At 44.3% G+C, this 141583-nt stretch overlaps 13 protein-coding genes and 1 long non-coding RNA gene across 22 annotated transcripts in view; 4 read left to right on the forward strand and 10 right to left on the reverse strand.

Moving 5' to 3' along the window:
- Positions 1–1342, reverse strand: part of hoxa4a (homeobox A4a) — a 2134-nt gene extending 792 nt beyond the window's left edge. Inside the window, exons 1-2 of the mRNA XM_062445746.1 lie at positions 814–1342; positions 1–309 (exon numbers count right to left, since the gene is read on the reverse strand). The exon at positions 1–309 is cut by the window's left edge and continues 792 nt beyond it. Of these exons, the coding sequence (XP_062301730.1) occupies positions 1–309; positions 814–1231 (727 nt within the window). The 5' untranslated portion in view covers positions 1232–1342. The remainder of the gene's footprint in view (positions 310–813) is intronic.
- A 7149-nt stretch (positions 1343–8491) lies between these two features.
- Positions 8492–11415, reverse strand: hoxa5a (homeobox A5a). The gene is made up of 2 exons (XM_062445745.1): positions 10066–11415; positions 8492–9494 (listed from the first exon to the last, which is right to left on the reverse strand). The coding sequence occupies exons 1-2, from the start codon at positions 10649–10651 to the stop codon at positions 9241–9243; spliced, it is 840 nt and encodes a 279-aa protein (XP_062301729.1). The 5' UTR covers positions 10652–11415; the 3' UTR covers positions 8492–9240.
- A 4948-nt stretch (positions 11416–16363) lies between these two features.
- Positions 16364–18812, reverse strand: LOC134040803 (homeobox protein Hox-A7-like). The gene is made up of 2 exons (XM_062486902.1): positions 18254–18812; positions 16364–17513 (listed from the first exon to the last, which is right to left on the reverse strand). Exons 1-2 carry the CDS (start codon positions 18618–18620, stop codon positions 17125–17127), a joined length of 756 nt encoding a protein of 251 aa, XP_062342886.1. The 5' UTR covers positions 18621–18812; the 3' UTR covers positions 16364–17124.
- On the forward strand, positions 18340–41254 carry LOC134040804 (uncharacterized). Of its 2 annotated transcripts, none has more exons than XR_009932922.1 (3): positions 18340–18431; positions 39082–39194; positions 40677–41254. It is a non-coding gene; the product is annotated as an uncharacterized LOC134040804 (long non-coding RNA). The 2 variants fall into 2 exon arrangements; XR_009932921.1 differs by lacking the exon at positions 18340–18431 and adding an exon at positions 26379–26504.
- LOC134040801 (homeobox protein Hox-A9-like) lies at positions 21796–26686 on the reverse strand. Its single transcript, XM_062486901.1, has 2 exons — positions 23165–26686; positions 21796–22795 (listed from the first exon to the last, which is right to left on the reverse strand). Exons 1-2 carry the CDS (start codon positions 23721–23723, stop codon positions 22557–22559), a joined length of 798 nt encoding a protein of 265 aa, XP_062342885.1. The 5' UTR covers positions 23724–26686; the 3' UTR covers positions 21796–22556.
- LOC134040800 (homeobox protein Hox-A10-like) lies at positions 28005–30030 on the reverse strand. The gene is made up of 2 exons (XM_062486900.1): positions 29164–30030; positions 28005–28427 (listed from the first exon to the last, which is right to left on the reverse strand). The coding sequence occupies exons 1-2, from the start codon at positions 30020–30022 to the stop codon at positions 28153–28155; spliced, it is 1134 nt and encodes a 377-aa protein (XP_062342884.1). The 5' UTR covers positions 30023–30030; the 3' UTR covers positions 28005–28152.
- LOC134040894 (homeobox protein Hox-A11a-like) lies at positions 34491–37215 on the reverse strand. The gene is made up of 2 exons (XM_062487052.1): positions 36490–37215; positions 34491–35694 (listed from the first exon to the last, which is right to left on the reverse strand). The coding sequence occupies exons 1-2, from the start codon at positions 37130–37132 to the stop codon at positions 35462–35464; spliced, it is 876 nt and encodes a 291-aa protein (XP_062343036.1). The 5' UTR covers positions 37133–37215; the 3' UTR covers positions 34491–35461.
- A 3961-nt stretch (positions 41255–45215) lies between the features above and the next one.
- LOC134040915 (homeobox protein Hox-A13a) lies at positions 45216–47687 on the reverse strand. The gene is made up of 2 exons (XM_062487086.1): positions 47015–47687; positions 45216–46762 (listed from the first exon to the last, which is right to left on the reverse strand). Exons 1-2 carry the CDS (start codon positions 47676–47678, stop codon positions 46515–46517), a joined length of 912 nt encoding a protein of 303 aa, XP_062343070.1. The 5' UTR covers positions 47679–47687; the 3' UTR covers positions 45216–46514.
- Positions 47688–58140: 10453 nt separating this feature from the next.
- evx1 (even-skipped homeobox 1) lies at positions 58141–60504 on the forward strand. The gene is made up of 3 exons (XM_062445785.1): positions 58141–58507; positions 59400–59632; positions 59977–60504. Exons 1-3 carry the CDS (start codon positions 58141–58143, stop codon positions 60502–60504), a joined length of 1128 nt encoding a protein of 375 aa, XP_062301769.1.
- A 13090-nt stretch (positions 60505–73594) lies between these two features.
- On the reverse strand, positions 73595–90671 carry LOC134041064 (3-hydroxyisobutyrate dehydrogenase, mitochondrial-like). The gene is made up of 8 exons (XM_062487304.1): positions 90557–90671; positions 89410–89570; positions 89124–89233; positions 88765–88886; positions 80094–80227; positions 79843–79919; positions 75494–75650; positions 73595–75302 (listed from the first exon to the last, which is right to left on the reverse strand). The coding sequence occupies exons 1-8, from the start codon at positions 90624–90626 to the stop codon at positions 75144–75146; spliced, it is 990 nt and encodes a 329-aa protein (XP_062343288.1). The 5' UTR covers positions 90627–90671; the 3' UTR covers positions 73595–75143.
- Positions 90672–91276: 605 nt separating this feature from the next.
- LOC134040593 (tax1-binding protein 1 homolog A-like) lies at positions 91277–106885 on the forward strand. 3 transcript variants are annotated; one of them, XM_062486554.1, is made up of 19 exons: positions 91278–91460; positions 92029–92248; positions 95017–95119; positions 96065–96255; positions 96802–96948; positions 98979–99127; positions 99310–99400; positions 99503–99688; positions 99849–100112; positions 100292–100462; positions 100548–100608; positions 100693–101084; positions 101169–101198; positions 101229–101384; positions 102196–102282; positions 103919–104099; positions 104672–104853; positions 105553–105635; positions 105765–106885. In XM_062486554.1, the coding sequence occupies exons 2-19, from the start codon at positions 92057–92059 to the stop codon at positions 105973–105975; spliced, it is 2877 nt and encodes a 958-aa protein (XP_062342538.1). In that variant the 5' UTR covers positions 91278–91460; positions 92029–92056; the 3' UTR covers positions 105976–106885. The 3 variants fall into 3 exon arrangements, 2 of the variants coding, with proteins under 2 accessions (XP_062342537.1, XP_062342538.1); XM_062486553.1 differs by having other exon boundaries at positions 91277–91460; positions 100693–101198; XR_009932894.1 differs by lacking the exon at positions 105765–106885 and adding an exon at positions 105332–105444 and having other exon boundaries at positions 91279–91460; positions 100693–101198; positions 105553–105630.
- Positions 106886–107658: 773 nt separating this feature from the next.
- On the reverse strand, positions 107659–119018 carry LOC134040594 (juxtaposed with another zinc finger protein 1-like). 2 transcript variants are annotated; one of them, XM_062486556.1, is made up of 5 exons: positions 118696–119018; positions 112674–112746; positions 111691–111899; positions 110636–110805; positions 107659–110519 (listed from the first exon to the last, which is right to left on the reverse strand). In XM_062486556.1, the coding sequence occupies exons 1-5, from the start codon at positions 118808–118810 to the stop codon at positions 110343–110345; spliced, it is 744 nt and encodes a 247-aa protein (XP_062342540.1). In that variant the 5' UTR covers positions 118811–119018; the 3' UTR covers positions 107659–110342. The 2 variants fall into 2 exon arrangements, with proteins under 2 accessions (XP_062342540.1, XP_062342541.1); XM_062486557.1 differs by having other exon boundaries at positions 111703–111899; positions 118696–119010.
- A 2987-nt stretch (positions 119019–122005) lies between these two features.
- LOC134041072 (cyclic AMP-responsive element-binding protein 5-like) lies at positions 122006–134001 on the forward strand. Of its 4 annotated transcripts, none has more exons than XM_062487314.1 (11): positions 122006–122272; positions 125258–125324; positions 125424–125517; positions 126733–126842; positions 127329–127546; positions 128981–129107; positions 129494–129565; positions 131414–131740; positions 131847–132098; positions 132273–132381; positions 133048–134001. In XM_062487314.1, the coding sequence occupies exons 2-11, from the start codon at positions 125271–125273 to the stop codon at positions 133194–133196; spliced, it is 1512 nt and encodes a 503-aa protein (XP_062343298.1). In that variant the 5' UTR covers positions 122006–122272; positions 125258–125270; the 3' UTR covers positions 133197–134001. The 4 variants fall into 4 exon arrangements, with proteins under 4 accessions (XP_062343298.1, XP_062343299.1, XP_062343300.1 ...); XM_062487315.1 differs by lacking the exon at positions 122006–122272 and adding an exon at positions 122418–122629; XM_062487313.1 differs by lacking the exon at positions 122006–122272 and adding an exon at positions 122678–123064.
- Positions 134002–134879: 878 nt separating this feature from the next.
- tril (TLR4 interactor with leucine-rich repeats) overlaps positions 134880–141583 on the reverse strand; it is a 116974-nt gene continuing 110270 nt past the window's right edge. The window contains exon 2 of one of the 2 annotated variants that reach the window (XM_062486790.1): positions 134880–136755. In XM_062486790.1, coding sequence (XP_062342774.1) covers positions 134962–136731 — 1770 coding nt within the window. In that variant the 5' untranslated portion in view covers positions 136732–136755 and the 3' untranslated portion in view covers positions 134880–134961. Of the gene's footprint in view, positions 137716–141583 lie in introns of those variants that run through there. The other variant, XM_062486789.1, reaches the window with a different exon arrangement.

Consider the following 141583-nt stretch of genomic DNA (forward strand, 5'->3'; position numbering starts at 1 on the left):
TGGCGGCGCACGGCGTGGGAACAAGCTGCTGGCCTGTTTTGATCTGCTGCTGCTGGGCACCCGAGGATGAGTTCGCGGAGCGGATCTTGGTGTTAGGTAGCTTGTGATCCTTCTTCCACTTCATCCTTCGGTTTTGAAACCAAATCTTCACCTGACGCTCGGAGAGGCACATCGTGTGGGCTATCTCCACACGCCTGCGTCGGGTCAGATAGCGGTTAAAGTGGAATTCTTTTTCGAGCTCGAGTGCCTGCTGGCGGGTGTAGGCAGTGCGGGACCTCTTGGGCACTCCTCCATTGTAACTGGCATTGACTGAAGAAAAGCACACACATGCAAGCAGGTGTTACTGCCACATGAAGCATACATTCCAGACCCCAATATGCTTCTCCACTGTGCACAAACATTTGCCATTAAGGCGTTTACTAAGAGGGGTGAAATAACATGTTTTTGTGTGGTTTTAGCTTTGATTTATACTGTCTTAATGACCTGAATGTAAAGGTACCATGCGCTCATGCTCACGTATCCAGGGACAAATCAAGCTTGGAAAATGATTACCAAAAACAATGGGGCTAGATAGTTATTACACTGGCCTGTGTCCAGGCTTCGACGTAGTTTGGGTTAAAAAGCAACAAAGGCACATGGCCCCGGCAGACAAACACAGGCAATAAAATTTACGAGGGTCCTTAATTACCGACCCCGCTGCTCGATGGTCGTAAATTGCCGTTGTAAAGGGTGCTACTAGTGCTGCCTCAATGGGCGTGCGTTCCAATGGTTGTTCCTCAGTGGTTCCGGTATTTAACTGTGACAATAACTCACCAGTGTTAACGTGGACCTTCTTCATCCACGGGTACACTACCGGCTCCTTGCCTTTCGGTGCTCCGGGATATGCCTCACTGGCGAGGCTGCAGTCTTTGCTTGCGTTCGCCCCTGCGCCACTGTCTTGAACCGGGTTGAGGCGAGGACCATGGTTCTGTGGAACGGGCTGGGGCTGAGTATGATGCCCGTCTGTGAAATCGTCGAGCCCGTTGGTGGCAACATTGCCGTAGTCGTATGTCGGTTCCGTGTAGTTTGACCTCGGATACGATGCCTCATCGTGATGGGGAAAGCCCGTATCTTTGGGTCGCTCATAGTACTCAGTAGGGGTAGGGATGTATCCGCTCTGTTGATATTCCTCGCATGGTGGAAACGATGGTTCGATATAGTTCGAGTTTATCAAGTAGGAACTCATGGTCATTAATTTGTGAAGTGCAACAATACTAATTTTTATCGCGCTGTCGTTTTTCTGATCTCCACAAAACCCTCCTACTCCCTGTCAAATGTACAAAGTTGTCTGGTCACGTGTAAACCCCCACCAATCAGCGTGTCTCCTGTGGGCATCAAGTAAACAGGAACCAATGGAAAGCCTGGCACTGGCACAACGAAAATCCCTCGAACTACCGTACGTTGGTGTTTCCCTTTTACATCAGAATAGCCTTTTTTTAACAGTCAAGTCACTTGTTTACTTACTAAACGTAAGTAATGAAAATGAAATGTATTACCAAGTTACAGCCACCGGAATAGATAATGATGTTGTGTATCAAACCATGCACGAAATTAGGTTCTGTTTTTTGAAAAGGCTGACGAACACACTGACTGTTTGGTCACAAAATGCATTTAGGTTCAAAATGTTCAACTCTCAGTCTTTACGGAATGTCAAAACAGCATCAAACAATAACAGAAGCGTGATATGTACAATCTTGAGGCAACAACAAATGAATGGTAAACAGGCAGTCAGGCCACAAACTGTTGGACCGTCTAAGAGAATAACAAGAACGTCTGCTTGTGTATGTTTAAAACCAAGGAGCAGCGACGACAAAACAAACGAAATAATATAGGACTGACTGTGCATCGCCGACTGGATGCTAACACTGGCTTTCAATTATAACCACAGCTCTCTAAATGCTCATGAAAACAAACCCACTAACAAATCTGCATAAGGCTGTTATTGTCAATTCACAGGCCAACATTTCTACCAATGTCAACGTTTCTCTATGGAAAAAATATATATTTAATAGATAAAACAAGACTGGATCACTGGTTTCAAATAAATTGCTTGAATCCCAATTCGTAGCCTAGGCCTACTTAAGAAAGCACTGTTGTGGGCCTTCGCCTATATCAGTGGAACCGTGCCAATGATTGTGGGGCATCCACATCTATAGTAAATTGCTCAAATAAGCAATGTAAACCAGTAAACTTTACTTTAAAATGTAGACTGTTTTCATTGGTGTGATAGGTCTACATAAAATGCTAATAATAATAATGTTGATATACCTAGTAGTAACAACAACAAGACTACTTTAAGAACAAAACCCTGAACATAATTGACCATGTAGATATATTTGCAAAAATGCACACAAAAGCTATTTAACTATAGCGTTCATGTAGCTATCACCCACAAGTTTTTGACATTAGTAGAAGGGCAAAAAAGCAATTTGATGTAAAGCCATCTCTGACCGTATATTTGCTGTACCAGTGTATCCTCGACTTCCATTTCCACGACTTGTTTGTATCCCATGTTGCTGTTACTGTCGGACAAATCCGAGAAGAAGAACTCCCAAAACGCACAAACAACCCCACGGAAGGTGCACGACCGTCAGAGTGAAAAAGGCCGATGTGCCTTGAAAGGAGAGGCCAAACTTCGGAAATATTGAAAGCGTTCTATAATCCTTTTCCCCCCCTTTCTCTTTACTCCCCTTAACAGCGATAACTTCTCCCTGACCCCACGGTGACACAGTTTCCATTTTGTTTCTGATTAATCTTAGGCATTGACAGTCTTTGTTAAACAACAAGGCGTGCCCCCTTCCAAAGAAGCGACATTTTCATATTTGTTAGACGCAGTGACCTGAAGTTCACCCCGGACTTGGACTTCAGTTTAGCGGGGTCTGCACGACTCACGGTAGAGATGGAGCACTTACCACAGGTCAGAACCAAAAATAAAACAAGATAGGCCTGTGCGGTGCAAAACCCCGAAGCCTTACATTCCGTTTAGAAATGCCTTGAGTCAACTGCATTAGGCTCCTCCAAAATAAGACGGACCTCAGAGCAGACCTATCAGTATCTTCTGCTTAAGGAACTTCATCAGATTGATGCAGATAGGCATACACGTGTCAGATTGCTACATATGTTGCCAAATCGTCTAACTCGAATGTTCTATTAGTTATCAACATGGTCTGAAAGTTGTACTGAGGGTGCTGTTTCAGTTTGCTAGTTAGTTCCAGCCGGTTCTGTTTTGTAGACCACTAGTCTATAATTTTCCTTAATCTTTAGATGACGCACTGTGTTTTATATCAAGGGAAATCGTTTACTATCTGACCACAGCTGAGATCGTAAACATGAACATAGGCCTAATCTTCACGGTAAGCATACTTCTTGTGATACATTTATTTAAGACGAGTATCAATAGGTTATATTGACTATAGCGGATCAAGATAGGATGGCCACAGTATCCTTATTTTTCGGAGGAATGACAGATTAACTTGTTGCTGTAAAGTAACTGAGCATTAATGTGTGCGTCTTAAACATTTCCGAATGCGTTTCGAATTTTTTTTGCAAAGGATGTATTTACTCTATATAGGCCTATAAGGCTGTAACGGTATGATAATATGTGCTATTTTAACTGTAGGCTATCTTATGACTTATAAATCTTAGACAAAACTAATATCTAAACCTCAGTAATGTGGCATTTGATTTAAGGTTAATCAAGGTCCCTATAGTGCTTCTAAACGGCAATAGTTTCGAAGTAAGCCTCGCTATTTAACTAACATCGAAATCGCATATTCACAACTAGTCACCTGCCTTAGAAGTTGAGAATAATAGCAATTGGCTTTCAACAAGAAAAGCAAGAGGCAGTCGTAGCTAACTATAAAAATGTTGCATAGGCCTATTAAGGTTCTCAACCTCAAGCTTTTTCAAGTTACCTGTGGTTTTCGTTTATGATTAAGCTATTAATCGGAGTATTACTAAGGAATGACGCTCTAATGTTACTTAATAATTAATACAAGGAAAATTAGGAATGTATAGTCACTTTCGACCATAGTTATCTAACGAATATATTATACTGACACTTGACTGTAAATGTAGATTATGGGAGAGAACGCTGTTTGAAGAGACAGATTGAGTAGACAATGATTGGCTACAAGGTCTCTTCTCTGCGATGATGGCACAGTAGAATATTTATTTTGCATATCCAAAGCAGTAGGCTAAATCACACAGAGAAAAGAAACATTGTCGATGTCTTTCAACTAGAAATTATGCTGTTCAAAAAGCATCAGTTGAAATAGGCCTAAAAAAAACTTTGAATTGTGTGTTGGTTTGGATTAATTCAGATTGGATATCCAATTACACTAAACCTGTGCATAATAAAGGATTGGATTAGAGAAAATATGCATCAATAAGACATACATTGTATCACAATTGTGTACTTTATAATTTAGCTTCATGATGTTGTATTGTGCTTATTTATCAAGATATAAAGAGAGAGATAGAAAGAAATATCTGGGCGACCTGGGGAAATATCCATTTGAATACTCAGATTAAACAACTGCAATACTGACTCAAATATGTGTGTATTCTTTTTTTACGAAAAACTACTGTTGTTAACAAATAGCCTACAATATTCTTAGGCATTGTCAAGTAAAACTGCAAAGAATGAATTTAACATCAATAGAATGACAAAGGCCGGCTGTTCATTTGTTTTCAGAAAATAAATATAAAGGAGTAAAAAGTACACTAGCCCCTTCGGTACTGTATAGTGGAATATTACAAGCCATTAGAGTAGTCGAAGTTCAGGTAGTCGACTGTTCATGTCACGTTTAGCAAAATCTTCAAACAATAAATTGTAGGCTATTATTATTATTTTGTATGACCCACATAGTCCATAAGGGGTGCTTAGATTTGTGACAAGAGAAAAGATTCAAATGGCACCTCGTTTTGTAGAACGGATGAACGATTTCATTAGATTGCCTTATTTTATTTGGATTATCTAGGGCTATTCTGAACAAAGTCAATATGGTGCCTATCGTTAGAGCATGTGCCCATGCAGATGACAGTTGAGATTCTTTAACGAAAGAGACGAACAAACCATTATTTAATGAGAAAGTATTATGTTTGTCTCTTCCTGGACAAAACCAGCTTGTGAGCCTCACTAAGAGAATTTCTCAACAGTGCAGGAGTAAGGCTAAAATGTTTTTTCAAGGAGGCAGTGGCTCCATTTGTGGCCTATGAGCATATCCATTACCCTGTGACCGGGGCGAGGAAATCAATCCTCAAAATGCTAATTTTGCCCTCGTCCCTAAACATATCAAATGCAATTTATTCAAAGGAAATTCACCTATCAACCACCCTAATAAAACGCTGGCCAATCAATCTTAGGGCTGTGGAAGGGTGGGGGTCCCCTCCCCCTGGACCCTAACTCGGGGTCACCCCGCATGCAGGGTTCACCTCAAGTGCACCATCCAACATATGTAATTCAAAGCAATTCTATCTTTTGTGCGAAGAGTCAGGATCTTTATTATGGTGCTGGCATCGAGCTAGAACTGAACAGATGACGGAGACTTGTAAAGAGCGTAAACTTTTGACCCCAATTTTTTTCCTCTATGCCAGCTATCTCGCGCTCATCAGTCCCACCCCATCTAGGCGGCTGGCCAGACGAGCTTTCTATAACCCCTCGGTACGAAAAATTATTTGCACTATCTGTTTGTTATCATTACTGATGCTAAGAATTATAGTAAGAACAAATATAATAAATGGTAACGCCAATAGGTGGTATTTGATTTGGTTCTTTGACACCACTAAAGAGAAACATTGAACAGAAGGCTAATTTGAGTCTTACACACACGCATTTATTTGGCTATTCAAAACGTTACGCCTACTAACATGGTCAAAGGGTTGAGTTAACCTTTAACAACAAAAAAACAACAACAACGTTGAATCTTATTCGCTTATTACATTAATTTGATAAAACGGTCAATGTTGCATGTGTGCCTTCTAATTTAGTATGAACGTTTTCGCCATCCTCCGCAGGCAGAAGGAGCTGGCTGAGGGTGACACTGAACTTGGCCTAAAGCGAGCTCTGCTGGTGGCTCCGCGAGGATGCAGATTTATCTTTCTGCTATGGCTGACCTCGCGGTGAACCTTGTGCGGGGGACGGTCTATTCTCTGTGTCTGGCATTATCTGTAGTATTATGCTGCGCTCAAACCGGGGGTTGATTTAAATGTCATTTTTAGTTGGCAAGGCATAAGTTCTAATTCGACGACGATAATGTAATCGAGTCCATTATTTGTTCTTTTGCCATTTGCGTAGGGCATAGGTAACCGCAACGGAAATATAAATGTAGGCTATACTATTAGTTGTATTTCGTTCAGTGGGCTTAAGGCCTTACATGGCATGGTAGTGTGTGCTAGAGGGAAGATAATTGTGTTGCCATCAAGTCATGCTGTCATGACCTCAATGTCTTTTTCATGGCGCCTTGGCAATCAATTAGTCAATGTATCGAAATCAAACGAGTTGAGAAAACACATCCTCGAGAGGTGTCCTGAGCACTAATTTGGATCAATTTCAAAAACATTCTGACAAATATAACAGCCCTACCTGACAACCATTTTACCCTGTGAATCCAAATTATTAATTTAGCATGGGTGCAAGCATAATATCCAAGTGGTTTACAAAGGCATGAAACACATTTTTCCAAAACACCTTACTCTATAACAGAAGCACTCACGTTGGTCACGTTGTCTGATATGTAGGCTATCTTAATAGCTGTCCAGTAAAGATGGACAATCATAACGACTAAGCAAGCAAGCTGAATCAAAGGAATACTCAATACATAACAATTGTATTTGTTTTCATAAAACAGAATACATACTGGTGCCAACAACATTTTGGTGGGAAGAAAATTTAAAATGGACAAATTCAACCACAAGGAAACGTTATCAATTGAGCTGCGTCATAATGCCAAGAGAACAAAAACTTAACATTTGCTTTTTGGAAATATTGTGATCGTGTTGGCCAAGGCCCAGGAAGGAGCACACGCCACACTCGGACAAGAGGTCACCACAAAGCGAGAGTGACCCTCTCTCGCTTCGCACTCCCAAAAACACAAAATGACGTGGGTGACAAAACGGAATTCCCTTTCAAAAGTATGCTGCTTTTCATCCCCTGTTGTTTACTCTACGACGTGAAAAAGCCATTTGAACAAGTAACAACTGCGACTCACAAAAAGTTTTGCGGATAGACATTTATCACACAACAAAATACTGAATAGCCTATGTTTGCTTCATCGATAATTTGATGTTATTACAGAAAATAAAGTAGCCTGCAAGTTTTTGAATTACAGTTTTACGTCCCCAAACTAAAATCGACAAAACTTTTCTGGCTCGCCCAACTCAGAGAGCTCTGAATTGTCCATGTAGTTATAATCCCTTCAGAATAATAAAAAGACAGAAGAATACACGAATTAAAAAGGAATTTTGTGGGGGTGGAAGTGGACAGAGGGATAATTATCCCACATGCAAAAATTGATTATGACTTACACCGCAGATGGAGGGAAACAAGTTACACAGGGAAGGAAGCAATTAAATGTCCATGAGCCGGACCCAACTCTGCCCAACATCTGCCGAGACCGGTATTCAACACAGCGCAACTGACAAATTAGCGTAATGGGGTAATATGGACAGATAGAGCGAGCGAACACAATCATAATGCTGTTTCGAACAGGGTGGCTGTTCTGAGGCATACGAGCTGGAGAAAGGAAAAAAACAGAGGCTATTCGAGGCCAACTTACCTCGAGACAGGCCCCGTTTCCTCGGGTGCGTCCAGTCCATCTTGAGGCAGTCTGAGCAAGGGCCGGCTGTAACGGTCAAGTAACACTTACAGCCTGCAATGAGAGAGTCAAACGGAGCCTTGCGTCAGTGCGATTATATGTTATGTGCAATATACTGTCAACTCCCCAAAACCATAAAACTTACTTTAATGGCCATCACGTGACCGTTTATGGCCAGTGAGCCTATCTGGCAGCGCTACGGATGATTTTTACGATCTAATTCATAGACAAAACCCCTATTCATTTGGCACCCAAATGTCAGAGTGCCAGAACCGGCCCACCAAAGTTCCCAGCTAAAAAAGTCGAACTGAGTCCGTGATAGTGAGCTCAAGCACGGTTGAGGCAGAGCCCCATGAGCCGGTCACTGGCAAGGACCACTAATATCCACGCGTCGGAGGTAAGTGAAAGGAGCAGATTTTCAAGGCTACCTGTTGATTTTCTATTGGCTACACCAAATCGCCTACAAGTCAGTAAAGTGTTATTGTTTCGTATTGCTGTTAGGATTAGGATACCTACTGATGTTTTTATCCACAGCCAAACGAAATATCAGACTGAAGATATTGTTGTAAAGTTTGCGGTTTAGCTCTCAAATGCATTTACGCTTACAATGACAGATCAAGAAAATATACGCCCTGTGTTGTTCGAGTATAAAGTTTATTTATAATCCATTTCATACTTATATGTATACAATTTCCAGTCATTCTTTAAAAACATTTACAAAAGCTCATTATCACTATGGAGCAGTACACTTAAAAGCAACGGGATTCACTGCGGAGATATCCAAGTGAAATATAGGCTACAGACTGATACAAAATAATAATTAAAAACAAAAGCACAAGACGCTCCACCAAGTGAACAACTTCACAGCAGCCCGTGCAAAGGAAGGATATAAAAGCATAGCCACACACATTGTTCACAACGCACACAAAATCACAGAAGGCCTGTTAAGTTTAGGCTATAGGAGTCAGGTGACAGTATGGTACAATACAATAAAATAAATACATAACATACTTACATATTAAAACAAAGGCTATTTACAAAAGCAACTCAAACCCCCACTACCTATTCGTGTAGACTTTATAGTGTTTTGAGTGCATTACACAACTTTTAATACATATTTTACGGATTCATTTGCGTAGACTTCAAGCTTATTATCTATTTTCGTCTGAACAATGAATAAGTTAAACAAACACGTATTTACCATTCGTTTTTGTTTTTCTAACTCTACACAGAAATGTACAGAACGCAAGTATTTTTTTACTCACACAAACATTAACACTGTAAAAAATAAACATAATGAGGAGGTGTTTTTGAAAGGCCGTATTGGACACGTGGTTGTTGACTGTCCACAGACAGCCCATGGAAAGTCTCAAGCAACTGAATATCAGGGACGGTACCCCACACCCCCTGCCGCCGCCATACTCATGCTTTTCAGTTTATTGTCCTTTTTCCACTTCATCCTTCGATTCTGGAACCAGATTTTGATCTGGCGTTCTGACAGACAGAGCGCGTGCGCTATCTCGATCCTCCGCCTGCGGGTCAGATACCTATTGAAGTGGAACTCTTTTTCGAGCTCCAGGGTCTGGTAGCGCGTGTAGGCTGTCCTCGCCCTCTTCCCCTCTGGTCCAGACAAACTGTCTATTAGAAATAGAGAGGATTAAGCGAATTAGTCCAAAAACATTTGTAATTCAATGAAAAATATTTCAAGAAATGTTACATGGACTTAATCACATAAAACAATAATTCCAAAAACATGTCTCCCAAAAAAAGATGTATTAACTAACCACATACCATGCTCCCATGCTCCCACCCACCTTTCATGCTCTAAGAGCCCGAAGCTGTATGCTACATGTCAGTCAGCCTTTATGCAACATACACAACATGGGCTAGACTTTGGAATATTGGTTTACAGAGAATCATCTAAATTGAATATTAGCTTTATATCTTAGATTTTGGTTATGTTACAATGCTTTAAGCTTAGCTACTGTAACCAACCACTCAACAGACATTTGTTACGTAGACATCACTGTTATCAAATGAAGCTTATTTACGTATATTAACTTTCTGTAGCTAAGTCTTGTCTTGATATGGCAACAGGCACACCACTTAAAATGGCTATCACGTCTTCTCCCCACGCAGTCTCTCAAATACACAAGTTCGGCTAGCCCATATAAAAAACGATTATAACGTAATATGAAAAGCTCTATACCGTGACTTATGTGCAGTTTTCTCATCCAGGGGTATATCTGGGGCTGGGCAGAATCGGTGACATTTTGGGAAGTTGTTTGCGCGCTTCCCGCGGGTTTCTCTTCCTGGATGGTGGTAGATTTAGACACACAGACCCGGTTCACCAGCGTGCCGCCGTTCGAGCTCGGAGTTGAGCAGGAGCTTGTTATGGAGTTCTTTATGGGGCGGTGCTGAGGTGATTCGGTGACCGGGGACGAGTTCGCAACAGAAGAGGAGCAGGGGAGAGGGTCAGGTGGTGGCGAGAGAGACACGTTCCCGGTGGCGCTTGCGGGCTGAGTGTACCTGGCTGGTTCTATAGAGGACGTCGTTGCAACCGAATGGCTCGGGGAGTACTCGGGCTCCCGTTCGCTGGCCACAAAGTGTCCAGTACCGCCACGACCAACAGTGAGGTCCATCCCGTTGTAACCATAGCCGTACCTGCTGGAATGCATGGTTGTTGAGTCCCTGTATTGGTCGTTTGCCGAGTTGTGGTCTCCATAATTATGTAACTGGAAGTCCGCGCCATTGGGATAGCGACCGCAGAATGAGTTTCCAAAATAGGAGCTCATTGACAATTCCAGTTTTTGTTCGTTGTAGAACTCCTATGTTGTTTTTTATTTTAGCCGAAGTAATAACGTGTGTGCTTGATTTGTGGCTCTTGATGGTTTTGCGCGTTCTATAGCACCCTTGCACAATTTATGATGAATTATGGAAATGAGTAGAACATGTACTTGATTCTCTCTTACGTAGGCACCCAAATATGGGGTATGGCTGAGAATCACGTGCTTTTGTTGACCAGTCGTAAATCCTGCTTGATGACCTCCAGAGGTAAACTCGTGCACAAAGGGAATATGGGTGGGATGTTTGGTGGTGCGCGCGGCGATGCGCGTCAGGGCATTGAGCTTGGTGAGCTTGTATCCGATATCTTGGATAGTCGTCGTGCGCCATCCTCTGGTCATATACTAGAACTGCCTACGTCGACTTTTGGGGCGTGTACTCGAAACGGGGTCGTTCGGAGGTTAACGACCATTGCGGCAAAAGCAACGGATTCCCAAACAATACAACAAGAGAGTGGGTCTCTCCGCAAAGTGGTTAAAGTTACTCGGTGAAATACTTGCTGAAATACAGCATTATCACTTCATGATAGGCTAAAGCAACAAAATATGTTGTCGCGTGGCCACAACATTCATAATTATGATGGCAGTCCTGTCTTTTATCATTTAAATACAGAATTGTGAATAAATTGCAGTGGTTCTACCTGCGCAAGTCTATGTAATATGTGATATGGTTTTAGGGAGCAAGCAGGCTACAGAGCACTCTATGAACATGTCCGGAATTACACATGTTGAAGAAGAACGGGCACTGTGTAATAGACTGACATACTAACAAAAAGTTCGATATCAAAACTAAATGTTCCTCACATCTGAGAAACAAATATTTAAAACAAACATCCCAGTCTCTATTGACCAATTGCATATTTTAAGGCCTAGGCTATGTTGTACCACTTTGCCTGTGCATAAAGATGTGGACGTGCATTAAAGGATGAAATAAAAAAAGAAATGTCCCCCCCCCCCCCCATCTGCCAAAGGTCCAGAATTTAAGTCCGTTTTTTAAAACCTTATAATTAAATACAAAATGAGGAGAGAGAAAAAACCACACACACACATTCCAACAGGCTGTCTACCTGTGCTGCAATTTTATATTGACAAGAATGTCGATATATTGGTCAAATTCCAGTAAAAAGGATACCTTTTGGTGGAAATGTAATATTTGCCCACATCCAATAAATAAATTATGAATAAAGATAATAAAGTTACGTATTAAACCACAGTGGAAAACATGCCATGACATTAAAATGGCTGAAACCATGAGTATTCTTTGACTGATTCTTAACTTCCCATGTGACATTTCCCAGTACAAATCGTATCGGTTTGTCCTAAAAAGCTAACACAAACTCTTTTGTGTCACAGATTTGACAGAAATCTCCTGTCAAATAACGATTTTTTTAAAATGATTTATTTATGAATTTTGACAGTTATAACCAATAACTACAATAATGAACCGCCCATTTTCACGTCGTTAGTATGGCTTACAGGCCGATGGCAACTGGACCAGACGCAGAGCGACTTTCAGTATACACAACGAGCACCAAAGCATTCCAATAAACCTGTGCGTCGCAAAAAACCGCCTCCAACAGGCCCTGCTCCTTATTGGATATTCCATGGCACTTTAGAAGGCGCTTAGGCTACTATTGTCCGTCTGGTTTTCTTGTGCGTCCCTCACTCCCGAGCTTGAGAGGTTGTTGATTGCACAAGGAGCATGATGTATAATTATGTAAGCATGGAATATTTGCAAAAGACCCCTGAGCTGCGTTTCCCAAAGCATCGTAAGCCTATCATATAATCCATCGTATGATGGATCTTAGTTTTACCGGCCGTTTCCCAAAGCCATCGTAGCTAAAGACGCTCATAAAAATGCTCGTAGATTAACAAGAGCTCCGTAGATCGCAAAGAGCATCTTAAGCAAAGAGACTCAGTGGAGACACCAGTAGGCCGATCTTAAAAACAAGGCTACATGGATGCGTAAAGATGATTTGAGATGAAAAATAGATATATATATATATTACAGAACTTAAACTGAAACTGGGATATTTTTCAATGAACTATATGCTATATATATAACACATGTCTTTAATCAAATAGTGTGCAAAGCATTTCATAAATGCATCATGCTGATGTAAAGAAATGACACCTGCTCGGCTTTATGCACGTGCCTGCATCTTGTGAACTATCATTAACCACATACGATATATATTAAATACGATAATAATAATTATGATACAGCCCATGTAAAACGTTTTATGTACGTTTTGTTAAAGTTTATTTAACAAAGGTCTTGAAGTTGCGACAGAACAATCACATTTCCGCATATGGGAAGCGTCTTAAGTAAGCCAGTTCTTAAGAGACACGAACGTTCTTGTTAAGAGCATGTTTGAGACACGCACTCTTAACCACTAAGACCAATCGTTATCGGAAAACGCAGCCCTGGACGGTACCTTACAGAAGTGTAAGATAACGGACCAAGTGTCCCATATTCCGGGGTAGACCGAGCACAAAGCATGCCAAAATAAGTTAAATAGCTTAAGTTCCGCGTGCATAGCTGTGAGGCCATGGCTGTTGGTGGACATTTTTGGAAGGGATGATTTTAAATGTGTTTCCAAGGAGCCATGCACAGCTGTATATATTGCTGATATGATAGGTATCCCCCATGGGAACAAGGACCCAACAAGGAAGTAAATAGAAATAATTTAACGTGAAAAGGAACCGGAAGAAGGGAAAATAAACTAATTACGCTACTGGATTAGCTCGTGTAAAAGCTTTTCAGGCCCTGTGCTTTCTCTTGGCGCACAGGGGAAAGGGAATGCGCGGCTAACTCTGAAGCATGCACGAGATGGAAACTATAGGAGCAAGCCCTTTGAATGAGCGAGTAAAATTTCACGACCCTTCACTTTTATTCTCTCATAAATCGCTTCAATATACAAAGTTTTAAAACGCGAGTGATCTTCTGAGTAACTCATGCTGCATGGATTTGAAAAACAAAATGGATTGTAGGCTACTGTTCCCATTAGATGTGAAATATTCATAAAATGTGTTGTTTATGGAATTTTATATTTTACAAAAACATTGTGACCCAGGGGAACCATAAAGCCACTGATAAATAGGCCTATGCTGACCAAAGCCAAATAAGATAGGCTACTATCTTGTGATATATGCTACTGTAGGAACCCTGTAGCATAATCATGTTTGTGGCTCTATCTTCCTGTTATTTAAAGCCGTTCGTCATTCAATTTGTAAGTCTTTATCATAAATAAATGCCCAAGTCTTAACAAGCAAAACAGTAAAAACAACGCTGGTTATTGAATTAGCAATTTATGATCATCTGATGTTTCAAGTAAAGGTCTGGATAGATGTGACACATTCCTGCACTTGTTACATTTCACTTCTCTGTCAAGGATACAAGAACGTTGATAACCTTTGATAAGCTTTTATTTGTTTCCCTAGGTCATCCTGTTTACGTGGACGAGTGTATGGAATTTTGGGGATTTTGTAGGCCCGATTATGAGTAATGATAAGACGATACTATCACTCTGAATTTAACTGTGGTAGATATGGCTACTAATTTAACATGTTTATAAACAAACGATTGATAGTTGGATAGCCTAATTTCAGACTAATCCTTTTCGTTACGAAGAGGAAACCATTAAAATAGCCTATTCGAGCCCTAACATAAATGTCTTACTAGGCTATAACACATAGGGCCTACATATTAAACAGCGTGTTTGTGTGATCTCACCAACCATTAAGTAATGACACGAATCTAAAAACGAAAAAAAAGTATCTTATGGTAATACAGGTTTGTCGACTGGAGAGCTTATGATTCTGATTTTGATTGTGTGCTGGACTATCATTGTGACCAGCAGCATTTCATTGATTATAGCAAAGTTCCCTATTTTATAAGGCCATTATAGAGCTATAATCTAACTTAAGCAGGGATGAAACCAGAAGATCTGAAAATATCAAGGTGGCCTCAAAAACAGAAGATTCAACCTTCAACAAAGTGCTAACGTTGTTAATATTCCCCAAGTAACATGGAAGCGAAGGAAAGAGCCTTCCCCACAAGATGGCAGCAGTGGGCAGTATGTTAACAACAGCACAGCAATAACATAAGCAGCTGACAGTCCATCCTTTTCAAATAGTGACAAACAAGTAAACATAAAAGGTTATGCATAGAGCAAAAGGGAATTACCATAAACGAAAAAACAATAGGTCAGAAAAACAGTATATTAATAATATATTATAAGAAACCTGTAAATGTGACCTGTTTCACACATATTAGCCTAAGCCTACACCTAGCGCCAAACAAAATAAATAAGCTATCGTGTCACATGCTCTGTCAATTAATCACTACCAGACTGAAACGTTCAACGTACATTTTTTAATGTCCAAATTACTTTTCCTTGGCAAAGGCAGAGACATTACAGATTAATTTGGGAAGCGTTCATATTCTTACCGTGTCTGACGTGTCCCGGTCTCGTGGAGCGTGGATATGACACCGGGAGGAAACGCAGTTGCGGCCTGAGACCAACGTGGAAGATCCCAAGGCACTCCAGATGAATCTTTGTATGGATCCAAAAACTCGAAGGGCCAGCGCTACACGTGTGTTTAATCCGTTCATTTTGCCAATCCGTCAACAGAGGGGAGGGGTTCATGTGTCCAAACTGTACGGTCCCATGGCCAGAGGATCTTACTCTGATCCTGCAGAATTGCAGGGAAGTACTCAAAAGAAACGGTGAAAAATGAATCGACTAGGATATGAAACAGAAGCTCTGAAAGGGTTCGGTGGTAGACTGAGACAGTAAAATGAGAGCTGCTCTATTCCGGTAAAGGAAATTATATGTAAAAAGTTCATGTTCACGGCTCCTTGCCATGTGACGTGCTGCAACCAATGGAAAGCCACCGAACGTCGTAAAGTTGCATTGCTCTGTTGTAAATTTTCATAAACAACAACGGATTTATGACCCAGTGAGAGGAAGGGCGAGAGAGGGGGTGGGAGAGAAAGGGGCAGGTCACAGGCAGGCGCCATCTTACTGAGAGAAGGGTGAATGCAGTGAGTTCCACAGTCCCAGCCTGCCCAGTCTCATTCTCCCCAGCTGATTTATTTTGCATTTTAAACAAAGATAGCACGGATTTCGTCATATTACCACCCTAGTATCATATAGTCAATGCTTCAAAATGACATTTAACTGTTGTGCAATTGTTTGTACATTTGATGCTCTGTAGTTCTTTATAATATAGCATTATTCGAGGATAATTTAGCTGACTTCCATTTGGATCTATAGGCTGTCTCGAATATTCCCTGACATTCTAAAACTTTCTTTTTTTGTTGCTATTAATTTAGCAATTATGATTTTGGTGGCTGCTAAATTTCATATTTGTCTTATAGGGCCTATGACAAAATGTGCAACATCCTTCATTAGCCTATTATTAAGAACAATAGCTTACATATGCCAAGTGAAATAACAAGGTTCATAGTGCTTTAAACTTCAACAATATAACACTATTCTATCATTCAATTTGCACAAATATCAATACATTTGGAAAATAACCAGATGCTTTCCTGTGCCTGCCTCCACATTTCATGAAGACGACTTCACACTTGTTATTTTAAGTATAAAGAGTGCACAGAACACATTTGTGGATACATAAAAACGCAAACAAAAGTTTAAACTGTTAAAGCATTTATATGACAAAAGACAAGGAATGAAGAGCAAAACTAAAATAAAAACACAATACACAAACTTATCAGTTTCAAACCTCTACAAAAACTGCAGAGCTTAAGATATTTGCTTTGAGGCTTAGGAAATCTGAGGTAGACTGCCCATTGCTGACTTAACATCATGCAAACGTTTCTAGAAAAGACTATGGTCCCAAACACTTGACAATGGTATAATTATGAACACAAAACAGCAGCTCCATGTTGACGTTCAGCTATTTAACAGGCCCATTTGCCTCCAGTGTGTTTAGCATAAGGCACTTCTACGCATCCATTTATTTTCCTTTGATACACGGGAAAAAAACATGCGAAAAAGTTCCATTAGTGTATGTTGAATAGTCTACAAAACTGTTAAAAGTAGACATAAATGTAATAAGACCATTAACCAAATTCTTCCTAGCCTGTATGCCGGTAGGTCTCTGTGAAGGAATGTTTATTCGATGTCAACTGCTTTCCAGCGAATGTAATTTTTGAAAATGCTAGTTGGTTATGTCTCTCTTTAAATTCAATGAACAAATTGAGTTATACAGCTTAATAGGTAGTATTCGTTCCATTTGATGTGCAGAACAGCCAACTGCATAACAGCATTATTGGCTTATTTTGTTTTGTTATACGAAAGCCTTTAAATGTTAAGCCTGCTTGTCATTTCTCATCATTAATATATTTGGCGAACAAAGTGCTATCATTCAGAGTAGAGAGAGAAAAATATTTATGAAGTGTTTGTTTCATCAAGGGCCTCTATTTTCTCATCTCCTTTCTTAACAGTGGACTCTGTTTTCATGTCGGCGGACGGGGATACTCCTGTGATGATTGCATCTGCTTTGGACTGTTCTTCGGTTACTGGATCCCCATCAATGTCCACGTTTCCGCCTTCACCAGTGACACCTGAGGTCGAAGACTGGTCGTCCTTGTGATCCTTCTTCCACTTCATCCTGCGGTTCTGAAACCAAATTTTGATCTGTCTCTCTGTCAGACAGAGAGCGTGTGATATCTCCACGCGCCTCCTGCGGGTCAGGTATCGGTTGAAGTGAAACTCCTTCTCCAGCTCCAGTGTCTGATACCGGGAATACGTCTGCCGGCCGCGTTTTCTATTTTGGTCTGTGAAATACAGAGTTTCGTTCACCGTGCATTCTGATCTACAAGGATTATTTTAAAAATACTAATATACAGGTGTTGTATTATCGAAATGTAAATAAAACATTTAAAATAGATTCTTGTCTATTTGAAATTATTTTGTAATCTTCAATTAAACAATAATAATAATTCATTTTCCATTCATGTGTATTCCTCCTCCAGCTTGGATGGGAGTTTGTTCACTACATGCTTTTCCAATTAATTAATTCTGCTAGTAGGCTAATAGCCCAAGCATACCCAAGCTGTTAAGTATTTTTAATAAAAAACTAGCTGTTTTAAACATCTAGCCTATGAAAACATGTCTGCCAGCACAGACAAATCTTACACAGAGCTTTAAGTAAAAATAAAGAGTAAACATTTGCCTCTGCATGTCTCACCACATACAACTAAAGAGGGACTTAAGCCCAATACCACAGATTTACAGTTTCTAAAGGTTTGGGCTATATTACAGCCACAAAGGGTCAAAGAAGCTAGCAGTGTAACAAGATTGTTAGAGCCCCCCCCCCCCTCCCCCCTACGGCAAGGTTTCTGCGCAGTGAACATTACAGAGCGAAGGGCTAATGAATTTACGACCACAGAACTCATTACTTTCGCAATAAAGGTTTTACGATTTTTTCCATGCTATCTCTATGGGTTCACGGAATTAAATGAACCATTAAAGCTCGGTACAAGTATCCAAGGTTTTGTAAATGCGTTGACCATACCTGATGTTCTCATCCATGGGTACATCCGGTAGTGTTTGTCCGCCGGTGAGGGTAGGGGCGCCGGTCTAGACTGGACACGGCTGTCGCCAAACAGACTGCTCTGGTCGAAGGAGCTGTTGTGAAGAACGTCCACGTCCGGTCCCTGGCCATAACCGGGGGTGAACATTGGGTGACTTGGGTATGTGGCATTATTGACGTTGTAAACTCCGGACAGTGACGGTGGATAGGCAAAGGCTACAGCATTGCGAACCAATGCATGTTCCTCTACATTGGGTCTATGAGCGCCAGAACCTTGATCTGCATTTGGAAAGAAAGAACCGCTCCCCACATATTTTCTAAAAAGACCATCCACATAATAAGAGCTCATTTTTTTCCCTGTGATTTGTTGGCCCAGAATCTTCAGTGTCGTTTTTACGAGGTAGTGTGATATATGACAGCAATACACCCTAGATTTACACCGAACCCCATTTCCCTTGGACTAAAGAACGTATCCACGTGATATAGCCCTGTGATCACTGTAGCCAATCAGCGCGCTGGTCGAGATTTCATTATGAGACAGACTGCACATATACACGGTGTATTCTCTCTCTCTCTCTCTCTCTCTCTCTCTCTCTCTCTCTCTCTCTCTCTCTCTCTCTCTCTCTCTCTCTCTCATACACACACTCGCACACTTTCTCTCTTTGGACATCATGGAAAATGCTCAACAAAATATTTAAGCCAATAGACAGGTATGACAGGTATGACAATGTAAAAGCATATTAAAAGTCTGCTTCATGTTCCCGTTTTATCAGTGTTTTAAACATGCCACTCTGGATAATCTAACATAAATTTGGGATTTCACAAAACTATTGCCTACAGTGTTATCTAAATATCATGGCATTAGCACTGTCTTTTCTGGTGCAAAACATTAAAATGATGCCGTGCCGACCAGTTTGGTATAGCCTATTAATCAGTGTTCATGCAAGAGATATGTTAAACAGATATTAAAGAGATCCTCAATATAGACCTATCCTAGCCTATATTAACTATTTTGAGTAACAAATTGTGGCAAAATATAATCACAGTCATTCATATTTTATTTGACCAGTCTCAGCAAAACGGATTAGACATAAAAACGCAAGACCTTGTTTTGTCTGAAAATGTTTAGTAGGCAACATAAGTTAGTGGCTGAAACAACAATAAACAAAAAATGTCTTCTTGTTTATGACTATGTCGATGTTTGTTTTTGTCAACACTAGACAATTTCATAAGCAAGAACTATGTTAGAAAGTCTGGCTTTTTGACTTTAAAATTCGTAATTATTGCCAATAATACAACTGTTACAGGTATTTGTTGCGCACGGCAATGGGCTAGGTATCTACTAATGATACAAAAGCAAGCTTTTTGCATAACCTGTATGTCCAAGTCAACAAAAATAAATAGCCCATATATTTTAAATCTATCCAACAGTAGCATACAATGTGCACAATAACAGGCAGAACATGATATGCTGTGTGAATTCTACTGGAATTAGTATAATTTTTCTTCTTCATTTAAAATAAGGCTACAAAAATATTGGAGAGCTTATAACACAAATTAGTATCCCACTTGTAATTTGGGAAATTACAAAATTGCCCCATTTGTAATTGGGATAATTTTAACTTAAGGTAACACACTTGTTCGGAGAACAAGAGATCTATTATGATATTTAATAACTAGTGTAAAACCAAAGCATGAAATCACTTGTTGGACTTTTACATGTCAATGCCCTTTCCAGGTTAAGAAGGGATGGTCCTAGGCTGGAGGCCATTTTTTGTTGCATTATGGAACATTAGCGCCATCCTCCGGGAAATGGAAGAACTGTTTAAGGTGCAATGCGCATGCATATTTTCTCTGCTGCAATCACACCCACTAACCCTGAGACAAAAAAAATGAAAAGAAAAAGGTGAAAACGCTCGATGGTAAATTACGTATCTGGGGGCAAAACGCACGTGGCTGCATCAGATCTATCGAGGAGAATCAACAATTTAGTATAAAGTGAAAACAAATCGTCAAAATAATGTTTTTTGCTTAATTGCTCTTTTTCATTCGCGATCTATAACAAGAGGCTTCTAGAGAAACTGATTGAGACAGTTTCCCAGGCCATGTACAAACAAAGGGTGGATCGAGATGACCATGAGTCCTGCGCGTAACCGTCGGGGATACTCCAATAAAACTGATCATTTCCGTTTGCCTTTTGTCCTATACCACAGTCCCACAGAAAGAGAAAAACAAATGGGTGCCGAGTTCTGGAAACGGCCTAATTGTGTCTGGACGGCCATAAAGCCATTAAAAGTGGAATGCCAGACAGTATAGCAGACCAGGCGTTTTATTGCTCTGTCTCTGGCCAAGCCTTTGAAGTTTTGGTCCATCTGCGTCCAGCGCGTCACAACACCAATATGGCCCGATAAAAGTTATGTTCTTCTCCTAGCTTATCATCTATTACTTATTTCATGTACCGAAAATGTGGCATCCATCTAATAAAACAGTGGAGTTTCTGTCCCTGATAATACGATTTTACAATTCCAAAGTGCAGTTGGATTTGTGATTAGCATGAACAGGTCTTTGGTTTTCAAGATATTAACATAATACGTCTTGTATGCATATCCTATAAAAATACACGAGGGAACCCCGCCATATAGACTGAAACTATTGAATGGAAAAGAATAGAAAAGTCCAAGATCCAATCATTGGGTGGGTTCTTTCAATTAAGGCAATACTTTGACCTCTACTTTCCATTTGTCAAAGGAAAAAAAGATGGCGGCCAAGACAAACGTCAATGAAGTGACTGGAGTGGTAGTGTCATGACTTGGCTTGTCATAGCTGAACAAAAATACATTTGCAACATTATTTCAGTCTTCAGCTGTCGTAGCTCTCAACATCTTTCTTGTGTTGTGTCCTCTCGCCTTGCAGCGCTTTGCACCCCATAAACGGTTATAGCGGTAATTGTCTTTTATGGCTGTATACAGCTAACAACATCCTATGCCAAGACGCGCAGCCTAGCAAAGTGCGCCGCGCAGGGCCTGCCTATTTGCCCGGAATCTCGACACATTTAAAAGAGCCAAGCACACACCCACACGCGCACGCATACAGACTATCACAACCGTGGACTAGACTATCTAGGCCAACACAAGCAACTCACCAGCAATTGTGTGTGTTTGTGCAAGTGCGTGTTTGTGTGTGTTTTCACGTTTTTGGGCAACACCAAGTGTGCTCACATCCTTAAATGAATGAAAACTAAAGCTTATAGAAATTAAGGCGGCAGACACTCTTCGCAATAAAACTCCTTATAAAATATTTTATGTGTTGTTTTTTGTCTAGCGTGTAGACCAAAACAAGCCTAACCTTGGTCATTTAGAAAATAAATGTAAGTAAATAGGGAATTTAGCCAAGGATGTTTTGTGGGCCTATTCTTTAAAAGTAGGCTACTGCGTTATGCTTTTAATTCTTCCTTAAAGTCAAGCTACTGCGTACATTAGAATGTTAATTACATTTTAAGAATGCAACATGGATGCCTTTGCAGATATAATTTGTTTTATTCAATAAATAAATTACAAATTACATTTGTGAACAACATCTGAACGGTCGCCAGACCATGAGGTATTCATTACCTACATAACAGTGTATTTCTTTTTCTCTCTAGCACTAACAAACTGTCATTTTAAAATGTTACTCCCTGAAATTCAGACATAATTCAGAATCACTCTGAAGCATTCTATCGCCTCACAACGAAAATTGCAGTTAGTTGAGAGACGTCTAGGTAGTCAAAACTAGGATATCATTGTTAAACAGCTTCTACCAATAATATTATTATGCATTTCAAAAAGCGTTTGAGGCTCATGCACCCATTTAAAATTATATAATTACGTTAGTCTACAGTCTATGTTAAAATACAACGTATCAGTAATTGGACTAACAATGAAGAGAAAACGACTACAAACGTAATAACATAAAAAACTCAGTTGAACCTGAATAACACACTAACACAGAATGCACAACGAACACCCAAACGAGCACAGAGATCAGGCCTATTACACATCTTACACATTGGCCCTCGGAGCCGAGGTATTATTTAATATTAAACAAAAACAAGTCAACACTGTCAATTGTGCAATATAAAGGTAGTTGCATCAAACCGACGAGTAAAGCCGGACATGCTTACACGACAAATAATAGCTTCTGTTAGGCTAAAACAATAAGACAGTAGGCTTAAAAACAGGCCAGAGTAGATGTTTCTCAAAAATCCTCATATAATATTTACGTTCTGATTTAATTATCCATTCAGTCAATCATCTTTTGGTCCGTCTTTATTGAATTTCTTCATCTTCATTCTACGATTTTGAAACCATATTTTAACCTGTCTCTCGGTGAGGTTTAGCTGCCTCGCGACCTCGTACCTACGGTCCCGCGTTAGGTACGTATTAAAGAGGAACTCTTTCTCCAACTCGAGGATCTGATGCTTGGTGTACGGGCAGCGTTTTTTTCTTGAGGCGCTCGCGTGCAGCCAGTTGGACACGGGGTTATCTGGAAAAAGGGGGTGCGAGACCAGTGTGAGGCTGGTGTTGCTGACCCAAACATCAAAACACATGACGCCAAAGTGTTGAGTCTGATATAAAACACTTTCCTATTTTGGGTGGAAAGAATAGCTGGACTATGGTCGACATCAGCTATAACAAGCCCACACCGCTGCAAACGTGTTTAGATCTGAAACCTACAGTGTCTTGTTATTAGAACGGCGACAGAAACACAGCCTATTAACAAGTCCATATAAATCACTGGCACGCTTGGTATTGCATGTTTTTCTAAAGTGTAACCCCTTCACAACCCACACATGTAAAGGCTACCTTCATCCCACAGCTTTACAGAAGTATCAAAAGATGGAGCAGCACTTACTTGGATCGAGGGCCGGTTTTTCCTCGCTCTCTCCGTTCTGATCGGCGGTATGGCCCGACAACGTATCCTTGTCCAATGGGGATGCCGTCGCCACAGTCCCGTTCGCGAAATCAGAGAGCAGCAGTGCTGTGTGTGAGCTAGGCAGCGCGCCATCCCCTCTTGCGCCCAGACTCTCTGGTTTGATTCCGTAGTGATGGGTTGTCGGTAATCCGGTCAGGGGCAAAGAGCCAGACATCGGCTCCAGTAGCCACGACTGCATGTAGCGACCATCCTGGTCCCCAGTGGCCGGGCCTTGGGGGTGACCGTAAGGGTGGTGATAGACAGAGGACACGGCGCCTGGAAACTGGGCCGGTACATGGCTCCAAGATGGGCTGAATACAGGGGCTTTCGTCGAGAAGGTGCAGGGCCCATGTTCGGTGAGGTCGTTAAGGGAGGTGGGTTGTCGAGGGTGCTGAAGCCCCCCGTGACCGGTGGAATATCTGGGAGCGGAAAGCTCCTCGCTCTCGGGCAGAATGAGGGAGTCAACGTAGTAACTAGTAAGCGTTCCGGATGTCGACATGGCAAAAATACTTTCACATAAACGCAAACATGCACAGATACATACAAAAACAAGCGCACACACACCACACACACATACACATGCGGTAACCCACCCTCACAAAATTACAATCTGAAGAAATCAAGCACCAACTTGGCCCCTCAAAGAACTACAGTCTAGTACTAGTTGAAACGCAAGCTACCATTCGATTGGGTAACGCGCGCACGTGATCATAAAGGCTGAACAATAAAGGATAAATCAATCCTTTTGACCATTAAATGCTCTCGGGTCTGTGTCCTAAAATGTAATAACGTCTAGTTTTTAAAGTAAAGAATTATTATTGTTTAAGACTTGCATAGATAGACAATTAAAAGGGATAGTGTTTGCTGGTTCAAAAGAGAATATTGGAAATTATGTCCCAAACAGAATAGGTGTTTGAATCACAATATAGATATAAAAACGATATAAAACATATACTTAGAAAGCTAATTTTAACAAGGCATTTTATAGGGACCATCAGCCAAAGACATTAACAGAAACCACACAGGGGTTCTATTTAGAAGGAATACGGCAGCCATATTGGACGACACGAATGAAACATAATAACATAAACGTGCACAGGCCTACTTTCTGAAGTTTCACCACGTATACCATATTATTAAGGAATGCAACCCAAAAACAGATAACCATGTTGCATGCTACTCGTTTAAGCAGCTGTGACAAGATGCCTCTTACATTTTCATATTTTAAAAACATATTTTAGTACTACGAAGAAACAGGCATACAGTAGCCTATAGCCAAAACAAAGACCCATAGCATACCACAGAAAGAGACATTTACGCAATAATCTTGGTGGAAAATTTCAAATCTTTGTTTTTTGTGTTTGCTTCTAAGCTTATGCACAACTTCACGTCCTCTTTGCAACCGTCTTACCATGGTAGCATAAGCTACACAATAACTAAATGGTAGTAAAAAATATATATATTTTGATCTTGTCAGTTAGACTATAACATATCGTACATAACGTATCCTGTAGCCTATATCCAAGTGTTTTAAAACGTTATAAACATTTATATGCAAATCAATCAACGTATAAATAAAGACAAAAACAATTAAAAAAATGTATTTGTACGAAGTTTGCCTATTTATCTTGCAAACAATAGCCTTGATAAAATCGACTATTATAATTGAAATTATAGTAGTACAAAGTTTTTCAGATATGCAGCCGAACATGAATGAAAACAAAAATGATCTAAATATGGGGGAAATTACGCACAATGCCAAATTACCTAAATCTATAGGGTAGGCTATATTAATTTGTATTTGTATGCTACTGTTATACAATTACTATTACACAACTATTACACTTATGCAAGCTAAACTAAACTGAAAAGGTTAATCGTTGTCTATACAATCAGTCACTGATCTTTTTAATCAATGTTTTAAGCAAAGCGTAGGCCTCCTTTAAATTAGAAATACTACGTTTGGCGTGTGGCTGTATTCAATTAGAATTAAGCATAACAAGAAATATTAAAATAGTTTGAATAAAATTGTAGGCCCTACCTTGGCCAACCTATGTGTTTCACCAAGCACATTAACCCAATATGTGTATAGTCATATCGTTAAGATACTATATGAATACGTTATCATTTTCTATCATATCTTTATTATTATTATTAGAGACAGCGCCTTCAAACAGTGCATGAAATAAAATAAAATTGCGTAGGCTATCCTAAATTGTGTGTTAGGTCTATAGCCTATAGGGCCTACATACGCTTAGTTTTGAAAATGTTTATCAAAATATGAGTGCAAATATAGGCTTATGCGTTTGTATTACACCTCAAGCAAAATGCAATGCACTCTTGCAATTGACCAATGCAAAGTTCAGGCTACAGCAACGGGATTTGGGGTGTGGATTTCAAATGCGACGAAAGCAGCAACGGGATGGATTACTAAAATTATAGGCCCTAATCATTGAAGGGAAATTAAAGAGTAGAGCTCCGTTATGTTTCACAAAACTTAGGCCAAACAAACAACAACACAAAAACTAAATTAAGAGCAGGGCGATGGCTGCACGCAGAAATTGTTCTATTTATTGCCATCAAATTAACTAAAAGCTGGGCCAACACCTTAAATGGCCACAGGCAATTCAGGGATAAGTAATCCACTTCATTTTTGAAAGATGCAAACATGTGAATAACTAAGTGACCATGTTGTGCAATAACCTTCAACCACAGTTTAAAAAAAACATACAACATATAAAAAGGTTCAATATTTTAGGTGTGCTTTCACATTTTTGGACAATTATTGTGAATTTAAAGAGATTGTGAGGATTTGCGCACTAAAGCAGTGCACAAACAGCTTCAAAGGAAAAAGAAAGACACAGGGCAATGGCTCTCAGGCAGTAAACCAAATCAGGGTGTTTTTAACACGGACACAGTTTACCACAGGGGCTATTGACTTCTTTTGCCCGCAGATAACAGCCTGTCTGGTGGATCTAAATATCGCCATAAAGCCCTTCCCCTCTATTGTGTTGCCTCTCTATTGCGCAGCGGAAGCATCCGGTTCTATTGCCCACCGGCGCGCCACTGAGGTCGCTGTTGTCCACTCAACTTCCCCTTCCCCTCAACTGCATTGGTCGTAACCGAGGCCTTGTCTGACGTCTTCGTCACGAGTGACAGAAAACATGCTAGCCTCACGCTAGTTCCAAGTCCAACCCGCAAAATGTTACCATATACCAAGATTAATGTTAGACCCAGGCATACCATGGCTCAACAACTACAAGTCGAACAATGTGAAAATGTAAGTCGGGAAATATTAAGACAGATGAACTGCAGCAAGTCAGTCTTGGCAGGTTAAGCAAATGTAATATATCCTATACTTTCAACAGCTATAGGCTTAATTCATATTTTGTTGCAACGAATCCGAACCAAGTATGTTCTACATTTGGTTGAATGATGTTTAGATGCATTTCACTGGGGCAATTAAGACAGTTTTATGTTGCAGAGTTTTAAAATGGATCCCAACAACATGAAACTACCTAAACCACTCGACAGTCGGATATAACAGCCAATTCATAACACCACGTTCTCGTCGGACTTCGGGTTGATTTTGACAGCAGTGTTTTCGAAATTGAATGTGGTAAATAACCCAAGTGATCCAAACATATATTTCCACGTTCAATTACTAATGTTTTCACCAGAGCATCGTTTTAAAAATTGTTAGACACAAATTCACAGCCATAAGGACATATTCACTCACCATTTATTCGACGAGTTTGTTCCACTATAATTCCAGAGGAGCAGATATTAGGCTACTATCCGTGCAAGTCCAATTTCTAGCACTGCCTCCTCTCCGTCTTAACGGCTCTCACACGACTGAATCTTTGTGGGGAGCGAGAATCGTCATATAGCCTAGAAGCGAGTAATAAAACTTTACAAAAGCCGAGCTACATGCAGGGCTTCGGCCTAGACAAGTTATGGTCTTGGCAACGTCTAAATTGTTTCCGAAAGCTGTTCCACCACTCCTTAAAACAGTTCTGTTTGTGTACAAAAAAATCAAGCCAATCTACAACCCGAAGAACCCCCCCTATAAATAGGCCTACATTGCTTTAGAAATCACCAGTATATTGTTTGGCCACCAATAGAGGTAGCCTATGTTATAAGTTATTGCCTATAATATAAAGTAAAGACTTCAAACTATAAATAGGAACCGATAATAATCTACCACTCAGCAAATGTGAATTGATAATTTATTACGCGGTACACAGAATGATCCTTATATTTACAGAATAGCGTACTTTACACAACAATAAACTCGTGATAGACTGATAATGTAGCCTCTAATTCCCCCAGTTTGCCCAAAAACATAAAACTATTCAACATGAAGGAGCAATTCTGTAATGTAGGCTACATGTAGGCTATCCCTAATGATCACATAATTTGTATAGACTACGTCTAGCCTTTTAGTGAACATTTAGAGAATAGATCAGACGTATTCCATGCCGTCATTGTTTTGTGTGGTCAACACATTGTAAAATAGGGGAGAAGGCTTCGGAATCGTTTTGGTGCATGCTATCAATTCAGAGAATGATCACAAATATATGGAATATATTTGGAAAGACCAAATACATGTAGGCCTACTTTTATAGTTAAATATATAGGCCATCAATAGAATAGAATCTAACCAGACTACTGCTTTTTGCCCAAATTCCATCCTTTAGACTTACTTATACACGACCCCTATCCAAACGGGCGACATAAACACAACTGAATCAATAAAATAATGTACACCATACACAGCAACAGAACAGCATTCACGTTTTATCAGTAACGTACATAGGACGATGCACAAACGAGGCGTGTCTATTAGGCCTGGAGACGTGCCTCCTAACACTTGCAAATGTAGTAACTAACTCATTCAGGGGAAGTCAAATTCTATATTTACGTCATCATGAAAAAACAAAATTAGACGTGAGTTCCCGAATCCGGTTTTCCCGTGTCATTTTCTTCAATTTCATTCTGCGGTTCTGGAACCATATTTTGACCTGTCTGTCAGTCAGGTGCACGCTCCTACTGATCTCTAGGCGACGCTCGCGAGTCAGGTACATGTTGAAGAGGAACTCCTTCTCGAGCTCCAAAGTCTGGTGCTTGGTGTAAGGACAACGTTTCTTCCGGCCGCTTTTTGCTGTCAGCCAGTTGGCTGTGTTTTCACTTTTTGTGTCTCCTAAAAAATGGTAGATACAAGCTTTTAGGTTAGAGCTATAACAATGGGCTCAGCCTGTGTGTGTGTGTGTGTGTGTGTGTGTGTGTGTGTGTGCGCACGCGCGTACATTAAACGATAGGCCTCTCCAAGCAAACTTACTTTGCTTGAACTTGAGAACGTTTACATTAACACAAGTGAGAAGACAAAAAGTATAAAAACTTTAAACACCTAAGGGATAATATGACTGTTGTATGGCAGGTATAGTGATGTTATTTTTTGTCTAAAAGGAATACAGCTATATGTTTAGACCTATTAGGCTACGTATTATATCATAACTACGATTAACGTTATTATTGTAAACTGCACACAAAAGATAACAAAAATAACACATCAAATCAATGAATCAAAATTTATAGTCTAAACAAATGATTTCTTATCAAGTAAAACTTTATCGTTGTTGCTCCAGTACAAGTTTTTCAGATCTTTTATTTTCTATTTTCACACGTGCTCAAACAGTTGTGTTGCGCATATCTGAACACAAGAATTAGTAATCCTTTAAATAGGCAATATAGAACCTTCGTCTTACTGTTTAGAGAAGCCACGATTTAGACAGCCACGTCATTTTCACTGATCCTAAAGACCATAAAAACCTCAGAACTACACTGACAGACCGACCCTCTTTTATCCGTCGCCATACCTGCCTTACATACATAAAAAACGTCTGAGGCTGACCAAACCTTTTATGGTCTTCACTTACCGTCAATGGTCCTCCTTGGTCGTTCTCTGTCCACCTCCTCTGGTTCTTCAGGAGACGAAGATTCTGCATCAGAGGACGCTCGTGCTTCCTCGTCTCCTGGTGGAGCATGAGCCAGGAGGGGCACGTTTTCCGAGGAGACGATCTCCTCGGTGTTTCTCTTCTCGTGCGCCGTGGCTAGGTCAGAGGACGTCGGAGGTGGTGGGGTGTGGTAGCGAGTCGGGGCAGGGGGGTGTAGGCCAAAGTGAGAATGGGAAGGGTTCGACTGGGGGCCGTGGTAAAGTTTATGAGAATGTGCATGTGTCTGAGACAAGCGGAAGTAGCCCGGAACAGGCACTGTACCCCTGCCTCCTCCGTCCGCGACTGTGCACGAGCCCGAAATTGAACCAGCTGTGGTTAGCCTAGAGTACGTGAGGTCTTCGGCGGTCGAGCTTTTCTGGCACTTCCGCGGTTCGTAGAGGCAGTATGCACTCTCTTCTTTAATGTTCTGAGAGAACGAGCAGGGTGCAACCTGGGGACCCACAGTCTGTTCCTGGTCCATTCGGCACGACCTCTGCGCATCCATCCACATCTCCATTCCTGACATGTATGCGCCTGACGCGGACATCATATTTTGGGGACCCACCTCGTTCCGTTTGACTATACCTGGGTAGTATCCACAACTCTGTAGTCCGTAAGGCACCTCTGTGGTGGTGTTATGGGGCACACATACACCGCTCACTGGATAGTGCCCCACTCCGCCGTCTGTCCGGGTACTGATAAGAGAGTCCACTAAGAATGCATTTCCTGCCGGGCTGTCCGAACATGCCATTATTGTAGTGTATTTTGGCGAAGGGAGAAGATAGCCCTTTCTGGCTGACATTTCTTGTGCAAAACATGCTGGATATGATTAGAGATACCCCCCTCTCCACCGGGAAGACTCTTTAACCAATAGGAACTCTTGGAGACGGTCAGTCCCTCCCATTCCATAAGCTACGTAGCAGCCGGGACCATATCTGTCATGTGGCTAAGGCAGAGAAAGACAGCCATGCAATCAGTGTGTTTCTCTCACCTCAGTTTAATGCACGGCCATAAGGGGCGAGGCCGTCTGTTGAATACTCGAAAATAAAAACGTGTGTACACTACCGTGTCCGTAAAAAGGAAGTAAACTATCTTGTACACAACATAGGCTATTATGGCGCTTCTTTATTTGGTTTAAAAATACTTAGGCGCACACAAGTATACTCCAAAATATAGCCCATACATTTCCATGTGGTTTTATCCATTCATCCATTCGAATTGAGAAATGTAGCAACTGTTGAAAAGTGGAAGCAACTGCAAAAGTAGGATTGTATGGTAGGCTACACAACAAAGGTTAAGACAAAATAATATATCCTAGTATTATGTAATCTGTAAGGCCGTAGTTTGTTAAACTGATAGTCATTTTAAAACGCTAAGATGTCTACATTTGAAGGATGAATTTGCAAAAAAAATCATTTTAAGTGGTAGATGCTTTAACTGCAGATAAGTCTGCGTGTTTGGACTAAAGGGATAGGTGCAAAGAGCAGTCCTCAGGTGCAGATAAATTGCAGACTCAGTAAAGTCAAGGATGTACCTGTATATCGTTTGAAGCTGGAACTAGTGAAACAATCGTTTACCTATTTAAATGTAGCAGTTAAATTAGGTATTCCATAACAAATCACTATACTATCAAAATAAATCATGCCACATTGCAATGCAGGCCATGTATAAACATTAACAAGCTCGTCAATACATTCACCATCAATAAAATGATCTGCTCGTTAAAAAAAAACGTTTCTTAACGTTAGTGAATCTGCACATTGAATTAAGTAATTAGCTACTCCTTGCTAAAGGAACAAATGAAGTGGTATGTCAGTGTATTGACAATAATAAAATATTGTAAAGGTGGTGGCAATCTACCTCATAATAAAACGGCATATTATAAAGCCGCCATAGCTGTCATTGTGCACGTAGTTTAATAGCCAGGTATTAATTGTGTTGGCGTCTGCTTCCTTCAATTGCTGTAGGCTACTTAAAGAAAAAAAAGAACTCTGTAAATAAAAGTAACCAAATTAGCCAAGTTAAAGGCTAATTGAAAAAAGATTTCGAGAGTGTAGGTTAGCTACTAGTAATTGGTGGCCAAGCACCTCTAATTCATTTGAATTCCGTAGTTCGTCAACTTTAGACATCGCCTTTACGTTTTTTCTTAAATAGCCTCATCATTTGAGAAGAGCTCTAGACAAATAAATCATACTAAATGAACTACCGTTTTGTACATTAGGCTACAAATTAAGATATGTATATATTTTGTCTATGTATATAATTTATATTGTTGTGGAAGTGGAACCAACTTGTTTCGTTCATCCTGTGTCCTTTTTGGAGTATTGAGCCATAATAAACTATCCCTCCATTTTGTAGTGTTCATGGCCATGTGTTGTAGCTCCAGGTTGAAGTTAAACACGGCCAGCTTTGCCATTACCAGGCCCAGGTGGCTTGGGGCCCTCCGGGTTTGCTTCCACCCTATGGTGTCTGTCTAAGACGAATTTGAAGTAACATTTATAAATTGGGGTTTAAAACGTCACATGCTAATTCAGGATTTAGTTTTGAAACCATATTGGCCGGGTTTCCCAGATTTGTTAAGAAGCTCTTAACGCTATGAGCTTCTTAGGAGCGTTCTAAGAGCGTTCCAGAGCGTTCTTAGAACGCTTCTTAACGAATCTGGGAAACCCTGCCATTGTTAGCAATGTATTGTGGATGGAGAATGTGTCTTGCAGTGAAACTGACAAACGTTTTATTGCAAACTTACAAATAACAAGCATTTGACATATTTATGAGTGAAATAGACACAAAGCTGGCGCTAATTAATCAATTATGAGAGTGAAGAGATTTTAGGGGGGAAAACGAGCTATATTTGCGCCTCTTTGAAAACTATTGAGGCGTCGCAAGATCAAAAACAATGTAAGGACAGCTAGACAAACGTACAAAAACTACAATAAAACGAATTAAATTAACTTGAACTTAAGATAAAGTTAGACTTAAGCTGCAAGTTGGAAAAATCAGCAACTCATATCGTGTTGACGTTAATTCATCATGTGCATATGCATGACACTGCTATCAGCACACTGTTGATGTGCGGCCTATCTATTACATATTGTGTTACCGTTATTAATTGTAGCTATTAAATCTTAATTTTCACAGCTGCCCGACTATAGTTTCCCCCTTAACAGTTTACTCTGACCAGTGGCTTTGATCAAGCCCAATAGTGGCAGAGAAGGCCGTTTGAAACGGATCATGTTCGTCGCGAGTGCAGTTATATGAACAATAATGCGGCGTTTTATTACATCCAGCGGAAGCATTTATTTTTCACGAGAGACAAAGGATTCAGAAAGTGAGTCTACGCACATGCAAGGCCAGGGTACCCCGCCCCCCACGCCTTAGAGGGACACCCAATATCTCCCCTTCTCATTTTCTCTACAGTCAGGACGGAAAGGGGAACACGTATCTGGCTATCACTACCAAATCTTGGTCTAGCAGCTACTATTTTATCGTTTTGGCACGAAGAGAGAATGATGTATTTTGGAAGGACACCAAACACAGTTCCTGTGGATTCCAAAATAAATGGCTTCAAACGAGACTATAGGGCCGGTTAACTAAGTTGTGTTGTCCAAAGGCGTTTTAAACGATTAATTAAAACGATTGAGCTAATAATACATTTTGCATTCAACATCCGTTGCTTAGTGCTTAGAAATTGAAACGTAAATTGCTCACACAGGATATTAACCCTGACCTTAAGCACTAGGCTAAAGAAAGGGTGTTTACTTATGCAGTATGCCTCGTACCATGTACAGCATAGCCTACCTTATGCTAAATTTTCCAGTTCAGCAAAATGTAGTAGCACATTGCAGCATAAAGATTTGTTTCTTATTCAGGCCATCAGAAACGACCTACCTTATTGGCCAGTGGCCTGTTCTTAAATGCTGAACATTGACTTAATTTTCAAAACAGTCGTGTTACCACCATGGAAGCAAAAGGACCAAAGACAATGGTGCGTGTTTAAACAAGAAGTGAACATTTCCGTCAAGTGGATGAAAAAGTGTAGGTATTGTGGCAATCTAAGATTTACCTGCATGCGTGTTTAATTTGAGACTCTCGAAGAAGGCTGTGGTGGGTTCTTGTCAGCATAAACGAAAATATCCACGGCCATGACATTGGTCTCAGCAGCGCCGCCCGGTGGTACAACAGTCCATTTTCCAGCTCAGCCATTGCCACTACATTGATTCAAAGTAGGACAAACCTAGAAGGGAGAAAAGCACTCAAAAAGTGAAGTCGAGGTGGTTGGCGAGCAAAGGCTTTCCCTATCCGTCCTCTCCCTATCGTCGCTCTCGCCTTCTTGGTAACACAGTTAATAACCTTGGGTCTCAGACGGTTTATTGCACTGCACTCCAATTGTACAAATGCTTCAGACTCTCAGACAGGTTTTATTGCCGCGTTGCTGCGGCAACGGGGAAGATGTCCCGTAATTAGGGACGGAATTCCAACGCGCCGTAAAGGATGCGCGAGGCAAGGCCGGATATGGCAAAGAGGAGCAACCATAAACTTCAGCCTCTCTCCCTGCCTTTATGGCCCTTTTGACTGTCATATATGAACGCCAATGCGCTGCAGCAGGCGCTCATAAACAGAGCGATGATAACAGCAAATATGGCGAATCTCGCTTGAGAGACTGTTGTGAAAACAGTGTCCTGAATCCAATCCTTAAATGACAACTCACAAGTTTACCAACAAGCACGTGGTCAGCACCCAGCACCATTTTACGCTCAATGTTATGCACACAAAATATAGAAGTTCAAAGGCAATGACTGGACTCATACAATAGTAGGTTCGGATAATACACAGTTTCAAATAACCATGTCTATGATGCAGTAATTGCCCAATAATCAACCCAACAAATAACATGGACTTAGAAAAGTCTTCTGAAAACTACAAACATTCTATTAACACTTTTTTAGATCTTAAGATGCTAAGAAGCCAAAAAAAATTAGTAAAAGTGTTTGTATTGTATGGTTGAATATATTGCTATAGGCCTACGTAAGATCCTTTGGCTTCTATATGATGTTGCATTCGCCACCTCAATTAGAATGCGTTTGTCCCTATTACAAGCACACAATCTACCCCATTGATAAACTTTATTTTCCTGTCTTATTTAAACACCAACAATCGTTGCATATATTTGTGCGTAATATTGCAATAGAAAGAGAAGCGTGCGTAAAACCCCCATTGCTATAACATTTCTGAAAACCAGAATAACCAGACACAAAAATTAATTCCTTCCAGAATATTTTCATTTTTAATTTCGAAATATAGGATAATACACAATAATGTTGGTCATACCAAGCAGTTGATACCTGACATTACATTTCAAAAGGATTTTCTCCATTACATGACTGCAGTAAAGAACAATGTATTTTTTTTATGAAACCGTATGTCGGAAGACTACGGCCCTATATTGCGTATTTAAGTGTGCCACAGAGTGCGACAATGCAACCCACGGCAATGCTGAACAAGCTTAGGCCTTATATCTGGTGTGGGCTGTTGTCAACGTCTGTTCGGTATCCGTATACCACAAATTCTAATTAGATGTGTGCGTGATCAGATAGACACATTAAAAACTACAATGTGTTGTGTGAGGAAAATGGGGTTAACATGGGCTGGGGTCATACTAAATAAACATGGTATCCCAATAGCCATAGTTTTACACATGAGTAAACAATGGCCACAAAATAAATAACCTAACAAATAGAGACAATGTCTGCGCAGAGTCATTAGGCATATTTGGTCATAGGCTACCAAAGTCCGTAACCAAAAGTGTTAACTTGTAGGCCTACGACATCACACGAGTAAACCAACCAGGTTGAGAGTCCTAAGATTCAATAACAGAAAATTAAAATCAAGAGTTACTTTGATTACAAAAACGCAAGGTCAGTGCATAGACTGATTAGGTTGTCCGCGTGAAAAGAAAATTAACAAAGAGACTGTGCGCTCTAATAATATTAGAATATGTCTGAACAAAATAAAATTGTCTTTGTGACGACAGAAGGACTCCTAAACAAAGTCTTATGAGAAATAAATGTTCATACTATGTCTTCATGTTGATTTGAAACAAGTTTCAAATCAGGAGAGTAAATTGTCCTCGAACTTGAAATTAACCGTTGAGCGCAGTTGTTGCTGTTGTGGTCACTGTCGTTTTGTTGCAGCCATACGTCTGAGGAAAAGACACAGCAGTCAAGTCTGTACGCAATGAATCCTATAGCAGAGGATTCGTGGTGTAATACTGTAATCTGTCTCTGTTTAATTTCTTTTCCTTCATTCTTCGGTTCTGAAACCAGATTTTTACTTGACGGTCGGTGAGGTTCAACATACGAGAGAGCTGCAGCCGTTTTTCCTTGTTAATGTACACACTGAAAAAGAACTCTCTCTCCAGTTCTCTTATTTGATATTTAGAATAAGGACATCTTTTCTTACGGGTCCTTTGTCCATCTGGGGGTGGGAGAAACAGAGAATATACAGGTCACAGGAACAATAAACAATTCAGAAGATCCATGACTGTTACATGTACTTTTGGGGTAGGATTCACAGCTAAATTACACAGTGGTCAAATTAACACATACCAGAACTCTATGTCTCAATTTACATATGTCACAATTAGACATCTTACAAACAATTCAAATAAAGTTGTGACATTGTACAGCTAAATTAACAATGCTTGAATATATCCGTTTTAAGCATGAATAATTTTTGGCAGGGTACACATTTTTTTGTATTTGCCAAATCAAATCAACATCCATAATAAGATAAACCATTTAGCTCAACGGTTATTTTTGATACCGTGATATGAATACAAATAGACTACATAACGATCTAGCTACAGGCTGGTTTTAGCCGAAGTGCTATCCTAACCCCTAAACCAGAGCCACCACCCTCATTACACCCAAGTGCTCTTTTAACGCAAAGAAACCGTGAAACTAGCTAGTAGTCTACATTTATGACACACAAGACGAATAGAAGACAGTATCACGATAAATTAATGGTAATACATTATATGTGGTTATTGAAAATGTTTGAGAGCGTTAAAAAAATACTGGTCCAATGTTTTTCATGGCCAATTTCAATTCCAAGCACGTGATCTTGTAGTTTATAACAAAGTTTTGTTGGGGAAATCTACAGGCCCTCTATAAACCTTATATGCTTATAAAACAGCATATAAAAATTTTAACAGCAGCGCGCTAGATTGCAAACTTTCTCTCATAACCAAGGCGCTGACTTAATACGTACTGCTGCTGCTCGATTTCTCCTCATTGTTGCCGGAAGACTCTGGGCTGCTTGTCTCCTCGCGCGGCTCTTTCGCCTCTGTGTCCCGGCATGATGGCGCGTGCTCCGGTGCAGAGCTTGCCGCCTTGGTGACCGTTTTGTCCCCTGAGTAGTCGTTCGCCGAATGGTTTTCTGATGGATTTCCATATGCCGTCTCGAAAAACTGGTCAAACGCTTGAGGCAGCACCCCGTTCCTCCCAACATTACCGTAGAAATTGGATGCGGATCCCGAGCCTGAGTGATGGTGGTGGTACGCGGCAGCGGCAGCAGGGTTGTTTTTGGCGAACATTTCCCCCACGGTAGTCTGTGCCGACAGACAATCTCTGTGCACCATGTCCTCTGTGGGGGGATAGCATTGGGGCAGATTTCCCCTGTGCGCCCATTTACTGGACGCATCAATGGCAGCATAGTCCCTGAACGTCACCTCTCTCACGGGCTGAACTTGCGGCAGGTTAGAGGAGTAGGAGTACGTCATGGGGCGAGTAGAAGGGGTCTGGGACAAAAATGAGGGGAGAGTGGAAAAATCTGCCCCCGCCGACACATAGTAGGTACAACTAGGTAAATACATGTTCGATCCGACGGGGACCCTCTCGTCAAAATCCATCATTCCTTCACTCGATACTGTTCTATCTGGGATTCGCCTCTATAGCCGCCCTTAACATGGCTCTGGAGCGCCGTGGCTCGTGCCTCTTTGAAGCAGGTCCCGCTAGGCAGAAATTTTGAGACGTAAGCTGACGTGGAGAGCCATCACCATCCATTCCAGGGAGGCGTGGGTCACGTGACAAGGGCAGAAATTGACAGATTTTGTGTGTGTGTGTGTGTGTGAGGGGAGAGGGTGTTGCATGTGGAGTAATTCGTGCATGTGTGCGTGTGTGTGTGTGAGTGAGTGAGAGAGAGAGAGAGAGAGAGAGAGAGAGAGAGAGAGAGAGAGAGAGAGAGAGAGAATTTGAGTGACTAGACTTACAGCTAGTTGTCCTAAAGCTTGACATTGGTGGTTTATCGTCATCTCGTTCTAAAATGAAAGCCTTTGCTTGCAGCAAGTCAGAGAAAAAAAATAGCTAATTGTAATGGTTTTTAGAATGTACGCAAACCACGAATTGCAATCGAGGTTTTGTGTTATTTTGTACAGAAGTCATTTTCCCAAGTTAAGAAATATTATCAAGACAAATTGCTTTGCTAGTGTCATAACGAGATTTTTTTTTTTCTGGCATTCATTAATTTACAACATGAAATTTGCCTCTGCCCAACATTTGGCGATGACGGTCATGTAGAAGTAACGCTTGACGTTTGAGCATGAATGCAATCAGGTGTTGAAGCTGGCGGCAAATGACATAGGCCGAGGTTGCAGGCAAATAGGCTTTTCGCCATGCAGACACTAACTATTTTATCGTGGTTGTGTCTTCAAATTCAAACATCATTAGGCTACATAGCATCTAGAAAAATATAATGTTTTGCAAAAAGTTTTAAAAAAAGGTTGTCAATATTATGCAGCTTGGTTTACGACAGCAATACTGACATGCCTATGCGATCAATAGTATTTTCAGACGGAACCCATGAGATATCTGAATATTTCAACAGAAATAAATTGATTAGGACTAGTAGTTGATAGGGTAGTGGTTGCCGGAGTATTTAGTTGACCACAATGCATGTCGTGTTGGTGCCGAGGGCCTACATGAAAGTAATTCTGTTTTTTGGGCCTTGTATGTCCAATGTCCATTTAAAATGAAATTGTACATTATTTATTGAGACCTTCAAAATGCTTTGGGGTGCTATTTCAACGCAAACATTACATTTCTGTTTTTATATAGGCTATGAACTAAAGTGAAAGAAAGAGAACAAAGGTGAAGCGTATTTTAACTTAAAATGCGCTTAAATAAAACGAACTTTCCCTTCACATATCAATTTTCAATTGTATTTGAACTCCTAATCACTTAATGGGATGCCCCCTGATCTATGACGTAGCTTAAAGAATAGTCCGTATTATCCATTTTGCATGCAATGGCCTAGTTTGTGATTATAATATGTGAAGAAAAAAAATCCTTCGCTATGCAATAAGCTATTTCCAAAACACCCCAGTGAGCCACAGTGCATGTTTGGAGTGGCTGGAACCTGAGGCTAATGTGCTTTGAGAGACCCTGAGAACGGATTAGGACCGCAGGGACACCCCCGGCCCCACCGTACGTTACCTAAATCCACCCGACATACACATGGGGCTCCAGGACGTGGCGGGAAGGCATGTGTAACGTGACCCTGAACTATCACATTTACTAAGAAACGATAATGAGCTAAACCCCTGCTGCACGAATATTCTTGGGTCATTCGTCGCCACGTTGATGGTCTTATTTGAATACATTGTGGGGACACAAACAAACCAGTGCCTGTGCAACCACACGCTCCGCCTCTTCGTCAATCCTGACAAATTCTACGACTTTTGCTGGAGCTTTTAATGTGTAATTGAGCACAGGGTGCCCACGAAAACCAAAGCCAGCTCCTCACAGACCTTAGTTTTTATAGCTCCTACAGAATCTACTGCGCCTTTTTTTCCTTCTCGGCCAGACACCACAAAACTGACCAGGCGTGATAGGAAGTCGCCACCTACACCGGCTCAAAGTCATGAAGCCGAAGCTGCACAGAGACATAAAAATAAGGATTCAAACCTCAACAGAAAGGTAAGAATTGTACATCCTTGCAACCAGTTCGTAAACGATTAGCAAACTTGACAAAACTTAAAAGCATAGGCTACGTTTGTTACAAGTAGCCTACTTTAGTAAAAAAAATTAGCCTATACATTCTTTTCATATAGGCCTAGCAGGATCAGTTCCAAAACACATATGATTCATGTGCACTTATGATCTCTTAAGTTCTACTGGAGTTTCGTTGGTAAAACACGACACGACATCTCTGCGTAAAAGCCCACCACGCTGAAGCTTTGTCTATGCGGTCGACTTCAAGTTCGGGGGAGGGAGTTGGGCCACCGCCTGCAGCGTAGGGCCTTACTGAAGGGTCTAAAGACGCCATTTAAGGGAACAGTACACCCTGAATGGTGCAAACTCAATTTACTCAACAGCATGCAGGAATTTTGGGCAGATGAAAAGAGATCCATGGAGTTTAAGAATCAAAACAAGACCTTGGTTGAAAATGAATTGTAAGAATGAACAGAAATACGATCTTTGATTTGGCTATAGATTATTTTAATGGTCTGTATAGCTTTCAGCGTTTAGTTATTGTTAATAGGATTACTTTACAGACTCATTCAATGTTAAGCAGATACGGATATTTAAGGTTCCAACTAATTTAATAAAAATGACAATGGAAGAAGACGCTAGAACATGTCATTTCGGCCAAATTATCAATATTTTGCCTTTCTAAAGGAAAAATGCGAATTTGACCGATACGGCAAAGGCCTACACGAAGTAGGCCTATAGAACGGTAAAGTGCAAATTGTGAGCTACCTAAGATTAAAGCGATATAAATGGTAGGCTACAATTTAGTGAAGCTTCATATTGGGTCTTCGGCAGTCCAAGTAAATTAAAAGCCTAAATATTAGGCCAACACATAGGGCATCTGGATTTACAATAAAAATGGATATATTTTCGAGAGGAAATCAATGCCCTGTTACTTTATTTAGCAAATTCTTCTTAAAATTCTTAAAATAACATGTCCGAAGAATTAGACTATAAAACGTTTAACCACTTAAAGCAATAGAATGTCAAAATACCGTTGATGTTGGTCTACTCAAGATGTGTAAAAGCTACAGAAGTGAACACATCAATGCAAGGCTGTTAAAATCACTCAATGACACACAACCTCAAAACAAAGGAATTCGACTATTATTTTCAATTGATCTTAAGTCAAGAAATAGTGTTAGCCTAAGTATTGCGCCTGTATTATATGTATATGTTATGCTCACTTAAAAAATGTTTTTGAACTTGAATGATGTGCGATTTTGGCTGTCTGTAGACGGTTAACATTGTTATAGGCTACCGATATGAGCTTTGAGATGAATACTAGCTTCCAAACTGAAAGGCTACCTATACATACACATGAAAAAGTCCCCCACACCTACTGTAATTCTAATTAACACACATGAATACCTACACCAGGAGGCGTGAACTTGTTTAAACCATTAAGAACTGTTAATTTATCCACAGGTGACAGAAATGTGGGCCGAGGGCGATGGTGACGACATGGCGGCCAAAGCGAGACCACACAACGACGACCGACGCAAAGAGAACTCAACTCCATGGTCAATAAAAGGAAGTGGCATTGCAAACTCTCTGATCAAATCAAAACGTTGATATCACTATTGGATTGCGAACTTTCAAAATAAATTAAAGGCGACAGGACCTAATGTAACTGGACGGACGCATTGACGGAAGAGGCCTATACAGATGATCTTTTTTTTAAATGTTGATCTCAGACTGAAGATCAATGTTCCGTTGTGGTAATGGTAATATGGTAATTCGATTATCAATTCTGCACATGTAGGCTATGTAGAATATTATTCTGCAAAGGCAATTAATAAACTATTTGTAATATCACCCAATTTAAATGTTTAGTATAATCTACCCATGTACTTTGAGCATGACCTGAAGTTTTGGAATAGTTTAAGCAATATGCTATTTCTTTTGGATATCCGAACCATTCCATGTTGGTCCACAGGATTATTTGAATGTCTCTCTACGGGAGTCATGGTCGAGGTATCCAGAAATAAACTTCCTTGCAATGACTGTTGTGTTTCAGAAATGCCGTAATGCCGTAGTGCTTGTCATAAGACATGAACATTTAGTCATTGTGTCGCAAATGGGCCTACTTTTAAATTCCTTATTCATTCTGGTATACAATTGTAAAACTAGAATAGCCTAATCTGGGAGCTTAATCCCAGTGGTGCAGTTATAGGGCTAATCACCATCAGTATTAGCCGTTGTTGCGGTCTATTCTAGTTGAGTTATTTTAGTCGAGACTGAATAAAGTAAGCGTTCATTTTCCACGAGGAAACAGTATTTTTCGGGTTCAAGATAATTTGAAAAAAACTTTCTCAGAAGTAGGCCTAACAGACGTAATTTACTTCGAAATTTCATGAGATATCTCCATATCCTAAAGAAATATCTAGCCTACTCAAAAATGGATCACAAGAGGCCTACTCACAATTTGTTGTTGCAGTCGTCGATTTGGAAATTCAATTTAGCCTATAGGCTAGCCGCCATTTATCCTTCGCCTACTTTAAATAAAGGAATTCATTCCTTTATTCATCATTTTATTTACTTGTAAATAGGCAATGAGACGTTGTATAGCCTATCACGATATGTATATGTGGGAGTCAGATGGCTGAGCGGTGAGGGAGTCGGGCTAGTAATCTTAAGGTTGCCAGTTCGATACCCAGCCGTGCCAAATGACGTTGTGTCCTTGGGCAAGGCACTTCACCCTACTTGCTTCGGGGGGAATGTCCCTGTACTTACTGTAAGTCGCTCTGGATAAGAGCGTCTGCTAAATGACTAAATGTAAATGTAAAATGTATATAACGTAGTTTATAGGCTATTCAAATTGTTCAATTGCAGACATGAAACAAATCAGGAAATTCGGGTGCGTAATCCACACAACAAAGTTTTCATGCATAGGCCTACTAAAAGTGTTTCGTGGGTATTTCGAAGTCATAGGCCTTTTCTGAGGCCTATAACACTGTGGGACTATATGGAAAGTTCATAACAAAAAAAACAACGAAAATTTGTCAGCTTCTTTTTACATAGTTGTAGGCCGTCTGCTGAATACGGAGACATTTTGCTTAAAATATTGGTCAAGTGTTTTGTATGACCGTGATAAAGGCCTTTGATCAGTTTGCGGCCATATAGGCTTTTGTTACATTTATTTTTAGCTTCTGCCGATATTCCTCTATGAGGTTGTCTCAGCTACATGCTTTCAAGTCTAAGTCAAAGCTATTTGTATATTACTTTCTGGCTGAAGGTTGCAACCCTCCCCTCCATTACCGAGAGAGACAGCGAAGGTCAATGTAAAGAGCATGGTATTAGCCTCGGCCTTCATTCACCTTGGCTGACAGACTGACGGAAATAAATGTTCGGCTCTATTGACAATGTAAAGGATTTCTACGTCAATAAGATAGACCTACATCCTTTTTCATCTCTGTTCTCTAAAAAGAAAAGCATAAGTCCTATCTTGATGTTTGAATTGTCTGATGAAGTGAATGGCTAAATCATAGAACCAGACAAAAATAATATAACATAGACTATAATAGACGTTTCATTATTCACGGTAATGAAAAGGCTTTGTCTAGGCTTTGTCCAAATCTTAAAAACGTTATTAAGATCTGATCCTGCCGCATAAGAGATCTATAATGGATCATGTACTAAGGAATTCACTTGCCCATTTTCCATCTATCTCGAATCAATAGGACAGTTCGTAATACAGAGCTCTCCGAACCTATGTACATGCTACACATTTCATCTCAACAGAGAATGACAAATTGATTTGTTACTTGGTAGGCTAAAGAAATAGACTGTAATTCCCCGTTTGGCCTTTGGGTGGAAGCAAACCCTAACCATGCCACTAAGCACATTCTGACATTCTGGGGGTAAACAGAATGAAAATCCAGTCCAGCCTGGACCGTTTTTATTGCCACCACAGTTTGAATTTCTCTCTAAGAGTTGCGTGCGCGCTCGCGTATGCTGCGTCTGAGTGTCTTAGGTAGAAAGTGTTTCTAATGTCAGTTGAAGGCCGAAGAACTAACCCACGTGCGAAGAACAACCATCGTCAGTGCCAGTGTTGATATATTTTCCGAAAGCATCGTTATTTACATTGCACATAAATTCCATGGGAAGATAACGACGGTTTCGAAGTTGTTAGTCCATATGATCGTTGCTGCTCTGTAGCTGTAGGTGCACCCTACAGCTTCCTTCAGCATCTGAAAATTACCTCAAATTATTTTACAATAATCTACTGTTTTCATATTAATTTGATAGACGAAATCAAGGTGAAGTTGAATAAAACATTTAATAACTGTATCAGTTATTAAAGTATCGAAAGAAAGTTAAGGAGCCTAAATGTGTTAAGGATGAACTGTTCACGTGCATGGACCATTTTGGTCATAACATTAGAAAAAATGTCCGCCACGCTTTAAGACCTAGGCTATACTCCTGATTGACTAGTCAGCTGTGGCCCTCGCTCAAACATTTTGGTATAGATAATTCTTTAATTATATTTTAAGTGAGATATTTTCATTTTTGTGACAGAAACTTGGAGTTTGGAGTGCATCTCAAAGAATTCAACGAGGATAAAGTGGTTCAACTTCCAACCTGGAGGTTGGTTCAACCTCAGCAGTGTATTCAAATTACGTTAAAGAATGTATCTGCTATACAGGAGAAGCATGTATCTTAGTTGATATATGAATATGGATCATGTTACCAAGCTTTGTCAGACAAACCCTAGACTTGACATATGCGAATAAGGCATTATTTAAGATTACATTCAGCACCTTGGACAGCCCTTTTAAAGATTTACTGACGCACTAACAATCAATCCACGTGCTGGGTGGAAAACCGGTGGCTTTATATGCATCGACCTCGACCATCTTATCGGGTAACCGGGCCCTAGATTTCACTGAAATGTCCATAACTGAGTAATCTACAATGTAGCAATGATAGACATTTTCAGATAACATTGAGTATTTTCCTAGTATACTAGTAAAATACATTATAGTTTAAGATACTAGTTGACTATTTGTAGAAGTTCATGGTAGGCAAATTAAATATATTAATTTTTGACTAAAAGAGACATAGGAACAGGCTACCATAGTGAATAACACCTAAACCTAATATGACACCTATGCCGAAGCCTTTGGCCTCCAACCAAGTCGATCTAACAAGGCTGCAAGGATAAACATTTCAAATTATCAAAGGACAGTGTCGAGAGAGGTCTGAAACGTTAGAATTTCTTTCCGTTTTGGTTCCATATTGTTATTTTTATAGGCTTTTATGGGCTTATGTAGGATACAAGAGAAATGTCTCTCTTCTAGAAGACAATCTAACTAAAGTGAGGAGGCAATAGAAAAAATATATTAATGTGTCTCTTTTGCATGCAAGCCTGAAGCTGCATCAATTCAGATGAGCAAATAAATAATGTATGCCTAATTTGGTCAGACATTAATTAAGAGTAAGACTAATGCATGATTCATTTAATGACTTAATTTTAGACATTTCCGTCTAATGAACACTGTAAACATTCATGGCTTGTGGTATTGGTGATAAGGTCAGGCTATTAGAATCTGTGATAACCATTTTTATTTGAAAACGTTTTCCCCTAATAATTAGGCTAGCAGTAGCAATAGCCTATAGGTCTACGTTGCATATCTAGGAAGTTTAACGTTTTTAAGAAACAAAAATACTTTACCATTCAGCATTATGCTAAAGCTATAGGCCTTTAATGCTATATTGGCTGTATTAAAAGCTTTCGTCTGAAAAATTCTATGAGAAATGTACTGGGTCTATAGAATAGGCTAACTTTAGACTGACTTACGTTATTTCAAAACAGTTAGTAGGTACCATATCTTTTTGTGTGAAAATAAACGTTATCAAGTCAGACAAAACCACTAGGTTTTTGTGTGACTTTATAACCCAGCTAATTTAACAATATAACGGATCATACAAAAATGTTTAAGAGAAATAACTAATAGACCAAATACAGGCCTTCATGCCATTAATAGACCTATACGAACATGAGTCGTATTTAAATAATCTAAAGCATGAACACCGCTCATTTTTATTTTTTGAAAAATATTAGTAGCAGTGATGGTGGTATTAGTATAAATTTAACAGTGGTAGACGGCGTTCAGTGGCGTAACATGGCATTGGCGTATCGAAAAGTCAAGTTTGAAAAAGGTTACAGGGTTTACAGTCCACCACTGGATGGCAATGTTGGCTTATAATTCTGCACAGTCTAACTAAAGACACAATTCCTCTCTTGTTAAAGTGAAATGTTTCAAGATATAGTCAGACTAGAAACATCAACAGTTGGTTATGTTATCACATCCAGATATAATTACGTTTAAAGTAATTTCGACCAGCCCGCTTTAACGCCCACACATTTCTGTTTACTTAGGCCAATATATATGGGCTTCCCCTACTTTTTTTACACGTAATAATTATACCATTTACATAAATAGATACATTTGCCAAATTATAGACATTTGTACCAATTTAGTGTGTATAAAGATTCTGGTTACAGTCAAAGTAGAGGTCATTAGGCTAATTCAGCAAGGTCCATGTTTTATTAGGACGGATTTTTGTTGTAATACTTTCATATCGACATGATTTTACTAACACATATATAGCCTTAACATACTAGATATCAAGTCTGCATTTACTTTTATATACATCCACATTAATACACACACACAATATAAAAGCTATGGTTCACGAACATACAGTTCCCAGACGATTATCTATGCACAACAAGAATAATTGATCCATGGATTCGATGTGATCGAGAACGTCGGGTCTGAACTTCGTAAGCACAAGTCTATATTTTAAAGGGAAGTGGAATCGATTAATATTTAACAAGGAGGTCTAAAATTCTAAAGTCCGTCACTTCCTGTGGGGTTTCAAACCACTGAATAAAGCTACAAATAAAAGGTAGCTACACCACAAAGGCCTAGACCACTGGATGTCTGCTTTCCTGAGCTTAGGTTTTGGCTACTACTGCATGCCATAAAAGTCGCATAAAACCATACACTCCATTCCTCTTGATATGAACTTCACACATCATAACAATATTTTACAACAGGGAAGGTACAGCGTCATGTGCCTATTTTAGGTCCAAATAGGTCCAGTAACTCATTTGGCTAAGTAGACATTTGTGAAACATGTCCACAGAATGTTTGTTCTTCAAATCGAAAAGCGGAGTGAGCTTGTGTGTGTGTGTGTGTGTGTGTGTGTTGGGGGGGGGGGGGGGCATTTAATTCCAATCGTTGTTCGTCAAAACTAGCTGATGGTTTTCACTTTAGTAACGACCTTTTTTTCCTTTACGCGTCTGTTTTGAAACCAGATAGTGACTTGTCGTTCGGATAGGTTCGTCTGTGCTGATATCCTCCTTCGTTTGTCCTTCGTAATAAATTTATTGGCGGCGTACTCGCGTTCTAGTTCCTTCAGTTGCACCTTGGTGTATGGCACGCGCTTCTTTCTTCCACGTCTGTAGGAGCCTGCGTCCCCTCCAGCATGAGACACTGTGTCTAGCAGGGAAAAGGAAAAACAAAAAGTTATCCTGTATCCTGTTTTCAGTCGATCATACTCACACACATGCAAATGTTTTCATCCCAGTTTTACTAAAGGGATCACGGAGAATTTACAATAGCCTCATTGTAAGTTCTCATTGTAAATTACGCATTAAAAAAAACTTCATCCACAAATGTCGTAAACATTTGTATATACATGGGAGGTTGTGTGACTAAATGCATAAATACTTATATATTTTATTCATTTACCTGATATTGATGATTTCCACATGTGGCCGGGCTGTGGCTGCTCCTTGGCACAGTAGACTTGTCCGTTCCAGCCATTAGTGGTGAGAGTCCACGGCTGATAGCTCTCCATAGGCAGAAGGGTTTCGTGTCTGGCTTCTGCTGGCCCGCTCATGGTTGGCACCACGGGCACGTCCAGGTAGCCAGACACTGGCTGGTAGGGGCCTGAGGCATAGCTTGGATAGAAGGCGAACTCTTTTGCCCGAGAGTTGAAGTCATCGGCCGATCCGGATGTGTCCATGTACTTCTCCCCGTACACAGAGGGGGGTTGAGTGCCGCACGACTTAATGCTGCTGTGATGAGACATTCTGCACGGATAGTAGCCACTACCGAAATATCCATAGGGCAGGGACGCACTTGACGAGCTCTGCGCGGCCGAACATGGGCTGCACTGCTTTGCTGGCTCGCCCATGCCCGAAGTGGGGACATCAGTCGACGAGTATGCAGTGCTCGGTGCCAACGACGCTGGATGCGCCATCAGATTCCTGCATTGGTTCGCCGCAAAGTTACCTCCAGCAAAACCGCCGTCCATGTTCTTACTCACTTCATCGGAAACCCCGCCGTTGTCGTAGAGGAACATCACCGATGGGTCGACCCAGCGAGGACGGAGGAGCAGTGACGTTGTCATAGCACGACATCCAACATTGAGGCTTCTGGCTCTTTTTTAAAAAGCTCAGAGACTGAAAAAAGGAGATACTGATTCTGAGACAGTACTGGACTCTGACGCGCACGGGTGCAGAGAGGGCGTGCCATCATTGGCCAAGACATGGCCACGTGATATGCAAAGAGGACGATAAACATCTCCCAATGCAGATAATTAAATGTAGAAAAATGCGGCGTTGTAAGATGATCCTACCTATCAAGGGATTTGGCTTGTCTTTTTGCTTTTCAAAAGTAAGGGGTTTATTGAATAATGAGTAAATCTTTAAAGACATCTTAAAATATAACCTTACATTTTAAAACCACGAATGAGTGTACAAAGATTTGTTTGAAATGGCACTCGACTGGGTCTACTATGCTTTAAAGCGCGACGTAAATTATATCAAGGCATTGCCTAACTATTTCAACGACAGTGAATCTTTCATTTGGATCCCTGGCTTTTGCCTTCTTGAGTATATTGCCTTACGCACAGTTGGAGCACACGACCGTTTCTGGACATTTTAGATTGTTTCAAGTGGACAAACGTAGGCCTACATTTGCCATAGACTCACTGAAATATGTCTGTTGAAACTGTCGTGCGTGTCCATTAAAATACAGACAATTCCATAACACTAGCCACTAAAATACTGTTAGAACTTGGTCATCTGCTGTATTAACATGCAGTAATATTTGGATAGAAGCGTCTTTAATGAATGAATTAAAAATGTGAATGTGTTATTTGAAATAACAGACGATATTCCCCTATTGAGTTGTCTCATATTTTCAAGGATGGGCTAACCTTGCCCGTTGTCTTAGTCGTGTGAGCACATTTACAACACATTTTGTAAAGATGAACGAATAAACCAATGTGAATGAGGCACGCGCTTATTTTAAAATAGCAAATGCTGCACACACTTTACACATGTTCTTATTTGTTCGACTGGTCCCAAGGTATTGCAACAACCAAAGCGACAATTTTGTCTAATAAGCGCAGTAGATGAAAATGTGGACCTTGGGTCCGAGTTTGTCGATGTCCAGAACTTTCCAGTCGTATTTACATGCAAAGACAGAAAACGGGCAACGCGGGTTTTACACGTGTGACGCGGCTAAAGGCCAAGGTCAAGTTGAAAGTTGCTGTCTAGCCGCTGAGCCTGTTGGGCTATTGAGCCTTTGAAGGACCTGTCTGAGCAATTGAAAAGGGCGGAAAAGGGGTGAGAATTCCTGTCCGAATGAAAGCTTTGGAGGGCATTAACTTTAACAGTCATTTTCTATGTTCAACGTTTTTCGGTATGACTTTGGAGGTAGGTGGATTGGTGGACTTGGTTGTTGCATTTTGTTACAAAATATAACCGGAATCCTCACATTTGTTGGTTTACCGGAGAGTGTGAAACAACAAAAACAAAAAAAACAACATGTGAAAATGATGCGATTTCTCAAAAGAAGGTCCGGCCTTACAGACCTGTTCTGTGTCTGGTCTGCTTGTTCGTGTTTACGATCAGTGGTTCTCCTTCCAAGGGGTGTTGTTGTAAGTAAACCACGTAGGCTATCCATTGTATCCTCAGCTAAAGAAACATAGGCCTGAATTTGGCCCATCTGTTCAGACTCAGCAATGCAACACCACATTTTTTTCAATTGGTTCAAACCTAAATCTATTATGGATGAAGTGTTTATGTATGAAGCGATCAATATACCACAATTTGGGCAAAACTAAAACATAATCATTTAGAAGTATCGTACGCAATAAGTTTCAGAGTTTTAAATGGGAAAGTATTTTTGTCCAACATCATAACAGTATTGTGTTAAAAAAAATCACATTTGTCTAAGCAAACATAAAAATCTCACTTTGTGATTTTTATATTAAGGATATATTTTTCATTTGTATAGCCTATAAGAACAGTGCAATAACGTTGTACCGAATAACGGTTAAAGTTGTCAAGTCGTGGATAACTGAAAAAAGAATGATGTCAAGTTTAATTTAACAATTTAAACAGAGCCTTTACTGTTGGTAAATATTAAAATGTGACTTGTGGAAATTGTGATGACAATGGTAGGCCTATAGATTAACGGTTGAAAAAAAATACACTGTGAATGGCTGAACAAGCTAAACGTGATCAGACTTAGATTTCGGTTTCATTTATATGCAGGTATTGACTTAAGGTGTAATATTGAAGTACATCGATGTGCTAAAAACAAAACGTAGGCTACTTTTACTATCAAGGTAAACATTTGTGTTGCATCATCATGCTCCACAAGTTCAAAATATGTCCATGCCAAGTTGAGAGATCACAGTAAAACACCCACAGCATACATTAAACAAATATTACATTTTTATGTATTGCAATAAAGAGATTTTGTTTTTGGTGGGACCCATTACATGAAAAAATAAAAACAAGGTAGGATATTTATGCATTTTGTAATGTATTTTATGAAACTATTCTATGAACTACTAGGCCTATGTTACCCAGTGCTATGTTACCTAGCACTGGGTTTAGGGTTATAGCCTACATCTACACTTGTCTCGTTTGGTTTCAAATATGTGACTTTGATAATCGATAGCAGAGTATGGGATCAAAATGATCTTGCATTCTTTGTTGTTTGAAGGATTACAATGACCGGATAATATGTTTACATTGGCCTAAATAAGTATTCACAACGGCATTTACAAAACAGTCTACAAAGACATCCAGGGTTTAAAAAACAACAAGGTGCCAAAACAGTGTCAAACAAAGAGCTGTCACACAGACGCATGTGGTCCGTTTTCAGCCAGTGGTCAGACCAGACATTCTAGAATGGCTGCGAGGAGCAGACCACCTCCGTGTGCCAAAACAATGGCCAGACACTCAACAGCCAGACCATGTTTGTGAGGTCATCAGTCCTGGACATTCAAGGCATTCCTATATTTCGCGTCGAATTGTATTTCCAATGTCACAGAAACACCATTACGCAGTCTAAATGTTCTTAAAGATATGCGTTTCATTAGTAATATTCCTGTTGGTAAGGTAATATGTCAATCCTTCAATTGACTTCCTCGGTGCGATAGGAAAGTAGATGTTTGTCTAAAATGTCGAGTACTAGCCTATCGAAAATGTTTTGTGGTCAAAGCAGAGAACCTCAAGGCGGCCTGGCGCTTAACTTGACCGTGATGGAGCTCAAAAGGACGAAACCGTAGGCTACATTGGAAAACAATGATCACAAGGCGTGCTTTTGAATCTTGTGACTGACAGTCAAGTTTTTGGTCTGCATGTTTAAGTTTCACCAGTAGAACCTAAATATTATGTTAACGGGCTGTTAAAACTACAGTATATGTAACCTACACATTAAGTCATTTATTGGTACGATGGAATCCCAGTTAATATATTGGCCTATAGTTAATTTCAATGAAATTCCAGCCGCTAACCATTAACACTACTGTGGTTCTATAATTTGTAATGTTACCTTCAGAGTTGCAAGCACAAAGATCAAGGCTCGGCCTATAGATTAGCCTATATGTTTCGCCATTGTTTACTCATCAAATATAGTTCTAGATCTGTCTATTTTACCAAACGATTAAACGATATTTAACAAATTCACCTTGTTGTTGCATAGGCCAATAAACCGATTTTTCCCCCCTGTTTCAAAGTATTTTCGTTGTTGCAAATTCGTTGCTGTAGTAAAGAATTGCATCTATTGAATAGGCTACTATGTGTGCACATATGAAACCATGAGAATGTAAACAAAAAGGTAGCCTATGAACAAATCCATTACGATTTGACTCACGAACAATGTATAGGCTAGGCTATATCAGGCTTAGGCTATATTATTGGACTGCACTCTCCATTTCGTCACACACAGGGCCTAAGGGTTCGATTATATTCTATTATGGGCTACAAAATCGTTTTTCGGTATATTATATCCAAAAGTCTGAAAATGGCCTGCGATGTGATCGAAATCCTTCTTTTTTTTGTACGCGATTATTGGCTGAAAGTTGGAACGTATCAATTTGCATAAGACTATTCTAAATTTTGCCAATTCAGTCAATCTAGACCTATAGGCTATCTATTGTAAACAAATCTCCAAATCCAAAATTAAATCGCAATCAGTAGGCCAAATCGCTTTTTTTTCTGAGTTGAATTTCAGTCAACCATTTATCAACGACAATTTTGAAAAGAGCAATTACATCATGCTATGTTTCATCTGTCAGCCCATAGGCCTACCTTACTTTCAACTCATCCGTTGGTTCACATTCAATTTAACTCGCACCAATGAACCCTTTTAACGTTCACATAGGCTACTAAATTGTAGGCTACTAAATTGTAGGCTACAACAGGCTGGAACATTACCAAGCGTTTAAAATGGTATAGGTTCCGAATGACAGGGGTCTCGTAAACATGCCTTCACTGTTATGCAATCAAACATGGTAAAAAGCCGGACAAAATACAATCTAACAATCAAATGATTCATCTGGGCAGTAGGCTACGATGAAATACCTACTTTTTACCTCCACAACTGGAAAAAGTAGGCTACGATAGGCCTACTCTGGATAACCAGCGTCATTTGGAAAACCCACGTTACTCAATTGGATAAAAGGAACATTAATAGTTATACTGGACTCATATCTATGAAACTATAACATTTACGATGTAAATAAATACGCATTATGTTAAGGTGGCACCAGGTGAGAGATGCATGTGTCACTGTTGAGTGGCTAGCAGTGGTAAACCCTCTGCCGTAGCTACTGCAGATTTAATAGGGTGATTTGGGCCCATAGTTCTCACTAGTTTGGTAAGCTCTTCGTGTAGGATAGGACAGTTAATAGAAGTAGCTATATGAAGGCACGAAAAGCGATAAAAAGGGACTTAACACCAAAGTACTTTCAAACTCTAGTCACCTCGCATTCTGCAGGCTATCCAGGGCGCGTTCCAAGGTCAACGCAGTTAAAGCACTGGTAACTGCGTCATCCAGTTTCAAGGCCAAGTTGAAGCAAGAGAGAGGGGTGGGGCAAGAAGGACATGATTGTTGCTCTTCGTTTGGATTATACGCCTTAACTTACTGACTGAATAAACAAATAAATAGATGTGAGATTGAAAATATTTCGAAGTCAAAAACTAACGTCTGTAGCTCAATAGCCAATTACTCTGGAACCTCTGGAATACCTGCGCAGACTAAATGGTCAAGTTCAAGTTGGGCCTGCTAGTAAAACTGGAGGGGCACATTGTGTTATGTCTGTGGAGGGGGAGGGGGCTTCCTTCGCTTTGGTCGGAACGAGAATTAGACACTATGCTAGTCCACAAATCATTCCATGGCCTTTGCCTAAATGGCAAATATAGGCTGAAACACATACTGGAGATAAAACTTTTCATATTTAGTCAACACAAAGTCATTGAAAACGTCCCCAACGCAATGGAATCTAGGCAGAGATGGTTAGACCAGTAATTCGTAAGACCTGAAGCCATCCGGTGTCGTCCTATCTAAAACACACATAATAAAATGTCACTACTGTAAACGAACAAGGCCAGGACTGGGGTTGTGCAAAGGCCATTGGAGTCATTATCTTGGAGGGATCACAAGATATATCTATATTTCATAACTTCTGAAAGGCAACAATACATAGGGGTGCATCCTTCTCTTTAGGTTACAAGCGTAGGCCTATATGCTTCTTATCTATGTTTTTTTTTGTTGCAAAACCCATACCCAATCCATGTCTTTCCATAAAAACACGAGTGCAACCATTTTAAGAATTAACATGATGTGGACTAGGTCCTAATAGGGAACAAATGTTCCAAACTATAAAGACCTTTTCAAATAATACATATTTCTATTATTATATGTAAAAAATAGTTTACCTAACAATTAGGCTATTTTGATTTAAAAATACACAGACGTTAGGTGAATCAACATTTAATATGTCAAAAATTAATACTGAGCGATATGGCGGAGACAGGTCAGCCATGCCCATGTCAACACTTGTGGGCACTTTTGTTTATCAAACGTGAAACTTGTCGACTGACTATATAATTTTCTTCATATAGTGTTATAAACTAATGTTTATCAAGTTTGAGAGATATAAAAAAAATCAGTTCTGCCTGTGATTAGTTGTTGGTTCAGTTAATCTTTGCCAAATTGCCAATGGTTGTACAACTGCACACATTAATCTAAACGTTCTCATTGCATTGAAATGTATCAATCATTTCGCCATGCATTTCGCCAAAATACGAGAATTCAACGGTTATTCTCTTCTCTGATTGAAGTCAAATAAGTGTAATCTTAAAGGAATGCGTGGCTGTTGTCAAAGCGGCTGTGCGGCCAGTTTCTCCCGTGTAAACTTGAAAGGAGTTTATAGAAATGCAGACACGGCTAAATGTAAAGGGACAATAGGCTTTTGACCAATATAAAGTTTAAAATCGTATATCATTAATAGTCAATTTTATGGTAAAATGTGTTATTTAACTCTAGCCTATGCGTATTCAAATGTGGCTCATTGCTAGATGCTGGTTTTGTGCAGTTGAATGGAAAAATACATAGATTCAATCGGCCTAATGCTATTCATATCAAATTCAGTTAACGTCTATCCAACCAAACGCCTCCGTGGTTCAGACAGGTAGATAGAGAGGTGAGGGGAAAAAAGGAAAATAGATAAAAGTGAGTGAGTGAAAAAAAGAAAGGCGGGGTACTATGAGTTAGTGTTTGTCTGTCTGTCTTAGGAGTTGGGGTGGGAGGGAGTGAAGAAAGCAACTCGTTCTTTTCAGTCGCAGAAAATCGTTAAAGATCCAATGTCGTATCTTTTTTGAACAGGCGAGGGCGCACGAGGCCAGCGAAGGCTACTGAGTATGTCCCGGAGTGGCATCCCAGCATCACTCCTTTCTCACTGCGACCCACTGACGTCATTCACACAGTGTCCATGCTGTGACAAGAGAAACTAGAGAGGGTACAATTTCGGGGGAAATTGTAGGGTGTGCTTGCTTGCGTCGGTTGCACAGGGGTCCGTTTTTGAATGACATTTTTACAACTGATTTCTGTATATTTTATATGAAAATGCATAGTTATTATTTATAAAGATGAAATAGATTTTTTTTTTTAAACAGACAAAAATGCTGCTCATTTACAACTGAAAATACGAGTGAAGTGTAGAATGAAATAGATGTCTTCTCATTTCCCCTGCAAGAGGCAGCCTCATCGTTGAATCAAAACGAATACATTTGGCAGACCGGTGTAAACATTGACCTAATCTCTATGACTTAAACGTCATTTTAAGTTTTTCCCTTCTCGTGATATTTTCAGGCATGTAGCCTACTCATTGCATTCATTCATTAATAAAGAACCCCCTTTGAAGATTATTCTACGACTTTACCCGGCAGTAGAAGATGGAATCGCGATTCAAACAGTACCATCTGCTAACTGAAAATATGCCCCCCAAAACGTAAATAAGCTTGACATTTATTTAGTGGAAAATCGCTCATTCATAAAAAGCTCACTGGTAGCGACCATTGTCAGTAACAACGCAAAATGCGATATAGCCCTGTGTGGAGAAGCTGCCCCGGTAAATTGTACTACTACGGTACAGTACTAGTAGACTACTGCTGTGTTCTTGGTAGCGATTGCGTTGGTTGAATTGGATTTAACGTTCCGTTGTATGGTTTAGGCTGAAATTAATTATTTTCATGAACAGATTGACAATGTTTAGGCTGTGGCATTGAAGTTCAGGTTAGTAGTTAGATAGACTTTTGATTTAAGTAAGGAGAGTGCCGAACATGTTCTGTCGCCGTTTGACTTCCTACAGCTGTGTAGATGTTTATGTAGTGTCTCGCATAGGCTACAGCATTGCAGTGATACACTGGATTGAAACCACAGGTAATGATAATTTGACCCATAAATCGTTTACTTGTAATCTAATGTCATAATAAATCCTACAACGAAAATGTATATGTGAGGAATGTTTATTTTAACGATTGAAAACAGATACATCATAGACCACTGTAGTATGTGTTGCCCGGGCAACACAGGCTAACGTCATGATGCTAATACTTCAGTGAAATAGTAGACTACTGTTTCCGAAAGTAGATGTACTTCCTTAATAATATCAGCTTATATTGTACATTACACATCACAATTGTGTGTCATATCACAAAGTAAAATGAGTAAATAGTTATCACCCTGGCCTCTTTGCTTGTGGCGTTTCTGCAGCTGACTTGCAGTAAAGCTATAGTTAGCCTAGCTATCCCCCAAGTTAACAGATGCGAAACGAATGTTCTGCCAAAGGTAGTCACGCGTGTTTTCGTGACGTTAGTGACGTAGTGACGTTAGTAACGTCAGTGACTGTGGCTAGCAAATTAGCCACCGTTAGCTTCACTTTTCGCCACAAAAACTTAACTTCAGCCTAAACCATGCAACGGAACGTAAATTCCAATAGAAGCAACTCAATCGCTACCAAGACGAAACTTTTGACACCTACTTTGTCTATGTAGGCCAAATATTGACTGAGTTTTAGGGGGGCAAAAAGAATAAAAATAATAATAATATATATGTGAGAGAACAAAGGTTGTGCTCTCGCCGAAGGCTTGAGCACACCCAATGAACATTGCTAACGCAGAATCTGATTAGTAGCCTACCTTACTTCAACATATACAGCTTTCTCAAAATCATAGTAATCCATTCTGAATACTTCAGATGTCAAGGGCAAAGGGTCAAGTGTAGGCTACTATTTGATTTTATACATAAATTGTATTAAATTATTTATTTTAGTTGTTCACATGGGTAGCAAAAATATAGGAGTATCAAACTATTATTTGCAGAAAAGGCTTGAAAATGTCGAGATTAATTTATATGCCATTCATCCTCCTTTATACATGATCGAATCCAGTTTCTAAGTCAGGTATCTCAAGACCAAGTCCATACTATAGCCTTAGCTTCAATAGCGTTAAAGGTTTCCTGCACTCACTGAAAACATTGAAAGCTTAGAGAGGTATCAAGTTCAAACCCCAAAGGCCATAGCCTAGCCTTAAGAGCCATTTCCTTTATCGTTGTGTTTAGTGATGTTTTACTGCACAAGAGAACACATCAAAGGGAGCGGAGGAAACGGCCCCAACCCCGACAGCATGAACATAATGGCTTGGACTACGCATGTGCAATTATCCAAGGTACACGAGTCTGCGCTGTTCTTTGCTTCAACGTTTGCGGCGTTCTATGGTTCTAGGACCTAGACTCGGCAGATAAAAATAGATATCCCAAATATGCAGATTTCAGTTCAACTTCATGACTACTTGTATTATCAAAAGTTGGCTTTCTATTGGTCTGATCTGTGGAGAATTATAGTAATGAAACATAACTGGCCTTAAAATTAGCCTCGCCCATGGCATGATAAACAGTTATAAAGAAAAAAATGTTTGGAACACCTTTATTGGAAAGTCTTTTAGGGATATTGTAATCGAATGATCCAACGCTGCCAGTAAAGTAGACTACAATAGATTACATTCTGGCAAGATAGTGTAGGGAAATATCATTTCAAGACATACAACAAGTCTAATTTAACGTCCTGTCAACGTCCAGCCTAAATGTGGCTCTGTTCTGAGTAATATGTTATTCAGTCTGTAGACATGATATGTTGTATGTTTTGTTATCTTAACTCTGACCACAACGACTTGACCTTAGAACTCTTCACTTGACATCACTTTGGAGGGTGAAGAGAGAAAAGGGGGCGCAAGTGGAGTCCTTCCATTAAGTCTGACGCCGACTGTTCAATTACGCAGAAGCGTTAAATGACCCATGTGCTTAACCCCAAATATGAATTTTCATTTGACGCATCATTCTTGTAATAACTGCAAAGTACACTTCCCCCACCTAGTTTAAGGCTTCCTGTTGATAATGATTCGTGAGGACTATAGCTTAGACTTAATAATACTAATACTGGATAGTCTTATGGGAGGACAATTTAAACCCAGTGTGAGATGTTGAAGTGATGGTGCAGAATGGCACGATGCTGCATGACCACACATCATTTCAGCAGCTTGTCTCTCTGCATGTCACTTTATCTTTCCCAAATCATAAATAGCCTACGATCTGATGGCTATATTCTCGAAACAGACATATGGCCGTTGGTCTTTATGCCTCTATCTCAAAGCTGCTTGCTTTCTATTAGCGGTCCAGCCCGGCATCTCGTCGCTGTGATTGCTGGTTCTGTTTATACACAACCAATCGATGCGTGGCGTCATCAGGGGTACCGTTATGACGACCGCCCTATTAAGAATGACAGCTCGAGAAAGAGAGGGCAAACGGTGATCCCTCCCAGAGCTCGTGCCGCACTCCGAAGCGCTCGTCTCTCAGGGTCAGAACGCACTACGTCTATTCTTTCCTCTCCCCTCTCACTTCCTCTCCCCTCTCACCACGCAACTCTTCGTAGCCACTGTGTCACAGAGATCATACTACTTGCTAAATTATTTGGCGCTTGCTTGGTTCCGTGCGTGTTCTTTCTGTCGGTAATGGAAAACAGAAAGGATATTCTTTCTGAGGGAGGTCAGCTTGGCACCGCGGTTGGCAAAACGGGCTCTAATTTGTCGGAAGCAATAGGAAGCCCCGTGCGAGAACCACGGGGAAAAATAGTCCACAGAAACTGCACCAGTCCTGGAGCCTCGCCGTGCTCAAGAGACAGAGCGGACGAGGAGGTGGATAGCACACGGAGAAGCTTGTGCGCCGACGTAAGGCCGGTTATCATGTCATCCTCTACCGAGAGACCTCGACACGATCACAATAACAAAGACGGGAGCAGCACCGATACAGAGTCAGACTTCTATGAGGAAATTGATGTCAGCTGCACACCAGAAAGCATGGACTACCCTAACGGAAAAGGTAAATCCCACGACACCCCAATTTTGTTTGTTACAAGCATGCATTGATAATATTTTGACAGTTAACTAATTTCATAGACTTAACTGACTGTTACTGTCACTCTAATGTATCTACCATTTGCCTTACATGTGCGGCATCTTTTGGATTCGGTTAATCATCTTACAAAACGTAGCCCAGTAGAGAACAAAAGCTGATTAAAATTACTTCCTGAAAATAAGGCAGTAGCTCAATTGTATAGTTAATTGCAAAATATTAACATTCGTGTTGCTTATACGCTGATTTCAAGGCTCTTAGTCAAGGCTATTTGCATGCGCATGCGAGGGTGACAACCACACGTTTAAAAGGATCTTAAATAGTTAGCCTGGTTCCATTATAAATAACAGAATCTACTAAATGACCAAACCTTAAAAATAAATGACAAAAGTGTCAAAGGAAATAAATACATTCCCATTCTTTTGGTTACGGAAGTTTCATAGGATTTAACCCAGCGAGAACACTGGATGTAGTCGTAAAAAATCACACTCTAATATTGTTGTCAATTCAATTTTGGCCTAAAATGTTAAGGCTAAGCCAATGTTGAACGAACGACCATAGGCTTCTCTGCATTTATGAACATTTTAGGCCTTTTTTACTAAGGCTGTCACATTCTCTGTAACAAGGCTTAATCATTGAATGTAGGCTGCTGTTATCTTGACGGAATAGTCTTTGTTTTGTATTGTTTGCAATTATTTGACTATGGGATTGAACATTTCTTCCAGACAATGTCCTATCGAAAAGGGAATGAGGGATATAAAAATCTAACGTCGACTTAGCATGTAGGATATTATACTATTGTTTCAAATAATGTGTCCACTATAACTGAATCGACAATTGTTTAAACAAACGATTTCAGGTCGAAATGGTGAGTCGCCAAGCCATCCAAGTGAGAGCATGGATTCTGGTAAAATCAACTCGAGCCAGGGCTCACTGTCATACGGGGCTGACCAGATGCGACGGTACCGGACAGCATTCACGCGGGAGCAGATTGGGCGCCTGGAAAAGGAATTCTACCGGGAGAATTATGTCTCCAGACCGAGAAGATGTGAACTGGCTGCTGCCTTAAATCTGCCAGAGACAACTATCAAGGTAGGCCCGTGTTCTTTCTAGTCTAGTTATTTGATACCACTCATAACAACAAAAAGGGAATTATTTAGTAAGTAAAATGTAGGCCTTCAGATGTCAAATTGCCTGGCATTTTTCTTCAACTACTCATAGGTAAAATGACATGTTATATATCTTATACATGTTGCAGTATTAATAATATTGGAGAACATATGTAAGCTTATTATTCCCACTGCAGGATTTTGAACCACGCCTAAAAGTGGCAAGGTTTTTTGACTGTATAGTCATATGTATAGTCACTATAAATCTATGCAGTTTAAGTCAGATTATGGTTAATAATTTACCCTGTCTGTCTGTGTGTTCTGTAGGTGTGGTTCCAGAACCGGCGGATGAAGGACAAGAGGCAGCGCCTGGCCATGACGTGGCCTCACCCTGCCGACCCCGCCTTCTACACCTACATGATGAGCCATGCAGCCGCCACGGGGAACCTGCCATACCCGTTCCCATCCCACCTGCCGTTACCATACTACTCTCACCTGGGGGTTGGGGCAGGCTCTGCCCCCTCCGCCACTCCATTCTCCAACCCACTGAGATCCCTCGACAGTTTCCGGATGTTGTCGCACCCCTATCAGAGGCCGGAGCTTTTGTGCGCTTTCAGACACCCTTCCCTGTACCCCAGTCCGACCCACGGCCTCGGTCCCGGGGGAAGCCCTTGCTCTTGTCTGGCCTGTCACTCCAGTCAATCAAATGGTCTTCCTCAGAGGCCTTCCGGATCGGACTTCGCGTGTTCACCGACTAGCAGGACTGACGCATTTCTGACGTTCACGCCGTCAGTACTGAGCAAGTCCTCTCCGGTGACATTGGACCAGAGAGAGGAGGTACCTCTGACTAGATAAAACGAAGAAAGCACGGTCACGCCCGTGCGGGGACTGGCTCAAACATGCGTAAAAGAGTACCATAAGCTTTTATCATGAGCTTTCTATCAACGAAAAAAAGCATAAACAGGAACCTTAACAGCATGAAAAACACGTTCATGTGGAGCAGTCAACATGACAGGTCTTGTGGCGCGCACCCGTACACCTGTTTTCACGCAAAGGACTAATGATTAACTCGTGGGCACGAAAAAAAGAAACAGTTTTTAAACTACATTGCAGCATAAAGTAAAATGTTCACATTATAATCCACCATTGAAAACACTTGCTAAATCTGTTTCAAAATCAGACAGTAAAATACGATGTGGGCGAACAAAAAACAGATATGATTTATTGAAGATTAATTTGGTGCAGCACTGGGTGGAGAGGGAATTACAGAAAAACGTTTAAATCTCTCTGATGGATGGTCTTAACGCTTTATCATTATTTGTAGTTTCTTCACGTGTCCAAATTGACCTACATGTATTGTTAGTTATACTAGAATGATGCTTTCCATCTCTCTTTTTAACAAGGGAATTTGTTAACAGACTGCACCGTCTCATTATACCCCTCGCTCTCCAGCAGCCCCTGACGGGCCGGGCCGAATTGTGCAGATGCTGGTAAAATTAGTAAGTGATGTATATGTACGTATACGGATAAATTTCGAGTGTTGAATTAATGATAATACCGTCAGGCACTCGTCGGCCGGGAGGGATCGTTGCTGCCAAACGGTAACAAGGCGCCAGGGGAACGGATTAGCTCACACAGCTTGACGGGGAAGAGGAGCGACGGAATCCAGAGAGGACGGGGAGAGGGGGATAGAGGGAGAAAGGGAGGAAGAGGTGAGCCGTTGGACAACCGCACAAGGCAATTTGAGCGCGTCTGAAGTGCCAATCTCTCCCAAGCCCTCGGCTAAACATTTACCACCTCTCTCCAGTCAAGTCGTATTATTTTGTAGTTTGTCCAATATCAATACAACCAAATGTTCAAGCTTGATTCTGATAATGGGCCTATACCAGGCTGTTACATTAATATATTTTTTGGGAAACGTTTATTTTGTCAATTCCTTGCTTAGCACTGCTTAGTTGAATGAAAATGATCCTGTCAAATTTGGGGCGAGGAGGGGGGGAGGGGGGATGGTGGACTACTAGAAAAAGATCAAGACAGCAGATTCACACAAATGTTTTCTTTTGCGTATTTTGTTGAATGTGTTGTTGGATTATTCTGGACGTGAATTTTGCAATAAACAGTCTTTTAAAATAAATAATTTTGAATGTTTTCTTCATACTCATTCAGAGGACACCATAAAACCAGGTTAGAGTAGACTCTGATAGCACACATAATTAGGGTCAAATTATAAAATAACCTGGCCGCATTTTACATTCGACCAATACAATTTGAGAGTGATTTCTAGTAGGCCTATAAGCAAATTGTCTTTGTAAAAGGGCCTAACAACTGCACGATTCTTGCTAATTAGTCGTTGTCAAAACAACAGTTTCTCTTGGTCTTGCTCTGATGGGAGCGTGAGATTGACCGTGACAGTTAAATAGTCCCGATTCCCAGGGCTCCTTTAATGGCAGTCATATTTTGTTTCAGATTGGCTAATAGACATGCCAGAATAAGTTGCTGCGGAAAGATATTGGAATGCAAAAAGATCGATGATAAACCGGCTCTACCAATCAGCGCAATCTTAATTGGCTGCATTTGGCGCGTAGCCTCATTGAGGTGCACGCTTTCAGTAAATTTGGATTCTCTAGGTGTAATGGGGCACTTTGGCTAGGCCGTACAGGTTCGAAGAACTTTCATAGCTGTTATCATCACAACCAGGGTGGATTATGGGTTATTTCTGCTAATGCAAGTGTGAGACATATAGGCTATAGGCCCACGTTCGTTTAGTATAACGAACCTCCTTGTGAATGCTTTCTCATAAGGCATTTTAACCTTATTCAGATTTGTAGGCAATAAACTTCACAGTCTGCCACAAATTGTATTAGCCTGCATTTTTCTTGAATATCTCTTAAGCTTCATATGCCACCTAACGAATTATTTATTATATATTTGGCTAAATGTATTTTTTAATGTGTAATTATATTTGCAAACGACATTATCCTACTTTCTCATCTAGCTATTGGTTTTCTTCTTTCAGAAATACCCTTTTTATTATAACCTATAACCACATGGCTATATGATTAAAATGATCTAATTATAATCAAGTGTTGGCTAATCGGTGATGGCAAGCTCTTCTTTCGCTGATGGCCTACCTGGTTTGTCACCAGGTAAAAGGTTCACTCTAATCAGACGGCCTCCGCGAGCCCCCTCCCGTGGAGCTCTCCTCCCTACGCGCCTGTGATTGATCGCCTTATTAACTGGAGTTCTTGTAAGTGTGACCGAGCTGATTAAAATGCATATGTTTGGAATAATGCACCGTTTAAGCCGCCCGGGTCGGGGCGAAACCACAAGGCAGATTTATCTAAGCTATCAGGCAATCTTAGTCTGATATGGATGCAGGACGCCAAAGAAAATTGGGTTTGGCTAGCCCATAATAAAACAGTAACATAAAATAAAGATGTAAACGCAAAAGGCCTCCATATGTAAATGCAAAGGCAACCTAAACGTTTCCTATTGGGCGTGGTGAGTTATTAACATGCTTGGACCTGATTTTGATTAGCTACACAACAGCAGTAGTGGGCCTTACCATACGATGGTTTTTGTAAACGTGCGTCACATAATGCCAGAATGACATAAAATGAGGAATATTGCAGCCACTTTTTACCCTACGACGCATGTGGATCCTCAGTTTGACTCTGAATCCTCAACGGCCTAATCCAACATCAACACGCCATTTAATCGCTGGAAGACAGTGTATGAGCGAGCTATAAGATATGATTGGCTTCTATATTGCGCACATAACAGCAATTACATTGGTTTTATAAGATCTTATTAGCGAGAATTGGCTCATGGCTCCCCAGCTTACAGACTAACACAAAGCGTTTTCATAGGGGCGGTGCAGTGCAGCTGTCCAAGGAAGAAGAAAAAAACACTCATAGGATGCGCGGCTGCTGGTGCTGCTGTTTAAATTGTATTACATTCTAATTTACAGGCCCTTGTCATAGCGCTGGGCTGGCAGAGAGGCGTGGACGGACCAATCACGGAGTAATGATGATGAATGGGGAATTAATGCACATACAAGCAAGACAATTTAAGCCTTCATCTGCTTAAATAGGCTTCCAATATCATTTGGAAACGGAGGTCACGTTAAATCAATCGGGCGACGCGTGAAAGTCGTTTTCGGTGGCGTCTTTATCAACATTATTTACGGTGCACGGGAGACGCCTTCGCACCGACATGCACGAGAGAGGGGCCCGGCTGCTACGTGATTGTGACAACCGCCACATAAAGGGGGGCTGGCGTTTATCCTCTTCGATTCTCCCCAGTTAGCTTGCAATTCAAGTGGAACGAAATCCAGTGTAGAGGGCTCTTCACGTGTAGCAAAAAGAACAGTGCACCCAATTCTTGCCTTCTCATCGTGGATGAAGCCTTACCAAAACAGTCTATGACCTTTAAGTATACATACCCATGAGCCTATGCCATCCATAACCATAAGGCAACATACAATTGGGCTATACAGAAGGAAAGAACAATCTGGCAAGTAATTAAGTTGTCTGTTTGGATGCAATAGCAATGTGTACGTCCTTACATCTGGCAGATTTGATCAAATAAAACCATGCTTAGCTACCATATACTTCCCTATAAGTCTGTGGCATGACATTGTGGATTTCAAGATAAAGTTTGTTGTTGTTGTTGTTGATGTTTTTGTCATTTTCAGCTTTATTTAAAGACAGTTGGATGCAGACAGGAGAGAGAGAGAGAGAGAGAGAGAGAGAGAGAGAAAGAGAGAGAGAGAGAGAGAGAGAGAGAGAGAGAGAGAGAGGGGGGGGGGGAAACATGCAGGAAATGGCCCTGGCCGGAATCGAATCCAGGCCTGTGTGTTAAGGCTTTAGCCTTAGTGGTACGCACTCTTACCAGTGGCACCCCATTTTCAGGATTTCAATTAATGTTTAATTAACTGTGGCATCTTTAACTGGGCCGTACTTGTATTATTACACCTCAGGCAAAGCAGAAGTTGTCCACAAATTTGGGCTGCACATAAGCATGTCTTCATGCCAAATATTGTAAAGTTCAGCTGTCAAGACAATTGGAAAGTTCTGTGTGGCTTATTAGTAGACAGGTAACTGTGTTCAGTGTTTGTCTTTGTTTATACTGCGTTTGCATACTTGTCTGTCTGATCGTCTTGTGTGTCCGATTGTCATCCTCCTGGCTGTACTTCAGTCTCTGCCCTGGGGAATAATAGATGTTTGCTTTCCCATACCCCATTTCCTTTCACATTACACTCCAGTAGAAGTCTATATGGTACCTTCATTGTAAGTGATAATGCTCATCTGGCCCATAGTCTATGAACTGGCCCTGCTTACTAAGCTTTAGAAATCAGATGACTGTCGATGACAGGAACTTTTCTACTCCTGAATGTGTGTTAGGGAGCACAGTTGTAATGTTATGTGTGTGTGTGTGTGTGTGTGTGTGGACAGTTGTAGGCAGTTAATAGACTCCAAGTCAGAGTCAGAGATATCTGATGGTCACCTTATGGTCAAGGAAGGTTAAGTCTCTGTACCAAGATGTCCCAACTCTCCTGTTCAAAATCTTGCAGATCATGTGACAAGCTTTTGTCTGGAGGTTTAGCTTCTTTCATCATCAGATCTGTTGTTTTGTGGCGCCCAGCCGGTGGAAGAAACCCAGATCATCCGATATTGTTTAAAATGATTTAATAAGCACTTTGTTTTATGAGAGAGTGTTATTGTTTTACGAGCATCCAAGCAGCCAATGGCTTTGCAGGCCAGTCCAGCTCTCTCCACACCTCATTTTATTTTACGGCACGCTGGCTGCTTTACTGCTCGGCAACGGCAGCAGTCGCTGATGGCGACAGGGAAAGTTTTGCCCTCCTTTCCCAGCGAATCATCAAACAGAATCCACAAAAGAAGGAGAACATAAACAGAATCCTATTCCCACAGCCTGATTGTGCTGAGACACACAACAGAACATGTGTGTTGCCAACATTTCTGTTAAAATGGACATTTGAGACACAAACACATTTTCTTGACACTTGCTTAACACAGATACATATTGAGAATTTTATTTTTATTTTTTTATTTTTGTATAAATTTGAATATTAGCAGTAAATATATTTAATTCCCAAATACACATGACACACATACATGTCACGGTGAGTGTGCCTGCAATGCTGCGTTAATGTGTGGTGTGTGTGTGTGGTTGTGTGTGCAATGCTGCGTTGCTGTCTGTGTTAGCGTGCGTGTGTGTATTCGTGATGGAGCACCCCAGTGCCGTGGTGATGCATCCTCATTATTTGCCAGTCCCATGACCGTCACACTCGGACGCTGCCCCCCCCCCCCTGCACCCCTCCATTGGGACAGGGGTGTCCGGGCTTCCCCTCATTTCCATCCCCTCATTTCCATCCCCTCAGCCTCCCCCCACCTCCCTCCACCCCCCTCGGTTGTTGCAAATTGCTGAGTCGTCCCGACCACTCACTCTGAACGCTGCTGCCCAATAGCTGTGGTTTTTGTGATATCAACGATAACATAATTGAACATCCTGGTGAGAAGTGCTTCAGGAAGGACTTCGGGCCCTTCAATTCTGACTTTGGATCCGTTTGCTCCCTCCCAGTGGTTAGGGTCAGGCTAGTTAATCGGATCCCAGATAGAGCTTTGAGGATGGCTGAAGTGGGGTTGTACACAATGTGTCAGCAAGTGTCTGGTATGGTTGCGTGCCTGGGTCTTTGTGAGCTTGTGTCTCGTGTGTGTGGACATGTGTGTTGAACAGGGTTAAGTGAGAGAGGTTAGGTTAACTTGAGGTAAAAGAGACGGGGGGAGATAGTAGCGACAGATAGGAACGGTGCCAGTGAGGGGCTAAGAGCCTGTGCTTAGTGTTTTTAATGGATGCTTTGAAAGAACAGTCACTCTCTTTGCCTTTGAGCAGACCTCCCAAACCTATAAACTGATGGTGAGGGAGGGGGAGGGGTGGGAGACAGCACAGTATTGAGACCTGTGCGTGTGTCTGTGTGTGTGTGTGTGTTGTTATGACATATCGCTATGATGTCTTGATGTGTTTGCAGGTAACACATTTCCAGGCAAGACAACTGAATGTTTTGCATGTTAAGAGACACCAAGAATGACACAACTGATGACACAAGGAATGAGAGGGATAAATAGCTGGTTGGTTGGCTTTGGAGGACAGACATTGTGACGCTGACAAACATACCTGTGGCGTCTCCCATCTCGTGACTAACAGACAGGAACTCTTAACCGAGGATAGGGGGGCTGACTGAAAGTTCCTGTTTTCAAACAGAGTTGGGGGGGTGGGGGGGAGGGAGAGAGAGAGAGCGAGAGAGAGTGAGAGAGTGGGGGGGAGAGAAAGAGAGGAGTGGGGGGAGAGAGAGAGAGGTGGGGAGAGACTGGGAGAGAGAGAGAGTGGGGGGAGAGGGAGTGTGGGGAGAGAGAGAGAGGTTTTATGGTGATGCTCTGTTTGTGATTCCTGTCTCCTGGATGAAAACACAGCCTCTCCAAATCCTCATGGGTTAATGGAACTTTTATAGGTTTTTCCTGCAATCATGTGACCTCTGGTGTTGTCACCCCCCCCCCCCCCCTCTCTCTCTCAGGGTAGATCTGAGGTGTGCCGCTCTGTGTTTGTTTACGCACCATGTTCCCTCCTCACGGTTTATCACCAGAGGTTAAAGAAAGCGATGAGTCACTGGTAGACGATTTGTTTATGTCGGGTTTCAACAGTCAGTGTGGTCAGTTTAGAGCATGGTGAAAGTTAGATAGTTAGGAGCCAGTGGTCAGCTTCTATGGCCAAGAAGTGAAGCATAAGAACCAGCAAAGCTTGTTTCTCCCCCCTCCCCCCTATCCCACCATTCTCCATTCTCCTCCCTACTTCCACACTCAGCACTGTCTTCTTCTTCGTGACTCACTCGAGTTGGGGGACGGGGCATTCTGAGAGGGATGAGAGTATGGAGGGGAGTAAGATAGTCGGTAGGTGTGAATTGATGGAGCGTGTCATGAGTAGGTGGGGGCCGAGCACGCTCGCCATCATAAAACACAGGGTGGGGGGACAAGAGGAGCAAGAAACGCAACTTCTAGCGTCTTGCCATGACTCATCCTGACTGTCTGTAATGAGTTTTATTCACTTCCATCATCTGAGTGTCGATGGCGATCATGGGCGTGACGAGCAGCGTGATTGACGGAGAGACAAGTATGTAAGACGGTGGGGGGGGGGGGGGGGGGGGCAGGGAGGGGGCGGTAAGAGACACACATATTCCGGTCTCGATTGACCGTAGTATGTAGTGAGGGTTACCGTTTTATGCACATCCGACAGGTGACCAGAAGTCTTGTTGATGCAAGGAAATTCGAAAAGTTCCTTCGAAATGTGATTTTTCTTGTGTTTGTAAATTAAACTGATAAGGAACGCGACCTGCACAGACACGCACACAGAATCGTCTTCTTTCCTTTTCTCCACCTAAACACCGAAGCAGTTTTCTCCTCCTTACCTCCTCTCTCCATTCCCTCTTTTTACAGATTCATAAACAAGGGACACGATAATAATCCCCCCCCCCCCCGAAAAAAAGATCAATATCTTCCCTCCTACTCATCCTTTATCTGACTCTTCCCACTTTCTCTCTCTTTCTATCGCTTCTTCCTCCTCTCCCCACATCTCGTCCGGACCTCCTCACACTCAAACCCCAAAGACAGGCAGTTTGAAGATAATAATCAATATTGATCCAGTGATAGAGTAAGAGAGACAGAGAGAGAGAGAGAGAAGGAAAGAGAGAAGGAATGAGGAGGGAGGAATGCGTGTGATGGCCCCTTACTCTGTCTGGTTGTTGACGCAATCAATGGCTGCTGGAGGCGGTGGGGGGATGACCAGACTCTTCAGCAGCGTTACAGCCACTGACACTCCTGAAGAGATTGCACCTCAGGGGCCACAGAGACACGGCCACACACTCTACAACTCTACGACCTCTAGTTTCATTCTCGGATTTTTTGTTGCGATTGGTTTACACGTACACAATTAAGCGTGTGTGTGTGGTATTCGAAGGTGATGTTGTGGTGTATGTGGTGTCCAAAGGTGATTTTGAGGTGACTGGATATGAAACATAGCTATCATTTTTCACACACTCCAGGGTATTGATTAGAAGGTAATAAACAGGGCTGTTACACACCAAATACGTGACGCAAACACACCTTTCTTCATACATGAGATCATTAGACACACACGTACTCGCGCGCACACACAACACAAGCACTTCCTATCACAAGGAAATTGTACTGTTGAGAGGCAAAGATATAATCCCCACACATGGACCGTGTGAGACAGCACAAGGGAGAGAACAATGGCGGTGGTCTGGTCTGTCTGAATGCTGAAAGCCATGGCGCTGCTGGGAATAGCCAGGAAGAGTCGTGTGTCCCTGAGCTGGGGAGGGAAAGACGCAGGCCCGATCCCTCTTGTTTAGTATTGACAGCTGCAGGCCCTTTTCTATTCTAATAAAGCCTGTCCTCTCTATATTTACCTGCTTACCACAGCCCAGTGCTCTGGGGCCACAGCATCCTGTGTGTGTGTGTATGAGAGAAGCCATAATGGTGACTTAGCACCCAGCGACACAGGATATGGAGATTCAGCAAAGTAGATGCAGAGAGCATCCGAATTGGCTGTGTGACTATATGTGTGTGTGTGTGTTTTTGTGTACTGGTTATACTGTATGTGACAGCACATTCCTATGTGTGTAGCAGTGGATGTGGTTGCATACGTGTGTGTGTGTGTGTGTGTGTGTTTGCGCACGCCTGGAGAGAGAGATGAAGATTCAGCTCTGTGGATGAGAGCACAGGATTAGAGATGACAGCAGAGGCCGAGATAAGCCATCATTCCATGTCCAGCGAGCGCTCCATTCGGCCCATGACGCAGCACCCCAGGGGAGGGGCAGTTCCGCCCCGTCAGGAGGTATTATGGCCTGATGGATTCAGCGCTCAGGTACAGAAGGAAACATCCCATGGTATTCTCTTCCACATACTGGGATGTGTATACAGACACAGGAACACTGTGGACCAAACCTTGGGTTATGGTTGCCAGCCTAGATTTATATACCGCATTTGTAATGATATCGTGCTAAAGGGGTATTGCAACATTTTAAATTGGATTTTTCACGCCCGTCGTTGTTTTCCCTCCCTTTTCCGTCCACTAGCAAAGCGGCTCATGAAAACTGTGGCTAACGTGGAGCCTCTAAAGTACAGTAAATAAAGTCGGGAATCACTCGCATCTCGGTTACACTTAGTCTCTCTCTTGACATCCCAGCCAATCAGATACCTGTAGATTAGTAATCTACTGCACTCTCCTTCCCCACCCTGGGACGTCCAGCCCACACACAAACACACACATGGTCCTTGCAATGGGTATCTGGGCTTCAATCCCTCTTGGAGCGATGCGTCCTCTTTCCAGAACACACACACACCCACGTCCCTCACAGTGCCACTGCTCTGCTCCCCTCCACTCGAAACCAACCAATTATGGGTGTTTATGTAGCTCTAATGTGTCTGAGATCCCAGAGAGAAACACTGCACCGTTCACCGCCTAATCAATGAGGCCTCTGCCTCCTAAACGATCTTTCCCTCTCTTTCTCTGCTCGCCCACCCCCTCCCCTTCTCCAGTGTTGTCTCTCGTTCTATCCCCTCTCTCTTTCCTCCTCTCTCCCTCCCGCTAAATGTTCAATTAGCAAAGACAAGGATGAGGCATCGGGTCAATTGACCATGAAGAGAGCTTTAAACATGACAGTGAATGGTCCTTTAGAGCTGCTGTTCTGTTAGTGAGGATCTCATCTTATGCACCTCCTGTTTAGCGTGCCTGAAATAAGTCATTTTTTCTTGGCGCTCTAAATAGTTGCATTTCTATTTTGTAGATCTTCATTTAGCATCTTCCATCTCTGTGAGGCCATCTTGAAGGCCATAAGAATGCAGCCATTCTAGAAGTGGGCTCCCACATATTCCCTGATTGAGCAGGCTCCCTAACTGGATTAGGATGTGTACGTTCGCTTTGTATAAAGCATCACAGTCTCTCCACACACAACAACACCGAAGGCCCCCTGTGTCTGTTCTCGGCGTGTTGCTGCAACCAGCCACAGATCAGTAATCAGAATACCCAAGGTTGGTAGCCAACCACAACCATTAGAGGTATGAAATAACATGTGATCCTGAATCTGTTGTTAGGGTTAATGTCCTCCCTGGGGCTGTGGCATAGATGGATGCTCCTTCACAGGAGCGATGCCCCTGGGTATTTACAGCCCACCCCGGTGGGTCCGGTGGGGCCACGAAGCGCCAGCCTGTTACCGGTACCGGTGATTATTTAGAGTACGAACGGCGGTCAGGTCCTCGTCGCCGTGGGAACCGCAACGAGATGGATTCTGGTGGGACTGATGATTACTCTTCCAATGAGAGTAATTAATATAATGAAGCGCTACTGAGCATGTGCAGTAGAGGGTGATAAATAGAGACCTCTGCCTGTCGTTACTCACAGGTGACACACAGAGAGAGAGAGAGAGAGAATGAAAGAGAGAGAGATAGAATGAAAGAGAGACAACAGCAAAAAGAGAAGAATAGACTGCATATGAAGAGGTTGCAAAGAGAAAGGTGAGTGGGATGGGGACTGCGAGATGGAGGAAAAGAAAGGGTAAAAGGTGAAAAAGGTGATGGAGGGAAATAAAGAATGAGAGGGAGAGAGACAGACCAGGGGTGAGTGAGGGGGTGAGAGAGGTTGAGACAGATCCATGGAGCATAACGGAGTGAAGTCGAAGACAGGTACATATGACATCCTCTGATGTTTACTCATGTTGTTGAGGGGTGACCTCATATCCAGCATTAGAGACACATGCTTCATAGCAGCTTGCCATGTCTTCATACATATCATAATAAGGACGCCATAGGGATAATTAGCCGGAGTTGTGTGTTCTACTGTCACCAGTGATATGTTGTGCACCAACCTTTCTTTGTTAAAGAGCGCTGCTTTAATGAACCTAAGCGGTGTCAATGAGAGGGGGAGAATATTGTGAGTGTATGTGTGTATGAGGTGTGGTACCCTACACGAGGGCAGAATGTTACAATTGTTGTGTTCATGTGAGAAGTTAGCCCACTACTGGGAGAGAGAGAGAGCGCGCGCAACATAGCGAGTCTATTTAGGATATACGCATCGCTGAGCGAGACATTATTCCCGCTAATAAACAGCCACTAATTTACCCTCTGTGCGCCTTTTAACTCGTCTGATATGAATCACAAGCCATTTAAACAGCCGTGTGCACCCCTCGCTGTGCCTCCACTTTCTCTGCTTTAAAGAGAGTGTCATTAAACCGCGGAGAGGATCCACCAACGCTTATAATGGGAAAAGAATGAACGTCGTCGCCCTAGGGATTTATCACAGTGGCAACAAACAGGGGTTCGTCCCAATACCTTCCATATTTGTATGCGCTCTGGAGCCTTTTCTTTTATAATAGAGCACGTGATTGGATACGCTAGAAGATGGCTTTTAGACAGACACAAGTAGGACTACGAAGATACTTCTAGTTAGCGGCGATTGTAGGCTTAATTGATAGGTTCAAAAAGACAAGGTTAAAGAAATCAGATTTTATAATGTCAGTGAATAGAAAATTAGTCATGTTTGCTGTGTGAGGGAGGTCAACTGAAGTACTAGACTTCTGTTTAAACAGTAGAATAGCTTGATTGTAAATACAAGATCCAAACCAAGAAGGAGCGGCTCTCTGGGCTGCATGGTGCTGCGTTCCGTCACTGGTTGACTGGCGCAGGGTGAGGCTCTCAGACTGGCCGGCCCGTCAGTCGGTCGCGACCCATACAGACGTCAGCGCGGCCCCGTCTCACCGCGGCTTCTTTATAGTATCCTTTCAAGTCGCTTTTAATGAGAAAACCGCCTACTCATAAACACTGGCGAATTAAAACACCCAAATATGAATCAGATACGCAGGGAGAGATCTCAAACAAGACTGCGTTAGCCGAGGTCAAGTCTCTGTCGAATGCTACTGCACTTGACAGTCTGGGAGATTTGGTTCAACTATCATCCATAATGTGAATGCACTTTAAAGACTACACTAGGTGGCCCCACCACAGACTGTCACAGTTCCTCTTAAACCAAATACCCATTCTCAATATAGAAAATCACCTTACAGTGAAATATAGCCTACCCACTGGTTATTTCCTAATCTATCCTCTAAAGAAAACTAAAACATAATATAAACAGGTTCGCTAGGTTGACTCTTGACCTTTGAGAAAATGTTGAGTCCTCCACTTTTCATCAGATTGAGTCACGAGGCAATGCCACCACCGTTTCACCATCATGGCTAGCCACAGTCTGCTACACGCTCCCGACAAACACTTAAGACAACACCAACTCAATAAAACCTTAAAGAAAAAAAAAAAGACCAACCCCCAAAAAATAAATAAAACAAAACCGCAATTGTTTTTTTTCTTGCCTATTTCATTGTAATGATGGAAATAAGGGCATCATTCTGAGATTAGTGCTTCTATTTCTCCTGACTGACGTTGGGCGTTATATGAGGTTCTGCTGAAGAGCTTTAGAGGGACAAGGGAACAACAGCCAACCACAAGGCTGGGTAGCACACTCCTGGTCAGGCACTGGCAGAGACAAACTGAGACACCTACAAACGCACTACCTAACTAAATACGACCAATGGAACACCAGCATACCCCCTCCATGCATCCTGTTTGTGTGTGAATGCATGTCAGTAAGGTCGTTGCTGGTGAGCTACAGCCTGGTCCCATCAACTAGATCTGGACATCTGGGAGGAAGGGCAAAGAAACCAACAAAGCATTTCAACTCCAACTTACTTAGTGAAATACTGTCTACAACAACAACAACAAAAGGACAAAACAGTGTTGAGATTGAAAGAACATCCTCTCATTCTGGACAGTAGGTCGTTTTTTATTTTTATTTTAATGTATTCTTTTTTTTTTTTTTTTTTTTTTACAGAACAGAGGCCAAGAAGAGAGATGCTCCACAAATGTACCAGTTTACAGCAAAAAAATAAACCGTGACGACGATTCTGTTTATCCTTAATACAGCAAACAAAAGAAATATACATTATATACATGGACACAGGGTCAAGCTGGGCCCGCCCTCAGTGGCGTTTTATGCAGACATGCTTCATGGGCTCAGGGAGCGAGAGAGGACAAAGACTAAAAGGATAAAGGGAGAGAGAGAGACAAAGATAAGGAGAGGAGAGAGGGAGGAACTGGAAGGGAAAGAGGACATGGGGGAGTAACAGAGAACAGAAAGAGGATCGCAAATGTTAAGCTGGCATGATAGGAGAGGTATGGAGCAGTGGTGAAGGCGATATTTTTTAACTGACATTTGTAAATCAGTAAAACCTGGAAGTAAAGACCGTTAACTGAACCTAAAGAGGTGTAATAGGCAGAGTAGAGGTATGTTAAGATTGTAAAACTACAGTAAGGAGGTATATCAAAGGATTCACTAGCCCTGCTCCGCAAACATTGGTCAGAGTGCAAAGGTGACCCAGGAGCTGCAGGCAATGACATCTCACAGTACGTCAAGTGTGGAAGTGGCCTATCCAGTAAGTGTTGATCGTGGTGATCAAGTGTTGATCGTGCCAAAAACAAACGCCATGGAGCGTAAAACAAGTTCATGATCAGATAATTAAATGGATGGAAAATAAACAAACATTTACTTCAGTCAATACTAATATCTTCCCATTCAATTCAGACTCCCCTCCCAAAAAACAGATGAGTGACAAAGTGAGAGAAACTATAACCCCGTAGAATGGGTGTTTTGGTAACCAGGTGTAACACTGTTTGTGTGTGTGTGTGTGTGTGTGCGTGTGTGTGTGCGTGTGTTGGCAGAGAGTTGTGAGAGATATAGTCCTTAGTTGGAGAGCTGGCAATTATACTCTTGCATATTATTCATGAACTCTTCATAATGTTGATCGACATTCATAACTCAATCTTTAAATCACCCCAAAACAACTTGTATGTCAATGTTGAACTAACCTGACGACTGAGGGGTGCTGCTTTTCTCTGTATTTTTTTCTTCTTTTGTCTGACTAAGAAGCAAGTTGAGTCTCACGCGGGTAACAGGCAAAATCCCAGCCAAACAAACAAACACAAAGAACAGGAAGTACAACCGATGTACATTATCTGATGTGTCAACCGTAGCATAAACCTGTAAACAGCCACACCACACGTTGCATTGAGTTGGACCCCACAGTGGCCCTCCCCAACCCCCCACATCACCTGGCTGACCCTGGACTAGGAAGGGGAACGGGCGACGGGGAGAGAGATAACCTCAGACACTGATCTAAGGCCAGTTAAACCTTTTCCCATCTTAAACTATAATCATCCAATAATCCCTTTGTAGTCATTTCTGTCCGTAGATCTGTGCTAAATCTTAGGGTGATCTCCATTGGTTGGGATGGGGAAGGGGGTGTGGTTGGTTGGGGGGGAGGGGTGGTGGTGGTGTTGGTACATCGCCCCTTACTGCCCCTCCTCTTCGCGCAGGAATTGAAAGACGGATGAGAAGTCCTTGTTAGCGTAGCCGCGGGCGCACATGACGCGGTAGATCTGGTGCGCCAGCGAGCCCAGGGGGACGGGGGTCTTGGTGTTGGTGGCAGTGTTCTGGGCCAGACCCAGGTCCTGCAAGAGAGACGGAGAGGAGGAGGAGACATTATATATGCACATACTTATAAATACATACGGTATGCAAATTTGAAAAGAGAGAATGACCTAATATAATATATATATATATTCAGGAGGAGGAGAAACATGAGAGATACCGGACGAGAAAAGGGGCTGAAAGTCAGCAGGGTTAGGTAAAGGGACCAGACCTTTGCCATGAGCGTGGTGCCAAAGCCTCCCTGGTAGTTGTTGCCCGAGGGTACTCCCTCCATGACGCCAGGCACCGGGTTGTAGGAGTCACTGGACCAACACCTGCCTGATGACATGTTGAGGATCTGAGCCAGCAGCTTGGGGTCCAAACCCAGTCTGACAGGAGGAGAGGAAAGGTCAGTGAAAAGAGATGAACTGGGCCGTATGTATTGGGGGGGGGGGGGGGGGGAGAAAGAGAAAGTGAACGAGAAGGAAAGACAGAAAGAACAGGAGATGGGGTGGTGTTGACCTATGCTGAACCCTGGGCCTGTGTCCAGGTCCATCCCTCAGAGTTAATGGGTAAGAGCTGGTAATACCGGCTAATGCAGTATTGATGTTTATCAGGACATCTATCCTTCATCATCCATCGTTCATGAAGAGAGGAGGACAAGTGGTTAAGGAGCACAGGGGGGCCATAAACCTCGCTGACACGCGCACACACACACACACACACACACACACACACGCACAGATGGCCTCACACTCCCATATCTCCCTCCCCCAGCCCAAACCCATTCCATAGCAATCTGCTGCCAAAAGGACCAGATAAAAAAGGAAAAAGAGAGAAAAAAAAGAGAGGAGAATAAATGAGAAGCACACATTGAGATGAGCTCCCCGTCAGAGCGTCCGTGTTCCAGTAGCATTAATGAGGGATGCGCGTTGAGTGCGTTGCTGCCCATGTGTGTTATCGGATTCAAAATCGGATAGCGAGTGCAAAACATGCAATTCCATCCAACACGCCCAACCAACCCACCCTGGTTCAGGGCAGAAAAGGCTGAACACCGGCCACCGCTCAGCCTAAGAGAGGGTGTGCCTGGAGCCCTGGAGCCTCGGTCTGTCGGTCTGTCTGCATGTTGCTGCTGCTGTATTAACAGTTTAAAGGGCAGTGTTAAGTTGACCACATCAAGCCCTGCCCGCCACAGACTGCTATAGCTTACAGGCCTGTAACTCTATTCTGCTCTCAATATGACTATTAAACCATCATGGGTCTTTAAGGCCAGAGGCCTCCCTGCCTCTGCCATCTCTCCCTCTCTCTTCCTCCATCTCTCCCTCTCTCTTCCTCCATCTCTCCACCTGGCTCTCATTCTACCATTACTGCCACAAGGATTTTATTAGCTGTCTACTAACTAATTAAGGCTGGGAATTACATTTACTCTCTTTGTCTCAGGCGCTTTCTCTCTCTCTCACTCGCTCCCTCTCTCCCTCCCGCGTTTACAGACTGTTTTGGAAATGTGGGATAAGTGACAGTGTGTTTGCTTGTTTTTTATGAAGTCTCACTCATGAAGGCTTTTTCAGTTTGTCTGTATACTGCCCTGCCACCCGCCCTCCTATACACACACACGCACCAACTCATCCGCCCCTCTTCCTATGTGTTCCTGCTGGCCTAGCAGACACCTCCCCGTCTCAGGACTCAAGGGGACATATGTTTGACATCGTTCATCCCCCCCCTCCCTCCCCATCACACACACACACAGCCCCTCCCTGTGTTCTGGGTCAGCAGCTGAAAAGGTTACTGGCTGTGCTACAATAAAGCGCGTCCGAGCGCACAGATCATTTGTTAGAGCGAGCAGAGACGCTGACGGGGAGCTGTTGTCCTGTTTAACGATAAATCAATGAACCCCCGCTCCCTTTCCTATCACACACACACAGTTATTAGCTTCCGCGCCAGTGTTGCTCTTCGTCGGAGGTAATTTGCGTGGAGAAGAAGACACGTCACGCTTTAACAAGATTGACACGGAGGACACCAAACGGAGACACAGACGTGTTGCGGAGCGATGCCATCACAGGGAAGAGGAGAAAACTGGGAAAAAGGACAAAACAGGAAGAAGATGGAGGGGGGGGGGGGAGAGAGAGAGAGAGAGAGAGAGAGGGGGGGAGAGAGGGGGAGGGAGGGGGAGGGAGGGAGGGGGAGAGAGGGGGAGAGAGGGGGAGAGAGGGGGAGAGAGGGGGAGGGGGAGAGAGGGTGTGATGCGGAGTGATGTGGGGCTGAAGCAGGTGGAGTTCATTTGGAGTGATATTAACTGTCTGTTTCATGACCAGTGGGCCCAGCCTCTCCTCCCAGCCTGGAAGCCCCGGGAGAGGAAGCGTGCTCCACATTTATGATTACATTAAACAGCTAACGAGCGCTCGTGCACACACACACACACACATTCACGCACACGCATTTACCATTACATTTAAGAGGTAACAAGCGCGTTTATCACCCAACTTTAATCTTCATCTGGAACATATGCCTGCAATCTAATTCACAAAGCGGGGGGTAAAGTGTGTCTGTGTGTGTGTGTGTGTGTGTGTAGCCCTGGTCTGACCTTATATGGCACTCAACTCAGTGTTTCTCCAATCTGTGCGTTTATACTGTATAAGGAGTCTTGTGTGTTTGTGTAAATATGCCCATAACTAAATACATGGATATGAGCAAGGTGCAAGGTGAACCATAAGCTCTTAAGCTTAGTCTCTCTGCCTCCGTCTCTCTCCCTCAGTCTCTCCCTGGGTCTCTCTCCCTCAGTCTCTCCCTGGGTCTCTCTCCCTCAGTCTCTCTGCCTCCGTTTTTCTCCGTCAGTCTCTCCCTGGGTCTCTCTCCCTCAGTCTCTCCCTGGGTCTCTCTCCCTCAGTCTCTCTGCCTCAGTCTCTCTGCCTCAGTCTCTCTGCCTCAGTCTCCGTCTCTCTCCCTCAGTCTCTCCCTGGGTCTCTCCGCCTCAGTTTCACCGCCTCCTATCTTCATTTGCATCGTTAACATCAGGGCTAGCCTTGCCTGCAGCTGACTGAAGGCATACTGAAGTGACACCAGAGTGAGGAGAGAGAGACAGAATGAGGAGGGGGGGGGGGGGGGTGGACAGAAAAAATGGATGGGATAAAAATGCGACGAAATTGAAAGAAAGGGAATAGAGGGAGAGAAAAAGGGAATTAACTCGGAGAGAAAGGAGGTGTGTGTGTGTGTGAGAGAGAGTGTGTGCGTCATTATAATTGTCATGCAGGGCCATTCCCTGCTCAAAGGGAACGTCATGCTCTGTCGGAGACGGCCAAGCTTCCATCTGAGATCAACAAATTAGCAGCATGGATGGGACAGGCAGCATGTGTGTGTGTGTGTGCGTAGAGGGGGGAGACAGGACAGGTATTGAGGAAAGGGAAGCTCTATCAGGCCCTACTACGGCATGATAAAATGTTATTGCTGTTTCCCTGTAAATTGGCTGGGAGCGCTCTGTCCTCCTCCTGTGTGTGCACGCTCGCTCCATTCTGCATAAGGCGCCCGGGCCGCAATGCAGCGTGGGAGATTTACGGGTGTCGGCTCTCTAAACGATGACTGTCTTTGTCAGTCCTCCTAATAAAGCCCCAGAGATGGAGCAGTCAGGAGGAGGGAAAACACACAGACAAACGTCTCCACACAATACGTTGAAGTGATAGAAATACACAGGCGACCGGCTGGAATTTGTACAACAGTACTGAACATGATATTAGGAATTTCAATGGCCACTATTTTTGCTATTAACGAATACGATACGAATGGAATACGATCTGTGATATTGCTTCTAAATGTTGAGTGAGTGTGTGTGAGAGTGTGTGTGTGCGTTTGTGTGTGTAGCAGAAACACCGTGGCGGTGTGTAAATCTGTGTTGCTCCTGTAATGCCTCCATATTTCAGAGGCCTGGTGGGGGGATTTATGCCCGAACGCTCATGCCAATTTTCCCTCTCCGTCTCTGCACAGATAAATCAGCTGCACTAATACAGCTGCACTATGGACACACACACACACATGCACGCGCAAGCACACACGCCTCTCTAAAGCTAACACAATGCTACACGGAGCCGCACCCAAGAAGCTGCAGTTTCTTAAGATGTGGAATAAGCTAACTAAGCATCCTTGAATAATGAGCCACATCCACATTACCAACAGCTGCGCCAATATCGCTAAGGATGATGGGATGTGTAGTTCTCATGAAAGGATCCCTGGCTAGAGTGACTGAACTCCATTCAACAGTCACTGTCTAGACTTGCAAAAGAAAGGGATCAATTGTCAGAGTAGCATGCAAACGAAGACTGAGGTGTCGAGAAATACTCCATATACACAGCTCGGTCTGAACCCCATTAGACAGCGGTGCCTGATGGGAAGTGTAGTTTCTGAGCAATGTTCATTGGCAGAGCAGGACTTGGCACCACTGAGAGCTCAATCAGGGGATGTAAATGCGAGTCTCCGCCCCCTCATCCGTCTCACTCCACCAATGACAGGTCTGCGAGGGGGCTGGGCTGACCCCTCTACACCCCTCCCAGCCCAAACCCCTCCCGCACACAAACAAACACACCCCAAGTGTACCTGATGCCAAGGTTCATGGTCTCAGCGGTTCCGATCATCCCAATTGCTAGCAGCATGTTGTTGCAGATCTTGGCTGCCTGGAGGACAGAGGACACTGACTGTAACACGTCTCACACGCATGTTCACTGGTACATGTGTCCGGAGGACCATCCTCTGCTTCCCCCTGTTGACCTGGGAGTGTCCCTTCTAGGGGACGCCAGACACCAGAACGTCTGGATGCAGACTCGTACATGGCGTGTGTGTGGTCATACCTGTCCGGTGCCGACCTGGCCACAGTACACCACGTTGGCGCCCATGCAGGTGAGGAGCTCCTGAGCAGCGTGGTACTCCTCCTCCAGCCCCCCCACCATGAAGGTCAGCTTGGCCAGGCTGGCGGCTCCCACACCTGCACACACACACACAGAGTGAAAACACACGTGCAAACAGTGTTATTCTTCCGTGAACACAGATTAGTGGATGGCAGGGTGGGGTTTGACTGAATACCACTAGTATCCCGAAAAAACTGCAAGCATATCTTCCCAACTATGAACTTCTCCAAAACGCTGGAACAGCCATCACAGAACCTAGGTATGAGTGTGTGTGTACACTATGGTGGGACAGCAGTGTTTAGGAGAGGGGGCGTTCAAAGGACTGGGGTGTCTTTAAAAGCCGATTGTTCCTATCATGGTCCACACGAGCCCCAGGGGAGGCTTTCCTATTGTCCTCTCACTCACACAGGCCAACAGCTGTGCCTGGGGCCACACCCCCCCCCTCCCCCCCAACACACACACACACAGCCACACACACACACCCCATGGGGGTATTGGTGACAGGCGTGAGGGGTAATTAACTTTACACTTTATCATGTTCAATTAGGCGTCCCTCCCAGTGCCCGATGGCTTAAGGAGCGTGCCGTGTTTTAGCAGGGACCTCCACGCCCCCCCGAAGGGGTCCTGACGGGCCCTGATGGAGCAGATAGAGGCCGACTATGTGCCCGATTAGCGGAGAAATAAAACGGTTAAGAAAAAAAACAGGGTTGGGGCCACTTGTGCCCAAATCTCATCTGCCACGGTCCCACCCTCTTAACGCACCATTGATTAACCCTAAACATTAACACACCTTCAGAAACACACACAGCCAGAAACACACACAGCCCATAACAGATACACACTGACTAAACAGACCCACTGTTAGAGGCACAAGTAAATATTTTATCGGACACTTCACACAAGTGGTAAACTGTACCTGTAAAGGGTACTGGTTTAGATGGAGCTGAATGTATGCATCCTCTCGTGTACCTCAGTTGGTCCAGTAGTATCTGGGGACAGTGATGTGACACATGGGGCACCTCATGCTGACCAACGCAGTGGGCTTCAGTAAAGGTCACCCATTTGCGTGTAAAAGATCAGTGTGAGCACACAGCTGTTTGTCTGTGTGTGTTGTTTGTGCATGTTGTTTGTGTGTCGGCTCTTCAGGGTGCCGTGTAGCTCTAATGAAAGGCCGCTTTATGGTGAAGGCCTAATAATGTTGCTGTTAATAATTAAACAGGGATTAGCAGAGAGAGAAAGGAGCTGAAACTACAGAACAGGAGAGGATCTACTAATCATACTGTACCTCGCTGTGGTCCAGAAGCATATGAATATATACATCAGCCCCTCTCTCTCCACTTCTCTCTCCTCCCTAATTAGCTGCTGCTGTCAGTGTGTGAAGCCGCAGTGCGTCCATGTCTGTTTCTACGTGTGTGCACGTACGCGCGTGTGTGTATGTGTGATGAGCTGTCGTTGCATCATTAGGGCCACATAATCAACCCAAACTCCACACTGCAGCAGCTGCCTGTGGACCACTGTGACACATGCGCTTAACAGACACACAGATAATGTATACATATGGTCAACACGCACGCACGCGCACACACACAAACAGGGTCTAAGAGGAAAGAAAAAAAGAGGGGATATACTACATCCTGCTCTCTCCAACAAACACACACACACACATTTAAAGCTGACACGACCAAAGTTGTGTGACAACTGTGCTGGTTCATTAGTGGAGATCACCGTGAGCTGGATCACTAAAGAGGAGATTATTGATAACACAGCCAACATGCTGATCAATACACATCTCTACACTCAGACAAAGAGAGAGATAAGGATAAAGGGAGAGTTAGAGATAGAAAGAAAGAAAAGGCGAGAGAATGGGACTGGGAGAGGGAAAAAGAAAGACCCGCTCTCTCCCCTTCTCTCTCCCTCCCTCTCTCAAATTAACTAATCACCCATAATAAGCGCTTATGATCTGTAGTGGATTTCTATAAGCAGAGACAGGAAATGATGGAAGATCGCCGCTGTGCAGGAAGAACAACACATCATTAGCATAACACAGGGGGAGTGTGTGTGTGTGAGTGTGTGTCTGTATGTGTGTGAGTGAGTCTGTGTGTGTGTCTGTGTGTGTGTGTGTGTGAGTCTGTGTCTGTGTGTGTGTGTGTGTGTGCGGGGGAGGACGAGGAGGGGGTGTCCTGGGCTCCGGACGGTCCTGTCAGAAGACTGATTCTACCAGAATTCTAATGAGTCTCCGGAGCGCTGGGAACACCAGCTCATCCATCCAGACTGGGCCGACACCACCGGGTCGTTAACGCTGCGTTACCACGCGTCGCCCCCTAGGGGAGGGCCAGGGACCCAGGCAGGCAGGGGGACAGGGAGGGGGTGGGGGGAATCAAACCTGTGTGCTCAGTAGGTGGGTGAGAGATGGAGAGGGAGTGGAGCAGGTATACGTCTCGGCAGATCCTACACGAGACAATACCATCGCTACACAACAGGGGGAGAGATGGAAAAAGGAGGAGAGGGTACAGCCGACCGAGCGGGGGGGGGGGGGGGGGGGGGGAGTAAGGGATGGAGAAGATGGCAGCAGAAAAAAAATAAAAAAAATATTGCAACTCTGGTCTCCTTCTCTCCTTTGGGGAACGATTCCCTTGGGAAACGGCAGGCTCCTTCTCATCTGCATCCAGGGAGACGTTATGGTTGGCCACCACATAGTCCTGAGGCACAGTACCACCAGCCTGACCACGGTTCAACCACGCTGAACTGGCATGAGGGTTAATGAACAGCGCCACCATTTTAGGGCCCAGAGAACGGGGAGCAGAGCCAGGGACAATTCTCAGATTTAACATGGTATACCGTACCGTCATTGTGTGTGAATATGCCGATGTGTTGGGGTATTACTGCTTTCAGCACTAAGCTTTGATGAAGATACCAACAAAAAAAAAAGCTACAACTGAGAAAAGCTTGAGCATACAGGAGTCTGTGGGGCGGGGGAGATCTGAGGGAGCTATATGGTTTCTGTCCCCTTGTAACGAGCACAAAATTAATTAGCACTTTTTTCATTACAGTCAAATAGTCAAGTGAAGCGATTCATTATGGCGCTGTCGTCCTTTTAACTTAAGTCCATTTAGAAGCGGTCTGTGTGCACATGTTTGTGTGGTTGTGTGGCTGTGTTGGCTTGTGTGTGTGTGTGCGTGTGCGAGGACGGCAGACAGGTGCGGAGCCAGAGCTGGCCGCCTCAGAGACGTCAGGCGCTGCTTCTGAGGACGTCTCCCTGGGTTACGAGGGCCGTGTGAAGCAGCAGACGCTTTTATTGGTGGTGGCTTTAAATGAAACTACATTTGTGAATATGAGGCTGAACAAACACACGCACACACAAACAAACACACACACGGGAGGCTGTTCCCACGCCTTAGTAGGGAACGATGCAGTTGACGATGTGCTTCAGCACAGCTCTGTTCCCTGGGATTGTCCATAAAAAGAAACCCTCCAACAGAAACACCAGGACTAGGCCTATCTCTTAATATATTGTATCCATACATGATTACAGAGTACTTGTTAAGTTAATATCCTTTTACTTAAAGCATGTGTTGTTTTACACACGGATACATCTAAAAGAGCCAGTGTTTTGTGTACCTGTGCATGAGGTTGTGTATTAAAGTATATACTGACTAGAGATCAAAAATGTTACCGGAGCACACTGAAGGTGACCGACTCCTTCGGGTCACATGGACACGAACTGTCCTTGTGTTTACTCAATTTTACCCAATACAAAAACAAATAAAAATAATTTTCTTTTAACCTTCGCAATGTGGGGGGTCTGAGACAGCCCAACGTTTAAAAGAAAAAGCTTCACTTTGTTTTTGTATGCGGTAAAGTTGTCGCAATACAACGGTGGGTCACAATGACTGATGGGTCATAATGACCCGAAGAGAACACAAGGGTTAAGAGAAAAGACCATGCAATGAGTGGGACTCTGCTCTGCGGTTAGACCTGAATCTTAACCGAGACTGAATGTTTACAGCCAACTCCCATACGTGGCCAGGCACTAGAATGACATGGGAGATATTTTCTCAAACAAATTAAAAACCCAAACAAGCTTCGTAAAAGCCTGACGGATATCGAGTGAAAAAAAATGAAATGCTGAGGAGAGAGAGCGTTTACCCAAATCACTCACACACTGGCACATAAAAAAACAGCAATTTCAACAGTTTGTCTGCCAGTTTCGCTAATGCCTCTCCTTTATGTTAAAAACAGAGTCTTTATCTGAGGAGTTTACGAGCGTGGGCCATGAGAACCTTTTTGCGCGCGCACACACACACAGAAACACCAGAAAACCCATGAGAAAAGTGACTGCCAAGCGTCGAGTGTTACAGAAAGAGAATTGACTACAACTATACTAAAATACTTGCTAATCTTGGTCAATGTCCTAGTCACACTAGTCACAGACATGCCAATCCCCCCCTCACCCCCCAGTGACCACAGCCCTGATCCCCATCATTATTATACTCTGATAGTGATGGTGGTGCTGGTCAGACGCTGGGGAGATCCACAGGGGAGTGTGGTCAACGGCCAGAACACAGACATCCACAATCAATCCCCACTGCTCTGAAGAAACGCGTTAATGAGCGACTCTTTCACACACACACTCACACACAAACACAGTGAGTCTGACATATCTGAGATGAGTGACATGCTGGGTTTGCTTTGAGGGCATTTGATGGACAGAGAGCCTTATAAGCAAGACTGGTGCATCAACCAGCTGACATTTACACCCCATCCAAGCGCACACAGGCACCCAGGCAGTCAGTCAGTGGGCCAGTTCCCCAGCTGCTGTGGGTTTGCTCCCATCTGGGGATCAGACTAGACCCCCCCTCTCAGACCCCCGTTCCCCTGGTTCTCCCCAAATCCCTTTTCTACAGTATACAATATAGTTAACCCCCCCCCCCCCATTTTCCTGTCTGAATCCCTCCCCAACTGTCCCTCTCTCTCTCTATCACAACTGTGACTCACCACCACTCCCCCAGTTCTCCATCGCTCCCCCCACCCCCCACCCCACTTGTCGGGGGACCCCTCAGTAAAGTGCTTGTTATGCTAATCTACTCAGTCTCTCTAATGCTGGTTAGTCATCAACACTGACAGCAGGCCAGGCCTTCTCCCCCTCTTGGTTCCTCCTTTTCACGCTCCCTCTTGTCCTGCTCTCTCCCTTCCCCTCTCTCCCTTCCCCTCTCTCCCTTCCCCTCTCTCCCTTCTCCCTCCTCTTCTCTCTTTACCTACTCTCTCCCTTCCCCTCTCTCCCTTCTCCCTCCTCTTCTCTTTACCTACTCTCTCCCTTCTCCCTCCTCTTCTCTCTTTACCTACTCTCTCCCTTCCCCTCTCTCCCTTCTCCCTCCTCTTCTCTCTTTACCTACTCTCTCCCTTCCCCTCTCTCTTTACCTACTCTCTCCCTTCTCGTCCTCCTGTTTTCCTCTCTCCCTTCTCCTCCATCTCCTTCCCTATCCTCCTGCTTCCCTTTTCCCCTCTCATTCCTAACCCTTACTCCCCCTGGTAGTCTAAAGCTACTGCGTTGTTTAGATAACTTATGTAGGGCTGCATTGGACTGGATAGAGGGTCACTTCACACAGAGCCGCACACCGGCACCTCAAACATTACACAGACAGACATTTACTGTTCACATAATGGTTGTGGACGAATCCTAACATCAACATTCAGTTCCCAAAATTATTATACAGCTGGTGGCTCAGTCGATACATATGTGCACTCTCTCACACTCGCTCCCACGGTCCCAACAGAGTTAGTGCCGTTCTGTCACACACACACTTTCTCTCCCAGACACTGATATCACAATTCCCAGTGTAGAAAAACAATACAAGCTTTAAATTTTTATTTTAAAACCCTTCAAAAGTCATCGTCCGTTTAGCGATGTGGCGGCGTACCACCGGCTAAGACATGCAGACGCAGGCATGCTGGGTAATTACTGCTAACGATTCCGGCGCTTGTTAGCCAGAGCTCCTATTTCTGCCATTGCCGTGCCAACACCCCAAAGGGCGTGACGTCAGAGAGCGTTTTGTTGTGGGTCTAGTTTGCATGCGGACACTTTTAACGACACCAGACAGTGGTACAAGTGTGTGTGTGTGTGAGTGTGTAAGAGAGGGAATGAAAGTGTGTATGAGCAGGAAGTGTCTGTGTACGGCTTTGAGGGGGTGTATGCACTGTAAGTGGCTTGTTGACAGTGTGTGTCTGTTTGTGTGTGTGTGTGCGTGTGTGTGTGTGTGTGTGCCAGAACAAAGCTGGGTCAGGCAGGGCTAAGCCAGGCAACTGGTCAGTGAACGAGAGAGAGACACCAATAATGGTAAAGAGAGAGAGGGAACGAGGGATGAGGTTTCTTTTGATTGTCGTTTTTTAACAGGGTTATTATTCTTCGTCTCAGACCCCAGGGGCGCCTGCCAAACCCCTAGTGACGCACACGAGGTGGACGCCACTAGCGTACACACACACACACATTATAAATATACACTACCTCACTCCACAGACAGAATCATTTTTATATCAAAAGAAAATCTAAATTTAAAAACAATAGGAGAAAACCCCAAAACCCTAACATGAAAGTGTGTGTGGAGGGGAGGCAATTAAGAGTGTCCGTATATGTGCGTGTGCCCATGTATGTCCTACTATCCTTGTGTGAAAACATTGATGAAGATGTGTTTGAAGAAACGCTGAGAGAGCAAACCATCACTTCCTCCTTGTTTGCTTATGTTTGTTTATGCGTATGATCGCAAAGGGTCCACATGCTTTTCGCTTCCTTGCTCACACACACGCATACACACACACACACACACCTCTGTATGGTTCTCTATGGTTCCTCATTTGGATAGGGTGCCATCTCCTGGCCAAAACACAGCATGCAAATTCCCCTCCCTCCCACACACACACACACAAAAACACAGTCACTTTGTGAGGTGTGTGACAACTTGTCCAAGTTATGGATGAGGCCGTCTGTCAAACATTTCCACCTTGGTTCACCAATCAGAGGAACCACATTTAACATCAAGGAGGTTGGAAGTGAAGAAGACAGAACAGGGAAAAGTTGGAGGAACATAAAGAGAGGTCTAGGTGCCTTAACCACAGAGTTGACCCCCAGTTCACCTTTGGCCCACTCCTCCAGACGTCTCTATTCCCAAGTTCAGTTTATCCTCACCAGAATAATCTCATCCCCAGTCTTGGGGGTTATACAAGGGCTGTGTGTGTGTGTGTGTGTACTTGAGGGGGTAGTATGGTGGACTGGATTGTTTGTGTGTGTGGATATTTGGAGGAGGGGTTGTTGAGAATATGGGCGTCTACAGGGCTCATGCCAGAGGAAGCAGGTAAATCATTGTCCATCTCAGGACAGTAAAACAGGCTTAGCTAAGAGCCACGAGAGAAAAAGCCTTCACACAGCACTGCACACTAACTACAGCCCACCACACAGTATGTAAACATAGGCTGGCTGGTAAGTGTGTATGTTGTGTGTGTGTGTGTAAAGGAGTAAAATAGTTGGGAAACATTCACAAGGAACTGATCTCGCCGACTCCAGCTAGTCGGCCTTGGAGACGCCAGCCCGTAAACATAGTGTGTTTACGTATAGTGCGTGTATGCATACATTTATGGGTCTTCATTTTTGCAAGTGTAAGAAGGAATGTGATGCAGCATTACCAGCATAATGCAAGTGTGTGTGTGTGTGTGTGCGTCCGGAGGTTGGTCCGGCTGGTTTGAGATGGAGTTTTACAGCTGTGTGTCTCCCCTTCCTTATCTCTTCCCACCCCCAGGACTGCATGCCATGTGGGGGCAGCTTCTCTCTCATTTATGTCTCTTTATCTACATGAAAGGCACTGACATGGGACACCCGCCATTACGGCTCCATCAACATCAAAAGCCCTGACACAGGATTCCCCATTGCGGCTCAAGCCATTAGGAGACGGCTGGACCTGGGCACTGTCAGGGAGCTCTGAGACAGACGGGGCAGACATAATGAGGACTTAAAACCTTAACCTTGCCTTTAAGGCCTTTAGTCTGAAGCAGCAATAAAACACAGGGCCTACGTCGTCGAGCAAACTTACTGGCTAGTCCGCTCCATAGCAACAACATGTCCTACTAACCCCTATTCAATATCCAATACAAAAACCTTCACCAAAATGATTAATATTCTAACACCAATAACATGTTATTTTTTCCCATTGTAGAGAATTAACTGAACTATAGCCTGCATGTTATAAACAATAAAAACATATAGCCATGGAGTATTTATAGATACTGTATATACAGACGTGTTTATATTTAGAGCTACAGGACATGGTTTACATTGCTGCTTGTGTGCCTGGGTCTGTTCAGATGAACACTTCCCAGAGCAAAAGAGGAAGTGAGGGAAAAAAGAGAGACAAAAGACAGAATCTTCTATTTGAAATGTTTCTAACAGGTAGTTAGAGAGATGGTTCAGTGTGGATTTTTCCCGCCTTCATGGTGCTACATGAACGAGTTCCTCCACAAACAGAAGAATGATCTCCTCCTCCTCCTTAGAGGACAGTAAACAATGCGATTTTATTGGAGCACAGTCGGAATCCTGCACTGACAACATTGTGGTCTTTTCTTTGCTTACCTCCCGACACGGGGGCGTCCATGAACACCGCACCCATCTTCTCAGCGGCGAGGGCCATCTCCCTGGAGACGGCGGGGTCAATGGTGGAGGAGTCGATCAGCAGCGTTCCCTTCTTCACCTTCCTGAGGAGGGGAAATGCACCATCACAGATCCAGCAGCACCAAAAAGAACGGTGGTCAAAGTCAGCATGCGGGTGGAACAGAGGAAGCCCAATACTCGACGACACGACTGCGTGGTCCCTCAAGCCAATCACCATCATCGGTGACTGCTTTTTTTAAAGCCAGCGTCTGGAGGGATTCCTTCCAGATGAGGACAGGGACCTGAAGGGAGTGGATAGAGATGGAGAGGGAGATGCCTACTTGAGGATGCCATTGGGGCCGGTGTAGACCTCTATGACGTTAGGACTGGAGGGGAGCATGGTGATGATCCTGTCTGCCTTGTCGGCCACCTCTGCTGGGGCATCCAGGATCTGAAATATTAGGAGGGGGCAGGAGATGGAAGAGAAAGGAGTGATAAACAACAACAACAACAACAACAACAACAGACATTGAGAAACATGTTTGGAAGACGAGCAGTGATGGCAACAATAAATACACATACAGAAAAGCCAAGACATCGATAGCCATTCTGTACTATGTTTACTACCTGTGCGCCCATGTCTTGCAGCTCCTTGCAGGACTCTGGGAAAACGTCGGTGGCGATGACAGGGTAGCCGTGCTTCAGCAGGTTCCTGGCCATGGGAGTTCCCATGTTCCCCAGGCCGATGAAGCCTACAGGAGTCTTAGAGGCCATTGACCTGTTTGCCACTAGACAGGAAAGAGGAAGAGGGAGACTTTTAGGTACCAAGTTAGACCTACAATGTATTTCTTCATTGTATAATTTCATGAAAATACACTTGGGGACTTTGATTCTGTGCAATTTTGTTGCAGTGCGACCACGACACACTGAGACAAACTAGCACCCCTGTTGATACAGCCTAAACAATGGAACATTCTTTTTTTATGTTCTTCTGACTGGGATTCTCAGTAGGTCACCATATTATCAGGCTTCCATGCCCCCCACATTCTGATGAGCTGATAGCAGGCCTGACTAGCGGCGCATACTCATTTCAGTCTGAGCCGGTTTAACTGAAATCAGTACTCCCCTGAACACTCAGGCGATCTTTGGACACAGAGATATTATGTAAAAGCTGTACACAACTGCTTTCACTCAGTTACACAGCATGCTCTTTCCGTGTAGGTTTCATCATAGGCATTGAGAGACCATGTCAGGTTATGCAGTTATGAGACTGGTTGTAACAATTATTATGTGATTTAAAGGAATCTTAGTATATTAGCAATCAATGTGGAAAACTAAGTTACGAGTAAGGACAACAGTTATGTGTATCTACTTGAAATCTGACTTACAATAGGTTTGCTAAATTACAATAAATGCATAAGTCAATAGGGAATTGCAAACTACTGATTTGAGGCATGGCCAGCTAAGGGAATCCAATTGTTGGCTAAATGCATTGTCAAACTCTATTAGCAAGATGCAATTAGTTCACTGCTAATGCTCACATCTCATTTGCGTCAGTTGAAGACCACATTGTCTTCAGCTAACGCATTAAAGAAATAGGCAGTTGGTGGTCGACAAAGATTTTTTTCAGACAGTATTGCCATTATCTTCAGACAAGGCTAGGCTAGGCAACGTTAGCTTAAGGAAAGGAGGTTGAGAATGCCTTTATCCCGTGTTGTTGCAAACACTAGGCACAGCAATTAATGGAGTATGGACAAATGAGACTATACTTTACCGAGCACCAGGTCGACATGTTTATTGCACCTTTGCAATAAATTCCAAGACCCTCTAAACAAGGCGGCCATGCTTCTTTCCCCTTGACCTCGGCGTTCAGTGACAGCAGCTGTCAAGACAGGAAGTAAAGGGGAGGTGGTTAGGAGTTACGATTATTTGAACCAATCCTAACTCTCCACAGAGTGCTGTGTCCAATGGAAATTGTATAAAGGCGGAACATCCTGTGTGATCTTGCTTGTTAGTCCCTGTAGTTACAGTGCGGGACATGCAGCTAATAAACTCATGTGCTCAGTCTTTTGCTTCCACTGATCAGAATAACTATACAACGTTATTTAGTGAGTCAACAGTGTTAAATTGCATAGAGATGATAAAAGTAAACTATTGAAAAAACACAAGTTTACAGAAGAAGGAAGCTAGCCCTCAGAGTTATTGTATTGTTATGTAGGCTACTGTAAATTTTAGACTAATGAATAAATGTTCACTTAAAGAATAATCAGGCATGAATTTGGTCCACCCAGCAAGCCAAGCCGGAACAATGTGTGTGTGTTTGTGTGTGTGTATGCGTGTGTTAGAGCTATATGAGGGTGGGGAATTCTAAATACCTCTGCCAGTAAATGTGGCTTATAATAATAATAATAATAATGTATTCTACTGGAGGGGGGGTGACCAAGGTGTCAAACTCTGGGGGCTTTTGACTGGCATACGTCCGCTTTCGGTTTTCCTCAGCACCAGAAGCACCCCGGAAATGACAGCATACTTCTTCTTTCAGGAAGAGCATCTTCACTGACTCAGTACGTCGTTGACAACAACAGGGACCGAACTCAATAATTACAACGGCTGTCTGTCAGCTACATTTTGGTTATACAAATTACCATTGTAGCTGTCCGGGATTCATACGTTCACGGGTATGGTATATATATATATAGGCATAATCTATTTCTAGAAGTGATTGTCGCCTACCGCTTACTTAGCTGTAGTGCCATGGCCTGCTTGCATGCTAACGAGCAGACAGCTACTAGCTAGCTCTAGCTACTTTGAAGATAACCACAAAACAGATTAGGCTATACCAGCGAGCCTTCCCTAGCTAGTCATACCTAGTTAGCTGTTACCTTGATATACCTTGATACCATGTGTTATGAAATTGACAGAGATTTAGCGTCATTGAAAATTGCAGTACCTCGATCAAGCGTTGAAAATAAATCATATCACTGACTTATTTTCCCTTCCATTCCCTTAATTGATCACATTTGACACGTGTCAATGGGGTTGCTAGGTTATTTAATGCAACTGGTGCCTGCTGGGAACGACAACCTGTTAGATATTGTCTATAATCCCAATGGATTAGATGCATTGACGTGAGCAAGGAATTGTACAGCAATGCAGAGTGATGTGTGTGTGTCAGCAGACTAGTCGTGTGTGTCTGAAAATGATGGCTAGAATATTTTGCTCAATGTGTTCTTTCTTTCTGTGCAGGTCAGACAAATGAAGTGAACGACAGGATATGATGTCATCATTCCAAGTGGTGGGTTCGTCCCCCAATAGCAGTGTTGGCGTGATGGAAACATCTAATTTCGCTCACGTCATCTTTCAGAACGTGGGGAAGAGCTTCCTGCCCCAGGCTCCGCTGGAATGTTGCTATACCCTGACACCCTACCTCGCCCCCAATCCCAAAGATTGGGTGGGCATCTTTAAGGTGTGGACACTTACTTGCTCATACAAAACAACCTCTTATTTTAAGTGTTGGTGCTACACACAATTTCATATATGCATTTTCTTCAACACACACTCACATACAAAACACACTCACATACAACACACACTCGCATACAACACACACTCACATACAACACACACTCACATACAACACACACTCACATACAACACACACTCGCATACAACACACACATGCATACAACACACACATGCATACACAACACCCATGCCTCTTGTTTCCACCGTTCTCGTCATATATCTGATCATACTTATTTTTCTGAAAGTGCCCACCGAAGGAACAGTTGCTCCCATTTTGATGTGGTTGTCTCTGGGGCAGGGAAGGGGATATAGGGGCGGATGCAGCAACTGGGTGGGTAATCGTGGGGCGCACTTAATTAGCTACTTTGATACTTGTTCATTAATATCTCTGTTCTGTTCTACCCTTCTTACCCTGTTTCCTCTTGTTTCCTCTCCACTCCTCTCTTACTTTTCATCTATCCTTGAGCTCTCCCTCATCCCTCTCTTTTATCAGGGCCATCAAATCTCACAGTTAATTAACAGGAAATGTGAATGAGGGAACTTAATGTCTCGTAAAGACGAAAAGCAAACATTTTTATCATCATTTAAGAACTCACTTCAAATCCACCAGCTCTATTAAAAAGGAATACAGATGCAGGGTTTATTTGGAAAATGTCGATTGGAAAATATAAATGGTTAATCCACACCAATAAAATCTGTTTGATGTCTAGCTTTATGTAAGGGTGAGAAGAGATCTGCTCTTCAGTGTGTGTGTGCGGGTGTGTGTGTTCGTGTGTGTGTGTGTGTTTGTGTGTGTGTATGTATGAAAGAAATGGGAAAAAGCAGGAGAGAGTGGAAAGATTTTTCCACTCATTTCCTCTGTTGGAGGTGGTGGGCTCTCCCTTAATTCTTGAGGGTATTAGTCAGAACTTAAAACAAAGCTGGAGTGCTGTATGTGACAACTAGGACTCGGCCTCTGACATAATAGGTTGTACACAGACACCCCCTAGTGGTCCAACACTGTCAGGGCATTTGTCATAAAAAGAATTACAAAACCGTAACAGATTTTCTTTCTCCTTCCAAGAAAAAAGAATGCTGTCATTTAGTCTCTTTTGGCACCCCCTCATCGATACAGCGTTGTTTTATATATAATTTGTGCATTTGTCAGTACGTTCTGTAACAGACACACCCTCGAACAAGCCCTGAAGGAAACAGTTGGTTGTGGCATGTTTGTTGGGTCTTCTTGGAGAAACCCGCTCGCTAACTATGTAATTAACATGTCATCACTCATTCCTCTGAAGAGTGATTGATTGAATCTGTGTCTGTGATTATTTGATCACATTTACATTCATGCCAAGTTTCAGCATTGCAACTGTACAAAACCGAACTTCAGTCAGACTCACTCTACCCCTTTGGTAATTTGTACATTTCTATCCGCACACACACACAGGCATACATAGGCCTTGTCTGTTGGGTGAAATACAAACGACTGTCCCTTGGAATGTAGACTGAGAAGACACCCACCATTTGGATATAATGTTCACGATACTAACCATCATCATTATTTCGGCCTGTGGTTATAATTAGGAATAAATAATACATGTTATTTGTAATGCCCCTTTCTTGCACTCACATCTTTACAGTACAATTATAATTAGTCATAAAACATAATTACTTAACTTAATTTGTACATTTCTATCTACACACACAGGCATACATAGGCCTTGTCATAAAACATAATTAGTTAATAAGTGTATTACACTTAGATGCCTAATACTGCTAGACAGTCTGATTATTCCTATTGTTATTATACTGCTGTGGTCCAACGCTTTTTATTCTTCTAAGGTTGTTAGACGAAGTTAACTCCTTTAGCCGATGCTGCTGTGAGTGGTTTTGTGTTGGTTAGTGTGTGTGTGTGTGTGTTTGTGTGCAGGCAAGAGAGATGAAGAGAGCGTGTGATTGTGTGTGACAGTTTTATGGCGTACGGTCGGAGTTATAATGTTCTGTCTTTCCTTTCATCATCTGTCACCTAACAACACATGAAATTGATATGATTACTTCTCCCCCGCCATTTTGTGTAAAATTGTCACCTTTTTTTGCCTGTTTCTTTTTTTCCCATGTGGACTGTTTCCCTGAAGGCAACACCCACAAACATACAACGTCTGACACACATGTAGTGCCGAGACACAAACTGACACATACGTCAACACGCAGACCACACAGAGCACTGGTGCCCCAGAGGACAAGGAGGGGAAGGTGTTGAGGAGAAACGGGTTTCAATCATGGCAATGATACGATAATACCATCGTTGTACATTTATAGAAAGTGCGTCTTCTATGTCACAGTATGGTTGTGCAATTTCAAACAAGCGTACTTTATATACAGTATATTTTCAGAACTGTTATCTTAACCCTTGTGTTATCTTCGGGTCATTCTGACCCATCAGCCGTGTGACCCACCGTCGTATTGCGACAAATTTACCTCATACAAAAACAAAGTGAAGCATTTTCTTTTAACCGTTGGGCTGTCTCAGACCCCCCACATGGCAAAGGTTAAAATAAAATTATTTTTATTAGTTTTTGTATTGGGTAAAACTGGGTAAACACAATGATGGTTCGTTATGAACCTTTGGGTCATGTGACCCGAAGGCAGCACAAGGGTTAATTGTAAGCTATACTGTGTGTGTGTGTGCGTGTGTGTGTGCGCACGTGCGTGTGTGTTGCTTTCCAGGTGGGTTGGAGCACAGCCAGGGACTACTACACCTTCCTCTGGTCTCCCATGCCAGAGGACTATGAACCTGGTAGCACCGTACACAGGACCGTGGTGTTCCAAGGTAGTCTCTGTTCTCACGCACACACACACACACACACTAGCACTGGCTTGTACTGGCATACTGTGTTCAAACATATAAAAATAGACAACCATTATATGTGCACTCACCCACACACATATACAGTAGACTTGCAGTGTTTATATACAGACACAGAGAACAACCATGTACAGGACCAGGGGATTTCAAGGTAACTTCTCCATTTTACGGTGCGTATAAAAACCAGGCCTGGTATTTTATTAAAGGAACACGACCACAACCACGGCCAGAGCCCCGAACACCTCTCTGACTCTGAGAGGAAACCACACGACATACACACACACAACACACACACACCAACATCTGTGGACAGGTTTTACTGTGTCTGAAATGGTCAGATATTACACAGTTTAAGTACGAGAGCACTCTGCGGTGTGTCTGTAAAACTGCCTGTCTGCTGGATATATTGTGTTGTGACTGCTAGCGCTGGTCCAGGCCCACTGCTCGCTACTCTGAAATACAAAGGAAGTGTCAAAATAATCAGTCACATAATCGCTAGACTTATCTTTAAGATGTGCATGTGGGTAGTTCCGTTCATACCCATTCTGTGACCCAATATCATGCCGTGTGGTAAATACTCCAACTCAAATCCATGATGTGTTAAGTTCTCACACAATATGTTCGTTGGTGTTTTCTCACCTCTACACACTCTCGCAGGCCCGGGGGGGACATGGGGGACACGACCCCCCCCATCCTGGGGAAAATATGATTTGTCCCCCCAATAAATCACTGTAAACATAAGGACATTTCAATAATATTAATAATATACATTTAACATATTACAATGTAGGCTATGTGTTACAGCAGTCATTTTGGTGTCCCCCTCAGGAATAGCTTTTGAGAAAATGTCATATAATTGAAATTTCCCCCCCCCCCAAAATTGATAGCAGATTTTCGCCACTCTCGCAGGCTACTATGTTCCCAAGAGTGATGGGGAGTTCTACCAGTTCTGCTACGTCACCCACACGGGGGACATCCGAGGCGCCAGCACGCCCTTCCTGTTCCGCACGGCCACGCCCACCGAGGAGCTGCTCACCGTCACCGAGGACGACAGCAACTCCGACATCCTGGTCGTCACCACCAAGAGCGGCCTGCTGGAGGTAGTCTGAGCCTGTGGAGACCGGCTCTCTCTCACACACACACACGCACACAGATGCACCCTCGCACACACAGACACACACACACACCCACAGACACACGAGCACACACACACAGACAGATGCACTCTCACACACAAACACAATCACGCACCCTAAAACACACATGCACATACACACATATTGAGACACTATAATCAGATGCAGTCCGATTGTGAAACACAGTACTGTGCAAAAGTCGTACACGGTTATTTTTTGGAAGCAAAAATGCTTTAAATAATTAAATGAAAAGACAACAAAAACCTTCTCTACATTGCACTTTTATACTGCCGCACAATAAAAGATTTCTATTTTATTTGAGACAATACATGCTTAAAGAAGACTTTTGTATGAGTACTCTACATTCCCTCCTCTCGTCCCTCCTCCCCCCCCCTCCTCTCCTCCCTCCTCCCCCCCCTCCCCCCTCCTCCCCCTCCATCCTCCCCCCCCTCCCTCCTCCCCCCTCTCCTCCCTCCTCCCCCCCCCCCCCCCCCCCCCTGGCGCGGGCAGGAGGCACAGCAGGAGCGGCGGGAGCTGCTGAAGGCCATGCACCTCCTGCAGGAGGAGAAGAAGCTGCTGCTGGAGGAGCAGAGGCGTCTGGCCAGGGAGAGGGAGCTGGAGAGGGAGACATGCAGCCTCCTGCGCACCCACAACCAGGTGAGGACTGTGTGTGTGTGTTTGTGCATGGGTGTGTGTGTGTGTGTGTAGATAGTCTGTATTTGATCCTGTGCTTGTTCCTCACCATTGCTCACAGGTTCCAACATCAAAGGTTTGACTTTTATGAATGATCTGTGTCCATGTTTGAGAGCACAAAGACCTCGGTCTGCGTGTGTGTGTGTGTGTGTGGGTCTGTTTGCTCCAACTTTCTGTCCCCTTTAAACAACTTGACTCAGTGGGCCAGAACGTGATCGGCACCCAGTCTCTAGTCTGGGGCATCTGGCGTCAGGACGATGCCATCTCAACCGCAGAGTGAACAAACATGACGTCAAGCCCGCACACACGCACTCCCTAAAACCACCCCTTGTTTTAACTCCACTCAATCTCTCTCACACAGTCAGTATTCAAGCCTCCGCACACATTCTACACACACACACACACACACACACACACACTCGCTCTCATTATGCCACCCGCTTGCAACTTTTAGAATGTGTGTGGAATTAGACGAGAGAGTCCGCAAAACCGCCTGACTGAAAAACAGGAGCCCAGCCCAGCTCCAGGGACAAACATGTCTCAGTCTCGCCATTCCTAGGGCACTGCCTCCATCCCCCCCCCCCTCTCTCTCTCTCTCTCTCTCTCTCTCTCTCTCTCTCTCTCTCTCTCTCTCTCTCTCTCTCTCTCTCTCTCTCTCTCTCTCTCTCTCTCTCTCCCCCTGTTCACTGTAGGCTTACTCATCCTCTCGTTCTATCTTTCTTCCTCCATTCGTCTCTTTTGACTCACATATTCCATCTCTTTGGAATACGTGCACCTCAGGGGTAAACGTTCAGACGAAGGCATGTCTTCCACAGAGAGCTACATGTGTAGCGTTCCCACAAGGAGTTAACCTACTGAGACTCTGAGAGATGGGAAGGGGGGGAGAGGGAGGGAGGGGAGGGGAGGTAGCCAGGAATGCCTCACCAGAGGATGGATGTTGAATCTAGTCTCACAGTGCCCTCTAGTGGGTGTATCTGGTCCTGGTTTGCTAGGTTTCAGACTGCTTTGGGTGAGTCCTTTGCTCTTTACAAAGGACAGAATTGCCATAAATTACATCCTCCCAAAGACTATTATCAATGTGTCGCTTCTCATTCACCAGCTCTTAGCTTTCTAGATATATGGTGTATGTATGTGGCGTGTGTGTGTGTATGTTTCTAAGTGATACCAGCATTCATATGTATGGTTTGTCCCTGTCAGGCCCTTGCTTATGTTCCACGGATGAAAATATCCTTTTACTTCAACATGAAAACATAAGTACATATTTTGCGGCTGCTAATTTTACGACTACATGTTTTATAAGGTCTTTATGCGCTGCTAAAGTGCTTCCCAAACGCCAGCAGTAAAATCCTGAGTCATCGAGAGAGCCAAGCCCATAGGGAGCAGGAGAGTGTGTGTGTGTGTGTGTGTGTGTGTGTTAGTGAAAAGTGCATCTGGATGTCTTTTTGATATACTGTACATGTTGGATTTATTTTCTTTGATGGGTGTTCTGTGTGTCTAACATGTCCTTGACACTGTGTGTTTGCTGAGTGTTTGAAGTGTGTGCATGTGTGTGCGTTTGACGTGTGTGTGTGTGTTGGACGTGTGTGTGTGAGGTGAATAATAGTGGGGAGCTAGTAGGCGTGCTGCTTTGTCAAACGAGATGTTCGCTCTGGGTGATTTAATGTTCTCCGAAGCAGAACGTGCGCAAGTTCTAACAGGGACCAACGCTGAGGACAGGAACATGTCTCATATGTTGGACGGCTTCCAATCATTCCCTCTGGGAATCCATACTCGCAGTTCAGGAAACGATGACCTGTTCACATTCACAGTTGATGTTCTACCAGCAGTAACAAAAAAAGACGACCGAAACACTGGGAACTTTTCAAAGTCTCTTTTGCGTCCGACGACGTGATTGGCTCCGGTGCTGCACCCGCCTCCGAAATGGGCTGCGGCGCTGTGACAGCCCCTCCGATTGGCCGCAGTGACCGACAGCGCCTCCCTGTGGCTGTGTGCAGGAGCTGCTGCGCTCCTCCCAGGGCCTGTCTGAGGAGCGGGAGGACGTGAGGAGGAGGCTGCAGGCGGCCACGGAGCGCGTGCGCCAGCTGGAGGAAGACCTGCTGGGCGTCACCCAGAGAGGCCTGCAGAAGGAGACCGAGCTGGACTGGTACAACCGCCTCCGCCATCGGAACACACACACACACTGAGAGGAGCGTCGTACAAGGCTAGTGTACCCACTCCGACGCTGTCTAGGTCGTTGTCTCTGCGTTGTAGAGGATGACCATTCAGGAGCATCCCCTACTTAGTTCGTAGGGCCGTGTGGTCTGACCGCGGTCGCCTGTTCTGCAGCATCAGGGATCGTCTGAAGAAGCTGCTGGTGGAGAGGGACAGCCTGGAGAGCCAGCTGAAGAACGAGAAGGACGAGAGAGATCTCTACAAGGTGAGAGAGGCTCGCTGCAGGTGACTGGGGATTCCTAGTTCTGGTAGTGTGTATGTATGTGTGTGTGTGTGTATTTATGTGTGTGTGTGTGTGTGTGTGCAGGCCCACCTGCGCAGCACGGAGCAGGAGAACACCAAGCTGAGTGCAGAGCTGCAGATGCTGAAGGCGGTGGAGCTGAACAGGGAGGTGACCATCGCTCAGTTCCAGGAGGAGCTGGACCGCCTCCGGTCCTGCGTGGCCCAGAGAGACAGCCTGGAGAAGGAGCTCAGCACACACACTGCGGACCAGGTACACACACACACACGCGCGCACAGGGACATGGTGTGTGTGGATGGGATTGAGTAAAAAGTTTGAAACAGGCACACTTGGAAGATTTTGTGTGGGTGATAGGTTAATTAGAGGTTGGTGAAACTTCAGAATGGGGTTCAAGTAGGTGTGTGTGTGTAAGTGTGCGCGGCAGGCCGAGGTGGCGCGCCTGCGCGAGCTGCTGCGTCAGGCCGAGGAGCAGCTGCAGGCGTCCCGCCAGCAGGCGGCCATGTTGGCGCTGGAGCTGCGCGACTCCACCAGCGCCCGCGACCGCACCATGACGGAGCTGTACCGCGCCCGCCTGGAGGCCGACGCCCTGCGCGCCAGCCTGGTCGACGCCCAGGCCGAGTGCCAGCGCATGGAGACTCAGCTGGACCGCATGAGGAGCGCCGCCCAGCAGGAAGTGGTGAGGGAGGGAGGGAGGAAGTGACACCTCCGAACCAGGAAGTGGACTTGTTTGGCTCTCCGTGCCGAGTCCTGACGGGATCGGTCCACACGGTGTGCTTTGGTGGAACTTACTCGACCGCTCTGTCTTTCTCCTCCCTCCCTCCCTCCCTCCCCGCCTGCCCCCCCCCCCCCCCCCAGGGCGTGGGCACCTCGTCAGAGGGCGTGGTGTCGGAGGCGGAGGCCGAGCTCCAGCGGGAGGTGGAGGAGTTGAAGCTCCGCCTCCACATGGCGGCCGAGCACTACAAGGAGAAGTACCGGGAGTGTCAGAGGCTGCGCCGGCAGGTGGCCAAGCTCGGCGAGGCTCAGGGGGTGAGGGTCCTCGCACACGCACGCACGCACACACACACACACACACGTTAACACTACTCAACTGGTGTTTGTGGCCTGTTCGCAGGAGTCCAAAAGAAATCCTGGGGCTTTGACACTTACTCCCAGTCCGGAGTCACCTACAAGAGGTACACACACACACACACACTACACACTGTGTCTACACACGTCATGTATGTGTGATGTAAGCTGTACCCTGTATGTGCTCGCAGGGAGCCTGGCTGTTGCTGTGCTCCAGGGAATGACTGAGAAGACCTGTGCTCCTGAACCCGACACGGAAGAGGCGCTCACACACACCGACACACTCTCCAACACACACACAGAGGAGGAGGATAGACAGGGCGCCGGGGTTGGAGAGGGGGAGAGTAAGGGGCGGGGAGGAGAGGAGGTGGGAAGAGACGTAGGTGCAGGAGAGGCGAGGGGGAAAGAAGGGAACTTGGAGAAGGAAGAGAGGCATGAAGGGAGCGTGGGAGAGGAGAGCTGGAGGATGGGGAGTTGGGTGGAGGTGGAGAACGAGAGCAAGAGCGCGGAGGAGAACGACGAAGGAAGGGGCGTGGTGGAGGATGAGGATGGGAGGAGCGTGGAGGATGAGGAGGGGAGGAGCGTGGAGGATGAGGACGGGAGGAGCGTGGAGGATGAGGACGGGAGGAGCGTGGTGGAGGTGGAGGATGGGAGGAGCGTGGAGGAGGTGGAGATGATGGGGAGGAGCGTGGAGGAGGTGGAGATGATGGGTAGGAGCGTGGAGGAGGTGAAGATGATGGGGAGGAGCGTGGAGGAGGTGGAGAAAGAACAGACCCGCTCGGTGGAGGAGGAGCTGGCGAGCATGGAGGAGAAGTGGAGGGAGCAGTGTGCCATCAACGAGACCCTCAAGCAACGCCTGGCCAATGAGGAGGAGCGCTTCAGAGTGAGTCGAGGGAAGCGTGTGTACATACACACACACACTCTCTCACACACACACACATGCACGCAACACGGGAACATAGACACTCCCTATTGTATTCCTCTGCCAAGCAGAGAGGTAGTGTCCAGGTCGAAGCATGTCCAAGCATCCTTAATCCTACAAACAGCGTGTGTGTTTTTGTGTGTGTGTGTGCGGGCTGGCTGGCTGGCTGGCGGGCATACAACTGACTTCTGAATAGATGCCTGCCTACTTGCACAAGCGTGTGTGTGTGTGTTTGATCTCAGTGAGTGAGTGTGTGTTTATCCCTGCTGTAAATAAGGCTCTCTCTCCTTTGATAGCGTCTTCAGTCAGAGATAAATACTGGGACTGTGAGCTCCCTAATGGTCCTGGGGCAGACAGAGAGCTCCTTAGGCTGCCAGCCACACAGGGCCATGCTTTATGGCTGTTTACGCTGCAGACCCTGGGAAGCAGGGAGACAGGGAGGAGAGAAATGAGAGAGAGAAGTGTACGATTGCAGACCCCTTTTCACCTGAACTTAACCCTCATGCCATGTCGTAATTCAGTTTCCCCCGAAAGTAAGAGTGGGGGGGGGGCAGACAGACTGATGGACAAGAAGGGCAGGGCAGGCGGGGAGAGGGGGAGACAGATAGGTCGAGAGGGAGCAAGAGGGGGAGAGACACTCCTTTTGATAGTCTGCAGTGAGAGCAAAACAGCAGGCTAGGACAGAGCAGGCGTGAGAGAGCCGTGTGTGTGTGTGTGTGTGAGTGTGTGTGTGTGTGAGTCCTGCCTGTGACGTCTCGTCTCCCTGCTGCAGATCCACATGGCCGAGCGGGCCGGCGAGGTGACAGAGCTCAAGCACAAGCTGGCTCAGGCCCTCAGAGACAAGGAGAAACTCCAGGAGGTAGGACTGCCCACACTCTGTCCCACCATCTCACCTGGGGCAGGAACATTCATATAGCTGTTATAACATCACACCTGGTATAGGAACACTCATATAGCTGTTATAACATCACACCTGGTATAGGAACACTCATATAGCTGTTATAACATCACACCTGGTATAGGAACACTCATATAGCTGGTTTAACATCACACCTGGTATAGGAACATTCATATAGCTGGTTTAACATCACACCTGGTATAGGAACATTCATATAGCTGTTATAACATCACACCTGGACCTGGTATATGAACACTCATATAGCTGGTTTAACATCACACCTGGACCTGGTATAGGAACACTCATATAGCTGGTTTAACATCACACCTGGTATAGGAACATTCATATAGCTGTTATAACATCACACCTGGTATAGGAACATTCATATAGCTGTTATAACATCACACCTGGACCTGGTATAGGAACACTCATATAGCTGGTTTAACATCACACCTGGACCTGGTATAGGAACACTCATATAGCTGGTTTAACATCACACCTGGTATAGGAACATTCATATAGCTGGTTTAACATCACACCTGGTATAGGAACATTCATATAGCTGTTATAACATCACACCTGGTATAGGAACATTCATATAGCTGTTATAACATCACACCTGGTATAGGAACATTCATATATCTGGTTTAACATCACACCTGGTATAGGAACATTCATATAGCTGTTATAACATCACACCTGGACCTGGTATAGGAACACTCATATAGCTGGTTTAACATCACACCTGGACCTGGTATAGGAACACTCATATAGCTGGTTTAACATCACACCTGGACCTGGTATAGGAACATTCATATAGCTGTTATAACATCACACCTGGTATAGGAACATTCATAAAGCTGTTATAACATCACACCTGGTATAGGAACATTCATATAGCTGTTATAACATCACACCTGGTATAGGAACACTCATATAGCTGTTATAACATCACACCTGGTATAGGAACACTCATATAGCTGGTTTAACATCACAACTGCACATGAACATCCCACCCAACGACCACTTAGACGGTAGCGAAACGATCCCAAACCAGGTCTGAAACATACATAGGTGCAACATGGGAGATGTTTCACAGCGTTGAAGGATCCGATTCCTATATTTCTTTCCCTTAGTTCCTCTGAGTCTCCTGCCAGATGAAAGCTAGTGATGTTCCACACATACCTGCTCCGTAGCCCTGAGCTACTCCTCCATTATCAGGTGCAAATGCCAACCGTCGTGTCGGTTTTACCCCCGCGCCAAAATGTTAAGCTGGGATACGGCTGCACTAATGAAGTCATGAAGAGAAAAGGGCTCAGAGGAAATGGGGGGAAGAGGAAAGACAGGAAGAGAAGGAGGCGAAGGAGAGATATGTCGTTTGACACCCATTACAGTAATGAGTAGATAACTAATGCACATGGTTCAGGTGGAAACGCTTCTGCGTAGAGAGACCGCGCTTTCCGAGAACTGTGAGAGAAATGTTTCCACCGAGCGCCTCTTTTTTGGGGGGTTTGTTTGTTACGTCTTGGGGTTGACCTGACAGAGTGGTTATTTAAGGACCAATTATCTTGCACGTTGCTGTTGTTGTCGTGTCCAGGAACTGCAGCAGTGTCTGGAAAGACAGAGGGAGCGTGAGGAGGAGGGGTCAGAGGTCAAGCAGCCCGTGGTGCTACGCTACCCCCTCCCCTACCCCCAGGACCCCTCCCCTCCACCACTGGTGCCACACAGGCCTGCAGAGCTGCAGTACGGAAACCCCTACTCTGCTGACTGCACCCGAGGTACACCACCTCTCTCTCTCTCTCAACCCCCTTCAACTCTCTCTCCCTCAACCCCCTTCACCTCTCTCTCCCTCAACCCCCTTCACCTCTCTCTCCCTCAACCCCCTTCACCTCTCTCTCCCTCAACCCCCTTCACCTCTCTCTCCCTCAACCCCCTTCACCTCTCTCTCCCTCAACCCCCTTCACCTCTCTCTCCCTCAACCCCCTTCACCTCTCTCTCCCTCAACCCCCTTCACCTCTCTCTCCCTCAACCCCCTTCACCTCTCTCTCCCTAAACCCCCTTCACCTCTCTCTCTCTCAACCCCCTTCACCTCTCTCTCTCCCTCAACCCCCTTCACCTCTCTCTCACTCAACCCCCTTCACCTCTCTCTCTCTCAACCCCCTTCACCTCTCTCTCCCTAAACCCCCTTCACCTCTCTCTCTCAACCCCCTTCACCTCTCTCTCTCTCAACCCCCTTCACCTCTCTCTCCCTCAACCCCCTTCACCTCTCTCTCTCATTCATTCATGTTGTTACCCGAAGTGACACTTCTTGTTGTGTGTGTGTGTGTGTGTTGTTTGTGTCCATGTCCAGACGGAGCAGATGGCGCCCTCTCCCCTGAGCAGATGCCCCGGCCCCCCCCGGAGGCCCCTACCTGCGCCCCCCCCGCCTCGGCCCCGGGGGCCACCTGGGACAGAGGGGTGGTCTGCATCCAGCCCTCCCGCAGCATGAGCCCCCCCGACGGCCTGGAGCACCCCCCTGAGGAGCCCCGCAACGTGAGGCCACTCACACACACACGTATACACACACACACACAAGTTTAAACGCAGGGATTTGAAAGACTTGAGGCTGAAACTAGACGAACACAACGAGGAAGAACACACAGCCTGTCTAATCGCACTGTGTGGGCGGCTGGACTAGGTCTCATTTACATAAAGCTCTAATTAATGTCACCTCCTAACTCGGTGGAGAGAGACTGACGGAGGTGGAGACTGGAGGAGGCTAATTAAGGAGATCTAGGATCCATTCCCCCTCTCTAAGCCTCATCTCACCCCTGCACATGGGGATCCAAAACCCGATTGGTTACCAAGGTCAACTTCCTCTTCCTCTCTAATTAGGACAGGATGTAGTAGGAGGGCACTAGCATGCACACACATACGCGCGCGCCCTCGCACGCACACACACACATTGCTCTTTACTGGTACACTTGAATCATGACCCCCTCATCTCTGCCTCTTCTCCTCAACATTAAAGGACTATTAACCTTTGAGGGAAACCATCAGTGTCCAGACAGCCTTGAGCTTTATTGTAAAGGTGTGTGTGTGTGTGTGCGTGCGTGTCGGTGTTGTTCGCAGTTATTTAGTCAGGTAGGTACTTTATTGATCCCAAAGAGTCTGCAACGCCTGCAACATACAGCGTTGTGTGTTGTCTGCAGTCATTACAAGGTGTGTGTGTGTGTGTGTGTGCTGTTGCAGGTCGGTGACGGGGCTCAGCCAGCGTGCAATCATCAAGCTGGCCGACGCAACGAAGGAAGGAGCAGCTTCTGCTTTGACTCCAGGTAACACACACACACACACACAAACACACACGCACAGTAGGCCACTATAAAGAAGCTCTTCGCTGCACACATGCAAACACGTCCGTCCGTCCCCCCCGTTAACCCTGGACCGTGTTCCCCGTGTGACAGTGGGGCCGTGCACAAGCGCTGCCCGCTGTGCGAGGTGATCTTCCCGCCGCACTTCGAGCAGCGCAGCTTCGAGCAGCACGTGGAGAGCCACTGGAAGGTGTGTCCCGTCTGCTCCCAGCAGTTCCCCCTCGACTGCCAGCAGCAGCTCTTCGAGAGGCACGTGCTCACGCACTTCGACGGCCACGTGCTCAACTTCGACAACATCGAGTAGAGCGAGGGGGGGGGGGGGATGTTGGTTTGAGTCAAATAAACGGGTCTAAGGTGAAAGTATTGCAGTTGTTGGGATTAGTATGTTTGAGGTCTAAGACCAACTTCATTATTTCAAAACCCAGTCTAAAATCCACTTTATTTAAGACTTAGAAAGGGTCAGAGTGATTCCAGGTGGATGTAGACCAGATGGTGATGGCTCCACCGACCTCTGAACCGGGGCTAGAAGGGAGGCCAGGCTCCTGGCGGGAGCTTCTTGGTTTTTCGTCTCATGATTATGATGTCATCTTTCTGCTTCTGGAGACGCTAGCGTTATTCACCACTGCATGTGTTTAGTATCTGTGTAGGATTCACCTGTTAATACCAGTCAGTCAAGTCTGTCAGCACTTTCCAAACTTAGCTTCTTTATTTTACTGTTACAGCCACGTCTGTGGGTCACACAGGTATTAGCAGGCAGGGGACCCTGGCCACGAAAGGTCAAAGATGCTGTATTTAGTACTCTGTGGCTGGTGGGGGTTGTAGTCTTGGCTGACTTCCAAGCCATTAAACTGTATAGAGAGCCTAACTAAAAACTCTATGTTGAGCAAAGATGTCCGACTTTTTTTTAAAGGAGGGGATGAAAAGAAGGAAATAGCACTAGGTTTTAGTTTATATCTGCACTAAAGATGCTTTATTCTGAATGTAATGTATATATGAGATGTATAACTTATGGAGCAAAATGTGTGAAATACTGTCGTGACCCCACCCTCCTCTCCTCAGTGTGTTCCCTCATGTTTTAGTAATGACAGAATTATGGACCAATGATGTTTTACTTCCTGGTGTATTCTAAAGCCCTCCCCTGGAGTGTTATCCACAGTTGATTGGAGGAGAGGTATTTGAACATATATTTGCAAACTGAAAATCACTGCTATGGACCATACCATTATGTAACCACTACTCTCATCACTGCTATGGACCATACCATCACTGCTATGGACCATACCATTATGTAACCACTACTCTCATCTAGAATGTAAAAATTAGATGAACAGTCGTCTTCTTTCCCTTTGTGCAGGTCCATGTCCGTATGGCCAGAGTGTGTGTGTGTGTGTGTGTGTGTGTGTGTGTGTGTGTGTGTGTGTGTGTGTGTGTGTGGTGTGTGTGTGTGTCTTTGAGTTTCTCTTCTGTGTGAGGTACTTTATCTGTTCACCATCAGTCAGATATTTTCCTGTCATTTCAATGTGACTACACAGTGCTGTAATCAGATTTCACATTTACACTCATAATTCTAGACTGTGTGTGTTACCTCTCCAGACACTCCCTTCTATGTGAGGACGTATTTGTTGGTTTGAATGTGCACATCTAAAAAGATCTTTAGGAAATAAAGAATGCTTGTCAAATGGATCCAGTTGCCATCTTGTCCTATGATGTTCAGGGTTGACGTGTCACCTTAACGTTGAAAAGACTGAACCACCCAGGACTAAAGACTGAACCACCCAGGACTAAAGACTGAACCACCCAGGACTAAAGACTGAACCACCCAGGACTAAAGACTGAACCACCCAGGACTAAAGACTGAACCACCCAGGACTAAAGACTGAACCACCCAGGACTAAAGACTGAACCACCCAGGACTAAAGACTGAACCACCCAGGACTAAAGACTGAACCACCCAGGACTAAAGACTGAACCACCCAGGACTAAAGACTGAGCTTGAACTTTATTTATTTTCCATGTAATGGTGTTTACATTTCTGGAGCAGCTTCTTATATAGAAAGACAGTTTGACAGTATACAAGTTACCTTCCTTACAACATCTGTATGCCTCCATACAAAACAGGAAACAGCGTTCTCCACGTGACATATAAAAATATAATTTAAAAGCACTTGACAACAGACACATTACAATACATTCACTGTACACAGTATATTGAAATCTCCTGTCCGCCCCCTCTCCCTGTACACACACACAGCCATGTCCTCCAACACCATACGTGTAATACTGTCACTGGCCCCGTTAAACAATGTCATCTGCATTGTTCCCATGGCGACCTTGGTATCTGTGGAAGAGGACAGGTTTAGGAGTGTTTGACAGATCCTGACCTGGAGACTCTCCGTCTGTCTGTCTCTAATCCCACACCAGAACATTCCACCGCTCCTCATTTCCAAGTATGGAAAGTGAAGCTGCGAGGGGCTAGAAGGACAGGGCCGCAGCGAACGGGACTTGGAAACAGCCCATCGTTTCACCCCGTAGACTGGTGATGTCAAGTGGTGGTAACACTGCTGAGCAGCCACTCTCCTTACTGTGTGTAACAGCTCCATCCAAGTGACCCGTGTGTCACTAAGAAAGGTTTTCATGGCAACAGAACGGCGAGATGGTGCGCGGGTGTACGTGCGAAGGAAAGGAGGGAACACGGACTTCATGTTTTTACAAAAGCATGTGAAAAAATGGTGGCCGATTGTGTACGAGGTGGGGGGGGGGGGGGGGGCACATTGTCATGGGCACCACCTTTTGACACAACACCTCTCTGCACACTACTGCTCCAGAAGGGGGGGAGGCAGTTAGGAGAGCTGAACAGCCACTAGTCTCCTGGTCTACAGGAGATCCCAATTAACTAGTTGGCCTGCTGGCACAGACATCAATAACACTACGGATAAAGAGGAACAGACATCAGAATAACACTATATAGGCTGACAACTCAGATACTGCAGAAAGACCTGGCTACAAAGCAACACCACGTACTGTACTGGAATGCTGAGGACTACAACACAAGGCAGTAAAAGGTTGTAGTCGGTAATCTCTCAAAACACACACTCATTCACTCACATGCCCCAAAACACCAAAAGTGTACACACTGTACGTACATACGCGCGCACACACACACACTCAGGAGATTTTATGAGACACACTTGCTGCCTCCTGGATGAAACCATATGAAAGTCTCTCTCCCTCCCCCTCTTCCTTAGGCACATGGTATGGTCAGTGTTTGGCAGTAGAGAGCTGATGGCAACGATCATGGGCAACAAAAACAAAATAACTTGGCAACTGGAATGGAAAACGCTCCACATGTCACCTCTGAAGGCTCCGAACAGCTTCTGTGATGCAGTTCAAGGACTCCAAAGAAACGATTCTCTTGTCTAGATGTTGGGAATCAGAGTAGTTATATCTAGACCATTGAACACAGTCCTAGTTCTATAATTGGGAATGCACGAGGACGTCTAGTGAGGCTGTTAGGGACATCCAGGGAACATTCAAACACGTTCACCATGCATCCCACACATCAGTGTCACAAAATATGGGGAGTCTGTTGGCTGAGCGGTGAGGGAATCGGGCTAGTAATCCGAAGGTTGCCAGTTCGATTCCCGGTCATGCCAACTGACGTTGTGTCCTTGGGCAAGGCACTTCACCCTACTTGCCTCGGGGAGAATGTCCCTGTACTTACTGTAAGTCTGCTAAATGACTAAATGTAAATGTAAACAGCTTTGAGCCCCGATGATTGGCTATGTAGAAGGCTCTGAGGCAAGGATGCATGGCTAGTGTTGAAATGAGCCCTAGTCCAGAAGTCACCAGACTGTCTGACCTCTGAACCCCACAGATATGCTTGTCATCAGGGGACCATAGAGGAATAAAAGGAACACTTCTCAATAAAATATGAATGAAATAACATCTGAAAACATTTTGAAAAATAAAGTATAAAATAAAGCTTGAAAATAAAGTGTAACTATTTCGTATATGCTCATGGATACTTATATATATATTTGTATATACACTTACATATCTTTCTATTGTTTATATATCTATTCATATATAGTTTGCTGTATAACTTAACTCTCAAGCTTTTTTGCCCAGTCCTCTCCCAGGAACTGATGCATAGGCACAGATCTTGGATAAGTTAGGATCTTGGATGAATCCTAACTTTCACCAATCAGCAGTAAGATGCAAATCTGACTTACGATCAGGGTCAGGTGACAGGAAGGGGCGGGGCTTGGTTGCACTTTCTTGATTATTCCTCTGATTTGTTTCTCCCCACTTGGACACTTTTCTTTTTTTTTTCCTCATTTTCGTTCTTTGTTTTTTTACAGTTAGCACCGTATGTCAGTACAAAAGTAACCAAAATAGATGTGATAGCATAAGAATGTGCAAATGTACAACAACGTAAAACACTTAAGAAGCCTACGAAGATAAACGATTAAAAAAGTGAGATACTGTAACGTAAAATAATAATAATACAAATACAATAACAAGACAGATAAAAACATTATTAAAAAAAAAAATTAAAGCATGCACTTGATCCTTGTTTAGTGTGTTGGAGAATGGGATTGTGTTAAGGACATGGTGAGGTACGGGAGAATGGGGTAGTCTGGGGGGGGGGGGTTGGCACGGTGACCATCTCTAGCCCTGCATCTTGCGTATGATGTCGGCAGAGACGGGCGGGTGGAAGTTGATGGTGTGGTGCCTCAGGCCCTGGGACGTCTTGTAGCTCTTCCCGCAGCGGCACTTGAAGGGCTTCCTCACGCGGATCTGGGTGCGATGGCCGTTCTTGGCGTGGTATTTGATACCGTTCACATTCTGAGTAGAGGAGGCAAAGAGAAAAAGAAGGAGAGAAAAAGAATGCAACCGTTTACAGTGCGTCTAGACTGAACTGTCGTCCACACACACACACGGACACGGAGGCAGCGGCGTACCTTGTATCTCTTCTTGCAGCCGGGCACGGGGCAGGCGAAGGGCTTCTCCTCCCCCCCGTTCATGCACATGGAGCTGAGGATGGACTCGGAGCTGATGGCGCTCTCTGTGGTCCACGACTCGTCACTGTCTGACTCCTCGTAGTCCACCTCCTCCTCGTCGTACTCACTGCCTGAGGGTCACACACACACACACACACGGATTTGACTTGACGTAGGAAGAAGGGCGTCATTGAGAGGATCAGACGTCGTTTCTTTGACAGACTTCACTACTCAACAGAATGAGCGCTAAGCAATTGAACCAGGTCATGTTTTAGGATTTTTGCAGTGTTCGGCCTGGTATTGTTGTGTGTGTGTGTGTGTCAAGGTCTGGGGTTGGTTCTATGAAAGGGATCATTAAAAGGGAGTGATCTTCATTGCTCAGCCTGGAAAAAGTGCTTTACTAAGTGCAGAACATTTTCCACTCACACACGCGTACACAAACACACATCCAGATACCCCACTACTCAAGCACACACCCTGACCCCCCACCACACAGGAAATGCTGCACCCCAGCAGGAGGAAATGGATGGCACCCTGGCACATGTTGAAAGGATGTGTGTGTCTGTGTGTGCGTGTGTCTGTGTGTGCGTGTGTCTGTGTGTGTGTGTGTGTGTGTGTGTGTGTCAGTGTCAGACCCAACACTGCGATTGAAAACATTTGGGCTGGAATTGGACATCTGCTTTTGGGCTGGGGAAACACACACTCCCATGTGAACGCAGCATGACAGCTGGCGTGTAATTAACACAGCGTTGAACGGCCGCTTGCTGCAGATCCGGGGGCCTATAGCACACACAGAACAGGAGAGTTGCATTCACCTCCCTCTCGAACAGAAGTGGGCTTTTGAACGTGCCCCCGGAACGCGCACCACAAGAACGTGGAACAGTGTCAAACTGGACGCACGGTATTCTACCCGTCACACTCGACATTTCACCTTCTTGACAAAAAGCAACAGCCTGTTGTTAGCGATTAATGCCGACGACGGATCGCACGCCAGCGAACCCCGGACACACACACACCTGTTGTCGTACCTGTAGGCGTGCTACTGCGGAAGGAGGAGGAAGGTGTGATGGGAGGAGTTACGGGCGGGGTCAGGTTGCCGCTGGTGTGGCGAGGGGGCGTGGCCACGCTGTGGCGAGACAAGCCCCCGCTGATGGACAGCGACAGCTTGGGCGTGGCCTTCTTCTTCAGGGTCTCCTGTTCCCGCCGGGCCGCATCCGTCATGAACCTGCGCGAGCACGCACACACACACACACACACACAGTTAGAATGCATCTCATCATGACACTAGCTCGTCTTTAAGAGACATTTATAATGACTACTTTCACACTTTAACAAAGATCACAGCATGAACCGGTATCCTTCCTGATTTAAGAGGAGGTAAAATCTTTCCCTTTAAACTCTCGTGATTTAAGAGAGGTTCAATTGGAATTCTGGCTCACCATACAAACCTGCCCAGGCACACACACACTGTAACCTAAGTGCTAAGTCTTTGACTAAGACTGGTGCCCATGTGGAGCATTCCCTCTTATTCTGTGGTTTGGTGCGGCTGTACTGATGATTCACGGCAGTGTCTCTGGGAAGGGATCAGTCATCCCAGCTCCCGCCGTGTACCAGACAGTCTCTCAACACCCCCGTAAATACACAGCCACACCGCTCAACCAACGGGGCTATTAGCTCGGCTATTAATCACTGTGGGACTGCAGACTCAGAGCTAGGCTAGCTAGGCTGACTGGGTTCTTACCACAGCCCAGACCCACCAGCTTAAAGACGGTTTAACAAAGGATGTGTAGGGAAACGTTGGATTTGGCATTGTGCTATTCAAGAGCATGGGGCCCCTGCACTGAGAGATGGCCTAGAACGTATGCAAAACACGTGGAACTGCTTACTCAGGGTCAGTCTGCCATACAGTATGCACACAAAGCTGCATGAGTGGAGCAACACTGCCCTCTATGGATTCCTGTGTGTATGTGTGTGTGTGTGTGTGTGTGTGTGTGAGTACCTGTTGATGTAGCTCAAGGCTAGGTAGGTAGGCTGCTGCTGCTCCTGTTTCTCCAGCACCCGGGGGTCTGTGTCTGAGGGGAAGGGGGGGGGCAGAGACAGATGTTCATTATGGCAGGGCTAGACAGTGATATGAAGACAGGAGCGGGGCAGTGAATACCTGCAGTGTGCACTTCAGTACTATATCAGCTATCGTGCCAGACAGGTCCTGCCACGAAGCCAAACCTGTGACATACTTCACACTTCGCACACACATGCACATTCGCACACACAAACATGCAGAGGATGGGCGTGTCAGCTGGATCGTTACAGGTTCTCACACAGCTCTCTCTGTGTAAGGTTGTGTCGTATGTTTAGCCGTAGCTCACACATACATTTGAAATACTTCACTAAATAGCATCAGTTTTTTTTTTACAGCAGCAGCGGGCAATCTAATTTACAACCAGTGTTTCTTTTTTCCATCGGTACATAGCCCTCTCTGTAATCTGGTGGTAGGGAGAGAAGTGGGTAATAGTAAATATGGTCTAGGCAAGATTCTGCGTCAAAGTATCCGAGCACACACACACACACACACACATATGCTTACTCAGAAACAGTAGGCAGCTTCCACTGCCCAAGGCAAGAATGCCAAACTTCAAAAGGCCCCCTACCTAAAAACATGAGTGTGAGTAGGTGTGTGTGTGTGCTTGGGGAGGTGTGGGTGTGTGTGTGTGTGTGTGTGTGTGTGTGTGTGTGTGTGTGTGTGTGTGTGTGTGTGTGTGTGTGTGTGTAACACAGGACGGGGGAGGGAGGCACTGAAACAATTGTGTGTTGAAAGTGCCATCGTGTGGCCAAAAAAGAAATATGTTCATTTAATGTGTGTGTGTGTGTAGGCCAGAATCTAGGCTTATATAATCATGGCTATGTGTGTAATGGTTCACAGATGTTGTACCCTTACACCATAATGGCCATGAGCTAAATTATCTCTCTCCAATAATTAACAAAAGCTCAGTTTTCTCTCTCTATCCAAGCTCTGGGTGTGCATGTGTATGTGTGTGTGTGTGTGTGCGTGTGTGTGTTTTGGCCTTACCAGCACTATGTCTTCATACTTTCACACCTCATAATTAGGTAGGAATGCAGACTTCCCACAGTGCACAGGAACACCAAGGAGAGACCAGCAAACACCCAAACACCCTGACGAGCAGGATAGGAGCAGAGCTCACACACACACGCACCCACACACACGTGCTCAGGGACACATTGTACATACATGTTTAGAAGTGTGCTATGAACAGTCGAGCACACATACTAGGCTACAGTTTAGAATTGCGTGTGCACACGCACACACACACACACAACGAGAAATACACACAGAAGCAGACACACACACACACGTCTGAGGTGGTCCACTGAGGTGGTCTTCAGCAGACTTTTACTGCTGTGCTTTAATCATTCTACCTGCTGCTGAGATCCAGATACCAGAACACTCACAACACACACACACACACACACAGTCTCTCACACACACAAATAGAGACAGGAGGCAGAGAGAAGTCAGAAAAAGAGAGAGAAAGCGACTGGGAGTATATCACAGAAAGCCAGCATTATAGCTGACCAAAACTATCGTGTTCCTCAGGCATGTCTTCTATGGACAGCGACCACATACAAACCATACGCCATGGCACAGTCTGTGTGCCCATGCCCCTCAGTCTCTGTGTGCCTGTGTGTGTGCATGTGTATGTGTGTGTGTGTGGTGGGCTCAGTGGAAATTAAGTCAACCAGGTGCACAGAAAGCCGGAGCAATCATAAATGTTCCCTAACTTTATGGTTTCCGTTCACCTAGCAGGACAGGAAGCAAGTGCACTGCAACCCCTGAGACCCTAGGTGACTGTCAAACACACACACACACACAGTGCTGAGCTTACTTTTACATTTAGTCATTTAGCAGACGCTCTTATCCAGAGCGACTTACAGTAAGTACAGGGACATTCCCAGAGGCAAGTAGGGTGAAGTGCCTTGCCCAAGGACACAACGTCATTTTGCACAGCCTGGAATCGAACCTGCAACCTTCTGATTACTAGCCCGATTCCCGAGCTAAGACATATAATCAAACTTGATGGAAGCATACTATACACAGAGATGTACTGTGCTTCTATCAGGTGTGGTTATGTGGCTTGACTCGTTTCATTACATGTGGATTCAGAATGTGTTTGTGTGACACGTGTGTGCCTGTATATTGTGGTTCCGTGCAGTACATTGAACACAAAGGGCCCACACTGTAGACGCAAACTCGAAATGAGCTGCCTTGTTATTCAATTCATCACCAATCTGACAGATCATGCTAACACAGACTCCATCTCACACCGACAGAACAACACTGCCTCTACTGGTACACTAGTGTGTGCATGTGTGTGTGTTTGTGTGTGTGTGTGTGTGTGTGTCACAGCAGGCAAAGAATGCAGGGCTTGTTTTCCAGCCTGCTAATTAAGCCACAGTGTGTTTAATGTGTTTCTGACACAGCAGGGCACCGGATGGAGGGAGAGAGAGAAGGGGTGAGAGGAGAGAGAAGGGGGATTTTGGGGGAAGGCAAACCTCTCTGTAATTACACTACTTCCCAAAACTTGATGGGGCACTCCGGCCCTCAGATTTCTGCAAGCTCTCATAGTGTGCGTGTGTGTGTGTGTGTGCATGTGTGTGTGCGTGTCTAGATGTCTTCTTTGGGAAGCACTAATTGCTTTGTTACTTCCAGACAGGACACACACACATACTCTGTCCCTTCCGTCTCACACCTCAGAAAGTACTCAACACCGAGGTGAGCGGAGTTAGACAGGAAATGGCATCCAACAAACCAGGCCTCCTCACAAACACAAACAAGGTCCTGATCGTAGCACTATGACCACGCATCCTTCAATCGCTAAACACAAGGACTATGTGACACCACTTGGTTTGTGTGAATCGTGAATTATGTTTACTAACTTACCCTTCCCTAGTTTTCAAGCCTATCTCACAAAACGGAACTGACATTTAAGTACCAAGGTTGCCCATAAAGTAAGGTTTCGTTCTTGCGCCATGGGCTGGTAGAATACAAACTATTCTCTGAATAGTTTTCTAGACTTCTAGAAAGTAAAGAAACAGTATGTTAGCACTCAACATAGCAGAGCCCAGACTCTGTGGAATTGTTATGCAAGACTGACATCTTCTGGTCACAAATTGGAGGACAACTATGGCTCTCTTTCTGCCTCTCCCTCCCTTTCTAGCACCCTCCCTCTCTCTCAGCGCAGAGCAGAGGGTTAGGTATGCAGTTGTTTGAAAGACAGGTATGAGCCTGTGCAGGAAGGAAAACAAAACTGTGGCAGACAGCAATACAAATGACAACACTACATTCCTCAGACCTTACTGAGACACCTTAAGACTACTGCATCCGCCCTGCCACACAGACATAAACAGACTCATCTGACCTTATGCCACCTATCTTAACGTTGTTGCAGACCAGGTACACCCGTTCATGGCAATGGTATTCCCTGATGGCAGTGGCCTCTTTCAAACGGATAATGCTCGCTGCTACAATGCGTAGTTTGGGAACGGCTAAGTCTTCACGGTGTCGCCCTAGCCTCCAAATTCCCCAGATCTCAATCTGACTGAACATCTGTGGGATGTGCAGGACCAAGCAGTCCGGCCCACTGCAGCTCCCCCTCACAACTGACCGGCCATCCCCTGCTAGCGTTCTGGTGCCAGATACCACAGGATATCTTCAGGGGTCTTCTAGAATTCATGCCTCGGCAGGTTGGCGCTGTTTTGGCGGTACACGGCGAGCCAACAGCATATTGGAAGACAGGTTATAATGTTTTGGCTCATTGGTGTGAATTTGAATAGAAAGAAAAAACTGTTTGGACACAAGAAGGCAGTGTTGTACAGCTAGCGGCAAGGCACCTATTTCCATCGAAATCCCTCCATACTGTCCAGAACCTTGACTCAGTGAAGATTGTTTTTAACAGATATCAGTCATGTAAGTAAGTACTGACTAGCCCACTTGATCTTGATTGCTTTAGTCATTGTAGAGTAGCAGAGTGGCCAACTCTCTGACCCCAGGGATGTGACAGCTGATCTCTGGTTCTGCTCAGCTGACTAGGGAGGTCAAAGGTTAGACAGAGATGCCAGATTGTGTGCGTGTGTGTGTGTGTGGAGGGGGGGGGCATGTAAGTGATTGTGTGTGTGTGGGGGCGGGTACGCATGTGTATGTGTGTGTGTTTGTGTGTGTGTGTGTGTGTGTATGTGAGAGTGAGACAGACAGACCTTCTGAGATAGTTGCGGACTGGATCAGATACCTGTCCACTGGTGTATAACTGACTATGTGAGTGCCACTATTCCCCTGATCCTGATCACACTAGCCTTAATAACAGATCGAGACACAAGGCTAATAAATAGACTATACCAGGCCATGCATGAGTGGATAACATATGAATGAACGGCTCCTTTACAGCCAGTTCCAATCCCTGTGTGGCTAATGGCTAATGCTGCGGATGATGTTAATCATCTCATGGGCATAAGACAAAAGGATCTACCTATTATTCCACGCTGCCCTTTTCTGTTACATGCTGTCACTGAGTGATGACATCACCGTTAGTGACATCCCTGCCACAGCTGGCAGGCTCGAAGCCTTCTTTGTTTGCAGGGCAGCAGGTGTGCTGTTCCTTGGCCAATAGGCTGCCCCCATCCCCCTCAGACACAGCCAGTTTCCATGGCGACAGCCTCAGTGGAGCATCCGTTTACCACGCCCCTTTACTAGACTCCATTCAGAGAGCAGGACATGGATATGCTAAGCCTGCATGGCATCTTTAGATCAAAATCACATGGACCGGTTAGCTAACATTTGGTTCATGACTGCAGTGCCCGCTACCCAATCATAGCGTGAATGGGCATGTATAGGTCAATCCAACAGGATTTGGGAAACCTAATAAATGTTTATATTTAAACTGTGTTCAACACCAGACATGGTCATAATCAAGGCCTTCTTTATTACCAGGACAACTCTACACAAACAGTCTGGAAATGTATTCTACCCCATTCCCCACTAATAGCCAAATTCACGAGACAAATGGACCAAACAGCCCATGTGTGTGAGTCATCACCTCGCCTCAGAGAACGCTGTGGAGTTTATCACCAGTCACATCCTAGCTTGAAAGAGACCAATTTGATGCCCCATATTTCAAGCACAGGCTTAATCATCTTTGCGTGCGTCACTGTTGCAACACTGATTCTAATATTTTCAGTAGGATTATAGCCTATTACGAGTGCATAAAATTAGTGAGGTCAGTTATATTTCAATGGGCTGATTTGGAGAGGATATGGGTCGAAACATTTAGATTTTGTATGATCTGCTTCTAACGGTGCAATAACGCAACAAGTTCAATTAATTCCACGCATAACACCACTGGATTATTCAAACATTCCATTCACACAAAACCGTTGGAATGCATTGCATTCAACGATGCATTCAAGCATAATCAAGACAATTACACTTAATTATGCACAGCCTACTCGAATACATTTCAAAGGTGAGCTCAAGAAAAGTGACATGAAAGCGACACTTTGGGTTGACAATGGCGACAGACACGGAATTCCCAATAAACAATCAGCGCGAAGGGTGCTCCGCAGCACTGCAACATGGGCCTAAACGTAAACACTGCCTCGTCTCCTTGCAAAAAACGCTACCAGCTAGAAGCGAGCTAAAGCTTAGTTTACCACTTTGAGACATTATGCACCCATGTCAAACAATATTAGCAGAAGAACAATGCAAAATACACACATAATGTTCGAGCCTCGTACCAATTGTAGCTATCTAGCTAATAAGCAAATAATTTTGACGCAGCGAGTCAGGCTGGTCCGTAGTCTAGCTAGCTAGCGGAATGCAGTTTAGACAGTCGGTAGCTTGGTGCCGTGCCCTAGCGTAATTTCGCCTAGCATTAGCCTCCGTTTATTAGCTACGGTGCGTATCAAGCTAGCCACCTAGCTAGAAACCTCCCTCTCACCCCCTTCAGACTCACCGATGTGATTGTCCTCGATATGGACGATGAGCTCGGCCAGAGACTCGAACTGGAGACCGCAACCCCCGAACCTGCAGGAGTTGGAGAAGAACGACGCAGCGGCGATGCCTGTCATATTTGCAAGCTAGTGCATCCACTGGAGTTCGGTAGCCGGGGCGGTGCAAGGGAGGCTTTGGGTCTGGGGTAAGAGTGGGGCAGAGCGGGGACCAGCAGAGCAGACACCGGGCAGCCAGACAGGACAGCGGCGGACGCAGCTGGAGCAGGCGGGACTGTGGGGGTGGGGAAGGTTGGGAGGAGGGGACAAACGCCTTTACGTCATGTTTACCTGTTGCTGTTGCTTGTGCTTGTCTCCAGGCAATGGATTTAGTTTGCATTCCACATTTACTCAACCTCTTAATACAGTCTGAGCCGACCGACAAACAAATGTGTCATATATAGGATACCATGTCTTTCTAACTATGACCTGATCCTATGGCACTCTACAGAGGGATCACCACATTCAGGTGTCCTATATTTTGTCGGTCTGATGAAAATGTCTCATAGTAGTGGAATGCCCAACTTTCCCACTGTAGACCTATAATCTTTGAATATTTGTTTTTAATTAAAATGTTTAAATTAATTTAACCCTTGTGCTGCCTTCGGGTCACATGACCCAAAGGTTCATAACGAACCATCATTGTGTTTACCCAATTTTACCCAATACAAAAACAAATACAAATAATTTTCTTTTAACCATTCCAATGTGGGGGGTCTGAGACAGCCCGACAGTTAAAAGAAAATGCTTCACTTTGTTTTTGTATGAGGTAAATTTGTCACAATACGACGGTGGGTCACAATGACTGATGGGTCAGAATGACCCGAAGATAACACAAGGGTTAATTAAAAAATGTGTATTGTGTTATAATGAGTGTCAATGTGTGTGTGTGTGTGTGTGTGTGTGTGTGTGTGTGTGTGTGTGTGTGTGTGTGTGTGTGTGTGTGTGTGTGTGTGTGTGTGTGTGTGTGAGTGTATGTTGGCTCCCAGAGAGAGAGGAGAATGTCCCAAAATCATAGAGCTGGCAAACCAAGGCCAGTTTCTTGTGTTCAACCGTTAATGGACCGTTAAGCCGGCTGTCATAAAGCACTGACCAGTGACTTCAGTAAACATGGACAGGACCAGAACACACAGCCCTCCTCTCTCCGCACAGCTCTCTGGCTACCAGAGCATGATCACACACACATGCAGCCAACGTGAACAAACATTACAACACACCCAGACACTCGCGCGCGTGCGCACACACACACATACAAACACACACGCTGACGTCACGGACAAACACACACACATACACACGAGTAGAAGAAACACACAGCTAAGACACACGTAAACACAGACATGTGCACACTCGTTACACATTCCCAGCACGTGTGCATCAGTCAGAGTGACGAGCACATAAATGAGAAATGCTAGCATCTGTGAAGAGACGTCAGATGGGTGAGCGGTTAGGGAATCGGGCTAGTAATCTGAAGGTTGCCAGTTCGATTCCCGGCTGTGCAAAATGACGTTGTGTCCTTGGGCAAGGCACTTCACCCTACTTGCCTCGAGGGAGAATGTCCCTGTGCCAACTGTAAGTCGCTCTGGAGAAGAGCGTCTGCTAAATGACTAAATGTAAATGTAAGAGTCTGGAAAGACAGATGTAGGAAGAGAGAGAAAGGCCATCAGATTTAATTGAAGGTGAACCACCTCAGAAGCCTCTCTGATGGTTAGAAACAGAGTGACAGTGGATCCTGGCCCAGATTATGGTGTGGGATAGATTACTGTAAATTTGGATTATCAGGATAATCTCAGATCGATTTCAGGGCAGTTTTAACACGGCCAAACACGTTCAGTCAGACAAGGTCTAAGAGCTTAGAGAGTTTTAACACGCACACAAACACACACACACACAAGCCTGACTAGAGTCTCTGGATTTGAGATGTGAATAGAGGTCTATGGCCTTGTGTGTGTTTGACCATAGCTCTCCCTTACATGCTCTGACAAGGTTGTGCCAGGTTCTGAGCTGGCGTCTAGGAGTCATAAAAAGACGCCACGTTGGCTGTTAAAAGATGAACCGGGGTGAGGATGGCAGGTAGTAATGGCTTGTAATTACAGTTGAGTTATGAAAGAGGTTCTAATGTCAGTTTCAGAGTGTCCTCTTGGGCACCAATGGGAGTCCTACTGTCTGCCTTGATTCTGTTCCATTATTGTTCCATTTCTTTCACACTAAAACCATCTCAGTCCATTGGTGTCTGTCACCATACTCCCTCTCTCGTGTGTGTTTGTGAACCCATAGCACCTTGTCGAAAAGCCGACATAAAGACACGTTTCAGTCAAAAGACGTTTGATTGTCTTAGCGATCTGTATGAAAACACAACTCTTGCCAACAGAATCTGACTGATTCAGGATCATGTGTGGATGAAGTGCAACAACTCAGTGATGTCATTGTCACTTCCTGTTTTCTTTGTTTCTTGTTTTCCTTGTCTTGGCGACTATTGGCGTATGGAAGGTGAGTCAGAAAGGGTTTGGTTTGGGTACACATCTTGCTACACAACCCAACCAGATTCCTGTCTATCTCGGTCTCTGCGGCCATCTTTGATAAGCAGAAAGGATGCCCTGACCAAATATGGCAAACAGTGGTTTAGATGATGCTTATTAAAGTATTGAACAGATACAACATTTGAAAAATTCTGTTCAGTGTCCACAAGCAGATCAGAGAACACATGAGCAATGGTACCAACTAGAGACTTTCTATATAGGAGCAATATCCCACAAGAGCACGTCCATAAGGGCTTATAAAACAACTGACCTAGACGAATCCTGATTTGTTGTCTCAAACAATAGAAAGTTCTGGGCAGACCCTTGATTTAATTTGCCAATGCAGCCTACCTCTAAAGAAAGGTGTCAAACTGTGTCACTTAGCTACAGCTGTGGCCAACTGGAAATACTATGCAGGTAAGAGTCCATCCAGGGATTATCTGTCGGTAGCCTATATCTTAACCTGCGGCATAAAAGGGTAGCGTTTTGGCTATTTGTGTATGGAAATTAAAGCCTAGCTCATCGAGACTCCTGACAGTTACTTCTAGTTTATTCACACAATACTAACATGTGGATAAATACCAACATTCAAATATAAGACTGCTCATACAGGTATACTCATTTGATTTGAGGCAATCCCTTTGGGACGTCCTGTAACTGTTCAAAGGGGGCGGGGGGAGACTCGTTCTCCGTTTTCCTCTCACCCCCGCCTCTACCTCCGTCCTCAGTCTAATCTGCTGTCCATTCCCGTCCCGCGCACCGCCGTACACTACCAAGGTGGTTAGGCACCAGCATATAGACTGTAGGGTCCTCTGCTCTTCCAACCTAGTCCAAACTACCGGGGCGAACGGTCGTTAACCCCGCCTCCTCCAAACGGGACCGCAATGATTTAGAAGTTCAGGAATCCCACGTGACGTCACCAAGGGGTGATGTAATGCTTCTGTAAATAGAATGTATTGTAATCCTGCCTCAGTCCAACGTGGTTCCTCTCTCAGCAGTGCCGCTTGTCCTCTACACTTGCTTGGTAAGTTAGCAGAACTAACTTTTCTTATTAAAACTGTTCCGTTTCAAAAACCTTGACGTCTCTGACAACAACTCTTTATTTTAGACGTTGATAGGCAAGAATCAAGGTCTTACCAAGCTGCGGAAAAACTTATTCTGGCTTCGTCCCGCTTTAGTTAATCAGTCAGACGTTCTGTGTCTATTTGGGGGGTGTGACTGCACTCTCCAGTCGTGTTGCGTCGGGTTGTTTATGAGGTGAGCTTGCTTTTTAACGTACAAACCGGGTCATGTTCTTACAGTAGCGGTGAGAGTATCTCAGATGATCTTAAAAATTTAGGCTGCATGTTCAAGCTGGTTTGATAAGCCACACATCGAGAAGGTAAGGAACCGACAGAAAACGAAGTTGATGTAATCGAGTTTATTTACTAAAAGCGGATCGTATACTATGTCATTGTGTGTGAAGGTAGAAGCTGTGGAGGAGGATGTTCTCATGTGTGGGGCTGCGCGGTGACAGGTGACATCATTTGATTCACTTAAGTTGGTCTTTTCTGCCACACAGCAATTTCAACCGAAAGTTTATCTTAAATAGGCTACTATTAGTCCAGCTAACTGTCAAAGATCAACTGTCAAATATCAATACGTCAAATTAATTGTCATTTAGCCTACTCCGTTAGTTTGTTCGGATGGGAGTTATGTCTTAAACTGACGTCATCCTGCAGGCCTGTTGATGTGATTTAAAGATTTCTGCTGAGATGTGCTGACTGTGCTTTACTGATGTTGGAAAAATGGCAGGCAGACCAACAGGCACTTTGATGTGAGTTTCTTGTTTTCTTTAATCAAATAAATGTCTAGTTTATACCAAACCAAAGAGCCAAAACGATGGTCTTGAGTGGTGATAATGAACACGAGTTTGACTTCTTTGATTATTTATGCCATACACACACACACACACACACACACACACACACACACACACACACACACACACACACACACACACACACACACATGAAGTCACCTCTACATGTGGAGGAGGGGTGGGGTATAGGGACTAAGGCTGCAGGCAGGTTTGAACCTGTCATGGGCTGCTCCTTTGTACAGAACAATCTCTCTCTCTCTCTCTCTCTCTCTCTCTCTTTCTCTCTCTCCCGCTCTCTCTCTCTTTCTCTCTGTGTCATTCTCTCTCTCCCGCACTCTCCTGTTCTCACTCTTCTCATTCTTTGTCCAGCTCTTTTCTTTTTAATGGTTCTTCTTGTCCTCTGTCCTTTTTTCTTCCTCCCTTGCTTTCCTTGACCCTCTCTTCCCCCTCTCTCTTCCACTTTCTTGCTCTCGCTCTTTTCACCCTAACATCAGGACCCACTTACAGTTTTCTCATCCCCCCTCACCTCACCTCACTAACCCATCCCCAACCAAAACATCTCTCTGCGATGAAAAATAGGAGGAAGGGGGATGTGTTTCAAGGCTCAAAAAGCCAAAACGGTCATCATTCTCGTCATCATTACCCTCATCATCATCATCATCATCATCATCACCACCAGAGTAATCACTATAATTACTGCCCCATCCTCGACTTGTCCTCCTGGTGCTTATTGCCAGCATCACAGGGGTCAAAACGGGCTGTCAAGTCAGGGGCATGGCAGGGGGATGGCTGGGGTCAAGGGTGGGGGCGGGGTCAGGGACGTGGGTGCATGAGTGAGGCATCTTATGATTGGCTCGCTCGTCCTCCTGACAAATCCCAGTATGACACTGACGGTTCCACCACTGCTCTGTGGAATGCCCTGGGGGGTCAGCGGGTTCATGTGTCCCGGTCTGATGTGGAAAATGAAGGGCCAGCACATCAAATAAGTCATAATTACTCACCCCCCCCCACACACACACACACAGACACAGACACACACCATCCTGTCTTCATAATGCTGGTGCAGAGCTTCAGGGTCAACTGTGGGTTAGCGTCTCTCACTGTCTCCAACTTTGATTCTGTCTCTCTACCTCTCTCTGCTTCGCTCCTTCTCTCTCTTGATCACTGTCTATCAATCTATCTATCTATCTATCTATCTATATGCTTTTCCTTCTCTCTCTCTCTCTCTCTCTCTCTCTCTCTCTCTCTCTCTCTCTCTCTCTCTCTCTCTCTCTCTCTCTCTCTCTCTCTCTCTCTCTCTCTCTCTCTCTCTCTCTCTCTCTCTCTCTCTCTCTCTCTCTCTCTCTCTCTCTCTCTGTCTCTCTCTCTCTTTCTCTCTCTCTTTCTCTCTCTCTCTCTCTCTCTCTCTCTCTAAATGTCTCTTTTTCTTCCTTTCACTCGATCCCGGTCTCTGTCGCTCTCCCTCTGTCTCTGTCAATGCTTGTGTTGTTTAAATCTGGCCTGAACTCTGTTGAACAAGACCGTAGCACAGTGCTCGAGCCAACAGTACCAAGCAGAGTTTGTGCTTTTGCAACCCTCTTCTGTGTTGTTGAGATGCACTTAAGATTCTAGATTGTGACTAAATAATTAGTGGGATCAGTCTCAACAGGCTAAATAGGCCTTAATATTACAAATATACAGTTGAGATTGATAAGTATTTGCAAACCCCTTTTCCTAACGTTAGACCTTTCCTTCAGAACCCTAACTCAGCCAGCCTGAACTTGAGACCATGTGCGTCACATTCACTCTGACCCTGACGGGATCGCTATCCCAAAGATAAGGTTCCGTCCAAGCATGGCCATCCATCATCCAGCGAAGTGGCACCTGTCTGGATTCAGACCTCTGACAGGACCAACCCAGAACCAACCAATAAAACAAGCTGGATGGAGTTTTAGCCAGTGACTGGAACATTATTTTCGTACAACCCTGACCCCAGGAAGTAGATCTCAGACACGGAATAGCTGAAAGGCCACGAGAGGACAAAAGGTTTTCAACGATGAGTAACAATATGTTTTTCTCCTCTACCTCAACCTCTCTGCATCTCTCTCTCTCTTTGTCTGTCCTCCTCCCTTCTTCTTCTTCTTCTTCTTCTTCTTCTTCTCTGTGTAGGTCAGTGAAGGAGATGAACAAGGACCAGGACCGGCCCTACGTATGCAGCGCGCATGCTTGCTCTCAGGTCTGACCGCATGCTGACAACAGCCACATCTCTTGTTCACGTCTCTCCCTGCTGAGATGAGCTCATGTCGTTGTCTGTCTCTCCCCTGGTGGTGGACAGAGCTTCCAGACTGAAGCCCATCTGATGATCCACAGACACAAGCATGAGATGACCCTGAAGTTCCCCTCCATCAAGACAGACAACGCCTTTACAGGTGAGTGGGCATTTGACTGCATGCATGCATGCAGGTGTGGGTGTATGTGTGTGTTTGCATGAGATATACAGAGAGAGAGAGATGACCCCTCCTCAGGACCAGTGGTTGATGAAAAAATGATGATGCCTGTCTACAGTATGAAATCAGATAAGCTGTATTTGATCCCGCACACTCTCACATAGACCTGAAACAGGATGCCTCATGTACCCAAGAAGCATGGACGGTGTACCCACAGAGGAGCTAGAAGGATCATGCTGAAGTAAACAAGCAACACAACAGACTGAGATTTACGCACCAGACTGTGACATGTACTTGGCCATAGATGATATATGGCACACCCGTTGCAACATGTAGCTAGCTGTTTTTGACACTTTGGTCTCAAGAGCTAGACAGTTTAGTTTTTATTTGTCCCTTCACTTAATTGTATGTATCAAATTTCCTTTGATTGAGCTCTGACTGGGTTAGGAATTGACAGGCTGTTACTGAGACCAAGGAGCATAAGGCAGTAAAAATGTATTGGATATATTTGGCAATGCAGTTACATTACATTTGATTCATTTAACAAACATCTAACATGCAGACGTTAAGTTAATGTCATGTTTTTGTTTAGATAGAAAGGGGATCATCTTGGATAGGGATCTTATGTCAGATGTCCTCATCTACCGTGGTTTGATCATATATTACAAATTTAACATAACACACATAATATAATACAATATAAAATATATATATTTCATTAATGTGATGAAACTACTAGCCTTTGTGTTGTAGACTTGGCGGAGAGATGGGAGGCAGGGTGGCTGTGTTACCATGGCAACGGCGGTGCGTTTCACTAGATGTCAGCATCAGTCTGACCTCTGAACTCTAGTCGGCCCCTCCCCCTGGTGCAGGAGTCTGCTGCCTGTCACGCCTTCAGCAGGAAGTCTCCTGTCCAAACACAGACGAGCCCCGACCTTTCACCTCTGCTAGTTTAGACTACAGAGAAGGAGACACTCTGATCTTATCGCGCAGACAACCGTTGCCATGGTAACTTGACAGTCCCGTCAGGTAATTGTGTTGTGGTGCTGTCAGAGAGATGAAGAGATTGTCAAGAAGTGTTCTCAGTTCAAAGACTTGCCCCACAAAAAACTGATTGTAGATTTAGATGTGTACCATATAGACACAATATACTGTGTACTGTTGAAGCATGACTCAGGACGTGTGTGTGTTTTCTAGACCAGACTCCAACACCGACGCGTTTTCTGCGAAACTGTGAGGAGGTTGGCCTCTTCAGGGAGATCGAGGAGGAGTTCCGTGAGGAACAGGAAGAGGAGCACAACAAACAGGTAATCCTGAAAAAACGACATTTAACATAAGTCTCATCCAAATCCAAACGACAGCCAAGACAAGTAGAGCTAATGAGAAATACCAGCAGCTACATGACCATTTCTATAGATTGATAAGTAGATATTTGATTATCACATCTGACAAGTCAGTGTTGAGTGACAGGTCAACATGAGATAAACAGGCAGACCCAATCAGACGACTACAGATATCTGACCTGCTAAAGGAAAGACACACCAGGCGATCAGATTCTTTCCTGCATCTTAAACAGGCTATCCACACACAGAGACTTTGCCAGAAAATGTGTGAACACACACACTCAAAAACACACACACAAACACACACAATCCAGGTGATGGACAACACTTGATCATGTATACTAGACCTTAAAAACCATTGAGAGTCTTTTATGTACACATTTTGTTTAAGCCTATCCAGAATGTTATTACGAATGCTATTTGTTCAACTGTCTCCTCCTTGCCTTTCAGAATCTCCCTAAAAATGGACCCTCGTGTCCAAACCAGGCTCAGTCCCGTCACCAGCCTCAGATCCAGGCCCAGCACCATCACCCCCAGACCCAGCACCATCCCCAGACCCATGGCAGCATGATGGGTCCTAGCTGCAGTCTGGCTGCCCAGCAGACTCTGCCCTCCTCCCAGGCTGGCTCAGTCATCACCCAGGCCCCCTCCACTCTCACACACAGCGGGTGAGTACAGATATGACTGGGAACTTACGCACAGGACACACATATTTATACATGTTACAAATACGGTAAATGTACGCATTTACATTGTATGTATTTACATAAAGTACGCATACAGGCCTGCACACCTTTTCTCCTGTAATCCTGTAATTGTTGCTTTCATCCTTCTCTCTCATTCCTTCCGTTGGCTCTCACCCCCTCTCCTGTCAGAGCTGTAAGTCATTCAGTCTGGAACAGACTGTCACTCCCCAGACAGTCTAATTTATCAGTGCTCTAATGAAATGAGAAAGAGGGGGAGCGAGAGGGAATAGAGGGAAGGAGAAAAAAGTGGGAGTGAGGGGGAGAGAGAGGTAGACAGACAGACAGACAATCAGACAGAGGGATGGAGCCAGTGGCTATAAAATATATAGCCTTCCCCCATCCCTCTGCCCGCTAGCCCACCTCTACCCCCCTCCCCCCCTCCTCCATCCCAGCTTTCTCCCTCCTCGCCCTCCCTCCCCCCCACTACTCTCCAGGGTTTGACACAGAGCAGTAGTGTGAGGGCCAGCACTAGGGTCTCAGGGCTGGTGTGGATTACATGGGCATGGTTATCACAGAGCACAACAGAAAGATTAGGAGGTCTCTCTGTCTTTCCTCTCAACATCTGGACTCTGTCTACAATGACTACACGGTGTTCTGGCTTGTTTGCGTGTGTGTATGTGTGTATGAGTGTGGGTGTTTTCCAATACACTATGCAGATGTTTGAGTCCGGGGCAATACAGGAGGGAAAATATACATACTATAATTTAGCGTCAGTTACATACTCAGACTATCTCATTGGTGTCTGTGCGTATCTCCAGCTCGCTGTACCAACTTGTATCACGTCTCTGGCATATCAGTCTATTTCTTTTTATGTTTACCCTCCTTTTCCATGGCAACGATGTATGAGTGCCTGGCTGTGAGCCCGGTTCGACTGTTGTGGTTACGTTCAGACTCGTTGTTTTGGTTTGGGCTGTTCTCTCTCTTTCTCTCCGTTTAATTCGCTGCGTGCGCCACAGTCAGCGCTGACATCACCAGCGATGACCTCACCACAGCGAGGGAGGCCCACGCCGTCTCGCTGGATGAGCGCCAGAGCGTTAGATCATGGCATGGCACCCTGGCCCCTGCATGTCTTTCCCTCCTTTTAATCCCTTCCCTTTTTTCCATCTTTTCTTTCTATGTCCCTTTCTCATCATCCTTTCCATCTCGCTCTTGTCTTGTCTCTCTATCTAGCTTGGTCCTCCCCTTTACTGCTCACTCCAGATGCCATTCTTGAGATCTCTCTCTTCTGTTTTGGAGCTTTTTCTCAGTTCCAAGGCTGAAGGACTACGTTTTTTGACCTGTCTGACCCCCAGACTGTCAAGTGGTCAGTCAGAGCAGATCTTTAACAGTGACCTTCTTTTCTTCTCCTGATCTCAGACCAGTCCCTGGGTCGCTGTCTTCCTTGCTGCATCTGAGGAACAGACAGAGACAGCCCCTGGCTGCCTCCATGCCCGGCACTCTGCCAGACCCGGCCATGCAAGGGGCATCTGCACAGCACATGACGGTGGGTTGAGTCGCACACACACACACACACACACACTCACATACACTCACACACAGATAATGGATGCACTATAAGCATAGTGGTCAAGAACATTGAGACAGAAATATTTATGAAACAGAAAAACTCACTTCACAGTTAAAAATGGATCATTCATAAGACATGAATCCGCCTGTATAGATATGATTCTGTTAGGATGGAACACTACTGGAGCTCCTATGCTCGGACAGATCCATGCCCTCACTGTAGAATTACACAGGACAAACTAAAAAGTAACTACACATGTCACAGATTTTAATAAAATAGTTACATTAGTACTACTTAGTTAACTTAGCTAACTTAACTACTTCAGTTTTGTGTTGAAACTTTGTCTTTGTTTTTTTTTTCAGATGGAGGGACAGATGTCCCGAATGATGGGGATTCCAGGCCCCTCCCATAACACATCCTGCTCCTCCCCCCAGGTAACAACCAATCAGATGTATGCATCCACTTCCTGTTTATAACTGGGTGCCATAAAACATTTAACATAAAACAAGAAGAGTAGATCTCAGCATCACGTGGTTCATATTATAGGGGTTTATACAAATTTGTACATAAACTGACAATGACAGAGACAGATTGACAAAAACACACACCAACATACCCGTGCGTGCGCACACACAAAAACACGCACACACACACAAACACACAAAGAGAATAGGGTCTTCTCTCCCTCTGGCTAATCTCATTCCTTGCAGATGGGAGTGGAGAGGAAGTAGTGTAACTCTACACCTACTACACATACTAGCCTTAACTAGAGGAAAACAGACTTTGTTTCTCTCTTCCTTTGTCTCTGTGTCTGTAGTCTCTCTGAAAGTACTCCAGCCCCTCCATTTTTTTACACAACATCTCTTTAAATGTTCTGACATCTATGGATGTGTCTTAAAACAATAGTGCTCGGAAGAAAAATAAATACCACATGTTCAAGCAAGCTGCGTAGAATACTTTAGAGAGAACACATACAGGATATGACCTCACGTGCCGACCCTCCGCTTGGAGAAGAGAGCAGATCAAGTTTCAGGGGTACACTGGTTGCTAGCTTGAAACTGACCCTCCCACACACACAGACTGGCCATTGTCATTGTGCTGAGATGGAGGAAAATGGAGAGATAGGGGGTGGAGGGAGAGAGGAAGAGAGTGTGTGTGTGTGTGTGTGTGTGTGTGTGAGAGAGAGAGAGAGAGAGAGAGAGAGAGAGAGAGAGAGAGAGAGAGAGAGAGAGAGAGAGAGACTCCGATTCTTTCACCAGAAGTTGAAAGGTTTAGTTTGGACTTGAGATGTATTTCACAAGAGGACTGTAGGTTTTCTTGGTTTTGGTCGGATTGTTGTTGTCTGAGGGAAAGTAGTGACAGAACTGTCTACTGAAAGTGTGGTAAAACTTTTATTCTACACTTAAGTACATGTATGAGTAATTTGTAAGTAGCTTTCTTCAGAGAAGAGCCAAATGAGTTTGTGTGGGACAGTAGGTGTTATTTGAGTCAAGTACAATATGTGCATGTTTTCATGGAGTGATCGCTTCTGTCAGGAATATCTACTTGATGCAGTATTAAGGTACTACTTAGTGTTATGTCGTTTTAGAGGTAGAGAGTTTCTATGAACTGAACAGAGCTTAAACATTCTTGTTGCATGGGATTCTGTGTGTGTGTGTGTGTCTCTCCCTCCATTTCTCGGTGTGGTGTGTGTAGCTGGCTGGCTGGCTGGACTGGCACAGACAGCTCCATGACCTCATTCTTGGCACCTTCTAAATGTACTCCCTTTTTTCATTGGTGAATGGAGTGGAAAAAAATAAACTACTTCTCTTAAAGAAATATTGCGTAACCGGGAGCGATAGTAATGCGGGGAGTGCTATGATGTCATGCCCCAGAAAGGGTCCAGCCTCTCTCTGCTCTTGCTGAGTGTGGAGGAAGAGAGAGGTAGTTGCTGAGAAGTATGTGGACGGTGGAGAATGTGCCGGAGAGTTTTTATTTAGCTCTCTCACTTTGGGCTTATGCTTTCTATCTAGTCTTATGTCCTACACTGACACACTCTAGGTATTCACTGTTAAAATATTAACTTTCCACGGTGGATTAGCATGGTTTTTGACACCTCCATATATGTGAGTATTTTCACAGCTGTACTCGACCACAGGCATGATGAATTGTGAAGCTTTACGAGTGAAAAGAGGATTGTGGAAACAGGTTCTTGTTGACTGTGTGTAAACTAAATATGGTTCACATTCAGATGATAATATGTTAGCAGGATTTATTGTTAACCAATCAATCGCTCTCGACAGAGGTCTAAACCAACCATGGGCCACCATCACCCCCATCACCACCCAGCAGTCGCCAACAGCAACAACATGACACCGATGGGTCACATGATGGAGATGATGTCACAGCGGCAGCATCACCACCAGCAGCACCTGCAGGCTCCGCCCCTCCCCTACCAACAGCACTGCCACGCCCCGTTACAACACATGGGGAACGCCCACAATCACCAGGGCCACCAACCAGGGAATGCGATACACCCTCAGGCCCACCAATCACCACCGTCGCACATGCAGGCTGGCCACACCCACCAGGGCTCCCCTCACCTGCCCCTCCTCTCCATACCAGGACAGGTAAACCACTCCATCAGTCTCCATAGATATTGTTGTCATGACGAGCACTATGTGTTTCAAAGGATAAGTTTTGTGTTTCTTTCTGTGTGTGTGTGTGCATCTGCAGTTGTCTCCAGCTGCGCTGTCTCATTCCCAGCATGCAGTTCTGTCCAGCGGCAGCAGCAGCAGCAGTGGCGGGGGCGGAGGCAGTGGCGGGCGTCGTAGGAGGTCGATGGACCAGGACCCGGACGAGCGCAGACAGAAGTTTCTGGAGCGGAACCGAGCGGCGGCCACGCGCTGCAGACAGAAGAGGAAGGTGTGGGTGTCCTCGCTGGAGAAGAAGGCTGAGGAGCTAACACACACCAACATGCAGCTACAGGTAGGACCAGGCCCCCCACACACACACACACACACACAGGTACACACTCACAACTGAGCACACACAGGTTCACACACTCACAACTGAGCACACACACAGGTTACGCCAACATTCGCTGTTGTGTTGATAGAATGATAGGGTGCCACGTTGAGTGTGTCTTCTGTGTTGTTCCAGAACGAGGTGACTACTCTCAGGTCAGAGGTCGGCCAGTTGAAACAGATCCTGCTGACCCACAAAGACTGTCCTGTCACCGCCCGGCAGAGAGAGGCTCAGGGGTACCCCAGTGAGTAACACCCCTAACCCCTCACAACCCCCACATCCCCCTACACCCCTACCCCATCCCAGAAACACTCAGGGATTTCCTTAGCGCCCCTGCACCATCTAAAAAAGAACCACATCCAAATACAGGGGTATCTCAGTCGCACCCCCTGACCTAAATACCCAACTCCCCAGAAGAACACCCAGGGGTGATATACTGTGCCTCCGTGAGACATATTTAGTTATATAGCCACCGCCCATGTATAGACCCCTGGCCCATAAAACACACACACACACACACACTACTCAGGGGTTAGCAGCATCATTACACTCTCAGTCGGTCTTTCTGAGAATGAGAACTACTTTGCACCTTGGAGATGATGTTTTTTTCTCATATGTAGTGGTATCAGTTAAGTACATAGTATGACGATGTGCTTATTTGTGTTTCCTATACAGTATATTTCTATTTTTGTTGTATTTTGAATTGTATGTACAGTATGCATATGTCCAAATAAAATAAGAGCTATTTTACTTAATCTGAACTGCACCGAGTTTTCATTCGTTGTTCTCTGGAGCTTGTTATTATGGGACACACCCACACACACACAAAAAAAACACAAATAGCCGCTCCTTCCCCCTCACACCTGCTCGCTTTCAGGTAAATGTGATTGACAGCTGTCTCTGTGTCCAGATCCAGGGCGGAGCCCGGGAGGAAGTCCCGCCCCTTTGTGTCCGGGGTCTCGTCAGCAGGCCATCCAACACAACAGCGTCTCCACCTCCTCGGCTGCCGGGGGCAACACAGCGCGCCGCGACCACACGGACATCAACCCGGCGCACTAACACAGACACTAACGTTCTGGATCTGCAGATGCATCTCAAAAGTCCACATGGTCTCCGTCTCCTGGTCTCTAGGTGCTGACGTGAAAGGATATCTCTCTAAGCCTTGAGTCATTGGCTCTTTAACACTGTGATGGTCACCCGAGAACTGGATCATGTGTGTGTGTGTGTGTTTGTGATTGTGAGAGTGTCTTAGACCATTTCTGTTTCCATACATGGTATGTCTAAATGGAAATGAATGCCCCAGGACTTTGTATTTGCTAACACGTTCATTCTGAATATGTAGGAGATTTCAGCAGCCAGGTCTTTATCTAGCACCAGGAGAACAAGGTCTGCAGGTGGGACTTCATGAGGGTGTTAGAGTGATTGTATAGTAGTGTGCAACACAAAGCCTTCAGGAAATTCACAAAGTGAATGAAAACAAATGTTTCAAAAAACTTTTTTATACAAAAGAAATTAGAAAATGTATACCAAGACCTGCAAAAAGGATGCCCTTAGTCTATAATTGCATCTTGCAGACCCACTTTCTTGTTCTGGAGCATTTTGGTACCAAATTGTTCAGGACGTCTGTTCAGCACTTATATTTTTTACAGTATGTTTGTATCTTTGTGAATTGGACTAACATAGTTACAAAATGATGTCCATTTATGTGTCTGTTTTGTTTCACCTTTTGTTTTTGTACAGAAATTGACAATCGCAGAAAATCAAGTGCATAATAAAAACACATATTTTGGTGTGTGTGCGAACATATTTTGTAACGATTTGACTCAAAATTGTTCAAATTAATTATTAAAACTGGACAATCGTTGATATTTTGTGTTATGGGTTTTGTAAGTGTGCATGTAATTGATAACTGCTCTTATAGAATGAATTGATAAAAGGAGGAAAGGGTCTAATCTGCCCTCTACTGACAATTTTTGGAACTAACATCAATAGACACAAGGTATTGAAGAATACTTCCAAGCACAAATCCTAAACATATAATAATTTTTTAAAATAAATTATTACAAGTGTGTGTTTACAGCTGTTAGTCTGTGTGTGAGGTGACCCTTACCCTAACCCTAACCAAGATCCAATAATGTCTAACGAAACTCACACACAGAGAAATACATTCATATGGTTTGTTTATTTTCATTGTCAGAAAAACACTGAACTTTCATGATTGCACTTGCATTTGAATTTCCACACAAAGAACCATAGGCTTATTAGTCATACTGTGAGAAAACATTATTCTTATCCTCATCCAAAATATAGCAATACATTACAAAATACAGTATATGTTCAGTATGAAAGTATAAAAGCACCACAAATTATACAAAGTATTTTTCTGCCACCCAGCAGATACAATTATCAGCAGGTTACATTTATTCTGTGTACAAAATAATATAAAAAGACATTTTGTTCAAAAGTTCAATAACAGCACCACCGAAATCAAATCACATTCACACTTGCGCACACACACGCTCTCACAAACGTGCATAAACACTCACAGGTGCAAGGAAATGAAAGAGGATACAAAAGCCTTAGGAAGCAGAGGAAGTCTGAGGGATGGACTTCCTGTAGAGTGAGAGGGCTCTGATGAGCTCAGCTGTTTAGTCAAAACCTAACCTAAAGCCAACAGCAACATCACATGTGATCCTGCTGTGGTCAGGAACTTGTCCCAGTGGCCCATTGTCCATGTGTGGAGGGGGGGGGGGGGGTGGAGGGATTTGAGTGGATCTGTCACGACAAGCTGTCACGGTACTGTTGGGTTTGATTGTTCTAGGTTCTAGTCAGAGAACCTCTGCATGTCCTCCCTGTGGGTGGTGCTGCTGTCTAGAAAGCGGTCGCAGGGGAACTCGATGAGGTCCCCCTCCTCCAGAGGTCCCAGTCGGGGCAGACGACTGCTCTGGAAGCTTGTGAAGTCTGAAGACACGGCTGCCGTTGCCATGGCTGAACGAAACGGTCGCCGGGTGGAGTACATGTGGCGGACATGTACTGCCGACTTCCTCCTCTGCAGCCGTCGCTTCAGGCTCCGCCCCAGCCACGCTCCGCCAATCACCAGCAGGAGCACGCCGTTACCTGCCAGGGTTGCCACGGTGACCAGCTGGAGGTCAGAGGTTAGTCCCTGGCCTGAGCGACGCCCCTCTACGAGGGTAACCAATCCAGCACAATGGTCACGGGGCGCCACCTGACACACTGCCCCTCCCACCACACCCTCCACACACACCATGTAAGTGACGTATGGAATAAGCTCCCGCAGCATGACGGAGCGAGCGGCACCACGGGCGTACACGTAGCGGGGGAAACGCTCGGTGGTCCCAAAGCGATCAAACAGAACCCGGTAGTGGACCTCGTCCAGTCTCGTTCCAAGTCCCGATGTATGGTGGTTGTGGTCACGGGTGGTCCAGTGGACCGTGGCAGTGCTGGAGGTGACTTGATCCACGGTCACATTGGTGATGAAATGACGGTTGAACACGCAAGGGTCGGTGACCACAGGTAAGACGTCGTCCTTCTCAGCCCTCAGCATGTCAAAGCCCTCGTCTCTCTGGACTGCAGGTGTGGTCAGCTCTGGGACTGGGCTGTGGGGCTCTAGGGCGCTGCTGGTGGTGTGGCTTTGGGGTTCTGTCGTGGGAGTGTTGCCGCCCAGTGTTGAACCCTGTCTACCTTTCTCACCCTTCCCAGCAACCTCTGCAGCGGGCAGATTTTTCTTTTTCTTTCTCTTCCTATTCTCATTTGATGGAGATTTGTCCACTGTACCTCCTTGGTCTCCCTGGATACCGACCTCTTTTTTCATTTCTTTTTTCTCCTCTTCTCCCTCTCTCCCATCTCTCCTCTCCACATCTACTGTTTCTCTATCCTCTCGTTCTGTCCCTCTCCTACCCACGTTTCTCTCCTGTCCTCCTCCTCTTCCCCTCTCCTCCATCATTCCATTCCCCTCCCTCCTCCCCCTGTCCTTCTCCAAGACCCCGCCACCTCTGCTCTCCTCAGGATTAATTTGGCTCTCACATAATGTGGTCCAGTTCCCAGGGGGTTGCAACTGGGAGTTGTTGACATAGTCCAAATACTTGCCCCTCAGGGTTGCAGGGTGATGACACTGCACAAAGACAGTCAGCAGCTTGCCTTGAGAATGCGCTGAGGTCATCCACCGCTTCAGTTCCCCTAGGCGACAGTCGCACGTCCAGTTGTTGCCATGGAGATCTAAATCGTACAGGAGACTGTTGAGGGCAAATATATTACCGGAGAGACTCGTCAGCCGGTTGTCTTTTAATTTCAATGTCCTAAGGTGCTTCAACTGTGTAAATGCCGTTGAATCCACTGTAGAAATCCGGTTGCGACTTAAATCCAGCTCTTCGACGTGCACCAGCGAGTCAAGAATTCCCGCTGGGATTTCCTCAAGCTCATTCCCATCAATCAAAAATTCTCTCACGCTCGTGAGACCATTCAAAGCCTCTTTTTCCAAACGAGATATTTTGTTGTTGCTGAGGGAGAGTTTTGACAGTTTCTTAAGATTTTGGAAGACGTGATTACCGACGTGTTGAATTTCATTATCGGACATAATGAGCGTTGTCAGAGCCCTGAGCTGGGAAAATGTGAAAACATTACGCACAGCTGACTGCTTGTTGTGAGACAAGTTTAAAAAGCGGAGTTTGGTGAGCATCGAGAATGCATTTTTATGGACGTGGTGTAGCTGGTTCGATTCTAGATGGAGATAATGCAGATTTGTGAGCCTTTTAAAAACAGAGTCCTGCAACATTTCTATTGCGTTCCCATCCAGACGCAGTTTAACAAGGTTCTCCAAATTACCAAACAATTCTGGAGAAATGTTATGAATATCATTGTTATTACTATATAAAGTAGTCAATTTATTCAGGTATTGTAAAGTTCCAAGGGGTATGGTTGATAATAGATTATGGCCCAAATACAGCTCCTCTAATTTGGAGAGTTTCTCGAACGCTTTTGGGTGGATAGAATGTATTTGATTGTACTGCAGATTCAGTCTTATTAGATTACTGTACCGCGTGAAGTCAAAAGCGGAGATATTACCGATGAAGTTCCCACCGAGGCTGAAGATGAGCACGTCCTGGGGGACCCTTGAGGCGACTTTGGGCACCACGCGCAGCCCGCGGTTTGTGCACAGGAGGTGCTGCGCGTGCTGGCAGTCACAGCGTTCTGGACAAAAGTCGCTGGCGGGTGAGGATGATAGTGGCCCGGCGCACGAAAAAAGCAGAAAGCAGATGACCGCTATGAAATTACCGGTATCCATTCCCAAATGGCAGTTGGCACAGGCGTCTGAGGCATTCCCTTTGTGTCGATCAAGTGCAGCTAATGCGACTCTCCAATCTCACGATGACGTCTGACATTTCCATGATTCACTTGATGCTCTGAGAAGTGCATAGGAAAATTATATTTAATGTACCGAGACTGGATCCATTTCTACTCCATAGAATAAGTTAATTTGTGCGCTGCGCTCTCATGTCGTGTGAGGAAACGCTCACCTCCCTAAAAACCTCCATCCCCAAGTGGTCATCTGGTGCAAATTACAGACCTCCGCAAAAGAGTTCAGGCGCAGAGCGCATACACAAACACACACACTCTCATACACACCGCCTCTCCCCGCCCCTCAGTCCCCACCAGCAGCAGATGTGGACAGCACTTGGCGCACAGGACCTAGTAGTGCGCGCGCTGCGGGTAGCCTATACACACACACATACACACTCACGCTGTAACTAATCAAAAGCTTGGGATGTATGTACACACGTTATATCTAGTATCCAATACTCTCTTTTTGGAGAGGAACAGAGAGAGATGTCTGAACCCTTTGACCGAGTTATCCGCGCGCCCCCGCACCCCCGGGGGTCTCAAGCTTGGAACAGGCGATGATATGGAGAAAGCAGACGGGAGGCTTTCCTTCCCACGCGGGTTCCATAGCGACCCCGCCGTACTCGCAGAAGTTATGAGCAGAAGTTATGAAGAAAAACGCACACTACTTTAATTATCATAGGCTTTCGGCATAATTAAGAAATTATGATATAAGACGTTACTGATGTTCACCATTTCAGATTTTGGATCATGTGATATGCTTGCTTTAGGCTATGGCACTGTAAAAGAGTGCATACTGGCTTTCCCTCCTGAGGTATGTAGCCAGGTGTAACCAATACAGGTACAACCTTAAACAGAAACACACTGAACAGCTTAAGACTCAAACAACATAAGAGTCATTTGCTCCAGTCCTTATCATGGAACAAAAAGCCTGCATAGTTGGGACAAGTCAGTCACGGCTCACAGATGGTTCACATTTCTCCAAGTGGAATTCAGATCATTATGTGTGTGTTAAGACTGCAAAGGCAGGGTGCCAAATCATAATTTAGATCTAGACTTGAAAGAAGGGGAATTAAATACTTGTAGGCAATGTACGTTATGTCAGGACACAGTGTGTCTCACTGGAAGAGTAGTGTGATTTTGAGTGTGATTTTGTGTGGGTCTGATGCCCTTTGAGAAGTGTGCCCTGTATGGAAGTGGGTCTCTGCCAAGACATCTGGACCTTTATGGCACATGAGGTAGAGCACTTACCCACAGTCATCCTCTCTACCACTGGACCTACACCAACACAGGTCGCCAATGAAGGAGGCCCAAGGCACCTGAAAGTAGCTTTGTCATCAAGACATTGTAAATCTTTTTTTAAAACATGATCAACTACGTTTGATTGAAATTCCAGTCATACACTAAGCTTGAGAGGGTAGGGGTTGTGTTCAACCATAGGGAGGACAGCCAGTCAGTAAAGAGCTACATGCACCCACCTCACACACGCACACAGACAAACATACACACACACACACACTCAACGATGTACACACAAAGTGATTTAACCACCTCTGAGAATGAAAAATGCGGTGTTTTCCAAAGGGTTCTACTGGATTACTCTTGTAGATCCTAAAGGCTGTTGCCAGAACTGAGGAAGGGCCAGCTTTTGTTCTTATGCATGTCTATCTATAGACATCATACTGTCACTAGTCCTCCCAGCAGTGGGAATAGGACTGTTTATGTGACTGTGTGTATGTGACATAGAGAGAGGGAGAAATACAGAGAGAGAGAGAGAGAGAGAGAGAGAGAGAGAGAGAGAGAGAGAGAGAGAGAGAGAGAGAGAGAGAGAGAGAGAGAGAGGAAGAAATGTGGACCCACCAGGGAACCCCCCTGTTTCAGCGAGGTCATTTCCTGTCTAGCCTTCACATGAATTTCTGGTCTCTGGTACACCCCCACTCCCCCTTCCCCGCCATCTCAATCATGCTCACCTCCTTAACTATTTGGTCTCTCAGTTGGACAGAAGGGAAACATTTATTGTCCCTGTCGTTGCATCTCAGAGTTAACAGTCAGTCCGTTGTGCAATAGAATAGAATTTTATAAATATTTATAAAAGTCCAAACCAGGTGTCTGGTCTGACCACTGGAATATACAAGGAGGTATTGTTATATTTTAGCCGAAGAATTTGGACGGGTGAGTGACAGGAAGAGAGGAAAGAAGAGGAAGAGATGAAGGGAAAAAATGCATGCATGACCTGTAGAGACAAATGTCTTTCCCTCTGTCAGTGAGAGAAGAACAGGAGGGCTGAAGAGATGGAGAGAGTTGGAGAATGAGAGAGGGAGCTAGACTGAGAAAATGTGCAAATGCATACATTGAAAGTGTCTAGAGAGAGCAAGAAAGTGAGAGGGGAAAGAAACTGAATGGGCAGATACAATTTTAGACAGAGGATTGTGTTATGGGACCTCTGGAGCTGACCCACTTTAGACTTTTACAAAGGGAAGCATTGAGGACCCCAGACAGAGCTGTCTGTCACGGTGCCTGAACACAAAGACAGACCCAGTCTGGTTTTATAAGACCATCTTCCCATCGTCTTAATATCGTCCCTCACTTCGCCAACACTGTAGGATTGTTCCAATCAACACCAGAGCACACTCCCTTAACATAAAGAGAGACCCAATTCTGTCAGAGAGAGAGAGAGACAGAGAGAGGAAAAGACGAGAGAAAGAGCGAAGGTTATATCTCTCTTCACTTGAGCACGCCTGTTTTTTTTCCGAGCATGTTAATGTTACAGTCTGTGTGTGTGAGAGAGAAAAAGAGAGTTGGCACCGTATGTAGGTCATCTAAGGAGTGTTAGGTTTCTGTACTGTTGAGTTCTGATGTTGAAACCCCTCTCTGTTAGAATTCTGGTGTGTGTGTGAGTGTGTGTGTGTGTGTTTGTATGGGCTCATGTATCTCTAGAAGACTATCACACTATGCATCAGATAGTTCTACATTGTTGCCAAGCATTGCTTCAGAAAAAAACTTAATTACACCACAACACTAGCTTAACATACATGACCAGCCTGAGCAGTGGCATGACCATTGACATTTAGTCATTTAGCAGACGTTCTTATCCAGAGCGACTTACAGTAAGTACAGGGACATCACACCGAGGAGAGTAGGGTGAAGTGCCTTGCCCAAGGACACAACATCATTGCACAGCCAGGAATCGAACCGGCAACCAGTTCTATCGTGTTTATATGTCCTACCATAGGATGCACATCACAGAGGCTGGGAGACTTGCTCTCTATGACAAATCAAGTCACACAAGCACGTTTCAAATATGCAAACACACAAGCACAGAGGGGGATGCAATTAAAGCCATGATTCACCACAAAGGGCTGAGAGGGTTCTGACAAATTTACACGCACACACTCGCACGCACACACTAAAACACAGCAGGTCTCTGGGTAATGATCAGCTTCACACAAAGTGACGGAAGTCGCCTTATTTGAAACACATGCCGGTTATTGTCTGAAAAAACATGCAATTGCAACAGCCTGCTTTTGTGGAGGACCTCTAGCTAGTCAACAGGGATTAAGAATATGTGAAACAGACTCCCAGGCAAAGCCAAGTGAACGCCACATGAAAAGAGAGTATATCTAAAGCTCATGATACTAATCAAGACAAATAGTAGAAGAGGGGGCAGCTCAGCTGGCTTTGTGTTTTACATTGATCTTTTACAGTTAGACTCATCAACAAATAGTCACTAATACAATCCTGTTTGCGTGTGAAAGAGAGAGAGAGAAAGCAACCTAGCTAGGTGAAAAAGAGCAAAGAATGAAGATGAGGAGATGGAAGAGTGAAGGAGCATTTGGGGAGGCAGGGGGTAGAGAGCTGACTTGAGCAGCAGCAGCTGTTTAGGTCATTATCCGCTCCCGAGCCAGACATCACAGATCTACACAACATACAGCATTAACTCTATCTGCTGTGTGTGTGTGTGTGTGGGGGGGGGGGGGGGGGGGGGGGTTGTGCAGACCAAGCATCCGTGAAAGTGACTGTGCTAGTGTGCAGGCATACTTGTATGTGCACAGGCAAGTGTACAGTATAGGCATGTAAGTGTGTCTGCC

The sequence above is a fragment of the Osmerus eperlanus genome, chromosome 20 (assembly GCF_963692335.1).
Source record: "Osmerus eperlanus chromosome 20, fOsmEpe2.1, whole genome shotgun sequence".
Lineage (NCBI taxonomy): Eukaryota > Metazoa > Chordata > Actinopteri > Osmeriformes > Osmeridae > Osmerus > Osmerus eperlanus.

Excerpts from the sequence above, each read along its gene's own strand:
- LOC134040803 (XM_062486902.1), bottom strand. The coding sequence starts at position 18,620 with ATGAGCTCTTATTATGTGGATGGTCTTTTTAGAAAATATGTGGGGAGC. Across the intron at positions 17,514-18,253 it reads CCCATGGATGAGAACATCAG|ACCAAAATAGAAAACGCGGC; the intron begins GTATGGTCAACG and ends TGTATTTCACAG.
- hoxa5a (XM_062445745.1), bottom strand. The coding sequence starts at position 10,651 with ATGAGCTCCTATTTTGGAAACTCATTCTGCGGTCGCTATCCCAATGGC. Across the intron at positions 9,495-10,065 it reads AAAACTGCACATAAGTCACG|ACAGTTTGTCTGGACCAGAG; the intron begins GTATAGAGCTTT and ends TATTTCTAATAG.
- LOC134041064 (XM_062487304.1), bottom strand. The coding sequence starts at position 90,626 with ATGGCCGCCTTGTTTAGAGGGTCTTGGAATTTATTGCAAAGGTGCAAT. Across the intron at positions 88,887-89,123 it reads GGCCCCAATGGCATCCTCAA|GAAGGTGAAGAAGGGAACGC; the intron begins GTAGGCATCTCC and ends TCCCCTCCTCAG. Across the intron at positions 75,651-79,842 it reads ACCATGAACCTTGGCATCAG|ACTGGGTTTGGACCCCAAGC; the intron begins GTACACTTGGGG and ends TCCTCCTGTCAG.
- LOC134040594 (XM_062486556.1), bottom strand. The coding sequence starts at position 118,810 with ATGACAGGCATCGCCGCTGCGTCGTTCTTCTCCAACTCCTGCAGGTTC. Across the intron at positions 111,900-112,673 it reads GCCTTGAGCTACATCAACAG|GTTCATGACGGATGCGGCCC; the intron begins GTACTCACACAC and ends GTGCTCGCGCAG. Across the intron at positions 110,520-110,635 it reads GCTGCAAGAAGAGATACAAG|AATGTGAACGGTATCAAATA; the intron begins GTACGCCGCTGC and ends TCCTCTACTCAG.
- LOC134040915 (XM_062487086.1), bottom strand. The coding sequence starts at position 47,678 with ATGACAACGTCACTGCTCCTCCGTCCTCGCTGGGTCGACCCATCGGTG. Across the intron at positions 46,763-47,014 it reads GTGGAAATCATCAATATCAG|ACACAGTGTCTCATGCTGGA; the intron begins GTAAATGAATAA and ends TTTCCCTGCTAG.
- LOC134041072 (XM_062487313.1), top strand. The coding sequence starts at position 123,036 with ATGGCAGGCAGACCAACAGGCACTTTGAT. Across the intron at positions 127,547-128,980 it reads TCCACTCTCACACACAGCGG|ACCAGTCCCTGGGTCGCTGT; the intron begins GTGAGTACAGAT and ends TCCTGATCTCAG. Across the intron at positions 132,099-132,272 it reads ACACCAACATGCAGCTACAG|AACGAGGTGACTACTCTCAG; the intron begins GTAGGACCAGGC and ends GTGTTGTTCCAG.
- LOC134040593 (XM_062486553.1), top strand. The coding sequence starts at position 92,057 with ATGATGTCATCATTCCAAGTGGTGGGTTCGTCCCCCAATAGCAGTGTT. Across the intron at positions 100,113-100,291 it reads GCGCCGCCCAGCAGGAAGTG|GGCGTGGGCACCTCGTCAGA; the intron begins GTGAGGGAGGGA and ends CCCCCCCCCCAG. Across the intron at positions 101,385-102,195 it reads ATGAGGAGGAGCGCTTCAGA|ATCCACATGGCCGAGCGGGC; the intron begins GTGAGTCGAGGG and ends TCCCTGCTGCAG.
- evx1 (XM_062445785.1), top strand. The coding sequence starts at position 58,141 with ATGGAAAACAGAAAGGATATTCTTTCTGAGGGAGGTCAGCTTGGCACC. Across the intron at positions 58,508-59,399 it reads GGACTACCCTAACGGAAAAG|GTCGAAATGGTGAGTCGCCA; the intron begins GTAAATCCCACG and ends AAACGATTTCAG. Across the intron at positions 59,633-59,976 it reads TGCCAGAGACAACTATCAAG|GTGTGGTTCCAGAACCGGCG; the intron begins GTAGGCCCGTGT and ends TGTGTTCTGTAG.
- LOC134040801 (XM_062486901.1), bottom strand. The coding sequence starts at position 23,723 with ATGTCGACATCCGGAACGCTTACTAGTTACTACGTTGACTCCCTCATT. Across the intron at positions 22,796-23,164 it reads AAAACCGGCCCTCGATCCAA|ATAACCCCGTGTCCAACTGG; the intron begins GTAAGTGCTGCT and ends CCCTTTTTCCAG.
- LOC134040894 (XM_062487052.1), bottom strand. The coding sequence starts at position 37,132 with ATGATGGATTTTGACGAGAGGGTCCCCGTCGGATCGAACATGTATTTA. Across the intron at positions 35,695-36,489 it reads GGAGAAATCGAGCAGCAGCA|ATGGACAAAGGACCCGTAAG; the intron begins GTACGTATTAAG and ends TCCCACCCCCAG.
- LOC134040800 (XM_062486900.1), bottom strand. The coding sequence starts at position 30,022 with ATGTCAGCCAGAAAGGGCTATCTTCTCCCTTCGCCAAAATACACTACA. Across the intron at positions 28,428-29,163 it reads ACCAAGGAGGACCATTGACG|GAGACACAAAAAGTGAAAAC; the intron begins GTAAGTGAAGAC and ends ACCATTTTTTAG.